Raw genomic sequence first — 130,195 nt, forward strand, 5'->3', positions numbered from 1 at the left:
ATGAGCATTTTAAAGTATAGCAGAATCTTGGGATGGGATGAGGCTATCCTCAATTGGAGGCGGCAATTAAAAAAATAATTTTATTGGTGCCTCTTACAGCTCTTATAACAATTTATACATCCAGTGTGTCAAGCACATTTAGTTGTTTGTTTGTTTTTTTGGTTTTTTAAAAAACATTTTATTAGGGACTCATACAACTCTTATCACAATCCATACATACATCAATTGTATAAAGCACATCTGTACATTCTTTGCCCTCATCATTTTCAAAGCATTTGCTCTCCACTTAAGCCCTTTGCATCAAGTCCTCTTTTTCCCCTCCCTCCCCGCTCTCCCCTCCCTCATGAGCCCTTGATAATTTATAAATTATTATTTTGTCATATCTTGCCCTGTCCGGCATCTCCCTTCACCCCCTTTCCTATTGTCCTTCCCCCAGGGAGGAGATCACATGTAGATCCTTGTAATCAGTTCCCTCTTTCCAACCCACTCACCCTCTACCCTCCCAGAATCGCCCCTCACACCCCTGGTCCTGAAGGTATCATCCACCCTGTATTCCCTGTGCCTCCAGCTCCTATCTGCACCAGCGTACATCCTCTGCGCTATCCAGACTTACAAGGTAGAATTCAGATCATGATAGTTGGCGGGGGTGGGGTGGGAGGGTAGGAAGTATTTAGGAACTGGGGGAAAGCTGTATTCTTCATCTGTGCTACATCGCACCCTGACTGCCTCATCTCCTCCCCTGGACCCCTCTGCGAGGGGATCTCCAGCAGTTGACAAATGGGCTTTGGGTCTCCACTCTGCATTTCCCCCTTCATTCACTATGGTAAGATTTTTTTTTTTCTGATGATGCCTTATACCTGATCCTTTCGACACCTCGTGATCGCACAGGCTGGTGTGCTTCTTCCATGTGGACTTTGTTGCTTCTGAGCTAGATGGCTGCTTATTTACCTTCAAGCCTTTAAGACCCCAGACACTATCTCTTTTGATATTCAGGCACCATCAGCTTTCTTCGCCACATTTGCTTATGCACCCGTTTGTCCTCGGCGATTGTATCATGGAGGTGTGTACTCAATGATACGATTTTTTGTTCTTTGATAGCTGATAACTGATCCCTTTGGAACCACATGATCACACAGGCTGGTGTGTTCTTCCATGTGGGCTTTGTTGCTTCTGAGCTAGATGGCCGCTTTTTTATCTTCAAGCCTTTAAGACCCCAGATGCTATATCTTTTGATAGCCGGCACCATCAGCTTTCTTCACCACATTTGCTTGTTCACCCGCTTTGGCTTCAGCGGTTGTGTCGGGAGGGTGAGCATCATAGAATGCAAATTTAAGAGAAGAAAGTATTCATGCATTGAGGGAGTGCTTGAGTAGAGGCCCAAGGTCCTTCCGTGGAGGCGCAAATTAATCCTCTTATAAGTACTTCCTCCTAGAAGTCCTCAGTCAGCCTTTACTTATATGTTGTCACAGAACATTACTTTTACTTCATTTTCTCCACCCAATCAGGTACTGCACAGGTGGATGCTATAGTAAAACAGTTCCTGTCTTGAGGATGTTTACATACTGGGTGATCAGGGATAGCTGTCTCTCATGTCTTTATCCCTGGCTTCCACTTCTAATGCAGGGTACTGCCTAACATGGACAAGCAACCCCGGTCCTATTTTGTTTCTTGATAGATGTGATCCAGTTTTCTTTCCATTTCTCAAGACTTTTAATCCACTGATAGCACGTTTTTATTGAATTGAATTACAATGGTTTTATATGCAGTATATCAGTTATATGTTGTTGTGTAACAAGTTACTCCATAATTAGTGGCTCAGAACAGACAATAAGCATGTGTTTAGGAGGGCAGAAGTCAGCTATCTCGGGGTCTCTCATGACACTGAAAACAAACTGCAGGCTGCAGCTGCTGATACCCAGGCTGGACTGGGGCTGAAGGATCCACAATGCTGCCCTCTTCTACTTGCAAGTTAGTGCTATTGGCTGCTGGCAGAGAGTCAGAATGAACCCATGACTACTAACTTCACTCAGAGCAAATGATTTGAGACTCAGTAAAATATCTAAGTCACAGAACCTTTTTCTTTAAGGAAACACTGTACTGGGACTAATTTTCCTTAGAACACATACTGAAAATTAAGTTGTCCACTGGTTCAGTTGGGAGCTTATCATCCAAAGCCTTCCAACTCAAAACCTAACTCACCATCTTCAAGTCGATTCCAACTCACAGCAACCCTATAGGCCAGCGTAGAAATGCTCTTGTGGGTTTCCGAGACTGTAACTGTGAATGGGAGTAGAAAGCCTCATCTTTCTCCTGTGAAGCTCCTGGTGGACTCGAAATGCTGACCTTGCAGTTAACTGCCCCATGCATAACCCGCTACACTACCAGGGCTCCTCCCAAAGACTCTAAAAATGCAAAAATTCACATCTGTTATTTAACCCCAAGAGCAAGAGAAGCCATCAGGCTGTGATGAACAATGAGGCCATAGGTCATTCAACAGTTTTAGACAAAGAGATTGATTTCTCTTGGTGTGGCCTTGGGCACATCACTTCTATCTCCAGAGCGAAGTTTCCTTATCTGCAAAATGAAGGCACAGATATCAGATTCAGTAAGGCTGAGAGGGCTGTGTGGAGGCCATATTGGACCTCTTCTGACTTCCCTATCGTCGTCATTCATGCCTTCACCCTTCATCCCTCTTTTACTCTATTCTGACACCGATTGTTCCTCCAATATCATTCTACTTCCCTGTCAGGTTCCAATTCGAATGAAAGGGCCACACAGGATTCAAAGATAATACCCATGATCAAAGGGGGTTAGTAGGCAAGGTAATAGTTAGGATCAGAAAACATGAAAGATCCCCTCCACAGCCACACCTCTCCTCGGCAGGCAGCTGTTTGTCTCTCTCTAGTCCTGAGCCTCTCACCCAGAAGGTCCCTTGATCTTTGCCCCCTGGACCTTGAAGTTCATCCAATCCTCTGTCTCACAGTCCACGCACTGCTCCGCTGTTCTGTCCCACAGTATTCTTGCCTCTGCCTCTGGGCAAGGCCTGGCTCCTTTGTTCTGCCCCCTGGTCTCTGGGAAACACAGCCTCTGGTGCCTCTGATCTCAGCCTCTTCCCCTTCAGAGACCTCAACTGTTGGCTCTTCTTCCTCGATGCTCCTGAGATTCTCTCTGTTTCTGCTTCGGAGATGGCTCATCTTTCCACCAAGGGAATAGCAACAAAAAAAAAGCCTCTATTAGGGCTCCACATGGTCTAGTTGTTAAAAAACCATTTATTTCATCACAACAGTGGCGGCCAGATCTGCATAGCACTGGAAGCTCATTGCTTTCCCTTTTGCAGAGGACGGTCTCACCTGGATGCAGCATCTGTAGGGAGTGAATAGGCCTTTAACAATGTTCTTATCCTTAATAGATAAAACTCTCCCAAGGCCCTAAGTCTGTGCACATTAGCCATTTTTATAAGGTTCCTACACTCAGCGATAACTTGACACATTTATTACACCTCTTCTGGCCCACTACACTACATCTCTACTTGTAAGTTCCCCTAATAAATCCTATGCGGTATCTGCTCTGTATCACACATACCTGTGATGCCTCTGCTTGGCTCAGAGGCTTTCAACTTTGTCTCAATATACATGTAATAAAGCATGCAAGGTGATGTGAACAGAATAACAATGACTTCACATCCCGCAGGGGCAGTGCGCTATTTAATGTGCTTCCTCTAGCCCAAGGCTCTAACTCCCCACCAACCTTTTTCTGCAGGAGCCTGGTAAGCAGGTAGGGAAGACACTGAGACTACTCCCCTGTGAGTACCTGCGAACAGGATTCCATGGAATGCCATCCTACTGTGTATAAAATGAGCTCTCTGAGAAGTAGGAAGAGGGATCTCGTTCCCAGCAAGAGCCAGGAGTGAAGTGTGTGTCCTCTGGACCTGTGTTGTGAGCCTCTGGGACCCAGAAGACAGGGCTACCTTAGAGAAGCAGCAGCAGAGCCAAGTGCCTTGCTCTGCACAGAATGGTGGATTCCCCAACCCAAGGGCACATAAAACTGTGTGCTTCTGTGCAGAAGGATGGCTTGCAGAATAGGCTGCCTGGGGGCACTTAATTGGGGAAGCTGGGCTTGCTGATCCAAGGAAATGGAGGTGAGTGCCTGAAGCTAAAATTTACTAGAGTGGGGTGCTTCTGGACATTTCATTTCAGGGAGCTGGATTTGCTGACAGGTGGAGATTGAGCTGAATGCTTCTGCTTTAGGCTTCCAGCACAGCAATATGCCATTTGGACATTTAGAGCCCACAGCGCACCTGAGAGAACTTTGAATGTCCTAATAAGCAATCACCCCCCCCCCACACACACACGCAGTATTTCTCAGTGGAATTACAACTAGTCAACTTCTTTTATAAACTCTTTAATCAAAAAAAATTAATAAACTGTTTAATCATGAATTCTGCCTGTAAGTTCTCTATGGCCATTGCAATGCATAGAACCCAGAAAAGTAAAACGAAGAACATTAATTAAGATAACATCCCTTTCCCATTATATTGGCAACGCACATAGGCAAATGTATTTGGAATGTGGGATGAATGAAGAATTATAAAGCATCATTTTTTATTTAGACTAAATCAGAGAATGAGGGAGCAACCAATCACCAAAGGGCAGCTTGAAGGAAGGCGATGGAAAGAGGATCAGCCTCATTAATTTTCCCTTCAGCCGGGTGGATTTGCCATGACTGTGCCGTGTACTTTGAATTTTCCCAGATAGTTCTGATACAAATATTTTAGTTCATTGCTCCATAAAGTACGTGCAGACCGTAGGTCTTCACTTGGGGTTTAGAGTGTGCATGTAGTAAGCACATGCACCCTTAAGGACCTGCACCTACCTGTCAGTACACGTCGCCGCCAACTTCAAGTCCATCTTTTCTAGCTAGGGGCTTCTTATTCTTCCAGCTACAGTAGTGAGGCTATGGCACAACAAAGGGTGCAGAGCTTGTGTGCCAGCCCCCTCGCAGCTGTGGTGCAGAGCCGGCTGCAGGCTAATCGGCAGCTTGGGAAATTTGAGAGTCAAATTTTATCTGAGATACAGAAACTGCTCAGAAAGGCAGGATAGCCACAGGCATAACTTATTCTTGTATTTCAGTGTTATATTTTCCCTTATCTTATCCTAAAATGAAGAAATATTAAGTCTACCTCCACACTGACATTCCACAATTCTTCAGCTTGCTGAATAATTTCAAAATACATGTTATTATTTTCAGACCCAATAGCAGTATCACACCAAATACTTTGCCTTCCATTCTAATCTTAAAATATATAAAGTGCTGGAATTTTTTTCCCTTTTGGTCATTGTATAACTTATAAAACTATTTGAGGTTTCTAAATAATGTTGCATAATATACTTTCAAAAACATATTATTGTTGTTTAGATCATGAATGAAGTTAACATTCTGAATCTGTATGACTAGAACAGATTGATTACCCACCCATCCATCTATCCCACCGTCCATCCGTCCATCCACTGTTATTGATTCTGCCATTTGCCAGACAATAAGTAGAGTGCAAGGCACTTCCGTTGGCAAATCGCTCAAAATTCCTAGAAATCCCTCCTATAAATACACTTCTTTATATCTACCCGATGTAAATTGTTTTGCTTTCATTCGTAATTCAAAGTCATACAACACATCAATAGCTATCCGTCTGCCCTGTTTTCACAAACCCATTGAGTCTGCTGTAAGCAAGAGGTTCCTATTAGTCCCCAAAACAACAGCATGAAAGTGAAATGTCTGAACTTTCAAACTGTGTAATTCGACAAGAAAATACCCCTACCAACAGAAGTAGCTGATCTCCGCGCAAGTCATCCTGTGCACTTCTGCAGTGATGAGATCATCCGCGACTTCTCCAGACGCAGTGAAAGCTCAAGGAAAGAGCTGAGAGGCCTGTGCGTTGTGCAGGGCTAGCCCTGCGTGGGTGAGCATACACGAGCACGCATGCACTTACATGAGCAAAGAAAGCATGGGTCTGAGTTTCTGCAACTCTGTTAAAAAAACAAACGAAACAACCCCAGTGGATTCTCTTGTCCTCCATGCCCCTTGTTACTTATTTTACCTCTGTAAACAAAGACTAAGTCCAGTACTTTCCTGAGGACAATTACTTCAGGGAAGTTAAGAAACAACAACAAAAACTGGCCTGGCAACATTTAAATCAAAGTGTATTTCCTCCAAATAAGCCAATAAACTGCCACAAGCTTCAGCGGCGTGTTGTCAGTTGCTGTGGAGTCCGCCTAGACCCGAGGGACTCAAGGTGGGCAGACCAAACTGCCCAAGGAGATCGCCAGGCTTACCTTGCAAGGTCCGTCAGGGTGGGCTCAAACTGACCACCTTTCTTCCAGAAGCCCCGCGCCCTTCACAACACTCCGCGAGCTCCGCAGTATAAAGGTCTGCGTTTCCGAGTCAGAGCTAAGCTGAACGGTAGTGGCGGGAAGCTGGGCAAGGGTGGGGTGGGGTGGGGTCAGGCATCTCTCCTCCACTATTAAAATGGCATAGGTAGGAGATAAAGAAAACAAAAAGGGGAAAAACCCCACCAAACTCCCTGCCATCAAGTGGATTCTAACTCACAGTGACCCTTGAGGAGAGGGCAGAACTGGCCTGTGAGTTTCTGAGCCTGGAACTCGTTCCAGGAGTAGAAACCTCCGTCTTCCTCCTGCGGGCGGACTGGTTGTTTTGAACTATAGACATGTGGTGAGCAGCCCCCAGCCAACTCCAGCACCAGAACTCAAGTAGGGGACAGGAGAGCTGTCATCGCAAGAGGCTGCGAGTGTGGCGGGTCACAGAGAGATTTTGCCAAATTCTTATAAAAGCCTCTAAGTTCTTACATGACATACAATTAAATGTGGGTTTTATAGCTAAAGCAATTGATTCATTTTGATAAGATTGATATTGAAATATGAATATTCTCATATTTAAAAACACTATGTTTGATGTAAGAATTTAATCTACTAGCCATTCTTTGATCAAAAATGCGACATTCACAGGGCAAGAGCACCACGTGCCTTCCCGCAGGAGATTTCCAGGCAGAGGGGGGCCTCCGGACAAGGCTTGTGGCACTTTACCTCCCAAGGCAGAAGCCAGGCCAAGGGCCACGAGAGGGTACCTGTCCTCAGGGCCCAAGAGAAGCCTACACAGGGCCAAAGGGAACTGAGAGAGCTGCCTGGCACTGAATGGAGACCATGCCTACATGAACCTGTCCTTGACGCCAAGTTGTAAACTGTTGTTTCCCTAATAAACCCCAGCACTTTGAGCAAGAGTTCAGTGTGAAGAAGCAACAAGCTATTAAACTCTGGAGAAGTACAGAGATACCCCCAGAGGAACGGCTGATATCCAAATCGGTAGAAAAAAAGGCTGGAGAGAGGCAGCGTATCCAGCCTCCAGCTTTGAAAATCAGCTTCCGTTGCCGCTGCTCACAGCGATTCTCTCTCTCCCCACCTTGTAAAGGCGGACAAAGCTACGGCCCATGACCACGCCTCCTTTCCACAGCAGCCGCTGGTCAACTGCTTACACCACCCAGGCGCTGCCTTATTAAAGGTTCCTAGCCGCCTTTCACCCTCTGCTATTTGTTTACAAACAAATCCATGCTCCCCGATCACATCCTCACAGGCCAAGAGGCAATAGGACAACATCACAGCCTACAGATGTGAGTGTCTGCCCGGGGGCGCAGAAGGAGCCAACCAAAAGACAGGGGCGACCCCCTCCTGTCTCAAAGTTATAGCCATCCCAAGGTCTTAACACACACACCGCCCCCCCCACACACACAAGGAGTCAGTCTGTTCTCTCTCATCCCTCTGGCACTGCTCGCTCTTACTGCTTTCTTGAGTCAGCTGTAAGAAGAGACAGCGCTCGTTCTTTCTCTCTCTCTCTCTCTCTCTCTCTCTCTCTCTCTCTCTCTCTCTCTCTCTCTCTCTCTCTCTCTCTCTCTCTCTCTCTCTCTCTCTCTCTCTCTCTCTCTCTCTCTCTCTCTCTCTCTCTCTCTCTCTCTCTCTCTCTCTCTCTCTCTCTCTCTCGCTGGATTCCTACTCCACATCTGCTAGCTTCTTTCTGCAACAAAGAAGTTTATTGCAGGTTCTCTGCAATAAAAATTGCTCTCAGCAACAAAAGGCAGGCAGTGACTGCAGGCAGGGAAGACCCATTAACTCCTATTGTAGCTTGCTAGTGAGTCTGTATTAAAACCTGTTTCTTTCTTTTTCTGTGCAAGTGAGGTTCTTGTAGCCTTATAGGCTAGGTGTCTCCTTTTCTTACACTAGACTCCAATCTCCCTCAACTATCCTGTGTTGGACAGGGTTCTCTAGAGAGACAAGACCAGATTGCTAGTAATTAGATATAAATATATTTATAAAGATAGATATATAATACAAGACATGAACCGTTAAATTATATAGAAATTAATAGTTAAATTATAAAGCAGTGAGACACTAGCAGTCCTTTAAGGCTTGAGAGCCGCCAGTTGCCAGTCCCTTTCTGTAGAGAGAGCTGGGTTATATATACCCAGGCAGCAAACAGCAAGGCCGGTCCCCAACTGTCATCAACTGTCGGTCCCCAGCTCCAGAGATGAACATTCCAATCGTGTGGGCTTAAAGGGACCTCAACTTACAGCGACACAGTCCACAGGCTAGGCATCCCACAGGTAGTGTACCCCTTTAAATTGAGGCGCAGAACAAGCAAGGTGAGGCTCACCGAGCCATTTATCCCTCTGCCCTTCAGTTAATCCTACTTGTGTTTATCGGCCAGGCTGGCACAATAAACTATCGCATATCCTAACCCCTTTTACCTCATTCTCTTTGATTTCTGTCATTCCCACTATCCCTAAATAAAATGTATGAACTAATACTTATGTTTTGCCTTTCATATCCCATCCCTTGTCTCTCAAACCATACTATTATGTGTGAGGAAAGGGAATGAAACTCAGAGAGGGTTCCTCTTCATGAAGGAAATGTGGACAAAGCAAAGCCGGGAAGTGAAACTCCAGAGGAATTAAGTCGTTTTTAAAAACTGGATTTCAAGCAGGCAAAGTATCTTAGAGCTGAGATTCCAATGGGGTAAAACATGTCATCTAAATCAAAACAGAACAGGTTGGAAATTGTTAGATTATCCAGATCTAACATCTCCAAGAGAAACAAGAAAAGGCCCAAGAAATGGGGGACTCCTTTCATGAGTGCTTGTCCTCTCCAGACTAGAGGCACTGATCATTAATAGCAATGAATTGAGGGGGGGAACCCCAAAATTTCTGTCAAGTACCAAAACATAGCCCATTGTGAGTATTCCAAATGCGACCATTCACATTCTGATGTACAAGCACTGCAGACATATAAACAGAGCTGCAACACATATGGTACGTGTAAAAACAACCCAAACCAAACCAAACTCAGTGCCATTGAGTCCAGAGTCTATTCTGGCTCAGAGAGGTCCATAGGGAGCCCTGGAGTGTAGTGGTTATTGTGGTGCTAGCTGCAAGGTTAGCTGTTCAAAGCCCTCAGCCAGCTCCATGGGGAAAAGGCTTTGTACTCGCGTAAAGAGTTACTGTCTCAGAAACTCACAGAGCCAGTTCTACCCTGTCTTATAGAGTCACCATAAAAACAAAATACATTTGAAAAGTTAACACATATGCAGATGAATCTTACTAAACAAGCAAGTGCAGCTTTCTCTCAATTAACAAACACAAACATGGAGACGGTGAAAACTGGTACCCGTATGTTCTATTTGAGAGACCATTATTTGCGCTTCTAAGGAAATTACCTGTGTCAGAATACAAGTGAATGTGAATCTATAAATTATCAATCTTCTCTTACACTGAAGTTGAACTAGAGACCTCAATGATTTAACAGAGATAGCTTCAGATAGAGTAATAGCCCTTGATTTCTATCGCCCCCGGTCTCATGCACAACTTTCTTTTCTCCTCCAGAGTTGTTTTATGACTACAGCTGCTTTCTCCTTGCTTAGCTACATGGAGTTTTCGAACCCTGAGCTCTTTCAACCCCAGTCAAGTGCTTGAGATGCTAACAAGAGGCAGCACTGACGCAGAGAAACTAAGCAAACAGAATTAGAAGTTATAAACAGGAGCTTAGGGAGCTGCACACAAAAGACATTACACTCTATGATTCCACTTCCATGAATTTCTAGAAAAGGTAACACTAATCCATAATGGTTGCTTAGGGCTGGGAAAGAATTGGTGGGGGTGGGGTAGAACTAGGACTGAGCACAAACAATGGCTTAGTTAATGGAATTATTCTCTATATTGATTGTGATTGTATCACAGTTTAAACATAGTTATAATGGGACATCTTTTACTGTATGTACATTTACCTCATTTATGTTGATTTTGAAAATGTGAGCAATACTTTGGGAAACAAACGAAATATTCTCTCTTCAGTACACTTAATAACTCAAATGACACTTCTAGCCTTGCTCTGCATTCTGTGACACAAATTCTAACCTCTACAGCTGTGGTTATGGTCACGTTTTGGAGTTATTTTTTATGTGAAGGAGGCAGGATTAAGGTGGGATATGCTTTGAGCCCTGCCTTACTCTTGGGTATAACTCAAGTCACCACCCTCTGTTTCCCTGCATGTGTGGTTTGCAGATTAGCCACCATCGTTGATGTATGTGTTAAAACAAGAATGGACAGTTTTAAGATGTTTCTGCAATACAGTGTTGCTATGAGTAGACACTGAGTTGATGAGAGTGAGTCTGGTTTGTTTTATTCAATACACAAACTGCCAGCTACCTGCTTCGTTAAGCAATGCAGGAGACTGGGTTATGAAATGGGCTGAGACTGGAGCCCTTTTAAGATATATGTAGAAGTGATCAGTGTGTTCTCTCCCTAACTTTTTGATGTCACACGACCAAAACAGAACTTCTTCCCAAACTGCACATGTAGGCAAGATGTCATCTTTGTTATCACCCCCACCTCACCCCCACCCACTTCCTAAGCATGCAGAGAAGACTAGATCAGAGTCACTGGGTGGGTGAACACCAATCAGATGCCATTACCATGCTAAGAAAACCACTAGCCCAAGACTCTAGTAGACATCTGGGCCTGTACTGACCAACTATGAAAGAACTTGCTCTTGCTCTGGATCCTGACTTGGGCTTGCCTCTACCTGACCACTACGTTTTGGAACTCGAGCCAACAGCCTCTCACTTTACCTTCTTCACCAGCTTCCTCAGCCTTGTCAGTCCCAGCCCAATATAGTTAGTGTCAATAAAGAAATTGGCATGTCTGAATTTCAAATTTGAGAATTGCTAGCCTCCACAACCATGTGAGCCATTTCTTTGACTGCTCACGACTTCTGTGTTCTTCATGACTTCAGGTCTCAGACACTGCGGAGAACTGCAGAACCCTGGGGCATGAGGTAGAAAACTAGAAGCAGAGGTTGAGATCAGAGATGATGTAGTAGTACAGCATTTTGGAAAAGCCAACTTCAACCTCTGTTAGGCTGTGTTCTCTAGAAAAACAAAGCCAGTAACACGTACATGTATATATAAAGGAAGAAATTTATATCAAGAAAATGACTTGATTTAAAAAATGGCACACGTTGTAAAAGCAGTTAAATTCAGTGAAGTTTAAGTCTACCCTGGCCTCAAGTAGTTGCCACAGCTTATGAGACAGGAAGCAGGAAGGTCAAAGGCTGGTGGAGGCAGAGGCGGCTGAGTCCACAGTCAGCAGGAAAGTTTCACAGTGGCAGAGTCTAATGAATTCATGGTCTGCAAGTACTACAGCAGACCTGATGGTTCCCAGGGTTAGTAGGCAGTGTGGTAGGTCACTGACTCAAGTCCAAAGAACTGAAGGTCAACAAGACAAATACAAGATCCAGATCAGCAACAGAAGAAAAGCCTTCCCACAACGCAAAAAAGAGGTCACACCGCCAAGGAAAACTCCTCTAAATTGTATAGAGATCATAACCGGATTAAGGGGGTAAACAATCTTCCCACAAGGGTTTGGCTGCTCACAGCCAACCCCATCGCTGTTAAATCACACGATGGATTTTTATGTCAGCTTGCACCTGTGTGAAGGTAGGGGTGGAATCCAACCGATCAATGAGGTCACAGTCTGTCTCTTTGGGGATATAGTCGTTTAATGAGATACAATGGAGAACTTCCCACTCTCTTACCTCTCTTGGCCTTCTTTTCCTGGATTCTGCCTTTAGAGTTGGCTGGCCATGAGGCCCGCTGCCCCTGGCAGCTGCAGGACCGTGGCATGTTCCTGCCCTATTTGAGTCCATGAAACTGCACCTGCCGGCCTGTGAGCACCCCGCTTTCCTCTCTGCTTCATCAGTTGGCAGCTGCCTAAGTCCAGAATGCCCACAGCGAGGATCTGACCCAGGGACTTGAGTTACACGGGGCTGGGCCATGTCCTTGACATGATTATTACTTACACATATACGAGTATCTATGGTTTTGTTTCTTTAGAAAACTCAAACAATGAGGGAGGCCTCACTGCCAAATCACTGGAGAACTGGCTGGGCCAAGTTGGCACAAAACTCAACTCTCACCACATTCACTTAAAATGTTTTGGTAGATGGGTTAGTAAGATGCTTTTATGTCAATTACACACTCCTGGCTAAGGGTGAAGCCAAACCTGACAATCAGCTCAAACGCTGATGCCATGTCCTTAGGGGTGTAGCTTTCTTATAAGCAAGGGCCCTGAGGCCCACCGTCTCTCCTCTCTAGTCCTGCCTGCTAGGTTTCTGCCATGGATCATGAGAGCTGCCAGAGCACTACCCTATTTCCACTGACTTGGGTCCACAGGACGCTGCACCCACCAGCCACCAGGGTCTTCCTGCATCACTGCATGTGGCTGCACGAGTCTGAGAAGGACTTCTGCATTAGTGTGGACTTGGGCTGGACAGGCCCAGGTAATTTTCTTGGTCTGTAATTACATGTGAATGTCACTGGATTTGTTTTTCTAGTTAACCCAGCCTAAGACAGTAGAATTACATTATACAAGTGCCTTTAAGGTATCTGTGAAAACGCTGGTAGGAAGAAATCAGAGAAGCCCTACCGCAAGAAGACGCCAGGAGTGTGAAGGTAGAATACGAATCACCAAGATGCCAGCCCCGGGACATTAGTGTTTGTGGCAGGGAATGGAGTCGAACAGCGCTGTGGATCTTAACTGAAAAAGGCCATTTTAACCAATAGACAATGCCAAGTGATGATCCATTGCCATGGAGTTGATTCCACCAGAGCAACCCTGCTAGGGTTTCTGAAGCTATGGATCTTTACAGGAACAAACAGCCTCAACTTCCACCCAAGGAATGGCGGGTGGGTTTAAAGTGACCGCGCAGCCAGCAGCCCAATGCATAACACACGGCCCCAGGGCCCGATGGGAACACGACTATCACTTTTTCAGTCCTTCAAAATAGACGTGTTTCATTTAAAATGGCCATTTAGAAATTGAGCCATAAAAGAAAAGCCAAAACTCAGTAGATGAGCACCTAGTTTAATTATGGAGATAAGATAAAAAAGAAAATCCTGGGATATTTATATTATCATCATGATTCGTGCTCCTATTTTAATTCTAAGATACAGAAATAGCTTACTTAAATATCTAATGCTTGGGTTTCCTCTGTGCAATAGGAAATGGATTATCAAAAGCATTGTGGAGATGAAGCATTAGTTCCAACATAAAGATTTCTTACCAGATTAAACACATACTTAAGAGCAAACTGCCCTTCTAAAACAGGTTGACCTGCTGTTTTACATAACAAAGTTAGGGTGGACTGTACCCCAGAACTGCGAAGTAGATACTAGATTAACTTTTTGTTAAGGTTTAAAGGCTTGATTGTGAAAGAGATATTAGATAGGAGGTAAATTCAATCTAGAAAGTTTTAAAAATCATTTTAATAGGGTCTCATACAACTCTTATCACAATCTATACATACATCAATTGTGTAAGCACATTTGTACATTCATTGCCCTCATCATTCTCAAAACATCCGCTCTCCACCCAAGCCCCTGGCATCACCTCATTTCCCCACCTCCCTCCCTGCTCCCTTCTGAACCCTTGATAATTTAATGTTATTTTCTCCTATCTTGCACTGTATCCCTTCACCTACTTTTCTGTTGTCCTTCTCCCAGGAAGAGGTTATATGTAGATCCTTGTAATTGGTTCCCCCTTTCGAATTCACACTCTCTAGAAATCATTCAACAAAAAAAAATACCTATCTTTTGTATTGCGTGAAGGTTTATAGCAAATCAATTTTCCATTCCTTTACACACATTTTGTTTCCTGCCTTTGTTCGTAATCCCAATGCACATCCCTGATTCTCAGTCCAGCTCCTCCCTGTTTCCATCCCTCTTAGGAGGTAGAACTGACTCAATGGCAGTGGGTTGCTTTCTTTGGTTTTCTTCACCTTTCCGCCTTCTGAACTTTGTCCTTGATGAAATGCTGCCCATTTGATCTCACACTATTCATCATTCTACAGAGTCTCTATCAGGTTTGCGCTTCTTGTCTCCTTATACGATTATTTGGCTGAAGAATGAAGTCACAAGGGTAAGCTCACTTCTGGGTCTGAAGGATAACTAAACGCACAGTCTTGGGGTTCCACCAGTAATTTTTAGTTTCGCATTTCTCTCACACTGTATTCACGATCTTTTAATGTAATAATCTCTTTCATTAAGGTCAATAGTGGTAGTTGGGCATCATCTAGTTCTTCTGCTCTCAAGATTGTGAAGCCTGTGGTGTATGGAATAACATAGATATCATTTAAATTAAATACATATACCATTGCAAAAAAGATATAAAGGGGGGGGTGTAGAGTACGAGGTAAAAATACTACGTGAGACCTAAAAACATTCATATGAATTTTATGAAGCCCTCTGGTATACATCTGAATATAAGGTAACGACAACCATTATGGGTTTGAGTCAATTAAGAGCACAGCAGTGTCCAAATCCGATTATGTGAAGCCTTTATTATAGCAGGGAAGCCCGAACTGCAGAGGGGCCATCAGAAGGTGTAGTCTGTCATGCTGCAGGGCCAGTGTTTCTCTGGTCGAGCCTTTTACAGCATTCAGGAAGAAAGCAGGGTAAAGAAAGCAGAAAAAGCGTGTTAAAAATGCATATAGCATTAGGTAAGCAATAGTGATAGAGCAAAAATAAAATGGATTTAAGCACAGTTCTTAGGCAGCCCGTTTTATGACTCTCCCCTGGATCTTGTCTTCAGTTAAGCCTCCCTGGGAAAGAAAAGATAAACACACCTGCTCTGGAGAGAACAACTTACTGGTCCTCTCAGGTAAGGAAAAGTGTAAACTAGTTTACCCTAAGGATGTTTACTGGTTGGGAATTCCATTCAAGTGATGATAAAGCACAGGTGGCATTAGACAGAACAAAGGCCAAGTTCAATGGTGAGGCTTGTCCAAAAAAAGGGGTGGGGTGGGGGGAGGGTTGCTTGGGAGCAGAGGAATTTTTGTGAAGGTTTTACCTTAGCCTTCAGGTCAATGAAAAAGTGGGGTGACATGAGCTGTTTCCTTCACAACCATGATCCTAAAAGTAAGGCAGCTACTTTATTCTGAACTAGGAAGTGGCACAGCAATTGCAAGTGTGCCCCATAATGAGAGGTGCTTCCCTGTCCACTCTCCATCTCAGGCATAACTTGGGGAGAAAAACCATATTTCTTTAGTTACGCCACCTAGTGAATGTTTTTATTAAGAGAGAAGAGGCATTGTTTGATATCTGGATTAAAGTCTAAGAAGACTATTCAGAGAATGCAGATACGTAGTTAAGAGCATACTGTGACTAGCTGCCCTTCTGAAAGAGAGGGTTCATTTGACATTTTGTGTACCAAATTAGGGAGACATGTACCCCAAATTGCTAAGTAGCAATTCTGGATTTTCTGGATCTAAGGATTCATTCAGGTTAAAGTTGAATGAATATACTCACACAGGGTTATAGAACCATGATTCTTGTTTTAATGAGAGAAAACAAGTGGGGTTTGACTAGATTTTCATAGTCCTGTCCATGTCAAAATCAACTGTACTAGTCATTTAAAAATATTCTTCAACATGGGTGGAGAGAGACAGATGTGTAAGATATGAAAAAGAATAATTTAATGGCTGGCCCCACTATGAGACATGGTGCCCCTCAGTGACTAAGGGCGATACAGGGGACAGCACCGGAGACACAGTGTGGGAATTGCACCTGACCTGATCCCACCCCACCGAGGCAAAGCACTGGGGGAGTGCAGCGGAACAGCAAGGTAATGGAGCGGCAAGGTCCCCATGGAATGCTGAAGGTGGACTTTGGGGCCAGGGCATGGTGCATCAACAGACTGGACTGGAAAACGCTCCTAAAGGCCACCAAACGATCCCCGAACCAAAAAAAAAAAAAAGAATAATTTATAATTTATCAGGGGCTCAGAGGGTGGGGCACGGAGGGAAAAAAGAGGAGCTGATACTCAAGCACAAAGAAAATGCTTGGAAATGATTGTAATATACGTACAATGTGTTTGATTCAATCGATGTGTGGATTGTTATAAGAGCTGTAAGAGCCCCCAATAAAATGATCAATAATAAAAAAATTGTGATCAAATAATCTTGCAAAAGAAAGATAACCTCGCCCTAAATCTAAAATAAAGGCAAAGGGAAAATCGGTGTTTTTCTGCTGGATTATCAGCGAGCACCCTTAGGCTATCTGTGCCAAGAACTTCATGTATTGTTCTCTAGCATCAAAATGGTCAGCAGGCCGGTTGTAGGCGGTCCACACTGGCTCTCCAACAAATAGCCGCATTGCTTTTACATAGTTCTGAAAGACAAACGAACAGATTGGTGTTTTATTAAAACAGAGGACCATCTACTTATCTATTAAGGCAACACTCCTTATTGTTTTTATCTCCTGTCTTCAACATTGTTCACTACATTTTATCCTCTGAACAAACGTTAGTATCAGAAGATATGGTTAATCTTAATCCTTATGCTCAGGCACACACTTACATTCCGCGTTTGATTCTATACTCTCTATACAAAACCCAAGAACCTGAGAACTGGCTCTGGAGCCTAGGGAGAGAGGAGACCCCAGCAGAGTGCCTACTGAATACGGTCCCCTCATTGGTCCCATTGACAAAGAACTAGCACTGGGACCCTCTTAAGTTGCTGGCGGGCAAGGGAAGAAAATTTGACATCATTTCTCAAAATTTAAATGCCCATACCTCTTCATCTAACTGTCAGCCCTTTAGAAATTTATCTCATAAACTTACACAAGTGCAAAGTGACAAACGTATATAGCTATTTATTACAGCACCATTTGTAGTAACAAAACATCGTGAATGATGCATGCACCCCCCATTGGGGATGATCCATTCACTGTAACAAATAATTGGCTGTGTAAATGAGGGTATCGTCACTAACGGACTACAATCCACTTGTAAATAAGCAGTGAGGCTTCTGATATACTGATCTACAGTGATTTCCAAGCTATATCAAATGCAAAGAGTGCATGTAGAACTATATGTTATGCCTGCTGATATCTATGCTTTAAACATGGAATATGAAAAAAGGAATATGAATAACTATTTTGCTTGAATATGCATAAATATCCCACTGAAAAGGTTTATTAATGTAATACCATGTACCTCCAGGGAGAGACACTGGGTGGCTAGGGAACAGGAGAAAGAGGGAAACTTCACTGTGGACCCCAAGCACATCTGTCCAGGAAGGACTTCAGGACTATTGAGTTAGAAGTCTATGCTTCCAATCCCAGTTACTGCAGGCTAGGGTGACCCTACATGTGTAAACTATTTTACAAAACTATTTAAAATACCACAGTGAGACTGACATACATCCAGTAAAGCCTGAAAAAGTCCCCTCCTCCTTCCCTCTTTAGTGAAAATACTGAAAATTATTTTAAAAAGCTACTTAAAACATTTCATTGCTACTACCTTGAAAACAAATTAAGAATCTGGTAACAAAGACTATCCTGTACTCTTAGGTTTTCTAGAAGTAATTTAAATTACTTCCAGAAAACACAAGACTTGCCTTACCTTTTGGTTTTTGTTGCTGATCTAAATGACTGCATTGCTCTACTGCTGGTGACAAAGTCAAAGTCAAAGTCAGATGCAACAGGTCAAGTGCCTCACAAATACGTACCACTAGAATTAATGACAAAATATGAGTTGGAAAATCTCCCTCAGTTACAGGAACAGATGCTGAGCGTTTCTTGGCCAGCGAGTACAGTTAAAAGTGTGGTCCTGTGCAACCAGGAATACGAGGCGGAGACAACCAACTAGCAGAGTGTTAACATAAGGTACACCGCTGCCCCAGTCAGCAGACACAGACACAGACCACACCCTCGGCCTGGATTTCTCCTTGACTCCAAATGCAAGTCAGGAGCGATGACCACATTCATGAACTCAGTCAGCTTCAAGGAGCAAAGCTGGTGGTGTAAGAGGCTGTGTCAAGATTTCTGAAACCTGTACATGTGCAAGTCAGAGAAGGGGGATTTACCTTTTCGTCGAGTGTGAAACGGTGATATATTCCCGCAGGGAGAGTTATCATGTCACCTTTCTCCATGGAAATCCGGATCCACTTGTCCTCCTTGTCTCTTACATCAAAATAACCACTCCCATCCAAGACATATCGAATCTCATCATCCAAATGTAAATGTTCCTCATAAAATATTTTAATCTGGAGTAGGGGAAAAAGTGTTTTAAGCTTACTGGAGACCAACCATGCAAATTACCAGAGTTCCACCCACTGGGCTAACCTTAAATACACCACAACTGAGGGGAATGAAAATTGTCTCCTATAAAAACGAACATTGGCAGAAGCGTCTTGGGAAATAAAACAAGCGGGAAAAGAAAAAGAAATGAACATGGTACTTGCTAGGAATTATCACTCATATAAATGTAAGAGATTTAAGCGTGAGAACATTTTATGAAATGTATCAAGATAGTAATAGGATGAATGAACACTTACATGGCACAAACCAGGTGCCAGGCAAGGCTCTAAACACTTAAAATGTTTAGGTAGGTTCATATTGAGGTCGGTCACAGTTATAACCTCAATTGTAAACATCAGGAAATGGAGGCACAAAGGCTAAGCAAGTGGCCCAAGGTCACCCCCTAATAAAGGGGCAGACCACCCACCCAGACACTGTGGCTCCAGCAGCCATGGTCACAACCCCTAGTCACTGTCACTGCATGACAAGGTCTGCAGAAGCACACATCAGAAGGTTTTTCCCTGTCCCAATAAACACTCTATTTGCTCACAGAAATGTCTGTGTCTTTCAGAGTGTCTTCCACCACCCCTTGACATTTTAAAATAAAAATATGCATATAGGTAAAAAAATAAAATAAGAAAAAAATAAGCATATAGGCAAGTAGTTAAAATAACTTTCTAGTGAATATCCATTTACTTCACCTAAATTCTACATTAACATTCTAGTATATTTGCATTGGTAATATCTAATCATCCTCCGTATTCTGAAGTAAATAAAATTTATATATTAAAAAAACACCTGGAATGTCTATAAATGTTTAGAAAATCAGTACTATTTAAAAAAATTTTAAGATCAGTACTACTAATAAAAATAAAGTACTTCTTTTTTTAACCTATCAGACTACGAAGTGGTTCCATTGTGGGCAGCTTACTCTTGCTGAAGCTATAGGACACAGACGTCTTCGGACACTGGTAGAAGTAGTGAGAACTGGTGTGTCCCGTAAGAAGAGGAATTTGGCACTCTCTACACACTACATGTGCATTTACTGGTTGAGCCGTCACCTACAAGTGTATTCCCAAGCTGTACTTCCAACCACGCAGACCGAGATGGACAAAGCTGCCATTCCTGTATGATTTGTCATTTTAAAAGGCTGCAAACAATCAAATGTCCAAAATCAAAGAATAGGTGATCATCCGTATAGCGACATAATGATGCGCTTGTCTACAGCAACGAGGAACATCTCTATGACCTGAGATGTACTGGTTTCTTGAATATGCTGGAAAAGGCGAGACAACAACAAAAGCAGAGTGCGTGCAAGAATGAAGAGAATGTGACTAAACAGACACCAAAGTCAGGGCGCTGCTAAAAATCCTAGTCCTCTGCATGAAACACAGTGTCAAAATGCGACACTCTTCTTCCTCATCACAGACTCCATTTAAGTCCACACACTTCTGAAGGTAACGTTTCCACGTAATTCCTCAAAGAATTCTGCGCTCTTCAATTTACACCCTGTCAAAGGAGCAGCTTGGCATCCTCAGAGACCTCAAATCATGTTCTCTTTCAATGTGCTTTGAGTTTGGGGGACAAAAGGAAGCAAGGCAAAGACTTCAGGGTGGGGGAAATTCTCAAGGGGCAGCCTGAGCAATAACTGTTGTGATGGGGAAAATTCTTGGCTCAACCTTCCTGGCATCACTGCTGGTTTGGAATTTTATTTTTTTTGCAGTTTGGAATTTTCTTACAGTTTCTTTAGATCAGCAGTTCTCAACCTATGTGTCACGACCCCTTCACAGGGGTCCCATGATTCATAACAGTAGCAAAATAAACAGTTGTGAAATAGCAAAAAAAATAATTTCAGGGTTAGTGTGGGGGGGGGGGTCACCACAATATGAGGAACTGTATGAAAGGGTCTCAGCATTAAGAAGGTTGACAACCACTGTTTCAGACTAACGTCCTGGGTCCTTCCATGTATCCACCAAGATTATCTGCCTTTGGCAGAAAACAATGGCTGCTAGAGAGCGTGTGGAGAGATCGGAATCCTCATACACTGCTGGTGAGATTGCAAAACTACTTGAAAAAACTGAAGAAAAATTCCATTTGCTCAACAATCCCTTACAGGGTATACGGCCTGTGAGAGGGAGGAGGAGGAGCCATAGTGCAAGAAGACACATACACAGCCATGCGCACAGCAGCACTGTTCACCAGAACAAGCACATGGAAATGTGTTCCGTGCCCATGAGTGGAAGAATGGATGCATACACCCTGGCACACACACCCAGCAGAATCCTGTGGGTTGTTGACAAACAAGGAGGAAGCCATCAAGCACTCCACAGCATGGAAGGGCCTGGAGAAAATGATTCTGAGAGAAAAGAGCCAATCACTAAAGCACAAATACTGTATGCGACCACTGTTATACAGGTGTGCTAGTCTCGGTGGACTAGAGAAACATATCCAGAGACACTTAGATATGTGTAATAAAGAGCTTTCTATCAAAGAGTAATTGTATATCAAGAAAGCATCCCAGTCCAGATTAAGCCCATATGTCTCATATTAGCCCATACATCCGGTATTAGTCCTTGAGTCTCTCTTCAGACTCACAGAGCCACATGGAATAATACACAATACAGGAAGATCACAGGCTGGTGGGTGCAAAGTTGCGTAGATCCAATGGCAGTGGCCGCAGCCCAGTGCTCTGGGATGTCTAAGCAAAGTTTGCCAGCAGGAAGGTAAAGGCAGAGCGTGCAAGAGAGGTTCCCAGGCCCTTCTCATGAGAAGGCCGTGCCTACAAGGAGGGACCACCAGGCCGTGACCTGACTGACTAGACTCCACCCTGAACTTATTTATCAAGTTGGTATGAAATTGTTTAATTACCCCAAAAAGGAAAACGGAAAACAAAGGCTCCATGCCCCAAGAACCATTGTGACTGTTCCGGGGTGAAGCAAGAGGCTGGAGGTCAGCCGGGGGCTGACTGGGGTGAGGGAGAGGACAGGCTTCTGTGAGCCGGCGAGGGAAAGCAAAGGGCAGGGATGGCTCAAGTCCGCTACTAGGGCTCTGATGTGTAGTGTAGTTGTTGAATATAAAAAGGATGATCTGCAGTATAAACCCCTACCTACTTCACAACAAAATGACCTGACACAGACTGGCCAAACTCTTGACACGATGGCCCTGAGACAATTTCGGGCCAGAAACTAGTCACCTTGCAGGCAGAACTTTCCATCACATGAGAGACACATCTAGAAGGTGAGCGAGAATCCAGGGGGCATGTACTTCGTAGAACAATCAACCACACAAAATGCAGAGGGTGGCGTTTTCCCAGGAAATAGCTCAGCCACCAGGAAGGATAGAAGAGCATGAGTGGAGATGGGAAACACAGGGAGGAGGTGGGAAGCATGTTGTGAATTACTGGGCATTGTAATCAAGGTCATCAATCAGAGTGTGTATGAATTACTGAATCGAAAACCAGTTTTCTGTATAAGCATTCACCCAAATGACAAGAAAAAGATAATTTACCTATCTGAATCCCAAAACATAATCTTTGAATTGACCTTTTCTTCTGCTTTGAATTGAACTGCCCAGACTATACGACAAACTTTAGTAGTGGGTGCATACATTTGAATAGTAGTTGTGAAATGAACTTACCGGTAAGTGTACAAATATTATTCTACCCCAGAGAACAATAGTACTTCAAGAAAGATACTGTAGTATTGAGTAAATGAGTAAGAATATTGATATGTCTATACCTAGAGTCCTCACTGTGGGAAGAAAAGATACACAAATACAGATTAAGGCAATGCAATGAAAATATCTTCCTATCAGTTTCTACTCGTCCATAAAACAACAACAAAAATGTGTATACATGTACACAGAAAAGTTTTTGACAGGAATAGAGAAACTAGGTAAAATGACACCGGAGTGGCATAGTTCAATTTCTAAATATCAGCAATATGTACCAGAAGGGATAACTGATTCCAGGGATAGCTAGGTCAGGAAAAATATGAAGATGTGCCTGGAATACTTAATGCCAAAAAATAAGTAGACACTTATACAAATGACCAGGGACACGTCAAAAGGAGGGGAGCCCACTTTCATTTGCCAAATCAGGGCCAATTTAAACATGAAAATGCATAATGGCAAGGATGGTTATGGCCCAATGACTAAAATGAGAATCTGTAAGCCCACTTCAAGGATAAATAAATAGGAATGGTGGAAAAGCTCTTCCTATAATAGACAGCTAATGTAATATATTAGATAGTTAGAAAATCACCTTCAACCATCATATCAATAACTGACATAGCAAAGAATCACCAAACCTTTCTAACAATACTGAATATATTTTTGAAAGAAAATTATGACATTTCCAGGTCTAAAAGCAACTCTACAAGTTTCTTATTGGCTCAAGAGTTAGAAAAAAAAAAGGTTTATAATTGAAAAAATTGGTAGATACCAATTTAAGCAATTAACCAAAGTTAACATCGCCAAAAGGAGATCATCTGACAACACATGTCGCCAGATGAAATGGACTGCTTGTGCAGGATCCTGCCAGATTCCATGAATCGAATGGGGAGGACAAACCCCAGTGCAGTGCAACGGCTCCTCTACATGTGGCTCTTCCAGATAGATGTAGGTTTATCATTTTGTTAAAATAAAAAAGAAAAAACATGGATTGGTCTGTCTAGGTGATGTAGTATTTGGGTTTAAATCTTAAAATGTTTACGGAAAAAAAAGGTTGAATTATCTAATATTCCAAGTAAGAATCACACAATTTGACTCCAAGAGAATCTGATAGATTATTAGGGCGCTCAGTAGGAAATGAAATAATTTTGTGTGGCATTGCAGTATTTGGCCTCTGACTAGTGAGAATAATGTGATATAGGCGGATCTAAAACAAAGTAAGGAACTAAGCCACCCAAGAGGAATTAGAGCAAACAATTTCCGTGTTCTTAGGCCACTTTTGTTTTAGCACAATATGGTGGTATTGGCTTACCTGCTTATCTTGTTTTCTTTTTAACAACTACAAAGGGGAAATTCGAGCTTCTGGATGAAGAAGGGGTGGGGTGGGGTGGAGAGCCAGAGCCCTCAAGGTGGGTTCAGTAGAAGGGACACAGAACTATGAAGACCTGGAGTCTGGCCCATGCTTATCAAATGGACCCCGTGGTGGACAATCCACTGTTCTCTCCAGATGTCTAATTAGCATGTGAACAGGCTCAAGTTATGCAACCAAAGGCAGTAGTTTAATATTTCTTAACTCAGTGAGATTTAAAACAAATGTTGGGAACCATGATGGTGGCCAAGGTTTGCTAGGGAAGAAAATATACTAAAAATAACTATCATTGTCATTATAATGTCATAAAAGAGCTGTTTTATTTCCAAGAAGGTCACAATTCAAAAATAAAGGCAGTCCTTTATATTGAAGAAATTTAGCTCTATTAAAAAATGTTCTACATTGTACATCTTTTTCTCATCTTTGTTAATGGGCCTTCAAGAATAACCATAAAATTGAAAGCTTAAAAAAAGAAATCCTGTCCTCCCACCTCTAAGCAAGAGAGACCAGAAATACCTTCCTCCCTGAAAGACCCACACAAAAGATATGAGTTAGTAGTTTGCAAGACACTGGACACCAGGAGATAAGAAAGGGTAATCCTCAGAAGACAGGAACAAATGAAGCAGGAGTACAATGGCTACACCTTAAAACCTGGAGATGATTTCCAGGTAGCAGTTCAGGGACAAGGGGCCCAGTAGACACCCTGAATAGGTAAAGTCTGAGGAGACCACGACAGCTAAAGTTTGCAAGTCAGAGTCGTTCGGAGAGAGGGGAGAGCTAGCGGCACAGACAGAAGCCTCCAGGGGCATGCAGATGACTTCAACCCAATGTTTACCGGAGAAGATTAATATGTGCATGTATCAAGGCTGGACAAAGAACCACCTCCTGAAAGGGTTAAAGGTAACACATACCTATCAGTGATGCCCCCCAAGGGCGGGGACAAGGTAAAAAAACGGGATGTAATTGTGGCCGTGGCTTCAAGGGACATTCCAGTTAAATGCCTAATAATATTTTAGTATTTCTGTTCTGTAGTGGCCAGAATCTTTAAAGCTTATAAGCCATTATCAAAGCACGAGATGTGGGTCTCTTCCTTGGAGCAACAGAAAGGAAAGTCAAATGGTGGAAGACAAGGAATGTGTGACCAATGAACTCGATGAACAAGTACCTAAGACTAGAAGATGTGGGTGGTGGTCAGCGGCATTACTGACTATACTTGATTAAGATTCTACAGCGTTGTAGGATGACATTGAGAACATCACAAATGAAGAACGCAATGTCATTAGAAAGGCAGGAAATAAAGAAAAGCATGTTCTCGGGTGACAGTAAAAGATTTCTCAAAAAATCTCTAAATAATAGGAAACCAAATAAGATACATCTTAATAAAACCCAATGAGTCATAGAACATATATTACAAAGTATTTTGAACTAAAAAAAATAAGAAGAGAAACCTCAATCAGTGACTTCAGCATCAAAATATAAGAAAATTTTAATCTATCAAGAGTTCTCAAGGGTAGGGGGGAGGAAAAAAGGAGGAGCTGATACCAAGGGCTCAAATAGAAAGAAAATGTTCTGAAAATGATGGCAGCATATGTACAAAAGTGCTTGATACAATTGATGTATAGATTGTTATAAGAGGTGTAAGAGCCCTCAAGAAAACAATTTATTTTTAAAAATCAATTAAATAGAAAATAAAATATATTGAAGAAACATCAATGAAAGCTGGATCATTAAGCACATCAATAAAATTGATAAGTGTTGAAATAGACTGAGCAGTAAAGAAAAGAGACAAATTATCAGTACCAAGAATAAGATGGGAGGACTACAAATTATAGAGAGAAAAGGGGCAATAGAGAATTGTGGGATACATGAAGATTTCTCCCAAGTTGTTTTCCCCATATAAATGCTAAGCCTAAGATACTGCTTGCTACACATGGTGAGACAGTTTATTGTGTTATTGTGCCAAGCTGCCCGATAAACACAAGTGGGATTGATTGAAGGGCGAAGAGATAAGTGGCTCAGTGAACCTCACCTTTCTTGTCTCTCGCTCTTTAATCATCGGACTAGTGTGCCGCTGCCTTGCTTGGTCTTTTCCTCAATTTAAAGGACACACTACCTGTGGGACACCTAGCCTGTGGACTGTGTCGCTGTAAGTTGAGAGTCCTTTAAGACCACATGAATGAAATTAACATCTCCGGAGCTGAGCACTGGCAGTTGGTGACCTGGCTGATAGTTGGTGACCTGCCTGGCTTTTGCTGCCTGGGCTGGAATAGCCTAGCTCTCTCTTTCTACAGAGGACTACCTAGTGGCTCTCAAGACTTGAAGGACTAAGCAAAGGAAGGAGGAAGAACGGAGCGGAGCACACCTGGGCCCACCAAGCTCAGAGGACGACAGCCCGGCTCGAAGGGCCCATTGTACAGAGAGGACCCCACTGTGAGATGCGACATCCTGCACCGACCCATGACCCTACACGGGACAGCACCTGAGACACGGTGGGGCATGTGCGACTGAGCTGACCCCACCACACTGAGGCAAGCATTGGGGGCATGCAATGGAGCAGTGGAGGAAGCAGAGCAAGGAGATCCCGAGGGATTATAAAGGATGGACTTTGGGACGAGGACGTGGCACCCCACCAGACGCATCCGGAAAACACTCCTAAAGGCAAACAAACAGACCTCGAACTACTAACAGAATTTTTTTTGCTGTCTTTTTGTTTTGTTTTTACTTTTTTTTCTCTTTTAAATTTTGTATGTCAGTGGCTTCTCTGTCAGCGTCCTCGGTGTTGCTGCTGTCGATGTCATGTTCTCATGTGCCACTTAGGTGCTGTCAAAGCCATCTGCATTTCTATGCACATATTACTATATCTGCAGGCCCACCTAGATAAGATAGGCTGGACAAACAATGTGAGAAGAAAATAATGGGACCAACGCTTCCGGAGGGACATGAGAGTGTGGGAGGCAGGGGAAGGGAGGAGGTGTTGGCCAACCCAGGGACAAGAGAACAACGAGTGGTTCAAAACCAGTGGAGGGAGGGGATGGAAGGACTGGTAGGGAGTGACCAAGGGCAAGGTAACTGAGAGGAATTACTGAAACCAGAATGAAGGCTGAACATGGTAGTGGGACAGGAGGAAAGTGTAAGGAAATAGAGGAAAGGAAGCAAAGGGCATACATAGAAGCCTAAATACAAACATGTACATATGTAAATATATTTATGATTATGGGGGAAATAGACCTATGTGCATATATTTACAGGTTCAGTAGTAGGGTAGCAGGTGGACACTGGGCCTCCTTACGCACACTCCCTCAATACAATAGGACCTTGCTCAGCTAAACAGTCATTCCATGATACCCACCTTCCCGACATGATCACTGAAGACAGACGTGTGCATAAGCAAACGTTGTGAAGAAAGCTGATGGTGCCCAGTTATCAAAAAGATATAGCATCTGGGGTCTTAAAGGCTTGAAAGCAAACAAGCGGCCATCCAGCTCGAAAGCAACAAAGCCCACAGAGAAGAAGCAAATGAGCCTAAGTGAATACAAGGTGTTGAACGGACCAGGTAGCAGACACCAAAGAACAAAAACCATCATTGATCATCTTCCTCACATAAACGCTGAAGACGAATGTTGGCATAAGTAAGCGTGGTGAAGAAGGCTGACGGTGCCTGGCTATTGAGAGATATAGTGTCTGGAGACTTAAAGGCTTGAAAGTAAACAAGCGGCCATGTAGCCCAGAAGCAACAAAGCCCACATGGAAGCAGCACACCAACCTGTGCGATCATGAAGGGTCGAGGGAACCAGGTTTCAAACAACAAAGGCGGGGGAAAAAAGATCATATCACCGTGAATGAGGGGAGTGCGTGATGGGGACCCAAGGCCCATGTGTAGACAGCTGGGCATCCCTTGCAGAGGGGAAGTGGGAAGGAGATGAGTCACTAAGGGTTCAGTGTACAACAATGAAACTCAAAACCTTCCTCTAGTTCTTGAACGCTTGTTCTTCCCCAATTATCATGATCCCAATTCTACCTTGTGGACCTGGTTAGACCACAGGATGCACAGCAGTGCAGTAGGGATCTGGAAACACAGGGACTCTAGGACAGATGAACCCCTTAGGACCAGCGGTGAGAGTGGCGACACCGGGAGGGAAGGGGGTGTAGAAAGGGAGAATTGATCCCGGGGATCTACATGTAACCTCTTCTCTGGGGGATGGGCAACAGGAAAGTAGGTGAGGAGAGACACCAGGTAGTGTAAGATAGTATAAATAATTTAAAAGTTATTAAGGGTTCATAAGGGAGGAGGGAGCGGAGAGGGAGGGGGAGGGAAAAAGGAAAATTAGCTGATACCAGGAACCCAAGTGGAAGGTGAATTTTGAAAATGATGAGGGCAACGATTGTATAAGGGTGCTTTACACAATTGATGTATGTATGGATTGTGATAAGAGTTGTATGAGCCCCAGTTAAATGATTTATTAAAAAATTAAAAAAGAAAGGGAAAAAAAAGACATGAAGGACTGCTAGTGTCTCTCAACTCCCTCATGAGAGTGAGTTGCACTCAGCCATTTGTACTGCTTTATAATTTAACTGTGCATTTCTTTTTTATATATCTCTCTGTTTATAATTTAACTGTTCATTTCCCGTATTATGTATCTATAGTTATATAATTAAACAGTTCATTTCTTGTTATATATTTAACTATCTTTAAAAATGTATATATAAAATTATCAGCAATCTGGTTTTATCTCTCTAGAGAACGTAGTCTAATACACATGGTAACTGGCTTTACACCTGGAGGGCAATGAAAACAGGTCAGAGGTTATTCTCCCTGGGGGTTATCAGCCATCTAGACTGTATAGTCTGTCTCACTCTAAGTAAGGCCCTCTCCCTTCAGATAAGGACAGTAGATTGTTTCACTGAAGGAGAGCCCAGGGAGGTGAAGCGCACTCAAGGGTGACCAAGGTTAGGCTGCCATATTGAGCCTAGGGTCCACCCATCTTGTCACATGTGTACCCCTAGTCCCTCCCTTTCCTACTGCGTGTACACCCCTAGCTCATCCCCTTCCTGTGATGCGTATGCCTAATGTACAGCCCCTTCCTGTGACGTGTGTGGTTACTTGCAATCATGTCCCCAACGATATATAAGGATTGGTTGAAATAATTCTCTCTCCTGCCCTCTCCTCCCGCATCCCCACGTGGACCACCAAGGGCTGAGGTAAGCATGCTGCCGTGAAATGTGTCTGCTTCCCTCATTTCACTCTCTCCTGTCTCCTATGAGTTTACTATGATCTTTATATATTACAGCTGTACAGTTGTGCCTAATGAACCCATGGTCGTGTTAGGCGCTGGTTTCCCCTCACCGAGAATCAGCTGAATACCTTTAAGACAATGCATTTGCAAATTTAAATGAAATGAACAAATTCTTTGAAAGACACCAATTATATCTCCCTCAAGAACTTGATGAGTCTGAAGAGGGCACTCCCCATGTATTAAAAGGAGCTGCCCTAAAGGCGCAATGTGTTAGGCCTTGGGTTGACAAACAAAGGACAGCAGTTCAGAAAAAAAACGAAAAAAGATGAGGCTGTGTGTGTGCTCACTAAAGATTCTGTCTCAGACTGTGGAAAATCAGACTCATAGTCAAAGTCCTTCCACTAGTAAAAACTCCCAGACCAAGTGGCTTCACTGATGAATCTGCAAAACATTAAAGGGAAAGTAGCAATAATTGTGTGCCCATTCTTCCACAATATTGGGGAGAAAGGACAAACTGCCATCTCCTTCTAGCAGGTCAGTAGGAGGTTGGGAGGAAATCTAGATTGAGACAGAAAGAAAGGAGAGAAAATCAGTCCCGTGTTGATTACTAATGGATCAATTGATTTTTTTCCTTCCAAATCATTTTCCCTTCCGTACCTTTTCTTCGTAGTCGGGTAGCTGCTCTCTGCACACCGTGATTATGTCCATCCAGGAGTAGTTCCTCTCTTGGCGGATCTTTTCTAATGCTGGGTCATTCTCATAATTGTCCGCATCCAACTAAGAGAGTTTACACAACAACAAAGGTCAGCTCTTTACTTCGACTCGAGCATCGTTTCCATTTGTCAACCGCAGCAGTCCTTCAAGCCCTTTCCCAATTTCCTTTCGTGGCTTTTCTATGCCTGGAAACACCCTGCCTACCTTTTCCTCAAAAGAGGGAAGATTGCTCTCTTAGGAGATGGTTTTCCATATTGCTATTCCCATCGCATTCATAAAGATCTCATTGTCTCTCTTTTAAAAATTCTATTTTTCTTTTTTTTTAAACATTTTATTAGGGGCTCATACAACTCTTATCACAATTCATACATATACATACATCATCTGTATAAAGCACATCCATACATTCTTTGCCCTAATCATTTTCAAAGCATTTGCTCTCCACTTAAGCCATTTGCAGTTTCTCCCCTCCCTCCACATTCCCCCCTCCCTCATGAGCCCTTGATAATTTATAGATTGTTATTTTGTCGTATCTTGCCCTATCCGGAGTCTCCCTTCCCCCCCTTCTCTGTGGTCCGTCTCCCAGGGAGGAAGTCACATGTAGATCCTTGTAATCAGTTCCCCCTTTCCAACACACTCACCCTCTACCCTCCCAGTATCACCCCTCACACACCTGGTCCTGAAAGTATCATCCACCCTGGATTCCCTGTGCCTCTAGCTCCCATATGCACCAGTGTATAACCTCTGCCCTATCCAGTCCTGCAAAGTAGAATTCAGATCATGGTAGTTGGGGGGAGGAAACATCCAGGATCTGGGGGAAAGCTGTGTTCTTCATCGGTACTACATCGCACCCTGACACATCCATCTCCTCTCTTAAACCTCTCTGTAAGGGGATCTCCAGTGGCCGACAAATGGGCCTTGGGTCTCCACTCTGCACTTCCCCCTTCATTCACTATGGTATATATACTCTTTTTTTTGCATGATGCCTTATACCTGGTCCCTTTGGCACCTCGTGATCGCACAGGCTGGTGTGCTTCTTCCATGTGGGCTTTATTGCTTCTGAGCTAGATGGCCGCTTGTTCACCTTCAAGCCTTTAAGACCCCAGACACTATCTCTTTCGATAGCCGGGCACCATCAGCTTTCTTCGCCACATTTGCTTATGCACCCGTTTGTCTTCGGTAATCGTATCGTGGAGGTGTGCAGTCAATGATATGATTTTTTGTTCTTTGATGCCTGATAACTGATCCCTTCGGGACCACGTGATCACACAGGCTGGTGTGTTCATAAAGTTCTCATTGAGTCAAGTTTGTCCAACAACACACTCCGGGCAGTCCCTGGAGTATAAAGAAGTGTGTTCCCAAACGGGTTCTCGGTTGACTTTGTATGTTTGTCAGAACACTGCCAGGAAGTTGGGTTCTAAGGTCAGTCTGTCAGATAAATGCTTGTCTCTAGTACGTAGTGGACATTTCTATGCATTAAAACAATTAAAGAAACACTTCTAGATACACGTACACATACTTAACATAATAGTACAATAACAGACTTTTTTCTGCAGTAAAACAGTGCCTATTGGGTATTACAGATGATTTTATGTACCTACCATTTCCAGTGCAATAGCTTACGGGGCTGACAGGGGTGTGCGTGTTGTTTCTCTACTACCAACTTCCCCCCAGCTCAAACACAACTCAGCAGCAAGTCTCAGAGTAGCTTGTCTGCCCTGCCGAACTGCCTGCTGCGCCTCAAAGCCTACAAATACACAGGAACTGAAGTCTGCTATCAGCGGGCTCCTACAATCAATCCCTGGACCGCCTCCAGGTGTCTCTCCTATACCTTCCTGTCCTTAGTCCCCTTTTTTTTAATCCATAATCTAAGCCAAATATATTTGCTATACCTCAAACATATTTAGTATTTCACATTGCCATACTCTGCAGATCCCGTTCCCCATTTTGAGCTATCATATGCCTCCATTTGAAAATCCTATTTTAATGTTACTTTCTAGCAACTCTTCAGAACTCCATCCCCAAACCAAACAAGCCCACTGATTTGAGCCCCACACTAAAGGACAGGGTTTTCAAGGCTGTAATCTTTTGTTTTTATTATTTAAAAAATAATTTGGGGGGGGCTCATACAGCTTTTATCACAGTCCATACATACATCCACTGTGTCAAACACACTTGTACACATTTTGCTATCATCATTTCCAAAACATTTGAGGCCTTGATATCAGCTCCTCACCAACACACTATTTTCTATAAAGATTATTACAAAATGTAGAATTCCTTGTCTAAAACAATCTAATGTTCTGGTAGTAGGATAGGAGGAAAGTAAAAGGAAATAGAGGAAAGGAGCAGGAGGCAAAATACATACATAGAAGCCTAAATACAGACACATACATATGTAAACATATTTATGATTATGGGGGGAATAGACCTATGTGCATATATTTATAGGTTCAGTAGTAGGGTAGCAGGTGGACTATGGGTCTCCTTGCGCATACTACCTCAATACAATAGCACCCTGCTCAGCTAAACGGTCATTTAAAGTTACCCAGCTTCCCGACATGATCACTGAAGACAGATGTGTGCATAAACAAACGTGGTGAAGAAAGCTGAGGTGCCCAGCTATCAAAAAGATATAGCGTCTGGGGTCTTGAAGGCTTGAAGACAAATAAGTGGCCATCTAGCTTGGAAGCAACAAAGCTCAGAGAAGAAGCAAATGAGCCTAAGTGAACACGAGGTCTTGAAGGGACCAGGTAAAAGACACCAAAGAACAAAAATCATCATTCTGTGATCACCTTCCCCACATAAACACTGAAGACGAATGTGTGCATAAGTAAGTGTGGTGAAGAAGGCTGATGGTGCCTGGCATTTGAGAGATATAGTGTCTGGGGACTTAACGGCTTGAAAGTAAACAAGCGGCTATCTAGCCCAGAAGCAACAAGGCTCACATGGAAGCAGCACACCAACCTGTGTGATCATGAAGGGCCAAGGGGACCAGGTTTCAAGCAACAAAGGCAGGGCAAAAATCATATCATCGTGAATGAGGGAAGTGCGTGATGGGGACTCAATGCCCATCTGTAGACAACTGGATATCCCTTGCCGAGGGGAAGTGGGGAGAAGATGAATCACTCAGGGTTCAATGTAGCAATAATAAAACTCACAACCTTCCTCTAGTTCTTAAATGCTTCCTCCCCACCAACTATGATGATCCAAATTCTACCTTGCAAGCCTGGTTAGACCAAAGGATGCACAGAGGTATGGTTGGGATCTGCAAACACAGGGAATCTATGACAGATGAACCCCTCAGGACTAATGGTGAGAGTGGCAATACTAGGAGTGAAGAGGGTACAAAGGAGGAACCGATCTTGGGGATCTGCATATGACTTCCTCTCTGGGGGATGGGTAACAGGAAAGTGGGTGAAGGGAGACTCCAGGCAGTGTAAGATAAGATAAACCAATAATTTATAAATTATTAAAGGTTAATGAGGAAGGGGGGAATGGTGAGGGAGGGGGAAGGAAAAAAGGAAAATGAGCTGATTCCAGGAATCCAAGCAGAAGGTGAATTTTGAAAACGATGAAGGCAATAAATGTATAAGGATGCTTTACGCAATTGATGTATGTATGGATTGTGGTAAGAGTTGTATGAGCCCCAATAAAATGATTTAAAAAAAACCAATCTAATGTTCAATTGTGTGAGGGATCTTTTTTCACTGTTATGTCACTAATAACAGATACTCAAAAAGCTCTCTCTGTTCCCCCTGATCCAGTAGGGTTCCCTTCATTACAACATTACCTACACTATGTATGTATGTATATGTATGTATATATACACACACAAACACACACATATATACATGTTGTCACCTGCCATTGAGTCAGTTCTGACCCATAGCGACCTGATACACAACAGAACCAAACACCGCACAGTCCCGTGTCATCCTCACAATTTTTCCCACACCCAAGCCCATTAGTACAGCCACTGTGTCAATCATCTCATTGAGGCCTTACTCTTTTTCACTGTTCCTCCACTTTACCAAGCATGCTGACCTTCTCTAGGGGCTAGCATGTCCCAAGAATATGTGCAAAGTACGTAAGACAAACTTGCCTCAAAGGAGCACCCAGGCAGTATGTCTTCCAAGACAGCTGTCTCCGTCCTTTTAGCAGTCCATGATGCTTTCAATGAAGTTTGTCTCTTAGAGCCTGTATGTGGTACATGTATCCGCATATACACACCAATGGAAGTGCCCTCCCTCAATGCAAGAACACTATGTTCTAATAACCTGACGTTCTGTGATGCTCACCTTCCCAAAATTATCACAAGAGACAAAATGGTTGTATACGAAAATGTGGTGGAGACTTCCCGGAAGATGTCGATGGAGTGACACATACCAGAGGGACTCCACAGAATTCAGCCCAGGAGAGTTGCTTAGAGGGGAATTCAGCACTGCTGGAACGCAGGAGGAGCATCATAAAGATAAGTAGGCACAGACCCACGGAGTTTTGAGGGGCTGGGGGCTTTTGGCTTACCTCACTGGAGGCCAGCTAGGGTTATGACCTTGGCCCCGCCACTGTCTCTGCAGGAGCTGGGACAATTGGATCAGGGTTCAGCTACACTGTTGCTTTTGTTTCCCTCTCCTCTCTATTACCCGCAGTCTAAGAGGTCATCATTTTTTTCATCTCTTTGTCTCTTTTAAGTCCTCTAAAACTCCACTGCTGACTTCCAGACCACTCCACTTAGGCTGGGAAAAGCCCTGATGACCTCCATCTGAGGATTCCAAGGAATTCCTGCCTGTGTACCTAGGGGCAAAGGCAGCTCAGCCAACACTCGTCAACATGCTAAGCTGCTGCAGGAACCACTGACCAATCATCACAACACCAAAGCAGGCAACCCACCAGCCTTCTGGGGCACTCCCCTGAGATGGAAGCCATAGTACAATAAAGTGATAGGTTAATTCCATAGTCAAATTAGCTGTAGGCAGTTCAAAGAAGCATTCCCACAAGTCTCCCAGATGCTCTTCGACTCCCTGGAAAAAGGCACCTGGCTCCTCTAAAACAACACAACACAAACAGCCATCAGACCCATCAATTTCAATGAAAAAAACGGAACAAACAAAAGACAGCAGCAGAAGATGTCCCAAAAATAGTGACACACATAGAAGAAGCAGACATTGAGCTGCCACAGAAAGAAAATTTCAGAATGCTACTTGGAGTCATATAGGACATAAGGGAGACAATACAGAAAAATGATGAAATGATAGAGGAGATAAAGGTGATACAACAAAGAGAAATACAGGAGCTTTGGGAGTAGATAACAAAAAACAGTAGCAGAAACATGGACCTAGAGAATCGACTGGAGAAAGCAGAGAACTGCATCAGTGACTTGGAGGACAGCCAAGCAGACTTTTAAAAACGTGAACAAAAATCTAATAAGATCATCAGAGAAGCTGAAGAACACATAAGAGCTTTGTCTGATGCTATGAAGCGGAACAGCATTAAAATTCTTGGCTTACTGGAGGAAGACACAACAAAGAAGTCATCTGCAACAATAGTGAGAGAATTCTTGGAGGAAAACTTCCCCAGCTTAATGAATGAAAACCAGGCAACCATTCAGGAGGCTGAAAGAACACCAACTAGACTCCATCCCAAGAAGTCACCAAGGCACATAATAGTTAAACTATCCAACTTTGAGGAAAAGGAGAAAATGAGAGCAGCTAGGGAAAAACAAACAATCACATACAAAAGTTCCCAAGTAAGAATATGCTCAGACCTGTCAGTAGAAACTATGAAGAAGAGGAGAAAGTGGAGTAACATATTCCAAAAACTGAAGGAAAACAATGCAAACCCAATAATACTCTACCCAGCCAAATTATCGACCAAGATAGAGAAGTAAGAGTCTTCCCAGTCAAGGAAAAACTCAAAGAATATGTTATAAGAAACCCAGCTCTACAAAAGATCCTTGCTGAACCAGTATGGCCAGAAGAGCAACACTCACCAAGTATAAATAAGAGACCGCCACACAGAACAAACTCACCCAGAGGACAACAAAGAGAAAACAGACCCCAAGATAGCATTGACTTAAGGAGGGAAAGAAGTCAAGAATGAAACACACACAAAAACATGCACAACAAACTAATGAGAAAGGAAAGTAGGAATACACCCAAAACAAAAGGTATAAGATGAAATCACAGAGTTCGCAGATGGAGGTAATAACCCTGAATATCAATGGCCTGAACTCTGGCTTTAAAAGATTGAGACTAGTAGACTGACTTAGAAAATACAACATATCAATCTGCTGCCTACAGGAGACACATCACAAGGCTGCAGACAAAAATAGTCTGAGAATCAAAGGCTGGAGAAAGGTATACTAGCAAACAACAATTCCAAAAAAAAAAAAAAAGCAGGGGTTGCAATCCTAATCTCGGATAAAATTAACCTCCAAGTGCAAACCACAAAAAGAGATAAGGAGGGACACTGTATAATGTGCAAGGGAATGGCAGACAAAGAACCACTAAGCATTGTAAAAATATATTTCCCAAATGAGAGACCAGCTGAATACATTAAGCAAGCACTCCAAAAGAGGAAAAAATAAATCATAGCCTCAACAATTATATTGGGTGACTTCAACACAACACTTTCTGAGAAAGATAAGTCACAGGAAAAGAAACTCAACAAGGGGGGTAGAGATCTAAACATTACAATTAGACAATTTGACCTGATATTTACAGAGATTTTAATCCAAATACAAATGAATTCACATTCTCCTCAAGTCCACATGGCACAGAATCGAAGACAGACCACATACTGGGGCAAAAGGCATATATTTAAGCACACTGATATCATAAAGACGTCTCTCTCTGACCACAATGCCATATGGCTGGAAATCAACAAAGCGAAGACGAAGAAAACAAGAGCCACCAATTGGATAAGTAACACCATACTGCAAAAGAAGTGTGTAATGGCACAGATCAGATGAAATTAGGAAATTTATAGAAACGGAGAATCAGCACAGGATGCGCCAAAACTTATGGGGCACAGCAAAGGCAGCTATCAGAGAAGTTTCATAGCAATACGTACACATCTGAGACAGGAGGGGAGAATCATGATTGATATGCATGCATGAAATTTACAACTAGAGCAGAGTCAGCAGGGCAATCCTACTAATAGCAAAAGAAAGTATAAAAATCAGGGCTGAGATTCAGGAGAGGGAAAATAAAACTATGGGAAAAATTAATGCAGCTAAAAGTTGGTTCTTTGAAAGGATAAACAGAATGGACAGACCACTGGCAACCTAACCAAAGATAGGAGGGAACAAATTTCAACAGTGTGAATAAGGGATGAAAGAAGGGACTTTACACAGACTCTAATGAAATCAGAAGGATAGTTATACAGTACTATGAAAGATGGTACTCCCATGAATTCAAAAATTTGGAAGACATGGACAAATTCTTGGAAAAACAATCCCTCCCTAGAAAATTCACAATGGATGACAAGACTCTTAACAGACCCACAGCAATAGAAGAAACAGAAAATGTTATCAAGGGATTACCAATAAAAAAAAATTCCCCAGGACTGGATGGCTTTACTGGAGAATTCTACCAAGCATTTAGAGAAGAACTAATACCAATCCTATACAAACTCTTTCAGAACATAGAAAAAGATGGCACACTCCCGAACTCCTTCTATGAAGCAAGTATAACTCTGATACCAAAACCGGGAAAGGATCCCACAAGAATTGAGAACTACAGACTGATATCCCTAATGAACATCGATACAAAAATCCTTAAACAAAATACTAGTCAACATAATACAAAAGTATGTAAAACAAATAATTCACCATGACCAAGTGGGATTCATACCAGGAATGCAAGGATGGTTTAAGATATGATGGACCATTCGTATTATTCATCACATTGACATGAAAAACTATAAGAACTACATAATAATATGATAATATCAATAAATGCAGAAAAAGTATTCGACAACATCCAACACCAATTCCTGTTTAAGAAACTTGAGAAGATAGGAAGGGACGGAAAGTTCTTCAAGACAATACAAGTTATATATGAAAAACCAACAGCCAAGATGGTAGTCAATGGAGAAACGGCTAACAATCCCACTGAAAAAGGGGACCAGACAAGGATGCCCCACTCTTATTTAATATGGTGCTGGAGGTTTTAGTTAACAACATAAGGCAAAGAACAGACATCAAAGGTATTCATTCATCTGTGGAAGGAAGAGGTTAAACTATCGTTATTTTCAGATGATATGATTTTATATATGGAAAATCCCAAAAGGTCCACAAAGGGAGTACTAGAAGCAATAGAGGAGTTTGGCAGACTGGCAGTGCGATAGTTTATTGTGCCAGTCTGGCCGATAAACACAAGTAGGATTAACTGAAGGGCAGAGGGATAAATGGCCCAGTGAGCCTCACCTTGCTTGTTCTGTGCCTCAATTTAAAGGAGGACACTACCTGTGGGATGCCTAGCCTGTGGACTGTGTCGTTGTAAGTGAGGCCCCTCCAATCCCACAGGATTGGAATGTTCGTCTCTGGAGCTGGGGACCGACAGTTGGTGACAGTTGGGGACCTGCCTTGCTGTTTGCTGCCTGGGTATATATAGCCCAGCTCTCTCTACAGAAAGGGACTGGCAACTGGCAGCTCTCAAGCATTGAAGGACTGCTAGTGACTCACTGCTTTATAATTTAACTGTTAATTTCTTATATCATCTATCTGTATATAATTTAACGGTTCATTTCTTGTATTATATATCTATCTTTATAAATATATTTATATATAATTACTAGCAATCTGGTTTGTCTCTCTTTAGAGAACACTGTCCAACACAGGCAGGATACAAGATCAACAAACAGAAGTCCATCGGACTGTTATACACATCAGATAAGACCACAGAAGAGGAGATCAAAAGGTGGTACCCTTCACAATAGTCAAACACAAATTGAAATATCTAGGGATATAACTGACTAAAAGAACAAAAGATCTATACAGGGAAAACTATAGAACACTATTACAAGAAACCAAAAGCGACCTCAACAAATGTAAGAATGTCCTATGCTCCTGGATTGGAAGATTCGATATAGTCAAGATGTCAGTTTTGCTAAAGGCACTATATACTTAGTAGTCAATTCTGGAACAATTACACTTTCTTCAAAGAAATAGAAAAACTGACTACCAACTTCATATGGAGAGGGAAGAAGCTCAGAATTGGCAAAGAACTCAAGAAGAAGGACACAGTGGGAGGACTTGCTTTACTTGACTTTGGCACATACTATACAGCCACAGTGGTCAAAACCGCATGGTGTTGGTACAATGACAGATACTCAGACCAATGGAAAAGAACTGAAAACCCAGAAATAAAATCATCAGCATACAGACAACTGATCTTTGATAAGGGCCCCAAAAATACAAAATGGGAAGCAGATGCCCTCTTTAACAAGTGGTGCTGGAGAAAAATGGACATCAACATGCAGAAAAATGAAGCAAGACCCTTATCTCAGTCCATGCACAAGAATAAACTCAAGGTGGATCACAGACCTTGAAGTTAACCCCCAAACTATTAGGGCCATCAGTGAGGGAATTGGAACCAACTTGAGAATTTTGGCACACGGAATACATAGACTATCAGAAATAGGGAAGGACACAAACACAGAGGAGGCACCAATTGACAAATGGGATATCATGAAGATCAAACACCTTTGTACATTGAAAGAATTCACCGAGAGAGTAATAAGAGAGTCCACAGACTGGGAAAACATCTTTAGCAATGACACATCAGACAAAGGCCTTATTACTAAAATCTACAATACTCTGATAGCTTCCAAAAAGAAAAAAACTAATTGCCCACTGAGGAGGTGGTCAAAGGACCTGAAAAGAAGTTTCACAGGGGCAAGAAATCCGAATAGCCAACAAAGATATGAGAAAATGTTTCCGATCTTTAGCCATAAGATAAATGCCAATTAAAACAACAATGGGGTACCACCTAACACCCTCAAACATAGCCCAATTCAAAAAATCAGAAAGCAACAAGTGTTAGAGGGGCTGTGGGGAGACTGGAACTCTCATACACTGCTGGTGGTTTTGTAAGTATGCACAGTCACTATGGAAATCGACCTGGCAATATCTAAAACAGAGGGAAATCGAGTTACCATACTGGGCATATACCCAGAAGAGGCAAGAAACTAACCAAGGCCAGACATCTGTGCTCCAATGTTCATTGCAGCACAGTTCACAATTGAAAGGAGTTAGAAGCAACCAAAAGTTCCTCAACTGACGATTGGATTAAAGGGCTGTGGTATATACATACAATGGAGTATTATGCATCGGTAAAAAGCAGTGGTGAACATATGAAGCACATCACTACATGGGAAGACCTGGAGGAAATCATGCTAAGAGAAGTAAGTCAAGCACAAAAGGACAAATAAAACATGAGTCTGCTGAGATAAGCTTGTAAAAACAAATGCAAAAGGGGCCCTTGAAAAAAACTATTGTATACAAACATTCCTAGGGTGAGGACCAGGTAATATGGCAGGGAAGAGACCAAATACAGGAATACACATGGTAGACAGTAAAAAAGGAAGTGGGGAAAGGAAAAATAAATAACAATAAAAAAGAAATGGGAAGCGGGGGCACAGGGCACTAAACCCACCCAAGGGGAGGGTATTGTTTATATCACCACAGGGAAAGAGGGAGCAGACTTCAAACCAGTGCTCCAAGACGTGAATGCAACATGCCGGTGTAAAGTAGGGAACCTATGGAGAGGTCTGGGGGGCCGGCCCCAATCCCAACTACTAAGTGGACACCTGCCCCTCCACCCAGAAGAATTTATTTCAAAGGATGGCATTGATTCTGCAGCTCAGGAAGAGGGACACATTTGATCAGAGCACATGGGAGCACATGAAATGGGAGGAGGAGAGTGGAGTACATCTTGGCCCACCAGGTCGTGAGGACAATGTTCCCAATTAGAGCAGCCAGCCCACAAAGAGGACCACATGGCCGGCCTCACTGTGAGACATGATGCCCCTCACTGACCCATAGCCCTACAGTGGACAACAAAGACAGTGTGGGAATTGCACCTAATCTGATCCCACCACACTGAGGTAAAACACTAAGGGTGTGTAACAGAACAGTAAGGGAATGGAGCGGTGAGGTCCCCAGAGAATGCTGAAGGTGGCCTTTGGGGCCAGGGTGTGGTGCCCGAACAGACTGGGCTGGAAAATATACCTGAAGGCCAGCAAATGATCCTTGAACTACAAGCTTTTCTTTCTTGTTGTGCTTTGTTTTTTTGTTTTTATGTTGCTGTTGTTTTGTTGTATATTGTGACTTGGTTTTGCTCTGTCTTTTTTTGCATGTTATTATATCGGCAGGTCTGTCTAAATAACATAGGCTGCATGAACAATCTGGAGGAGAAAACAACCAAACCGACAGTTCCAGAGGGACATGGGAGAAGGGGAGGTTGGGGGAAAGGAAGTGGTGTTAACAAACCCAGGGACAAGGGAACAATAAGGGATCCAAATTGGTGGTGAGGTGGGTGTGCAAAGCCTGGTAGGTCATGAGCAAGGGTAATGTAACCAAGAGGAATTGCTGAAACAATGGTGGGGACGGAGCATGATAGTGAGACATGAGGAAAGTCAAGGGAAATTGAGGAAAGAGCTAGGAGGCAAAGGGCATTTATAGAGGCCTAGATAAAGACATGTACGTATGCAAATATATTTATATATGAGGATGGGGAAATAGATCTATGTGCATATATTTATAGGTTTAGTATTATGGTAGCAGGAGGACATTAGGCATCCACTCAAGTACTCCATCAATGCAAGAATACTTTCTTCTATTAAATTGGCATTCTATTATGATCACCTTCCCGACACAACTGCTGAAGATAAAGCAGGTGCATAAGCAAATGTGGCGAAGGAAGCTGATGGTGACCGGCTATCAAAAGATATAGCTTCTGGGGTCTTAAAGGCTTGAAGGTAAACAAGTGGCCATCTAGCTCAGAAGCAACAAAGCCCACATGGAAGACACACACCAGCCTGTGCGTTCACAAGGTGTCGAAGGGATCAGGTATCAGGCATCATCAGAACAAAAAAATCTTACCACAGAGAATGAGGGTGGGGGAGTGCAGAGTGGAGACCCAAAGCCCATTTGTAGGCCACTATAGATCCCCTGGCAGAGGGGTCTGGGGGAGGAGAATCAGTCAGGGTGCGATGTAGCAACAACAAAAAAGACAGCTTTCCTCTGGTTCCGAGATGCTACACCATGCCCCCCACTATCGTGATCCCAATTCTACCTTGTAAGTCTGGCTAGACCAGAGGATGTATACTAGTACAGATAGGAACTGGAAACACAGGGAATCCATGGCAGATAATCCCTTTAGGAACAGTGGCGTGAGTGGCGATGCAGGGAGGGTGGAGGAAGGGTGCGTTGGAAAGGGGGAACTGATTACAAGGATCTACATGTGACCTCCTCCCTGGGAGATGAACAACAGAAAAGTGGGTGAAGGGAGACGTCCGACAGGTCAAGATATGACAAAATAATAATTTATAAATTATCAAAAGTTCATGAGGGGGAAGCGGGGAGGGTGGAGAAAAATGAGGACCTGATGCCAGGGGCTTAAGTGGAGAGCAAATGTTCTGAGAATGAGGGCAATGAATGTACAAAAAATGTACTTTACACAATTGTTGTATGTATGGATTATGATAAGAGTTGAATGAGCCCTAATAAAACGATAAAGAAAAGAAAAAATGATAAAGGAAATGTGGTGAAGAAAGCAGATGGTACCCAGTTATTAAAAGATATAGCATCAAGAGACTTAAAGGTTTGAATTTTAACAAGCTGGCCATCTAGCAGGGAAGCAACAAAGCCCACGTGGAAGAAGCACACCAGTCTGTGTGATTGTGAGGTGTAGAAGGGATCAGGAATCAGAAGACCCAAACCATTTACATCATAGCAATGTGATGTAAATAAGTGGGGATGGAGTGAGGTTGGAATGGAGACCCAAAATCCATCTGCAGACAATTGGACATCCCCTCACAGAAGGGTCACAAGGAACAGATGAGTCAGCCAGGGTGCAGTATATCACCGATTAAACATACAACTTTCCTGTAGTTCCTTAATGCTTCCTCCCCAGTTCTGGCATAAAAATCCGCTAGACCATAGAAAGTATACCGGTACAGCTAAGTGCTGTAGATGCACGGAAACCAAGACAGATTAACCCCTCAGAAACAATAAGGGAGTTATGAGTAGCGATACCATGAGTGTACGGGGAAGGTGGGAGGAGAAGGGGGAGAAATGGGGAAGCAATATAAACTCCCAGCCTGCTAACCCCCAGGGTATGAACAACAAAAAAATGTGGGTGAAGGGAGACAGCAGACGGTATAAGGTATGAAAATAAAAATAATTTATAGTTAATCAAGGGTTCATGAGGGTAGGTTGGGGAATGGAGAGAGAAAAGGAGCTGATACCAAAGGCTCAAGTAGAAAGAAAACATTTTGAAAATGATGATGGCAACATATGTGCAAATGTGCTTGATACAACTGATGTAGAGATTGTTATAAGAACTGGAAAAAACCCAATAAAGCGATTAAACAAACAAACAAAAAACCCTGTCGAGCAAGACTTCATCTACCGTGAGACCAACACTAAATGGTGCTAGGTTACCACCATTAACCATTCTGATCAGGACCACAATAAACAGACACTGAGCGAATGGGAGGAAAACAGAAAAGAGCTCAAATTCTTAAAATCGAGACTTACCAGACCCGTATGCGTGGAGCATTCGAGACTACTTCCCCTGAGACACTCTTTAAACCTGGAACCAAACCTAACCTGCGGCTATCTTTCAGCTAAATATAAAATTGGCTCAAAATAAAGAGCACCACCCCTGAATTCTGTACATTTAAAAATAATCATCTATGTCAAACTAAACAGTGACCTACTGCTTTAATACAAAGATGTGAAGGTAAAGAGGGAGGCAAACAGGATTACTGGAAAGGGAACAACCAGAACAGATATAATGAGCATGTTCACTCATAAAGACTGACGAAAACCACTAGACACTTTGTATAGAAACTGCTGAATAGTAACCCAAAGTGCTATAACACAATAAAATATTTCCAAAGAAAAATGCTCGGGAGCACTACTTCAGACTCACCAGGAATTCCGTATCACCGGAAACAAAATCCACTCCACAGCAAATGGATGACTGGCGAAGCCATGATACTTAACAGCCCTTGGCCAGAGACCTGGTTGGTCTGCTTCTCCACCCCTCCCATTGGCTCCACCTGTTCCCAGGCCGGTCAACACTGCGGCTCCCAAGTTTGAAGAGTGAGTCAACAATGGTAGGGATGCCAGAAAAAATACTGGATTTTGAGTTAAATTTTACCCTAATTAGGGAACCAGTGGCGAGGTCTGGGGGGCTGGCCCCAGTCCAAATACTAAGTAGACGCCTGCTCCTACCCCCAGAAGAATTTATTTCAAAGGACGGCACTGAATCTGAAGCTCCGGGAGAGGGACATATCTGCTCAGAGCACACAGGAGCAGATGAAGCGGGAGGAGAGTGGAACACATCCTGGCCCACCAGGCCGTGAGAATGATGTTCCCAATTAGAGGAGCCAGTCTACAGAGACGACCATATGGCCAGCCCCATTATAAGACATGCCGCCCCTCACATGACCCATGGCCCAGCGGGGGACAGCACCAGAGACACAGTGTGGGAATTGGGCCTGTTCTAATCCCGATCCCACCCCACAGAGGCAAAACTCTAAGGGGGTGCAGCAGAACAGCAAGGGAATGGATCGGAGAGGTTCCCAGGGAATTCTGAAGGTAGACTATGGGGTCAGGACGTGGATCCCCAAAAGACAGGACTGGAAAACACTCCTAAAGGCCAACAAACAATACTTGAACTAACTACAAGCTTTTCTTTCTTGTTGTGTTTTGTTTTGTGTCATTGGTTTGTTGTTGTTGTTTTTTTGTATTGTTGCTTAGTCTTGCTCTGTCTTAATTTTGTGCATGTTATAATCTCCACAGGTCTGTCTAAGAAAGATAGGTTGGATGAACAATATGGAGGAGAAAACAACCGAACCGACAATTCCAGGAAGACATGAGAAAGGGTGAGGTCGGGGGATAGGTGGTGGTGTAACATACCCAGGGACAAGGGAACAGGAAGAGATCCAAATTCGTGGTGAGGTGGGTTTGGGAGGCTTGGTTGGGCATGAGCAAGGATATTGTAACCAAAAGGAATTGCTGAAACCCTGCTGGGGACTGAGCATGATAGTGGGACATGAGGAAGGTCAGGGAAACAGAGGAAAGAGCTAGGAGGCAAAGGGCGTTTATAGAGGTCTAGATAAAGACGTGTATATATGCAAATATATTTATAGATGGGGATGAGGAAATAGATCTATGTGCATATATTTATAGGTTTAGTATTAAGGTAGCAGAAGGACATTGGGCCTCCACTAAAGGAATCCCTCAATGCAAGAATACATTCTATTGAATTGGCATTCTATGATGATCACCTTCCTGACACAACCACTGACGACACCGCAGGTGAATAAGCAAATATGGTGAAGGAAGTTGATGGTGCCTGGCTATAAAAAGATATACCATCTGGGGTCTTAAAGGTTTGAAGGTAAAAATGCTGCCATCTAGCTCAGAAGCAATAAAGCCCACATGGAAGAAGCACACCAGTCTTTGTGATCACGAGGTTCTGAAGGGATGGTATCAGGAATTAAAGAACAAAAAAATCATATCATTGTGTGCTCACCTCCATGATATGATCGCTGAACTCAAATGGGTGCATAAGCAAATGTGCTGAAGAAAGCTGATGGTGCCCGGCTATCAAAAGAGATAGCTTCTGGGGTTTTAAAGGCTTGAAGGTAAACAAGTGGTCATCTAGCTCAGAAGGAACAAAGCCCACATGGAAGACACACCAGACTGTGCGTTCACAAGGTGTCGAAGGGATCAGGTATCAGGCATCATCAGAACAAAAAACTTTACCAAAGTGAATGAGGGAGCAGAGTGCAGTGTGGAGACCCAAAGCCCATTTGTAGGCCACTGGAGATACCCTTACAGAAGGGTCTCGGGGAGGAGACGAGCTAGTCAGGGTGCAATGTAGCAACAACAAAAAATACAACTTTCCTCTAGTTCCCATGCCTCCTCCCCTCCCACTATCATGATCCCAATTCTACCTTGCAAGTCTGGCGAGGCCAGAGGATGTATACTAGTACAGATGGGAACTGGAAACACAGGGAATCTAGGGCAGATGATCCTTTCAGGACCAGTGGTGTGAGTGGTGACACTGGGAGCATAGAGGGAGGGTGGGTTGGAAAGGGCAAACTGATTACAAGGATCTACATGTGACCCCTCCCTGGGGGACGGACAACAGGAAAGTGGGTGAAGGAAGACATCAGACAAGGCAAGATATGACAAAATAATAATTTATAAATTATCAAGGGTTCATGAGGGAGGGGGGCGCGGGAAGGGAGGGGAAAATGAGGACCTGATGCCCTGGGTTTAAGTGGAGAGCAAATGTTTTGAGAATGATAAGGGCAATGAATGTACAAATGTGCTTTATACAATTGATGCATGTAGGACACATACCAGAGGGACTCCGCAGAATCCAGCCCAGGAGAGTTGCTTAGATGGAAATTCAACAGGAGGAGCATCATAAAGATAAGTAGGCACAGACCTAAGGGGTTTTGAGGGGCTGGGGGCTTTTGGCTTACCTCAGTGGAAGCCGGCTGAGGCTTGACCTTGGCCCAGCCACTGTATCTGCCAGGACCAGAACCATTTGGAGCCTGTAGTGGGGCTTGGTCTCACCACAGCCACAGTTTCCCTACCTCCCACCCCCCACCTGCCGCAGGGCATGGACAGGACCCTTGCAGCTTCACTGACAGGAATCCGGGTTCAGCTACATTGTTGCTTCTGTTTACATCTCTTCTCTCTGTTCCCACACAGCCTTGGAAGGCTGCGCAGGAGCTTTTTCACTGCATAGCTACAGCTTACCGCCGCCACGTCTGAGCAGGGACTAAACCCAAACCCTCTCTGCTCCACGGGAAGGGATCAGGGTTCAGGTACATTGCTGCTTCTGTTTACATCTCTGCCCTCTGTTCCCCCACTTCTTTAAGGGCTGCTCAGCGGCTTTCTCATGACTTTTCTTGTTGCTTAGCTGAGGATTGCAGCTGGGGCTTGTCATGTTGCCACCGGGCTGGAACTAAACCCTTGCAGCTCCACAAGCAGAGTGGGACTCAGCTACATAGTTGCTTTTGCTTCCCTAAATTCCTGCAGTCTAATTGGTCTTACTTTTCAATTTTTCTCCTCCTCTTTGTCTCTATCCTGTTCTCTCACACCCCACTGCTGACCTACAGAATACTGCCTTTGCCCTAGGGCATTTATGCCTGTACCACACCCAGCTACGTGAGCTCCACCCTGGGTAGCAAGCCCAAGGTTAGGGAAAGGCCCGCTTTCCCTCAGGAGGATATTCTGCCCAACTTCTCACCAGGGAATTCCTGCCTGTGTACCTGGGAGCATAAGGTAGCTCAGCCAACACTCATCAACATTCCAAGCTATTGCAGGAACCTCTGCCCAACCTCTGCAACACCAAAGCAGGCAACCTACTAACCTTCTGGGGCACCCCCCTGATAGGGAAGCCACAAGAGGATAAAGAGGTAGGTTAAACCCATAGTAAAATTAGCTGTAGGCAGTTCGAAGAAGCATTCCTATAAAAATCCCAGAGAGAGCCAGTGCTCTTAGACTCCTTGGAAAATAGCACCTGGTCCCTCTAAAACAACACAACGCAAACAACCATCAGCCCCAACGACCTCAACAACAAAACAGGAGAAACAAAAGCCAATCGCAGAAGATGACCTGAACATAACAACATTCATAAAGGAAGCAGACACTGAGCTGCCACAGAAAGGAATTCTCAGAATGCTGCTTGGAGTCATACAAGATATGAGGGAAACAATACCGAAAAAGGATGAAATGATAGAGGAGATAAAGGCAATACAACAAAGGGAAATACAGGAGCTTAGGGAGGAGATAACAAAAAACAGTAGCAGAAACATGGACCTGGAGAATTGATTGGAGGAATCAGAGAACCGCATCAGTGACTTGCAGGACAGCCAAGCAGACTTTAACAAACATGAATAAAAATCTAATAAGATCATCAGAGAAGCTGAAGAAAACCTAAGAGCTATGTCTGATGCTATGAAGCGGAACAACATTAGAATCATTGGCTTACCAGAGGAAGACACAACAAAGAAGTCATCTGCAACAACAGTGAAAGAACTCCTGGAGGAAAATTTCCCCACCCTAATGAATGAAAACCAGGCAACCATTCAGGAGGCTGAAAGAACACCAGCAAGATTGAACCCCAAGAAGAAGTAACCAAGGCACATAATAATTAAACTATCCAACTTTGAGGAAAAGGAGAAAATCATGAGAGCAGCTAGGGAAAAACAAGCAATCACATATAAAGGTAACCACATAAGAATGTGCTCAGACCGATCAGCAGAAACTATGAAGAGGAGAGATTGAAGCAACATATTCCAAAAATTTAAGGAAAACAACGCAAATCCAAGAATATTCTACCCAGCCAAATTATCGATCAAGACAGAAGGAGAAGTAAAAGTCTTCCCAGACAAGGAAAATCTCAAAGAATATGTTAAAACAAACCCAGCCTTACGAAAGATCCTTGCCGACTCAGTATGGGCAGAACAACACTCACCAAGCATAAATAAGAGACCGTCACACAGAACAACCTCACCCAGAGGGCAACAAAGAGAAAACAGATCCCAAGATAGCATTGGCTTAAGCATGGAAAGAAGTCAAGAATGATACACACACATACACACACACTCACACATTAATGAGAAAGGAAAGTAGGAAAACTCCGAACACAAAAGGTATATGACATCGCAGAGTTCGCAGATGGAGGTAATAACCCTGAATATCAATAGCCTGAACTCAGTCATTAAAAGACTGACACCAGCAGACTGGCTTAGAAAACACAACCCATCAATCTGCTGCCTACAGGAGACACATCTCAAGGGTACAGACAAAAACAGGCTGAGAATCAAAGGCTGGAGAAGGTCCTACCAAGCAAACAGCAATACAAAAAAAGCAGGGGTTGTAATCCTAATCTTGGATAAAATCGCAAACCATAAAAAGAGGTAAGAAGGGACACTATATAATGCTCAAGGGAATGGTAGTCAAAGAACCACTATGCACTGTAAACATATATTGCCCAAATGAGAGACCGGCTGAATACGTCAACCAAACACTCCAAAAGATTAAAAAAGAAATCACAGACTAGACAATTATACTGGGTGGCTTCTACACACCAGTCTCTGAGAAGGATAGATCACAGGGAAAGAAACTCAACAAGGAGACTAGAGAGCTAAACACCACAATTAGACAATTTTTCCTGAGAGATATTTACAGAGTTTTTCATCCAAATACAAAAAATGTCACATTCTTTCCCAGTCCCCATGGCACACATTCGAAGATAGACCACATGCTGGGTCATAAGGCAAATCTACATAAATTTAAGCACACTGAAATAATACAAACCTCTCTCTGACCACTGTGCCATAAGGCTGGAAATCAACAAAAGGAAGACAAAGAAAACAAGAGTGAACAATTGGAGGATAAATAACTCTAATGCAAAAGGAGTGCATACTTGCGCAGATTACAGATGGACACACACACAGAGGAGGCACAAATTGACAAATGGGATATACTGAAGATAAAACACGTGTACATCGAAAGAATTCACTAAGAGAGTAGTAAGAGAGTCCATGGACTGGGAAAATATCTTTAGCAATGACACATCAGACAAAGGCCTTATTACTAAAATCTGCAATACTCTGATAGCTTCCAAAAAGAAAAAAAACTAATTGCCCACTAGAGGTGGGCAAAGGACTTGAACAGATGTTTCACAGGGGCAGAAATCCGAATGGTCCACAAACATATGAGAAAATGTTCCCAATCTGTAGCCATAAGAGAAATGCAAATTAAAACAACGAGGTACCACCTAACACCCTCAAAGGTAGCCCAATTCAAAACATCAGAAAGCAACAAGTGTTAGAGGGGCTGTGGGGAGACAGGAACTCTCATCACTGCTGGTGGACCTGTAGGTATGTATAGCCACTATGGAAATCAATCTGGTGATATCTGAAACAGATGGAAATAGAGTTTCCATATGACCCAGCAATCCCTCTACTGGGCATATACCCAGAAGAAGCAAGAAAGAAACCAAGACCAGACATCTGTACTCCAATGTTCATTGTGGCACAGTTCACAATTGCAAGGATTTGGATACAACCCAAATTTCCATCAAGTGACGATTGGATTAAAAAACTGTGGTATATACATACAATGGAGTACTACGCATCACTAAAAAGCAGTGATGAACATAAGAAGCACATAGTGGCATGGGAAGAACTGGAGGAAATCATGCTAAGCGAAGTAAGTCGGGCACAAAAGGACAAGTAGAACATGAACCCGCTGAGGTTAAGTATTAAAAAAATACAAAAGGGGCATAGGGAAAAAGCTACTGTATACAAACATTCTTGGGGGGAGGACTGTGTAGTATGGCAGAGACCAGACCAAAACCAGGGATGCACATGGTAGACAACTGGGGAGGAGGTGGGGAAAGGAAAAAAAATGATGAATATAAGAAAAGGGGAGCGGGGGCATGGGGCACTAACCCACCCAAGGGCAGGGTATTGTTTATATCTCCACAGGGAAGGGGGAACCAGACTTCAACCCAGTGCCTTGAAGTGTGAATGCAACATTCCGGAGTGGAGTAGGGAACCAGTGGAGAGGTCTGGGAGGCTGGCTCCAGTACCAAATATTAAGCGGATGCCTGCCTCTCCCCCCAGAAGAATTTGTTCCAAAGGACATTGGATCTGCAGCTCCGGGAGAGGGACATATCTGATTGCTGCACATGGGAGCAGATGAAAGGGTGTTGGAGAGAGTGGAACACATCCTGGCCCACCGGCCCTCAGGATTATGACCCCAATTACAGCAGCCAGTCCACAGAGAGGACCCCATGGCCAAACCCACTATGAGATATGACATCCCTCACTGACCCATGGCCCTGCAGGAGACAGCACCGGAGACACAGTGTGGGAATTGCACCCCACCTGATCCCACCACACCAAGTCAAAGCACTGGGGGAGTGCAACGGAACAGCAAGGGAATGGAGCGGCAAGGTCCCCAGGGAATGCTGAAGGGGAACTTTGGGGCCAGGGCTTGGTGCACCAACAGACTGGAATGGAAAACACTCCCAAAGGCCAACAACGATACTTGAACTAACTACAAGCTTTTCTTTCTTGATGTGTTTTGTTTTGTTCTTTGTCAGTGATTTGTTGATGTTGTTTTGTTGCATACTGTTGCTTTGTTTTGCTCTGTCTAGTTTTTTTGTTTTTTTTAAACAATTAGGGGCTCATACAACTCTTATCACAGTCCATACATATACATACATCAATTGTATAAAGCACATCTGTACAGTCTTTGCCCTAATCATTTTCTTTTTTTACATTTTATTAGGGACTCATACAACTCTTATCACAATCCAAACATATACATACATCAATTTTATGAAGCACATCCATACATTCCCTGCCCCAATCATTCTCAAAGCATTTGCTCTCCACTTAAGCCCTTTGCATCAGGTCCTCTTTTTTTTTTCCCTCCCTCCCCGCTCTCCCCTCCCTCATGGGCCCTTGGTAATTTATACATCGTTATTTTGTCATATCTTGCCCTATCCGGAGTCTCCCTTCCCCCCCTTCCCCGCCGTCCCTCCCCCAGGGAGGAGGTCACATGTGGATCCTTGTAATCAGTTCCCCCTTTCCAACCCACTCACCCTCCACTCTCCCAGCATCGCCCCTCACACCCTTGGTCCTGAAGGTATCATCCACCCTGGATTCCCTGTGCCTCCAGCCCTCATTATGTACCAGCTCTGTCTTGTTTTAATGGATATTATTATATCCACAGGTCTGTCTAAATAAGATAGGCTTGATGAAGTATCTGGAGGAAAAACAATGGAACTGACAGTCCCAGGGGGGACATGGGATAAGGGGAGGTGGGGGGGGGTAAGGAAGTGGTGTTAACAAACCCAGGGACAAGGGAACAAGGGATCCAAACTGGTGGTGAGGTGGGTGTGGCAGGTCTGGTAAGGAATGATCAAGGGTAAAGTAACGAAGTGGTATAGCTGAAACCTAGGTGGGGACGGAGCATGACAGTGGGACAGGAGGAAAGTCAAGGGAAATAGAGGAAAGAGCTAGGAGGAAAAGGGCATTTATAGAGGTCTAGACAAAGACATGTGCATATGCAAATATATATGAGGAAGGGGAAATAGATCTATGAGCATATATTTATAGATTTAGTATTAAGGTAGCGGAAGAACCTTGGGCCTCTACTCAAGCACTCCCTCAATGCATGAATACTTTTTCCTATTAAATTGGCATTCTATGATGCTCACCATCCAGACACAACTGCTGAAGACAAAGCGGGCGAACAAGCAAATGTGGTGAAGAAAGCTGATGGTGCCCGGCTATCAAAATATATAGCATCTGGGGTCTTAAAGGCTTGAAGATAAACAAGCGGCCATCTAGCTCAGAAGCAACAAAGCCCACATGGAAGAAGCACACCAGCCTGTGTGATCACGTGGTTCTGAAAGGATCAGTTATTAGGCATCAAAAACAAAAAATTATATCATTGGGTGCACACCTCCATGATACGAACCCTGAGGACAAATGGGTGCATAAGCAAATGTGCCGTAGAAAGCTGATGGTGCCCGGCTATCAAAAGAGATAGTGTCTGGGATCTTAAAGGCTTGAAGGTGAACAAGGGGCCATCTAGCTCAGGAGCAACAAAGCCCACAAGGAAGAAGCACACCAGTCTGTGTGATCACGAGGTGTCGAAGGGATCAGGTATAAGACATCATCAGAAAAAATTTTTTTACCATAGTGAATTAAGGGGTAAGTACAGAATGGAGACCCAAAGCCATTTTGTCAGCCACTGGAAATCCCTCACAGAGGGGTCTAGGGGAGGAGAATACAGCTTTCCTCCAGTTCCTAAATGCTTTCTCTCCCCCAACTACCATGATCCGAATTCTACTTTGCAAGTCTGGATGGAGCAGAGGATGTACAGTGGTGCAAATAGGAGCTGGAGGCACAGGGAATCCAGGGTGGATGATACCTTCAGTACCAAGGGTGTGAGTGGCGATACTGGGAGGGTAGAGGATGAGTGGGTTGGAAAGACAGAAGCGATTACAAGGATCTACACGTGACCTCCTCCCTGGGCGACGGACAACAGAAAAGGGGGTGAAGGGAGATGCCAGGCAGGGAAAGAGATGACAAAATAATAATTTATAAATTATCAAGGGTTTATGAGGGAGGGACAAAAAAGACTTGATGCAAATGGCTTAAGTGGAGAGCAAATGCTTTGAAAGTGATGCGGGTAAAGAATGTAGATGTGTTTTATACAATTGATGCATGTATATGTATGGATTGGGATGAGTTGTATGAGCCCATAATAAAAAATTTAAAAAAGAATGTACAGAGGAGCCTTACACAATTTATGTATGGATTGTGTTAAGTTGTATGAGTCCCTAATAAAATGCTTAAAAAACAAACAATTGATAAATGTGTGGATTGTGATGAACTTATGAGCCCCTAATAATTAAACCAATTTTTTAAAAAAAGAAAACATTTTACTCTAAGACGAACACACAAGTTCCAGCAATACCTGAGACATTTCCATTCCGATCACCCAAAATGCAGATTGGCAAAAGATCCCTCCCAACGATTTAATTCAGTCACTTCTCAGTTGATCCCAGACCTTACCTGGTATCCATCAGCATGATAAATCCTTACATCAAATAACCTGTTTATAACATGCCCTTTAAAAATAAACTAGTTGCGATTATTAGGGAAAGTATTACATGAATGAAAAAGAGGATAGCATTTGACAGCAGGCAAGGATGGTGAGACTTTGTGCAGAGTACGTTGGTAATGTAGAAGGCAGCAAAAAACCCCAGAAAACCATGCACTGATAGAATAACTATAACAATGGATTCCAACATAAGAATAATTGGAGGGTGGCCAGGAATTGGTAGTGTTTTTTTTTTTCTGTTGTGCATGGTGCTTGGCACCTAACAAAAAACCAATAAAGGCTTTTTGGTTTTGAACTCCAGAACACTTGGACAGAAGTAATACTGGTCAGCACAGAGATGGACATTAAACCCAGCATGACATGTTTATAATATTGTTACTTTTAGCGAGAGGGAAAAACGCTCACATTTCTCACTTCACTGGTTCCACACTCGGTAGGAGTGTATCAGAACATCCTGTGTTTATACATTGTAAAGAATTACAGCAGAACTGCCTTCCAAAGTGTATTGATAGAAAAAGGGACCTCAACAAATTCTTTTTACCTTATTAGTAAGGATGCTTGCCTGCTCCCTTCCCACTGTCCTGTTTACTTCCCCAACTGAGACTCTTGGGACATGTTACCAGGAGAGCACAGATCCCGGAGAAGGGCATCATGCTTGGTAGAGGCTAAGGGAAAAAGAGGAACACCAGGAAGTGAATGGATGGACACTGTGACTGCAACCAGGTCAAGCCTAACAATTGTGCAGATGGCGCAGGCGCTAGCAGTGTCTCGTTCGGTTGCACAAGGTCCACTGTTCGGCACCTGACCACCTCGGCTCTCTCCAGTTTCCCAAACTCAGCCTGCGCAGGCTCAATGGTCGCCACTGTTTCTTCCCACAAAGACCCCGTGTACTTCTCCAAGTCCTTTCTACCCAGAGACTCCCAACGCGCACCAGGGAGCGGAGGGCCCCACGTTCCAGGTGCTGGCCTCTGCTGTGTCCTCAAGGTCAGAGTGGCCCTCCACTGGGAATAATCCACTCTTCCGAACACACAGGGGCCCGGGGTGTTTTAACGCGAAGCAGCCAAATGAGCAACGCACAAACCACTGTCCTTCCCCGCCAGCACCCAGAGGGCCCGGGCCCGGCCAGGCCCACCCCGCTGCAAAGTGTGCGCGGAGCGCCCAGGAGCCCAAGCCCGACCCCTGCGCCTGGGCCTGCGCCTCCGCGGCCCCTGCACCGGACGCGCGGGTCGGACGCGGGCGCGCAAGGAGCTGAGCGCCCAGGAGCCCAGGCACTGCGCCTGCGCCGGCGCCGCCCCTGCACCCGACGCGCGGGTCGGCAGAGGGCGCGCGAGGAAGCCCGTACGCTGGGGGTGGGGGCGGCCTGGGGCGAAGGATTCGGGGGGCCTGGGGGGATGGCACCTCCCGCGACGAGCGCCAGCCCCGCGCGGCGCAGAATGCGTCTCCCACGGGGAGGGCTGTCGGGTCCCGGTGGCTTCGGAAGGTGAGACCGTGGTACTCTCGCGTCTAGGCCTCTCCTTGGCGCCCAACGTACTTTCCAGTAAAACACGCCGAGCCCACGCAGTTGCTCCAGGCCGACCGGGCGGCCGGGCTCCAGCCGGTGGGGCTTCCTCGGGTCGTCCGGGGACTCGTCCATGTACCACGCTTCCACCATCTCCCCGGCAGGCTGCAGCGCAAGCCCCACAATGGACTGACCGCCCGCAGCTGCGCGAGCGCCTTGTTCTGCGCACTACGCACCCCAGCGCTGCAGCCGCGCCCACGTGCTCGGCCTGGCTCCTCCCCCGGCGCGAATGCTGCCCTCCGAGTAATTCAATAAGGTGCTGTTTGTGAGTCTGCTAGGACTGGTGGTTTCCCTGCTCAGATCAGTGGGTGCATTTGAACCCGCTCCCTTCCCACTGTGCCTCCACTCTCCCCACCGTGCCACCTCTGTGGAGGAGCACCAGGCAATCTGCACCAGGAAAAACATTTGCAGTTGTTTCTACTCCCATCAGCAGCTAGAGGCTTGGAACCACATAGGGCAGTGCTGCCCGGCCCTATAGGGTTACTATGAGCAGGTATCAACTCAGTGGCAGTGAGCAACTTTGTCTAGGGGGAATAGATCTACTCGGTGCCAATGGGCTTATCAAGGGGCCCGCGGGACAGGAGGTTAAGGACTCAACAGTTGGAACCCAACAGTCCCTCTGAGGAAGAATGATGAAATAGTGTACTATTTTTTTATTATTTTTAAATATTTTTATTTTTAAAAATATTTTAATCGTTTTATTAGGGGTTCACACAACACTTATTGCCATACATATATCAATTGTGTAAAGCACATTTGCAAATTCATGGACTTCTTTAAAGATTTACAGCCTCCAGCCCCTGTGGAGCATTTGCTCCCTAGACTCAGGATGGGTTCCAATGGACTCAGTAGAATTGGATTTAGTTTGGCTTAACAACTTTGTAAGTCCTCGAGGTGCAGAGGTTGTGTACTGTGGCTTGAATCCATAGGCCACTGGAGGAAAACAGTGTGGCAGCCTGCTTCCAAAAGAGATTTATGACTTTGGGACTTTGTCATGAGTTCTCACCACCCTCAAGTGGATACCCACTCATAGTTGACCCCACAGGACAGGGTAGAACTGCTCCTGTGAGTTTCCAAGACTCACTCTGAATGGGGGTAGAAAGCCCAGCCTTTGTCACAGAGAAGCTGCTGGTTTCCAAACTGTCCACGTTTGCCCTGCAGTCCAACTCATAACCTCTGTGCTACCAGGGCCCACCCCATTGGTGAGTCTCCTCTCTCCTCGACAGGCTCCGTTAAGACCACGAATAGCTGTGAACTGGTTGACCATCTTTAACGTCCCGGTCAGCATTGTGAGACTTTCTGCTTTACCATCCAGAAAGTGGCAATGCAAATGATATGATTTTATTAAACTCATGCAGCCACTAAGGGCCATCGCTGGAGTTCAAAACCAGTTCCTGTTACTACACAGGACTCGGCTAACCAAGTATTACTCATATATTGCCCTGTCTTTTTACTCATATATTGCCCTATCTGTTGCCCTTACCATGCTCAATCCCTTGTACTCTGGACTTTGAGTTTAAGAGTCTTCTGTAAAATGTTAAACTGGTTCTTATTTCCTTTTCTCTATCATTTTGCTTGATAGAATGTGATATTTTAGAATTTAAAAAATTTTCCCCTTTTCAATTGTGAAATTATTATTTCCTACTAATTTAGTTGATTGAGGGCAGAGGTGTGGGGGAGGGAAGGGAGAGAAACCAGCAGCTATGGCCTTAGGAGTATAGCTTTCTTATAAGCAAGGGCCCTGGGCCCCACCCCGTCTCTCCCTTCCACAGTCAGGTCTGCTAGGTTTCTGCCATGGATCATGAGAGCTGCCAGAGCACTACCCTATTTCCATTGACTTGGGCCCACAGGACGCTGCACCCACCAGCCACCAGGGTCTTCCTGTATCCTGCATCACTGCATGTGGCTGCACGAGTCTGAGAAGGACTTGTGCATTAGTGTGGATTTGGGCTGGACAGGCCCAGGACATTTTCTTGGTCTGTAATTACTTCTTGTTATAAAGTTCTTTCTTATATAAATATGAATGTCACTGGATTTGTTTTTCTAGTTAACCCAGCCTAAGACAGTAGAATTACATTATACAAGTGCCTTTAAGGTATCTGTGAAAACAACGCTGGTAGGAAGAAACCAGAGAAGCGCTACCACAAGAAGACGCCAGGAGTGTGAAGGTGGACTACGAATCACCAAGATGCCAGCCCCGGGACATTAGTGTTTGTGGCAGGGAATGGAGTCGAACAGCTCTGTGGATCTTAACTGAAAAAGGCCATTTTAACCAATAGACAATGCCAAGTGATGATGCATTGCCATGAAGTTGATTCCACCAGAGCAACCCTGCTAGGGTTTCTGAAGCTATGTGTATTGGACAGGGCCAGTCCCCTTCTGTAGAGAGAGCTGGGCTATGGATACCCAGGCAGCAAACAGCAAGGCAGGTCCCCAACTGTTATCAACTGTCAGTCCCCAGCTCCAGAGATGGACATTCCAATCGTGTGGGCTTAAAGGGACCTCATCATACAGCGACACAGTCCACAGGCTAGGCATCCCACAGGTAGTGTACCCCTTTAAACTGAGGCACAGAACAACCAAGGTGAGGCTCACCGAGCCATTTATCCCTCTACCCTTCAGTTAATCCTACTTGTATTTATCGGCCAGGCTGGCACAATGAACTACAGCACTATGGATCTTTACAGGAACAAACAGCCTCAACTTCCTCCCAAGGAATGCCGCGTGGGTTTAAAGTGACCATGCAGCCAGCAGCCCAGTGCATAACACACGGCACCAGGGCCCGGTGGGAACATGACTATCACTTTTTCATTCCTTCAAAACAGACGTGTTTCATTTAAAATGGCCATTTAGAAATTGAGCCATAAAAGAAAAACCAAAAATCAGTAGATGAGCACCTAGTTTAATTATGGAGATAAGATAAAAAAGAAAATCCTGGGATATTTATATTATCATCATGATTCTTGCTCCTATTTTGATTCTAAGATACAGAAATAGCTTACTTAAATGTCTAATGCTTGAGTTTCCTCTGTGCAATAGGAAACTGATTCCCAAAAGTACTATGGAGATGATGAAGCATTCGTTTTAACATGAAGATTTTTTACCAGATTAAACACATACTTAAAAGCAAACTGCCCTTCTAAAACAGGTTGATCCGAGTTTTATATAACAAAATTAGGATGAATTGTACCCCAGAACTGCGAAGTAGAAAGATATTATATTAACTTTTTGTTAAAGTTTAAAGGCTTGATTGTGAAAGAGATATTCGATAGGAGGTAAATTCAATCGAGAAAACTTTTTAAAAAATCATTTCACTGGGGAGGGGGGAAAAATCATTTTACTAAGAGCTCATAAAACTCATCACAATCTGTACATACATCAATTGTGTAAGCACATTGGTACATTCATTGCCCTCATCATTCTCAAAACGTCTGCTCTCCACCCAAGCCCCTGGCATCACCTCTTCATTTCCCCCTCTCCCTCAATGCTCCCTCCTCCCTCATGAACCCTTGATTATTTTGTCATATCTTGCACTGTCCGACGTCTCCATTCACCCACTTTTCTGTTGTCCTTCCCCCACGGAGGAGATTATAAGTAGATCCTTGTAATTGGTTCCCCCTTTCCAATCCACCCTCTCTAGAAATCTCTTGACAAAAAAATACTTACATATCTTTTGTATTGCGTGAAGGTTTATAGCAAATCAATTTTCCATTCCTTTACACACATTTTGTTTCCTGCCTTTGTTCATAATCCCAATACACATCCCTGATTCTCAGTCCAGCTCCTCCCTGTTTCCATCCCTCTTAGGAGGCAGAACTGCCTCAATGGCAGTGGGTTGGTTTCTTTGGTTTTCTTCACCTTTCCGCCTTCTGAACTTTGTCCTTGATGAAATGCTGCCCATTTGATCTCACACTGTTCATCATTCTACAGAGTCTCTATCAGGTTTGCGCTTCCTGTCTCCTTATACAACGATTATTTGGCTGAAGAATGAAGTCACAAGGGTAAGCTCACTTCTGGGTCTGAAGGATAACTAAGAGCACAGTCTTGGGGTTCCACCAGTAATTTTTAGTTTCGCATTTTTCTCACACTGTATTCATAATCTTTTAATGTAATAATCTCTTCATTAAGATCAATAGTGGTAGTTGGGTACCATCTAGTTCTTCTGCTCTCAAGATTGTGAAGCCTGTGGTGTATGGAATAACATAGATGTCATTTAAATTATATACATATACCATTGAAAGAAAGATATAAAGGGGGTGTAGGGTACGGGTAAAATACGTGAAACTTCAAAATATTCATATAAGTATGGAATTAAAATAAATTTTTCCATGAATTTTTTGAAGCCCTCTGGTATACATCTGAATATAAGGTGATGACAACCATTATGGGTTTGAGTCAATTAAGAGCACAGCAATGTCCAAATCTGATTATGTGAAGCCATTATTATAGCAGGGAAGCCCGGACTGCAGAGGGGCCATCAAAAGGTGTAGTCTGTCATGCTGCAGGGCCAGTGTTTCTCTGGTCGAGCCTTTTACAGCATTCAGGAAGCAAGCAGGGTACAGAAAGCAGAAAAAGCATGTTAAAAATGCACATATCATTAAGTAAGCAATAGTGACAGAGCAAAAATAAAATGGATTTAAGCACAGTTCTTAGGCAGCCCGTTTTATGACTCTCCCCTGGATCTTGTCTTTAGTTAAGCCTCCCTGGGAAAGAAAAGATAAACACACCTGCTCTGGAGAGAACAACTTACTGGTCCTCTCAGGTAAGGAAAAGTGTAAACTAGTTTACCCTAAGGACCTTTACTGATTGGGAATTCCATTCAAGTGATGATAAAGCACAGGTGGCATTAGACAGAACAAAGGCCAAGTTCAATGGTAAGGCTTGTCTAAAAGATGGAGTATGGGTGGGGGGAGGGTTGCTTGGGAGCAGAGGAATTATTGTGGTGGTTTTACCTTAACCTTTACGTCAATGAAAAAGTGGGGTGACATGAGCTGTCTCCTTCACAACCATGATCCTAAAAGTAAGACAGCTACTTTATTCTGAACTAGGAAGTGGCACAGCAATTGCAAGTGTGCCCCATAATGAGAGGTGCTTCCCTGTCCACTCTCCATCTCAGGCATAACTTGGGGAGAAAAAGCATATTTCTTTAGTTACGCCACCTAGTGAATGTTTTTATTAAGAGAGAAGAGGCATTGTTTGATATCTGGATTAAAGTCTAAGAAGACTATTCAGAGAATGCAGATACGTAGTTAAGAGCATACTGTGACTAGCTGCCCTTCTGAAAGAGTGGGTTCATTTGACATTTTGTGTACCAAATTAGGGAGACGTGTACCCCAAATTGCTAAGTAGCAATTCTGAATTTTCTGGATCTAAGGATTCATTCAGGTTAAAGTTGAATGAATGTACTCACACAGGGCTACAGAACCATGATTCCTGTTTTAATGAGAGAAAACGAGTGGGGTTTGACTAGATTTTCATAGTCCTGTCCATGTCAAAATCAGCTTACTAGTCATTTAAAAATATTCTTCAACATGGGTGGAGAGACACAGGAGATATGTGTAAGATATGAAAAAGAATAATTTAATGGCTGGCCCCACTATGAGACATGGTGCCCCTCAGTGGCTAAGGGCGCTACAGGGGACAACACCAGAGACACAGTGTGGGAATTGCGCTCGACCTGATCCCACCACACCGAGGCAAAGCACTGGGGGAGTGCAGCTGAACTGCAAGGTAATGGAGCGGCAAGGTCCCCAGGGAATGCTGAAAGTGGACTTTGGGGCCAGGGCGTGGTGCCCCAACAAACTGGACTGGAAAACACTCCTAAGGACCAGCAAAAGATCCTTGAACTAAAAAAAAAAAAAAGAATAATTTATCAGGGGCTCAGAGGGTGGGGCACGGAGGGAAAAAAGAGGAGCTGATACTCAAGCACAAAGAAAATGCTTGGAAAAGATTGTAATATATGTATAATGTGTTTGATTCAATCGATGTGTGGATTGTTATAAGAGCTGTAAGAGCCCCCAATAAAATGATCAATAATAAAAAAATTGTGATCAAATAATCTTGCAAAAGAAAGATAACCTCGCCCTAAATCTAAAATAAAAGCAAAGGGAAAATCGGTGTTTTTCTGCTGGATTATCAGCGAGAACCCTTAGGCTATCTGTGCCAAGAACTTCATGTATTGTTCTCTAGCATCAAAATGGTCAGCAGGCCGGTTGTAGGCGGTCCACACTGGCTCTCCAACAAATAGCCGCATTGCTTTTACATAGTTCTGAAAGACAAACGAACAGATTGGTGTTTTATTAAAACAGAGGACCATCTACTTATCTATTAAGGCAACGCTCCTTATTGTTTTTATCTCCTGTCTTCAACATTGTTCACTACATTTTATCCTCTGAACAAATGTTAGTATCAGAAAATATGGCTAATCTTAATCCTTATGCTCAGGCACGCAAGTTCCGCGTTTGATTCTATACTCTCTATACAAAACCCAAGAACCTGAGAACTGGCTCAGGAGCCTAGGGAGAGAGGAGACCCCAGCAGAGTGCCTACTGAATACGGTCCCCTCCTTGGTCCAGTTGACAAAGAACTAGCACTGGGACCCTCTTAAGTTGCTGGCGGGCAAGGGAAGAAAATTTGACATCATTTCTCAAAATTTAAATGCCCATACCTCTTCATCTAACTGTCAGCCCTTTAGAAATTTATCTCATAAACTTACACAAGTGCAAAGTGACAAATGTATATAGCTATTTATTACAGCACCATTTGTAGTAACAAAACATCGTGAATGATGCACGCACCCCCCATTGGGGATGATCCATTCACTGTAACAAATAATTGGCTGTGTAAATGAGGGTATCGTCACTAACGGACTACTATCCACTTGTAAATAAGCAGTGAGGCTTCTTATATACTGATCTACAGTGATTTCCAAGCTATATCAAATGCAAAGAGTGCATGCAGAACTATATGTAATGCCTGCTGATATCTATGCTTTAAACATGGAATATGAAAGAAGGAATATGAATAACTATTTTGCTTGAATATGCATAAATATACCACTGAAAAGGTTTATTAATGTAATACCATGTACCTCCAGGGAGAGACACTGGGTGGCTAGGGAACAGGAGAAAGAGGGAAACTTCACTGTGGACCCAAGCACATCTGTCCAGGAAGGACTTCAGGACTATTGAGTTAGAAGTCCATGCTCGCAATCCCAGTTACTGCAGGCTAGGGTGACCCTACGTGTGTAAACTATTTTACAAAACTATTTAAAATACCACAGTGAGACTGACATACATCCAGTAAAGCCTGAAAAAGTCCCCTCCTCCTTCCCTCTTTAGTGAAAATATTGAAAATTATTTAAAATAGCTACTTAAAACATTTCATTGCTACTACCTTGAAAACAAATTAAGAATCTGGTAACAAAGACTATCCTGTACTCTTAGGTTTTCTAGAAGTAATTTAAATTACTTCCAGAAAACACAAGACTTGCCTTACCTTTTGGTTTTTGTTGCTGATCTAAATGACTGCATTGCTCTACTGCTGGTGACAAAGTCAAAGTCAAAGTCAGATGCAACAGGTCAAGTGCCTCACAAATACATACCACTAGAATTAATGACAAAATATAAGTTGGAAAATCTCCCTCAGTTACAGGAACAGGGCCATTATCTGGATAAGATGCTGAGCGTTTCTTGGCCAGCGAGTACAGTTAAAAGCGTGGTCCTGTGCAACCAGGAACACGAGGCAGAGACAACCAACTAGCAGAGTGTTAACATAAGGTACACCGCTGCCCCAGTCAGCAGACACAGACACAGACCACACCCTCGGCCTGGATTTCTCCTTGACTCCAAACGCGAGTCAGGAGCGATGACCACATTCATGAACTCAGTCAGCTTCAAGGAGCAAAGCTGGTGGTGTAAGAGGCTGTGTCAAGATTTCTGAAACCTGTACATGTGCAAGTCAGAGAAGGGGGATTTACCTTTTCGTCGAGTGTGAAACGGTGATATATTCCCGCAGGGAGAGTTATCATGTCACCTTTCTCCATGGAAATCCGGATCCACTTGTCCTCCTTGTCTCTTACATCAAAATAACCACTCCCATCCAAGACATATCGAATCTCATCATCCAAATGTAAATGTTCCTCATAAAATATTTTAATCTGGAGTAGGGGAAAAAGTGTTTTAAGCTTACTGGAGACCAACCATGCAAATTACCAGAGTTCCACCCACTGGGCTAAACTTAAATACACCACAACTGAGGGGAATGAAAATTGTCTCCTATGGAAATTAATATGATACTTTCTAAGAATTATCACCCATATAAATGTAAGAGAGCTAAGCGTGAGAACATTTTATGAAATGTATCAAGATAGTAATAGGATGAATTAACAATTATGTGGCACATACCAGGTGCCAGGCAAGGCTCTAAACACTTTAAATGTTTAGGTAGGTTCATATTGAGGTCGGTCACAGTTATAACCTCAATTGTAAACATCAGGAAATGGAGGCACAAAGGCTAAGCAAGTGGCCCAAGGTCACCCCCTAATAAAGGGGCAGACCACCCACCCAGACACTGTGGCTCCAGCAGCCATGGTCACAACCCCTAGTCACTGTCACTGCATGACAAGGTCTGCAGAAGCACACATCAGAAGGTTTTTCCCTGTCCCAATAAACACTCTATTTGCTCACAGAAATGTCTGTGTCTTTCAGAGTGTCTTCCACCACCCCTTGACATTTTAAAATTAAAATATGCATATAGGTAAAAAAATAAAATAAGAAAAAAATATGCATATAGGTAAGTAGTTAAAATAACTTTCTAGTGAATATCCATTTACACTTCACCTAAATTCTACATTAATATTCTAGTATATTTGCATTGGTAATATCTAATCATCCCCTGTATTCTGAAGTACATAAAATTTATTTATTAAAAAAACACCTGGAATGTCTATAAATGTTTAGAAAATCAGTACTATTAAAAGAAAATTTTTAAGATCAGTCATACTAATAAAAATACAGCACTTTTGTTTTCAACCTAACAGACTACGAAGTGGTTCCATTGTGGGCAGCTTACTCTTGCTGAAGCTATAGGACACAGACGTCTTCGGACACTGGTAGAAGTAGTGAGAACTGGTGTGTCCCGTAAGAAGAGGAATTTGGCACTCTCTGCAGACTACATGTGCATTTACTGGTTGAGCCGTCACCTACAAGTGTATTCCCAAGCTGTACTTCCAACCACGCAGAGAGAGATGGACAAAGCTGCCATTCCTGTATGATTTGTCATTTTAAAAGGCTGCAAACAATCAAATGTCCAAAATCAAAGAATAGGTGATCATCCGTATAGCGACATAATGATGCGCTTGTCTACAGCAACGAGGAACATCTCTATGACCTGAGATGTACTGGTTTCTTGAATATGCTGGAAAAGGCGAGACAACAACAAAAGCAGAGTGCGTGCAAGAATGAAGAGAATGTGACTACACAGACACCAAAGTCAGGGCGCTGCTAAAAATCCTAGTCCTCTGCATGAAACACAGTGTCAAAATGCGACACTCTTCTTCCTCATCACAGACTCCATTTAAGTCCACACACTTCTGAAGGTAACGTTTCCACGTAATTCCTCAAAGAATTCTGCGCTCTTCAATTTACACCCTGTCAAAGGAGCAGCTTGGCATCCTCAGAGACCTCAAATCATGTTCTCTTTCAATGTGCTTTGAGTTTGGGGGACAAAAGGAAGCAAGGCAAAGACTTCAGGGTGGGGGAAATTCTCAAGGGGCAGCCTGAGCAATAACTGTTGTGATGGGGAAAATTCTTGGCTCAACCTTCCTGGCATCACTGCTGTTTGGAATTTTCTTTCTTTCTTTTCTTTTTTTTGCAGTTTGGAATTTTCTTACAGTTCCTTTAGACCAGCAGTCCTTAACCTGTGAGTCATGACACCTTTGCGGGTCAAATGAACCTTTCACAGGGGTCCCATGATTCATAACTATAGAAAAAGTAACAGTTGTGAAATAGCAAAAAAATAATAATTTTAGGGTTAGTGGGAGGGGGGTCACCACAATATGAGGAACTGTATGAAAGGGTCTCGGCGTTAAGAAGGTTGAGAACGACTGTTTCAGACTAACGTCCTGGGTCCTTCCATGTATCCACCAAGATTATCTGCCTTTGGCAGAAAACAATGGCTGCTAGAGAGCGTGTGGAGAGATCGGAATCCTCATACACTGCTGGTGAGATTGCAAAACTACTTCAGAAAACTGAAGAAAAATTCCATTTGCTCAACAATCGCTTTACAGGGTATACAGCCTGTGAGAGGGAGGAGGAGGAGCCATAGTGCAAGAAGACACATACACAGCCATGGGCACAGCAGCACTGTTCACCAGAGCAAGCACATGGAAATGTGTTCCGTGCCCATGAGTGGAAGAATGGATGCATACACCCTGGCACACACACCCAGCAGAATCCTGTGGGTTGTTGAAAAACAAGGAGGAAGCCATCAAGCACTTCACAGCATGGAAGGGCCTGGAGAAAATGATTCTGAGAGAAAAGAGCCAATCACTAAAGCACAAATACTGTATGAGACCACTGTTCTACAGGTGTGCTAGTCTCGGTGGACTAGAGAAACATATCCAGAGACACTTAGATATGTGTAATAAAGAGCTTTCTATCAAAGAGTAATTGTATATTAAGAAAGCATCCCAGTCCAGATCAAGTCCATATGTCTCATATTAGCCCATACGTCCGGTATTAGTCCTTGAGTCTCTCTCAGACTCACAGAGCCACATGGAATAATACACAATACAGGAAGATCACAGGCTGGTGAGTGCAAAGTTGCGTGGATCCAATGGCAGTGGCCGCAGCCCAATGCTCTGGGATGCCTAAGCAAAGTTTGCCAGCAGGAAGGTAAAGGCAGAGAGTGCGAGAGAGGTTCCCAGGCCCTTCTCATGAGAAGGCCGTGCCTACCAGGAGGGACCACCAGGCTGTGACCTGACTGACTAGACTCCACCCTGCATTTATTTATCAAGTTGGTATGAAATTGTTTAACTACCCCAAAAGGGAAAACTGAAAACAAAGGCTCCATGCCCCAAGAACCATGTGACTGTTCTGGGGTGAAGCAAGAGGCTGGACCTTTCCCTCTGCATTTTATTGAACTGCCCAGACTATACGACAAACTTTAGTAGAGGGTGCATAAATTTGAATAGTAGTTATGAAATGAACTTACCGGTAAGTGTACAAATATTAGTCTACCCCAGAGAACAACAGTACTTCAAGAAAGATACTGTAGTATTGAGTAAATGAGTAAGAATGTTGATATGGCTACACCTAGAGTTCTCACTGTGGAAAACAAAAAATGTGTATCTTGGGGCAGGGAATGTGCGGATGTGCTTTATACAATTGATGTATGTATATGTATGGATTGTGATAAGAGTTGTATGAGTCCCTAATAAAATGTTAAAAAAAATAAATGATAAACAGATCAAATGAAAAAAAAATGTGTATCTACGATCGCCGAAGACAAACGGGTGCATAAACAGATGTGGCAAAGAAAGCTGATGGTGCCCAGCTTAAAGGCTTGAAGATGAACAAGCGGCCATCTAGCTCAGAAGCAATAAAGCCCACATGGAAGAACACACCAGCCTGTGCCATCACGAGGTGCCAAAGGGACCAGGTATAAGGCATCATGCAAATTATATATATACCACAGTGAATGAAGGGGGAAGTGCAGAGTGGAGACCCAAGGCCCATTTGTCGGCCACTGGAGATACCCTCATAGAGGGGTTTAGGAGAGGAGATGGGTCAGTCAAAGTTAGATATAGTACTGATGAAGAACACAGCTTTCCCCCAGATCCTGGATGCTTCCTCCCGTCAACTACCATGATCCGAATTCTACCTTGTAGGACTGGATAGGGCAGAGGTTGTACACTGGTGCATATGGGAGCTGGAGGCACAGGGAATCCAGGGTGGACGATACCTTCAGGACCAAGGGTATGAGGGGTGATGTTAGGAGAGTGGAGTGTGAGTGGGTTGGAAAGGGGGAACTGATTACAAGGATCCACATGTGACCTCCTTCCTGGGAGATGGACGGCAAAGAAGTGGGGGAAGGGAGACTCCGGATAGGGCAAGATGTGACAAAATAACAATCTATAAATTATGAAGGGCTCATGAGGGAGTGGGGAGCGGGGAGGGAGGGGGAAAAAAAGAGGACCTCATGCAAAGGGCTTAAGTGGAGAGCAAATGCTTTGAAAATGATTAGGGCTAAGAATGTATGGATGTGCTTTATACAATTGATGTATGTATATGTATGGATTGTGATTTAAGAGTTGTATGAGCCCCTAATAAAAGAAGATTTACACCATCAGAAACCCTAAAAAAAATGCGTATGTGCACAGAAAAGTTTTTGGCGGGAATAGAGAAACTAGGTAAAATGACACTGGAGTGGCATAGATCGATTTCTAAAAATCAGCAATATGTACCAGAAGGGATAACTGATTCCAGGGCTAGCTAGGTCAGGAAAAATATGAAGGTGTGCCTGGAAAACTTAATGCCAAAAAATAAGTAGACACTTAAACAAATGACCAGGGACACGTCAAAAGGAGGGGAGCCCGCTTTCACTTGCCAAATCTGGGGCAATTTGAACATGAAAATGCATAATGGCAAGGATCGTTATAGCTCAATGATTAAAATAAGAGTCTGTAAGCCCACTTCAATGATAAATAAATAGGAAAGGTGGAAAAGCTCCTCCTATAATAGACAGCTAATGTAATATATTAGAAAATCACCTTCAACCATCATATCAATAACTGACATAGCAAAGAATCATCAAACCTTTCTAACAATACTGAATATATGTCTGAAAGGAAATATGACATTTGCAGGTCTAAAAGCAACTCTACAAGTTTCTTATTGGCTCAAGAGTTTGAAAAAAAAAGGTTTATAATTGAAAAAATTGGTAGATACCAATTTAAGCAATTAACCAAAGTTAACATCGCCAAAAGGAGATCATCTGACAACACATGTCGCCAGATGAAATGGACTGCTTGTGCAGGATCCTGCCAGATTCCGTGAATCGAATGGGGAGGACAAACCCCAGTGCACTGCAAGGGCTCCCCTACATGTGGCTCTTCCGGATGTAGGTTTATCATTTTGTCCAAAAAAAGAAAAAGAAAAAGCATGGATTGGTCTGTCTAGGTGATGTTATACTTAGGCTTAAATCTTAAAATGTTTACAGAAAAATAAAGGTTGAATTATCTAATATTCCAAGTAAGAATCACATAATTTGACTCCAAGAGAATCTGATGAATTATTAGGGCACTTAGTTAGGAAATGAAGTAATTTTGTATGGTATTGCAGTATTTGGCCTCTGACTAGTGAGAATAATGTGATATAGGCGGATCTAAAACAAAGTAAGGAACTAAGCCACCCAAGAGGAATTAGAGCAAACAATTTCCGTGTTCTTAGGCCACTTTTGTTTTAGCACAATATGGTGGTATTGGCTTACCTGCTTATCTTGTTTTCTTTTTAAGAAATACGAAAGGGAAATTCGAGCTTCTGGATGAAGAGGGGGTGGGGTGCGGTGGAGAGCCAGAGCCCTCAAGGTGGGTTCAGTAGAAGGGACACAGGACTATGAAGACCTGGAGTCTGGCCCATGCTTATCAAAGGGACCCTGTGGACAATCCACTGTTCTCTCTAGATGTCTAATTAGCATACGAACAGGCTCAAGTTATGCAACCAAAGGCAGTAGTTTAATATTTCTTAACTCAGTGAGATTTAAAACAAATGTTGGGAACCATGATGGTGGCCAAGGTTTGCTAGGGAAGAAAATATACTAAATATAACTATCATTGTCATTATAATGTCATAAAAGAGCTGTTTTATTTCCAGGAAGGTGACAATTCAAAAATAAAGGCAGTCCTTTATATTGAAGAAATTTAGCTCTATCAAAAAATGTTCTACATTGTACATCTTTTTCTCATCTTTGTTAATGGGCCTTCAAGAATAACCATAAAATTGAAAGCTTAAAAAAAGAAATCCTGTCCTCCCACCTCTAGGCAAGAGAGACCAGAAATACCTTCCTCCCTGAAAGACCCAAACAAAAGACATGAGTTAGTAGTTTGCAAGACACTGGACACCAGGAGATAAGAAAGGGTAATCCTCAGAAGACAGGAACAAATGAAGCAGGAGTACAATGGCTACACCTTAAAACCTGGAGATGATTTCCAGGTAGCAGTTCAGGGACAAGGGGCCCAGTAGACACCCTGAATAGGTAAAGTCTGAGGAGACCACGACAGCTAAAGTTTGCAAGTCAGAGTCGTTCGGAGAGAGGGGAGAGCTAGCGGCACAGACAGAAGTCTCCAGGGGCATGCAGATGACTTCAACGCAATATTTACCCGAGAAGATTAATATGTGCATGTACCAAGGCTGGACAAAGAACCACCTCCTGAAAGGGTTAAAGGTAACATACACTTATCAGTGATGCCCCCCCCCCCAAGGAGGGAGGGGACAAGGTAAAAAATGGGATGAATGGCCCTGGCTTCAAGTTAAATGCCTAATAATATTTTAGTATTTCTGTTCTGTAGTGGCCAGAATCTTTAAAGCTTATAAGCCATTATCAAAGCACGAGATGTGGGTCTCTATTCCTTGGAGCAACAGAAAGGAAAGTCAAATGGTGGAAGACAAGGAATGTGTGACCAATGAACTCGATGAACAAGTACCTAAGACTAGAAGATGTGGGTGGTGGTCAGCGGCATTACTGACTATATTTGATGAACATTCTACAGCGTTGTAGAACGACATTGAGAACATCACAAATGAAGAACGCAATGTCATTAGAACGCCGGGAAATAAAGAAAAGATCAAAATGGATGGTCTTAAACAAAGGTAGCTAAAACAAATGTAAGCAATGATGAGGGGAAAGAGATAAAGAAAAAGTTTTAAAGGGAAACTCAAGAAGATAAAGTAAATCGTTATTTTTTTAATGGAATTAGGAAACCAAGATGGAAGAACATGGTCAGCCTTTCTCTAAAATAATCTGAAGAAACATTCACACCTCAAAGAGTTGTAGTATTCAAAGATTCCATGGTCAAAATAATGAACTATGCAGGAAACATCAAAAGAAGATGGAAAGAATACACAGAATTACTGTATCAAAAAGAACTAGTTGACATTCAGTCATTTCAAGAGGTAGCATGTGACCAAGAATTGATGGTACTGAAGGATGTCCAAGCTGCAATGAAAACATTAGCCAAAAACAAAGCTGCAGGGATGATGGAATACCAATAGAAATATTTCAACAAACTGATGCAGTACTGTAAGTACTAACTAGTCTAAGCCAAGAAATTTGGAAGACAACTACTCGACCAACTAAATGAAAGACATCCAGAGTTATACTTGTATCCGATGATAGGTGACCAACGGATGCAGGAATTGCCAACAATATCCAGAACAACACAAGCAAGGGAAGCTGTGTTCATGATCATTCAAAGCAGGTGCAGTACTACACTGAGAGGAAGCTGCCAGAAAGACAAGCTAGATTCAGAAGAGGACATGGCACAAGTGATGTCCATGACAGCATCCAACGGATCTCAGCGGAAAGCCGAAAGAGGCAGACTTGTGTTTCCTTGACCATGCAAAGGCTTTTGACCGTGCGGATGATCACAAACTATGCATCAAACCCTGGGAAGAATAGGAATTTTACAACACGTCATTGTGCTCATGGAGAACCTGTGCTCACATCAAGAGGCAGTGGTTCACACAGAACGAGGGGATAATGTATGGTTTGAAATCAAGAAAGGTGTGCATTGGGGTCGGATCCTACAACCACACTTATTCGCTTTGTGTGGTGAGCAAACACCCTGAAATGATAAAATGGATGCTGAAGAAGCATGTGGCATCAGAATGAGAGGAAGAGTCATTTACAGACTGCGAAAGGCAGGCAACAACACGACTTTGCTTGTTGAAACAGAAAAGGAATTGTGCAATTGGTGATGAAGATCAAAGACTGAAGCCTTCAGTGTGGATTATAACTGAAGGTTACGAAGATGAAAATCCTCACCACTGGACTCATGGACAACATCATCATCATAGGAGAAGAGACTCGCCTTGTCAAAGATTCCATTTTACTTGGATTCGCGAAGCTCGCGGAAGCAGGAGTCATGGAATTAAATGAGTAATGACATTGGGCAAACGGGAAGCGCAGACCTCTTTAAAGTGTTAAGAGCAAAGATGCTGCTCTTAGAACTCGGGTGCACCTTACCCAAGCACACGGATTTTCAGTTGCTTCACACGCATGTGAAAATCGGGCAATGAGTAAAGAAAACTGCAGAAGGATCGATGCATTTGAATTATGGTTTTGGTGAGAAATCTTCAAAATACTGTGGACTGCCAGAAAAGAAAACTTGTCTTTCTTGGAAGAAGTCAGCCAGAATGCTTTTTAGAAGCAAGGATGGCAAACCTTCTCATACACTTTGAACGAGCGATAAGGAAAGATCAGTCCTTGGATAGGGCATCATTCTTGGTGAAGAAGAGTCAGGGAAAAGAGGAAGACTCTCAAAGACATAGCTGCAACAATGTGCTCAGACTAAGGCAGTGTTTCCTTATGCTGTCCACAGCTGTGAACCCGAACCAAGCACCGAACAACCTGCACTGGTTAACAAAAATACACGTTAAACAAAGGCAGAAATACTAATACATTCAGAGGAAAGGGATGGAAAAAGACACACCAGGCTAATATTAGTGAAAAGAAAGCTGGAATGCATACATTGATATGAGATACATTGAAATTGGGATCAAAGAATACTATCAGGGATAAAGAAGTTATTAATTTCCTAATGATAAAGGGCAGAATTGAAAACATAAAAACTGTAAATGGTTACCTAATAGCAGAATTTCAAAATACATGAAGGAAAAATGATATTAATAGAGAAATCTCCCATTATAGTCAGAGATTCAATAGCCTTGTCTCTGTGACTGCTAGAACAAGGAGACAGAAGTAAGACGATAGTAGGTTGAAACAGCACTATGAGTCACCTTGACCTAATTGACATTCACACCTAACTGTAGAAGAATTTACTGTGTGGTTTAATTGATATTTACACCATGCCCAGGGAACATTTACCAAAATAGAGCATTCTGGGGTAGAAAGCAGGTCTCAACAAGTATGGTGGTGGGGGTGGGGGTTAGGTGCCCTCGAATCAGTTCTGACCCAAAGTGACCCTGTGCCCAGTCCTGCACGATCCTCACAATTGTTCCCATGCCTGAGCCCACTTGGCAGCCACGATGGGAATCCATTTCACCAAGGGCTTTCCTCTTTTTCGCTGCCTTTGACTTTAGCAAGCATGCTGTATTATTCTCCAGGGACCGGTCTCTCCTGACAGTATGCTCGAAGTATGTCAAACAAAGCCTTGACATCCTTGCCTATAAAGAGCACTCTATCTGTACTTCCCCCCGAACAGATCCGTTTGTCCTTTCAATAGTCACTGGTATTTTCAATATTCTTCACCAGCATCACAACGGAAATGCATCAACTCTTCTGTGGTCTTCCTTATTCAATGTCCAACTTTCACAGGCATATGAGGCAACTAAAAATACCACGGCTTGGGTCAGGTGCACCTTAGTCCTCAAAGTAGCATCTTTGCTTTTCAATACTCTAAAGAGGTTTCATGTAGCAAGTTTACATAATGCAACACAGATTTTGATCTTTTGATTGCTGCTTCCACGACAAAGCAAAATCCTTGACAACTTCAGTCTTTTCTCCATTTGTGATGATGTTAACTATTGGTCTAGCTGTAAGGGTTTAATCTATACCGGAGGCTCCACTCCTGATCTTTATCAGCAAGTGCTTCAAGTCCTCCTCACGCTTAACAAATAAGGTTGTGTCATCTGCATATTGCAGGTTGTTAAAAAGTCTCCCTCAAATCCTTATGCCACATTCTTCTTCATATATTCCAGTTTCTGTGATGGTTTGCTCAGCATACGGAATGAATAAGTAAGGTGAGAAAATACAACCTTGACGCACACATTTTCAGTATTTCCATGATCTGTTTGCCAACTGCCTCTTGAACCATGTAGAAGTTCCTCAACAAATTTACAAGGATTCAAGTTTTTAAAAAAGCATGTTCTCAGATGACAGTAAAAGATTTCTTTAAAAAAATCTCTAAGTAATAGAAAACTAAATAAGATACATCTTAATAAAGCCCATAAGTCAAAGACTATATAATATTACAAAGTATTTTCACCTTAAAAAGAAATAAGAAAAGCCTCAATCAGTGAATTCAGCATCAAAATATAAGAATTTACAATTTATCAAGAGTTCACAAGGGTGATGGTGGGACAGGGGGGAAGAAGAGCTGATACCAAGGGCTCAAATAGAAAGAAAATGTTTTGAAAATGATGATGGCAGCATATGTACAAAAGTGCTTGATATAATTGATGTATAGATTGTTATAAGAGTCCTCAATAAAATGATTTTTTTAAATCAATGAAATAGAAAATAAAAAACAATGAAGAAACATCAATGAAATGAAAAACTGGATCTTTAAGTACATCAATAAAATTGATAAGCCTCTAAGTAGACAGAGCAGGAAAGAAAAGAGACAAATTATCAGTACCAAGAATAAGATGAGAGCATTAAAAATTATAGAGAGTAAAAGGACAGTAGAGAATTGTGGGATACATAAAGATTTCTCCCAAGTTGTCTTCCCCAAATATATGCCAAACTAAGATACTGCTTGCTACACATGGTAAATGGCTGTATACTTGGAGGGCAATGAAAGCAGGTCAGAGGTTATTCTCCCTGGTGGTTATCAACCATCTAGAGCGATCAGACTGTATAGTCTGTCTCACTCTAAGTAAGGCCCACTCCCTTCTGATAAGGATAGTAGATTGTTTCCCTGAAGGAGAGCAGGGAGGTGAAGCCCACTCAAGGGAGACCAAGGTTAGGCTGCCATATTGAGTCTAGGGTCCACCCATCTTGTCACATGTATATCCCCAATACCTCCCTTTTCTACTGCATGTACACCCCTAGTTCATCCCTTCCTGTGATGTGTATGCCTATTGTACAGCCCCTTCCTGTGACGTGTGTGGTTACCTGTAATCATGCCCCCAAAGATATATAAGGCTTGGTTAGAAATAAATCCTCTCCTGCCCTCTCCTCCTCCCGCATCCCCACATGGACCACCAAGAAGGGCTGAGGTGAGCATGCTGCCACGAAACGTGTCTGCTTCCCTCATTTCACTCTCTCCTGTCTCCTATGAGTTTACTATGATCTTTATATATTACAGCTGTACAGTTGTGCCTAATGAACCCATGGTCGTGTTAGGCGCTGGTTTTCATGCACCGAGAATCAGCTGAATACCTTTAGCATAATGCATTTGAAAATTTAAATGAAATGAACAAATTCTTTGAAAGACACAAATTACCAAATCTCCCTCAAGAACTTGAGGAGTCTGAAGAGGACACCCCCCATGTATTAAAAGGAGCTGCCCTACTGGCGTTGTGTGTTAGGCCTTGGGCTGTCAAACAAAGGACAAGCAGTTCAAAAAAGAACTGAAAAAAGATGAGGCTGTGTGTGTGCTCCCTAAAGATTCTGTCTCAGACTGTGGGAAATCACTCATAGTCAAAGTCCTTCCACTAGTAAAAACTCCCAGACCAAGTGGCTTCACTGATGAATCTGCAAAACATTAAAGGGAAAGTAACAATAATTGTGTGCCCATTCTTCCACAATATTGGGGAGAAAGGACAAACTGCCATCTCCTTCTAGCAGGTCAGTAGGAGGTTGGGAGGAAATCTAGATTAAGATAGAAAGAAAGGAAAGAAGAGAAAAAAAACAGTCCAGTGTTGATTACTAATGGATCAATTGAATTTTTCCTTCCAAATCATTTTCCCTTCCGTACCTTTTCTTCGTAGTCGGGTAGCTGCTCTCTGCACACCGTGATTATGTCCATCCAGGAGTAGTTCCTCTCTTGGCGGATCTTTTCTAATGCTGGGTCATTCTCATAATTGTCCGCATCCAACTAAGAGAGTTTACACAACAACAGAGGTCAGCTCTTTACTTAGACTCGAGCATCGTTTCCATTTGTCAACCGCAGCAGTCCTTCAAGCCCTTTCCCAATTTCCTTTCGTGGCTTTTCTATGCCTGGAAACACCCTGCCTACCTTTCTCAAAAGAGGGAAGATTGCTCTCTTAGGAGATGGTTTTCCATATTGCTATTCCCATCGCATTCATAAAGATCTCATTGTGTCAAGTTTGTCCGACAACACACTCCAGGCAGTCCCTGGACTATAAAGAAGTGTGTTCCCAAACGGGCTCTCGGTCGACTTTGTATGTTTGTCAGAACACTGCCAGGAAGTTGGGTTCTCAGGTCAGTCTGTCAGATAAATGTTGGTCTCTAGTACGTAGTGGACATTTCTATGCATTAAAACAATTAAAGAAACACTTCTAGATACACCTACACATACTTAACATAATAGTACAATAACAGACTTTTTCTGCAGTAAAACAGTGCCTATTGGGTATTACAGATGATTTTATGTACCTACCATTTCCAGTGCAATAGCTTATGGGGCTGACAGGGGTGTGCATGTTGTTTCTCTACTACCAACTTCCCCCCAGCTCAAACACAACTCAGCAGCAAGTCTCAGAGTAGCTTGTCTGCCCTGCCGAACTGCCTGCTGCGCCTCAAAGCCTACAAATACACAGGAACTGAAGTCTGCTATCAGCGGGCTCCTACAATCAATCCCTGGACCGCCTCCAGGTGTCTCTCCTATACCTTCCTGTCCTTAGTCCCATTTTTTTAATCCATAATCTAAGCCAAATATATTTGCTAGACCTCAAGCATATTTAGTATTTCACATTGCCATACTCTGCAGATCCCATTCCCCATTTTGAGCTATCATAAGCCTCCATTTGAAAATGCTATTTTAATGTTACTTTTTTGTGAAGCAACTCTTCAGAATTCCCCCACCCCCGAACCAAACAAGTCCACTGATTTTAGCCCCACACTAAAGGACAGGGTTTTCAAGGCTGTAATCTTTTGTTTTTATTCTTTTAAAAAGGTCATTGTTTTAGGGCTCCCACAGCTCTTTTCACAGTCCACATACACATCCATTGTGTCAAACACACTTGCACATATGCTGCCATCATCATTTCCAAAACAGTTGAGGCTTTGATATCAGCTCCTCATTTTCCCCATCCCCCCACCCTAATGAACCCTTGACAATTTTTATCAAGGGTTATTTTATATATATTCAAGGGTTATATATATATTTATATATATTCCATGTCTTACACTGGACACTGTCTGCCTGAACCCACTGTTCTGGTGTCCACCCCCCTTGGAAGAGGTTATAGGTAGATCATTGTGATCGGTTCTCCCTTGTTCCCCACACCTTCCCCTCCCCCTCCTGGTAACACTACTCTCATTGGTCCTGAGGGGTTTATCTATCCTGGGTTCCCTGGGTTGCGAGCTCTTTTCTGTACCAGTGTACATGCTCTGGTCTAGCCGGATTTGTAAGGTAGAATTGCGATAATGATCATGGGGGTTGGGGATGGGGAAGCATTGGAGAACTAGAGGAAAGTTGAAGGTTGTAATCTTTATGGCAGCTGATTGCCACATCCTTCTCCTGGAGTGCCAGGATTGCTCTGAATTCACAATAAAACTAAGGTTAATACTACACTCAACACAAAGTCTGCCTTTTGTTGCAGTAAAATATCCATTTACAACCTCACTACCCTGGGTGGCACATGCAATTAAGGGCTTGGCTGCTATCCAAAACACTGGTGGCTGCAGTCTATTCAGGGTCTCTTTAGAAGAAGACAGCCGTGGTCATCTACTCGTTCTCAGAAGTCAGCCTTCTACTCAGAGGGTGGCTCACTGCAGCATTGGGGTTTCACCACACACAAACTCCAGAATGCTCGTCAGCCACCAAACCACCGCAGAAAGGTCTGTTCCAGCTCACAGGGACCCTGTAAGGCGGGGAACAACTGCCCCTGTGGTTTCCAAAGGCCCGGAATCTTCCCTGGAGGAGAAAACATCTTTCTGCTTCAGAACTGCTGGTGGATTCACACTGCTTTCCCTTCAGTTATCAGACCAATGCATCACCCCTTATCCCATCACACTATTTTCTACAAAGATTATTACAAATGTAGAATTCCTCGTCTAAAACAATCTAATGTTCAATTGTGTGAGGGATCTTTTTTCACCGTTATGTCACTAATAACAGATACTCAAAAAGCTCTCTCTGTTCCCCCTGATCCAGTAGGGTTCCCTTCATTACAACATTACCTACACTATGTATGTATGTATATGTATGTATATATACACACACACACATACGTACATACATTTTGTCACCTGCCATTGAGTCAGTTCTGACCCGTAGTGACCTGATACACAACAGAACCAAACACCGCACAGTCCCGTGTCATCCTCACAATTTTTCCCACACCCAAGCCCATTAGTACAGCCACTGTGTCAATCATCTCATTGAGGCCTTACTCTTTTTCACTGTTCCTCCACTTTACCAAGCATGCTGACCTTCTCTAGGGGCTAGCATGTCCCAAGAATATGTGCAAAGTACGTAAGACAAACTTGCCTCAAAGGAGCACCCAGGCAGTATGTCTTCCAAGACAGCTGTCTCCGTCCTTTTAGCAGTCCATGATGCTTTCAATGAAGTTTGTCTCTTAGAGCCTGTATGTGGTACATGCATCCGCATATGCACACAAATGGAAGTGCCCTCCCTCCATGCAAGAACACTTTGTTCTAATAACCTGACTTTCTGTGATGCTCACCTTCCCAACATGATCGCAGAAGACAAAATGGGTACAAGAACAACTGTGGTGAAGAAAGCAGATGGTTTCCAGTTATTTAAAGACATAGCATCTAGAATCTTAAAGGTTTGAAGTTAAACAAGCAGGCCATCTAGCAAGGAAGCAACAAAGCCACATGGAAGAAGCACACCAGTCTGTGTGATCACAAGGTGTAGACAGGTTCAGGTATCAGGCATCAGAAGACCCAAAGCAATCATACCAGTGCAATGGAAATGAGTGGGGTTGGAGTGGAAACCCAAAGTCCATCTGCAGACAACTGGACATCCTCTTACAGAAGAATCACTAGGAAGGGATGAGCCAACCAGGGTGCAGTATAGCACCGATTAAACATACAACTTTCCTCTAGTTCCTTAATGCTTCCTCCCCAGTTCTAGCTTACAAATCCGCTAGACCAGAGCAAGTACACCGGTACAGACTAGAGCTGTAGAGGCACGGAAACCAAGACAGAAACAATCTTGAGAGCAGCAAGTAGCGATACCATGAGTGTATTGGGAAGATGGGAGGAGAAGGGGGAGAAATGGGGAACCGATATAAACTACCAGCCCCTCAACCCCCTGGGTATGGGTGAAGAGAAACAGCAAACGGTATATATATAAAAATAATTTATAATTGATCAAGTGTTCATAAGCGTGGGGGGGAGGGGAATGGAGGGGGAAAAGTAGCTAATACCAAGGGCTCAAGTAGAAAGAAAACATTTTGAAAATGATGATGACAACATATGTGCAAGTGTGCTTGATACAACTGATGTAGAGATTGTTGGAAGAACCCCCAATAAAAGAATTTTTTAAAAAACCCTGTCGAGCAAGACTTCATCTACCGTGAGACCAACACGAAATGGTGCTAGGTTACCACCATTAACCATTCTGATCAGGACCACAATAAATGGATACTGAGAGAATGGGAGGAAAATAGTAAAGAGCTCAAATTCTTAAAGAAAATCGAGACTTACCAGACCCGTATGCGTATGCGTGGCGCATTCAAGCCTACTTCCCCTGAGACACTCCTTAAACCTGGAACCAAACCTAACCTGCGGCTATCTTTCAGCTAAATATAAAATTGGCTCACAAAATAAAGAGCACCACCCCTGAATTCTGTACATTTAAAAATAATCATCTATATCAAACTAAACAGTGACCTATTGCTTTAATACAAAGATGTGAAGGTAAAGAGGGAGGCAAACAGGATTACTGGAAAGGGTTCAACCAGAACAGATATAATGAGCATGTTCACTCATAAAGACTGACGAAAACCACTAGACACTTTGTATAGAAACTGCTGAATAGTAACCCAAACTGCTATAACACAATAAAATATTTCCAAAGAAAAATGCTCGGGAGCACTACTTCAGACTCACCAGGAATTCCGTATCACCGGAAACAAAATCCACTCCACAGCAAATGGATGACTGGCAAAGCCATGATACTTAACAGCCCTTGGCCAGAGACCTGGTTGGTCTGCTTCTCCACCCCTCCCATTGGCTCCACCTGTTCCCAGGCCGGTCAACACTGCGGCTCCCAAGTTTGAAGAGTGAGTCAACAATGGTAGGGATGCCAGAAAAAATACTGGACGTTGAGTTAAATTTTACCCTCAGACGAACACACAAGTTCCAGCAATACCTGAGACATTTCCATTCCGATCACCCAAAATGCAGATTGGCAAAAGATCCCTCCCAACGATTTAATTCAGTTACTTCTCAGTTGATCCCAGCCCTACCTGGTCCTCATCACCATGATAAATCCTTACATCTCATAACCTGTGTATCACATGCCCTTCAAAAATAAACTAGTTGAAATTATTAGGGAAAGTATTACATGAATGATAAAGAGGATAGCATCTGACAGCAGGCAAGGATGGTGAGACTTTGCGTGGAGTACGTTGGACATGTCAGGAGATGCCAGGCCCTGGAAAAGGGCATCATTCTTGGTATTGGTAATGTAGAAGGGCAGCAAAAAAAAAAAAACAACAACCCAAAAACCATGCACTGATAGAATAACTATAACAATGGATTCAAACATAAGAATAATTGGAGGGTGGCCAGGAACTGGTAGTGGTTTTTTTTTTTTTTCTGTTGTGCATGGTGCTTGGCGCCTAATAAAAAAACAAGAAAGGCTTTTTGGTTTTGAACTCCAGAACACTTGGACAGAAGTAATACTGGTCAGCACAGAGATGGACATTAAACCCAACATCTGCATGACATGTTTATAATACCGTTACTTTTAGCGAGAGGTAGAAACGCTCACATTTTCCCCTTCACTGGTTCCACATTCGGTAGGAGTGTATCAGAACATCCTGTTTTTACAATTGTAAAGAATTACGGCAGAACTGCCTTCCAACGTGTATTGATAGAAAAGGGACCTCAACAAATTCTTTTTACCTTCTTATTACTAAGGATGCTTGCCTGCTCCCTTCCCACTGTCCTGTTTACTTCCCCAACTGAGACTCTTGGGACATGTTACCAGGAGAGCACAGATCCCGGAGAAGGGCATCATGCTTGGTAGACGCTAAGGGAAAAAGAGGAACACCAGGAAGTGAATGGATGGACACTGTGACTGCAACCAGGTCAAGCCTAACAATTGTGCAGATGGCGCAGGCGCTAGCAGTGTCTCGTTCGGTTGCACAAGGTCCACTGTTCGGCACCTGACCACCTCGGCTCTCTCCAGTTTCCCAAACTCAGCCTGCGCAGGCTCAATGGTCGCCACTGTTTCTTCCCACAAAGACCCCGTGTACTTCTCCAAGTCCTTTCTACCCAGAGACTCCCAACGCGCACCAGGGAGCGGAGGGCCCCGCGTTCCAGGTGCTGGCCTCTGCTGTGTCCTCAAGGTCAGAATGGCCCTCCACTGGGAATAATCCACTCTTCCGAACACACAGGGGCCCGGGGTGTTTTAACGCGAAGCAGCCAAATGAGCAACGCACAAACCACTGTCCTTCCCCGCCAGCACCCAGAGGGCCCGGGCCCGGCCAGGCCCACCCCGCTGCAAAGTGTGCGCGGAGCGCCCAGGAGCCCAAGCCCGACCCCTGCGCCTGGGCCTGCGCCTCCGCGGCCCCTGCACCCGACGCGCGGGTCGGGCGCGGGCGCGCAAGGAGCTGAGCGCCCAGGAGCCCAGGCACTGCGCCTGCGCCGGCGCCGCCCCTGCACCCGACGCGCGGGTCGGCAGAGGGCGCGCGAGGAAGCCCGTACGCTGGGGGCGGCCTGGGGCGAAGGATTCGGGGGGGCTGGGGGGATGGCACCTCCCGCGACGAGCGCCAGCCCCGCGCGGCGCAGAATGCGTCTCCCACGGGGAGGGCTGTCGGGTCCCGGTGGCTTCGGAAGGTGAGACCGTGGTACTCTCGCGTCTAGGCCTCTCCTTGGCGCCCAACGTACTTTCCAGTAAAACACGCCGAGCCCACGCAGTTGCTCCAGGCCGACCGGGCGGCCGGGCTCCAGCCGGTGGGGCTTCCTCGGGTCGTCCGGGGACTCGTCCATGTACCACGCTTCCACCATCTCCCCGGCAGGCTGCAGCGCAAGCCCCACAATGGACTGACCGCCCGCAGCTGCGCGAGCGCCTTGTTCTGCGCATTTATATCCACCCTGCGCGGAGCAGCCCGCCCACGTGCTCGGCCTGGCTCTTACCCCTGGCGAGAACGCTGCCCTCCGGGTAATTCAATAAGGTGCTGTTTGTGAAGGTGCTAGGACTGGTGGTTTCCCTGCTCAGATCAGTGGGTGCATTTGAACCCGCTCCCTTCCCACTGTGCCTCCACTCTCCCCACCGTGCCACCTCAGTGGAGGAGCAAGCAAATGCTTTTGCTGTTTGGCACTGTTCTTCCTGGAGACCTTTACAGTCTCTTTTCTACTCCCATCAGCAGTTAGAGGCTTGGAACCCCACAGGGGCAGTGCCGCCCTGCCCTATAGGGTTACTATGAACAGACATCAACTCAGTGGCAGTGCGCAACTTTGTCTAGGGGGATATGATATCCACTTGGTGGCAATGGGCTTATCAAGGGGCCCACAGCGCAGTGGGTTAAGCGTTCAACACTTGGAACCCAACAGCCCCTCTGAGGAAAAATGACTTCTTTAAAGATTTACAGCCTCCAGCCCCTGTGGAGCATTTGCTCCCTAGACTCAGGATGGGTTCCAATGGACTCAGTAGAATTGGATTTAGTTTGGCTTACCAACTTTGTAAGTCCTCGAGGTGCAGAGGTTGTGTACTGTGGCTTGAATCCATAGGCCACTGGAGGAAAACAATGGCAGCCTGCTTCCAAAAGAGATCTATGACTTTGGGACTTTGTCATGAGTTCTCACCACCCTCAAGTGGATACCCACTCATAGTTGACCCCAAAGGACAGGGTAGAACTGCTCCTGTGAGTTTCCAAGACTCACTCTGAATGGGGGTAGAAAGCCCAGTGTTTGTCGCAGAGAAGCTGCTGGTTTCCAAACTGCCCACATTTGCCCTGCAGTCCAACTCATAACCTCTGTGCTACCAGGGCCCACCCCATTGGTGAGTCTCCTCTCTCCTCGACAGGCTCCATTAGGACCACGAATAGCTGTGAACTGGTTGACCATCTTTAACGCCCCGATCAGCATTGTGAGACTTTCTGCTTTACCATCCAGAAAGTGGCAATGCAAATGATATGATTTTATTAAACTCATGCAGCCAATAAGGGCCATCGCTGGAGTTCAAAGCCAGTTCCTGTTACCACGTGGGACTTTGCTAACCAAGTATTACTCAGGGTAAGTATATTGCCTTGTCAGGTGCCCTCCCCATGCCCAGTCCCTTTTACTCTGGATTTTGGGTTTTAAAAGTCTTTAAAATGTTAAACTGCTTCCTATTTCCTCTTTCTTCTCCATCATTTTCCCTGATAGGATGCTATATTTTATAATTCAAATGTTTTTCCTTTTTCAATTGTTAATTTCTTACTAATTTAGTTGATTGAGGGCAGAGGTGTGGGGGAGGGAAGGGAGAGAAACCAGCTGCTCCATCATCTAGATTTATTTTTCTAAAGCAATACACCCAAGTAAACAGATAATCTCAGGCAGAGTCATAAACAAGTAGTCAAGTTAACTGGAAAGTCTAGAATTTTAAACTAGGCTGCCTAAGGAAGGTGGAACATCCCCAATGCAAAAAATAGACCCTAATACTTCCAAACATACTGCACAGAAAACACAATTCGTATTTCTGTTGTCTTGCAGTAGTGGCTTAATGATTTCTGTATTCCGAACCTTTTCCAGCTGTCCATAGCAAAGGTCCAAGAAAGAATTGTCTCTGCTGGCTCAATTGGCACCTCCCATCACATGCTCTGCTTGACATATTTTTAGCCTTCCCCCTATTAGAAAGCCACAGTGCCAGCCACCAAATCTTACGGGCATTTGTTTCTTCTCTTTCTGCTTCCCAATCCAATCTCTCATCCATCCAGTGCAATCTTCTTAAAATCCTATCTCCACCGCCATCCGCAAGCACTCTTCTCTCCATCCCAGCTCCTTCCACCTTTAGACTCAGCCACTGTCTTTTCTTGCCTGGTGAAATTGATGACTGAAATTGTACCCCTGCTTCCACTTTTGCCTCTGCAATTCATTCAGTGGTCAGACTGCCTTTTTAAACATGCAAGTCAAATCATGTATGTTCTCTGCTTTAACCTTGTACTGCCTTTCCCTTGAACTCAAAAGACCAAATTTCCAAATGTCCCCCATAACTTCCTCTCCCAACCAAACTCACTGCTGAGTGGATTCCAACTCAAATGATTTCCTAGGCCATATGTAACCCTAACCTCCACCCACATTACCCTCCCATCTTATTCTCTGATCTCCAGATCTTCTGGTCCTCCCCTGATCCTCCTCCTCTCAGTTTGGCCATGCCCCTGCCCCCCCAACCCCCCCCACACACACACCAGAAATCACTTTTCTGCTATAAAAACTTACTATTTCAACTTAAACCTCTCTTCTTTAGGGAAGCTTGCTCTGACTACTCTCTACACAATTTGGTTGGCAGACCTAAGGGTCACTGACACCCTTTCATGGTGCTTGTTATAGTTTAGAATCATTTATTTTAATCTCAAATGAGTAAGACTGTAAACTCCATGTTATGGCACTTGCTGGATGAATGCATTTGTTTGTACTGCATTACTACCCATACTTGAGATCAGAGGACATGTCGTTTTACTCTTTCAATACCCAATGTATTTTACATAATGACCACTTTAAAAAACCAGTTTGTTTAATGAAAGTTGAAGATCTGGGATAAGATACATTCCAGAGAATCTTCATCTAATGTTTCTTTTATCTTTCTCTAAAAGAAAAATCATAATAAAAGCAATAATTAAACTTTCCTTACAAATACAATGAAAGTGTGTGTGTGTTGTATCTGTGTTTGTATGGATGAAGATAGTACAAGCAGTAATGATAGTGTAGCTATGATTTTATATATATATATATGAGGATAGCTTTATACAGCAAGAAGGAATATAACAGCTAATTAGCCCACACAACAGTACAGATTTCAGTTCAACTCACTTCCTTGGAAGAGTTAATAAACTGGAAGTCCTTCAACTAACAGGAGTTGCCGGGTCCAATGTCAAGGAAGCAGACAGCAGAGTCCTCCTTAGGGCAAGGCAAGCAGAATCTGCCATCAGGCAGCAATCAGCAGGGTGGGTCACCAAGAATCAGTAGCTTGGGAGCTTAGCAAAGCTGGCCTGGGTGTGATATCGAATGCAAGCAATGAAAGGTGAAGGGATCTAACAGCCTCAAGCTCAGGTGAAGTTTGCACCAACAGCATGGTGAAGCAGGTCTCGAGGGAGCTGCAAGCTCTAGTAACAGGATCCATAGGTTGGCCTGTCCCGCAGGTAATGTAGCTCACAGATTGAGGCAGAGAACTAGCTAATGCAGCAGCACACTCACTCCGATCACCAGAGAGCAAGAAGAGGTGGGAGGAGGTGCTGGCGAGCCATTTATCTCTTCATCCTCTAATCAAACTGATTCATTCCACATATTCCTATTGTAAAGGTTGGTCCAATAAACCTATCACACTCACCCAATCATTTGGTAGGTCTTGCAGAGATGTGGGTAGAAGAGTCATATTAAGAAATTTCACTCTATAATATCACTCAGAGAGAAACTTTCATGAGAATATTTCCAGTTTCCCACACAGGCTGTATTGGTACAAAAGAAGTACACATCTACCGTAAGCAGATGTCTTCCGTCCCCTCTCCCTCCCCTATTGGAGAATGAGGGGAGCTATTTTATGCCATTAAAAACATATCTTGGAAAGGCAAGATAACCAGGCTGCCCTGAAGAATTATCAAAGAAACCCAGCATTCCCTGCAAGAACTGGTTCACTTAGGCAAAATAAAAAACAGCACTCATTTTCATATGGACATTGCAGCCCACAGGAATCCCCCTTTGGAGTGGGATTATTTGAACTTGAACTATTTCTTCTAGAATACCCAGAGGCAGTCCAAAAATACATGACGGGAATTGTCACTCGTGTATATAACAACTTGGGAAGAGTCTGTTTAGATATTGTGAGAGGCAGAAGACCTCCTCACTGCAAATCTAGACAGCACTGTTATAATCCAGGATTTATGAAGTTCTTCCGATCCAGAGGATCCATTAGCAAAACATAGGGGTATATCAAAGAAGTGGAAGACCAAGGAAACCTAAGCTATTAAAACTTGTAGAACATGAACATGGCTCTATGCCAAGAGTTGTTGCAGAAATTGTATAAGGTCCATGTCACATCACCGGTGGCGGCAAAGGGGGAAATGAGAGTCCATTTCTAGTCTTCCCAAGGATGACTCTGAAGCAGAGATCAGACATTATTATCTCTCCTCCAACCTTTATGCTACTCTGACACCAACTGTCCATCCGATAGCCCTCTCCCGCTCTGCAATGGCCTCTGAGAACTCACAGACAATACTCAAAGTTAGGGAGTTTATTAGGAAAGTTACAAGGTTTTAAGTCAAGATCAGAAACAATAAGGATGCAAAGGGCTTAAGTGGAGAGCAAATGCTTTGAAAATGATTAGGGCAAAGAATGTACAGATGTGCTTTATACAATTGATGTATGTATATGTATGGATTGTGATAAGAGTTGTGTGAGTCCCTAATGTTTAAAAAAGAAAAAATATACTAATGTAAAATGTTAATAACATGGGGATATTGTTGTTTGGAACATAAGAAATCAGCATTATCTTAACAACTTTTCTGTAAACCTCAAAGTATTCTAAAATAAAACTATGATGTCCTCTGTCTGGTAATAAAGCTAACAACATCTCTGAACTGTGGTAAAAAGGGATTCACCAAAATATTAATCCATGAGAGGACACTCCAAATGGGAAAAAAATGGAAAAAATGATACATTTTTTTAAAACATTTTATTAGGGGCTCATACAACTCTTATCACAATCCATACATATACATACATCAATTGTATAAAGCACATCCATACATTCTTTGCCCTAATCATTTTCAAAGCATTTGCTCTCCACTTAAGCCCTTTGCATCAGGTCCTCTTTTTTTTTCCCCGCCCTCCCCGCTCCCCACTCCCTCATGAGCTAAGGATACATTTTTAACAAATATTAAGGGTGCCTTATGAAAATATATATTATCATATGTATGTACATATGATACCATAGCATTTCTTCTCCGTCTAGTATCCTGAATATCACAGGAAAGGATCTTGGTCACTGTCATCGAAGAGTTACAGCACTGTCCTTGTGCGTGTCCAAGACTATAACTTTGTGGGAGTAGAAAGACCCGTTTTTCTCCCTTGGAGCACCCATGGTTTTAAACTGCTGGCCTGTGGCTAGCAGCCCAACTCTCAAACACGATGTCGCTAGGGCCCCTCTAGGAAAGGAGAGAGAAGAAGCTGAACAAAAGTAACAAGAGGAGACAAGCAATTGTTGGCTAGCCTTTTGCCTCTTGACCATCTTGAACTTTTGCAAGTAACATTTCATCTAAGTAGCTGCCTGGCACACAGATCATTGATGCTGAGAAAGGTGGCTTCCTCCCTAGCTTGCTAGCATCTACCCTCAGCCAACCAATGGTTGGTGACCACCACCTCACATCCCCATTCAACCCCGAACAGAGGTCCAAGCCACACCATCATGGGTCAGGCTATGCGTGTACCACATCAGTCTGTGGTGAGTACAAAGAAGGGAATGTTCTAAATCCGACTGTGGTGATGATGATACAGATCATCTTGATATGACTGAACTGTTGTTCTGTATAATATGAGAGTTACATGCTCATTAAACTTTGGTGGGGGTTACTGAGGGTGTGAAGAAGAAAATATTTAAAGAAGCTGATGAAGCACTAGAACCACTCATTTATGTCAAAAAATTTAGAAGAGAGCTGCCTGGTTGAGATCCATATTTACCCATTTCAAAGAAAGGTGACTCAAGAAAATATGCAAATTATAGAGCAATACCATTAATAACACGGGCCAGTAAAATGTTGCTGAAGATCATTCAAACATGGCAGCAGTCCATCAACCGGAAGCTGCCAGAAATCCAGGCAGGATTCAGAGGAGGATTTGGAATAAGAAATATCATTACTGACTTTAGGTTGATATGGCTGAAAGCAGAGAATACTAGAAAAAGGTTTACTTTTGTTTTATTTACTACACAAATGATATTGGCTATGTAGCTCTTAATAAACTATGGGTAGCCTTGAGAAGATTGAAATTCCAGAACTCTTTATTGTGCTCATGCAGAGCCTGTCCATGTATCAAGAGGCAGTCATTTAAACAGAAAAAGAGAATACTGGGTGGCTTAAGATCAGGACACGTGTGTGTCAGGGTTGTATTCTTTCATCATACTTATTCAGTCTGTATGCTGAGGAAGTAATCAGAGAAGCTGGAGTATAAAAAGAAGACGATGATGCAAGGATGGGAAGAAGGCTTACTAACAACTTGTGATATGCTGATGACACAATCTTGCTTGCTAAAAGTGAGAAGGCCTTAAAGCACTGGCTGATGATCAAGAATTGCAACCTTCAACAATGAAACAAACAACTTTCCTCTAGTTTCTAAAGACTTCTCCCCCCACCAACACCACCATCATGATCCCAATTCTACAAATCTGGCTAGACCAGAGGATGTACACTGGTACAGATAGGAACTGGAAACACAGGGAATCCAGGGCAGATGATCCCTTCAGGACCAGAGGTGAGAGTGGTGCTACCAGGAGGGTGGAGCGAAGGGGTAGAAAGGGGGAACCGATTACAAAGTTCTACATATAATCTCCTCTCTGAGGGATGGGCAGTGGAAGGGTGGGTGAAGGGAGACATTGGACAGTGTAAGACATGACAAAATAATTTCTGAATTATCAAGGGTTCATGTGGGAGGGGGAAACAGGAAGCGGGGGAGAAATGAGCTGCTACCAAGGACTTAAATAGAAAGCAAATGTTTTAAGTATGATGATGGCAACAAATGTATAAATGTGCTTGACACAATGGATGTATGGATGGATTGTGATGAGCATTGTATGAGCCCCCAATAAAATGATTTAAAAAGCTCAATGTAAAGAAAATAGAAATTCTCTACCTGCACCATGCACCTTGAAGGCCATTTTGGCAGAGGGGTCCCTATGTCAGCTGTGATCAGATTTTAGATAGAGGGGGAGGGAAGATTGACAGTTTAGTTGCTGCCATGAAAAGGGTATGATGTGGTCACCCTGGACTAGCAGACATTCCTATGAGAGGGATGAGAGATACTGATGGGAAAGTCAAGTCTGGAGAGGGGAAAGAGAGCATACATGTCAGAGAGAAGACAAGTGCATGTATGTTGGTAGAAAAGGAGAGAGGATCAACTTCCTAGTGGGGTGGGGGAGTAGATGACTAACCATACTTTTAAAGATTCTAAAGTTATATGCACCTAATAAGCCATATGATCTGAGCATCTATACACCCCCTGGGGACCAGGTCATAGAACACACGAACATTAAACCCTGGATTTTCAAGGTGAGAAATACGCTCCAAATGTCATACTAGAGAGTTGGGATGTGGTAATCCTACTAGATGAACCAGACTCTACCTAAAACATACCTGTAACCTGAGGACTTAAAGACTGACGCTTCCTGGTGTGTGAAGAAGCAGAAGACAGATAAACCGAGAATATAGAATTGTCAGTAGGCAGACAATCATTTATTTACTACTTCAGTGCCCTACTTGCTGTAATGAGATATGTATTATTCTGGCAGACCTGTGTCTGGCATTGTCAGTGAATAGTATTGTACGTTTTGCCTGAACACCAACTCCCATTGTTAGTGCAAACAGGATCCAGTCACATAAGCATTTATTTTATATAAGTGACTAATCCAGGTATTGAGATGTGTAGTCAGTCTGCACTTGTTCAATCTCCCTCTCTCCATAGTGTTTTAAACTGAGTATTATGTCTAATCAATAACACTATAAACAAGGGCTTTATGCTCCAGGGAGATGTTAAGTAAGATACTCTGCTATAAATTAATAAAGGTGTCACCAAGGTGAACCTTTGAGGCAAATAAAACACAGAGTCAGGAATGGATTTGGGACTCCCATTGTAGTTCCAGCCTAAGAACAATTAGTTCTTATGAGATGACCTGATTTGATACTCGCCCTAATGAAGGAAAAACAGAAGATATGGGTGCGATAGCAAAGTGTGGTGAAGAAATTAGATGGTGCCCAGATGTCAGATAGAATAGAAAACGGAGTCTTAAAGACTCATTTCCAAACTAGCAGCCATATAAGTGAGACATCAACTAAGTCCACGTGGAAGAAGAACACCAACATCTGTGATCCAAGGATTGGAAATTTATAACATAAATCCTGAGGAAAGAATAATATCAGAGCTTAAATTGTGAGATTCTGGTGTGCAGAAGGCTATGGATGACAGTGGAAGGCCAAAATACATTTGCAGAATCTACTCAAGGCATCAGGGTGATTTACCTCTAACCATACTGCAAGGATGGGAGTAGCCTGGTTATCAAATAGAGAGTATTCAAGAGATGAATATAGTAGATTAAAATGATAAACCTGAATGTCTAAAACCTTGTCACTTGATCTCCCTTCTGATGCACTTTGGGATGGATCTGCTGATTTTTAATATTATGTGTGGTTTTGTTTGTTTTTTCATATTGGGGGTTATCTCTGTTGTATTTTGTCATCTTTGGTATACTCTTTGACTTTCTGTTATGTGCTATTCTGTATTTTAGTATATGAAGCCCAGGATGGGTAAATCTATATAGACATCAACTAGAATAAGTGTTCCTGTTGGGTATGGTGGTAGAGGGTAAAAGAGGGGTGAAATCAAGGAGTTCAAGAAGGAAGAAAATGTTTTGAAACTGATTTTTAGTAGCCATTGTACAACACTGACTGATATGATTGAACTGTGGAATGGTATGATGTCTGATTTAGCATCTAATAAAATGTTTATTTGGGAAAAAAAATTAAAGTCAATACAGTGGTTATCAATATCAATGATAGATTAAAAAACATCTATTTGATTTCATCAACAAATTTATTCTCTTTGTTTTATTATAAAACTATATTGTCAGGGGAAGCCAGCCCCTAACACATCATTACGGGTCCGGTAGGCACAATTGTACAGCGATAATAAGTAAAGATCATAGTAAGGTTATAGAGAGCATGAGAAATAGAAGAGAAGTATTTAAATAAATGGAGTCAGACACGATTCATGGTAGCATGCTCACCTCAGCCCTGCTTGATGGTCCATGTGGAGGGAGAGAGAGGGAGTCTTTAATGCTAGCCCAGGCTTTATATATTCTCTGGGAACATGCAAGCCCCCAAATTACAGGTGAGGACATACGTCACAGGAAGGGGTTGTGCTATAGGTAATACAGTAATGAGAGGGGGTGGTCTAGGGAAATACACACAATAGGAAGAGGAGGGATTGGGGTATACATGTGACAAGATGGGTGGATCCTAGGTTTAGGATGGCAGTTTAACCTTGACCTGTTCTCTGGATCTCCATAGGAACCATTATCAGTAGGGTGTAAACCCCACCTACAGGAACCAAATAGATGATTGCAGGCATCTGTTGTTTTTAACAGCAGGGAGTGGGGCCTACTGCAGTCTGGCAACTGATCACCCTTAGGGAGAATGCCTGTGAGCATCTGACCTCCCCCCACACGATATTAAATTTATTTTTAACGCTGAGTATATAAAAGCATTAATTGAATCTTTAAAAAAAGAAAAAAAACTCTCACAACTGGATCAATAGGTAAACATTATGATAAATGGAGAAAAGATTGAAGTTGTCAATATTTCATCTTGCTTGCATCTATAATGAAAGCTTATGGAAGCAGCAGTCAAGAGATCAAGTGAGGTATTAAATTGAGCAAATGTGTCCCACAAGACCTCTTGAATGTATTGAAGAGCAAGGATGTCACTTTGAGGACTAAGGTGCCCCTGCTCCAAGCCATAGAGTTTTCAATTGCCTCCTATGCATATGAAAGTTAGACATTGAATAAGAAAGTCTTAAAGGAATAGATGCCTTTAAATTACGGTGCTGTTGAAAAATAATGAAAATACCATGGACTACCAAAAGAATCAACAAGTGTGTCTTGGAAGAAGTACATCCATAATGATTTAAGTGAGGACCGTGAGACTGCATCTCATGTACTTTGGATATGTCTATAGAAAAGGAAGCCCATTGGCTTTTTGTTTCAGTAGTTGTTTTGTTTTCTTTTGTGGCTTGGTTTTGCTCTGTGCTATTTTTGTGCATGTTATTATCTCCACAGGTCTGTCTAAATAAAATAGGCTGGATGAACAATCTGGAGGAGAAAACAACAGGACCAATGGTTCCGGGGGGGTACATGGGAGAAGGGGAGATGGGGGAAAGGTAGTGGTGTTAACAAACCCAGGGACAAGGGAATGAGTGATCCAAATTGGTGGTGAGGAGGGTGGAGGAGGCCTAGTAGGGCATGATCAAGGATAATGTAACCAAGTGGAATTACTGAAACCCAAATGAAGGCTGGGCATGATAGTGGGATAAGAGGAATGTCAAAGGAAATAGAGGAAAGAGCTAGGAGGCAAAGGGCATTTATAGAGGTCTAAATAAAGGCATGTACATATATAAATGTATTTATATATGAGGATGGGGAAATAGATCTATGAGCATATATTTATAGGTTTAGTATTAAGGTAGCAGAAGGAAATTGGGCCTCCACTCAAGGACTCCCTCATTGCAAGAATACTTTGTTCTATTAAATTAGCATTCCATGATTCTCACCATCCCGAAACAACCGCTGAAGACAAAGCGGGTAAATAAGCAAATGTGGTGAAGAAAGCTGATGGTGCCCGGCTATCAAAAGATATAGCGTCTAGGGTCTTAAAAACTTGAAGCTAAACAAGTGGCCATCTAGCTCAGAAGCAACAAAGCCCACATGGAAGAAGCACACCAGCCTGTGTGATCGTGAGGGACCATCTAGTTTTTTCACCACACTTTGCCATATAGCACCCTATCTTCTGTATTCCCTTTCTGAGGGCAAGTATCAAGCAGTGCCATGATGTGAAAACTACTTGTTTTTAAATTGTAGCTAGGATTTATTGTGAGCCCATTCCTAATCTATGTTTTCCTTTTTAATAGTTTTATTAGCACTTTATCCATATGTCATACAATTCAGCAATTCAATCATATCAATAAGAGTTGTACAGTTGTTATCATATTCAATTGTAGAACATTTTCTTCCTCCTTATACTCATTGCTATTCTTTTTATTTTTTTTTATTTTAACAATTTATTGGGGCTGATACAATTCTTTTCACAGTTCATACATATACATACATCAATTGTATAAAGCACATCTGTACAGTCTTTGCCCTAATCATTTTTTTCTCTTTTCTTCTTTTACATTTTATTAGGGACTCATACAACTCTTACCACAATCCATACATATACATACATCAATTGTATAAAGCACATCCATACATTCCCTGCCCCAATCATTCTCAAGGCATTTGCTCTCCACTTAAGCCCCTTGCATCAGGTATACTCATTGCTATTCATGTAATTTTTTTCTAATTGTGACATAAATACACACAACAGAACATTCTCCATTTCCACAGCTTCTGCTTGTATAATTCAGTGTCGATTATATCCTTTGTGCTTACAGCCACCATTGAGAAACTTGTCAAAATTATTCTGCCACCATTGACTTAAAGGCAATGCCCCCTGCACAACTCTTTGCCCTTCACCTATGGTAACCATTGGCAAAGTTTGGTTTCTTTCTTCTTTATTTTTCCCCGTGGTTTTCTTGATACAGTACTCACATATCTTCTACTTCTATGACTAAATTGCTTTTTTAAATGAGTTGCATAATCACAATCCGTTCTAGTTTTCTTCCCAAATCCCCTCATCCTCCGTATCTCCCACTCCCCACCCCGACATCCCTTATAAACCTTGCTTCAGTTATTATATCTATGCATGTACTCCTTCTGTGCTTCACAAGCTGGGAGGCCAAACAGAAACAATAGAAACAAAAACAAAATAATGTGATAAGGATAAAATAATATCAAGGAAAAAATATAAATAGCGACTAAGAAAGAAAAGACTGCCATCAATACTTAAAAAGCAGGAAAGACATTTTTGTCATAGAACATGCAAGAAATACTTGAGCCTAGAACAAATTCAGGTCGGGTCAAGAGTGAGGTCCACTGACCAAGTATCAAGTTCAATCCAGCATAATCAAGTTTTCCATGATCTCCCTCTGATAGTGAAGGCGAGTCCTTCACCTTTGTCTCGAGGGGAGCTGCCATAGGCTTAATCTGACTAGATACTTTGCAGCTGAGTTTTGGGGTCCCACTGCCCTCCATAACCTTCTACCAATTGGGTGGTCACAATTTAAGCGCTGATACTTTTCCCTTTGTCATATTTGTATTTTGTCATTGTCGTCTTTGGGTCACACAGGCTGGGGTGTTTCTTCTCTGTGGACTTAGTTGATTCCTCACTTAGATGGCTGTTTGACTACAAGCCTTAAAGACACCAGACACTATCCAAATTGATAGCTGAGCACCACCCCCTTCCTTTACCACACTTTGCTATAGTACCCTTATCGTCATGATGATTTCATGAAGGTGAATATTGAGCAGGGCCATGTTATCAGAACTAACTGTTCTTGGATTGGGGTTAGAGTTAATGGGAAGCCCAGAATCCATCTGCTTGTCCACAGGATATGCACGGCTCGTATTATGACAAAATCAAAACCACCTAAGAACAACTACACCAACAACAGCAACAAACTGACCAGCAAAGAAACAAACAAAAGGCAAGAAAACAAAAACCTCTAGAAATAGAAAAGTAAATCATTATCAATCTTCCTTCTGGAGGTAAGGTGATTGCACCAATACCATCAACAAGTTTTCTAATGACGCTGTCAGGATAAGGAGTCTCTGGGGGTACAGTTCCACTTTGAGCTGAAACCCATGAGCTGTTACCCTACCCAGAGCGAACACCAATTCAACTGAGCTCTGCTTACCCTAAGACTGGGGATTGGTGCCAGGGAAAACTTCTCTGCCTTAGGCTCCCTTTCAAACCCTCCTTGTTAATTGATGGTAGAGTCTTATTGATCATCTACCTCCCTGGGCATAAAGATCTTCCACTAATATTGTCTTTGATTAGCTCCTGGTACTAAATTTTTAAAGCACTGTTGAGAAAGAGATATTGGGCCAAGGTAGGCTACCTGTCCAGGGGGTGGGGGAGTGGTGGTGGTCTCATCATAGCTTTTGCATGGCAGCCACTCAGTAGACAACATCTCCTTCCCTTCCCTTCCCTTCCTATCCCTTCCCTTCCCTTCATAATTTGATCCCAGCTAATGTGAGGTGCCTTCTGTCAAAGATATACACTTCTCTAAGATATACACTTAGGATGGTGTATGGTCCATTGGCACCAGTCAGGTTCTCTACCAGCCATTTGGGCCACCCTGACCAGCAGACTGGATGCCCAGCAAGCCTGAGCTTGTGAGCACCAGTTTGGGTGACCCTGAGAAAAGAAACAGTAGATGATGCCCAGTTATCACTACCAACTTCTCTGAAAGGGATAACAGTAGAAAGTCCTGCATCGAGGTTCTGGTTGGGTCGGGAACTGAACTCTCGCTGTGGCTCAGTTTTTAGCTCAACAGGGTCTACACGGGAAATAATACACTATTGATGTATGTATACCTTGGAATAATTGACCAGTTGGAACCAAGGGGGCACTATTTACCCACAAAGTTCAGAGGGCTAAGAAAGGAGTAAGAAAGGAGATTGAAAATGCGGATGGATAATGTTATATTGTGGGAATTACGATGAATGAAATTGTTGAAGGTTAAAAGGAAAAAGAAAGAAGAACTCTGTTGGCACTAACAAATGCCCAAAGGCGACCCCATTCTGCTTGCAGCCTCTTTCCCAAGACACTCAGCCTTTACTCTTTCCTTGGGCCAGAAAGTCCATTGCTCTGTCTCATTGGGTCAATGAGACATGGTCATGGTTTGGGTGCTGGGGCCTCAGGTGCCTCTGCTTCCTCTGTCACTTTTCCATGCGGGGTTCTCATACACACTCATCGCTCATGGCTCTTCTTCTTGGTGGTCATGAGATTCTCTGTTTCTGCTTCTGAGATGGATAACTTAGTACCCAGCAGAATGGCAAAACTAACCAATTCCCATCTTAGAGTCCCATACACCTTACTTACATGCTCCTACCTAGCCATTTGGTGGGAGTTACCATTATGGACAAAAGAACCAATCCAAGTCATTGAACTGTGTCACACTTTGCAGACTTTTCCCTTTAACAGGCCAGAAAGTAAAAGATTTGGGCTTATAGGTCAAAAGGCTAAACTGAGGATAATTTATAAGTATTTATACAACAATCACGTTAGTATATAAAAAATTCATTTTTTAGCTTGTGGGCCATACAAAAACAGGCAGTGAGCTGAATTTGGTTCGTGGTAGGGATATGGTGACACTGCCCTATACTGTTCTCAATATTTAAATTTTATATGATCATCGCGTGTACTTCTAATCCGTGAATACAGCTGTGAAGGGTTTGAGACTTTATCCTATTAGCAAGTCATAAAGTTCACTTGCCACAGATTCATGGATGCTGGCAGCAGACTCCGGGGTCAGAGACAAAGGATCATTTATTATTTGCACAAGAGTAGGAACCAGAATATTAGAATGTATATGCCACCTCCACTAATTCCCACCAGAAACATAGAGTGCCAAATGACACTGCCATACTCAGTGTGCTCATACTAGGCTGTAAGAATAGTTGCCCTTTGCCCCAGATGTAAGCTAGACACATCTCCCAAGGCTGTTAGACACACAACCCGGAAAGACTGCCTGAAACAAACGACAGTTGGCACCCAGCCAAACAATGTGCAGAGATGGAAAGGCCCATGGAGAATTTTCTCCTAACATTCTACCATGACTCCCCTTCCCTTTTATTTGCTCTTAATGAATACAGACTTGGAAAAGTTACAGAGTAAAAAGGAAGATATCTTCAGTCTTTGGTTGATTAAATGCACGTTAATTATATTCATTATTTTATTGATGAATAACAAATTACCACAAACTTAGAGACTTAAAACACTATCCACTTATTTGCTCTAAGTTCTCTAGATCAAAAGACTGGGCATGACATGGCTGGCTTCTTGGCCTAGGATCTCAGAAGGCCAAATCAAGGTATTGATCAGGCTGCATTATGTTCTGGGGCTCAAGGTCTTCTTCCAAGTTCACATGATTATTGGCAGAATTCAGACTCTTGCAGTATAAGTTTAGTTTATTGACTGTTGGTGCTGAGCTGCTCTCAGCATCTATCTTCCGTTTCTTGCTGTGTGGGTCACAACTTGACAGCGTACTTCTTCAAAGCCAGCAAGAGAATCTCTCACACCTGGAATATCTTCTTTCCGAAAGGCTAGTCCCCTGCAAGCAGTGTTTGCCCGCTTAGATAAGACTCAACACGGGTATTTTACCTTATGATTAACTCAAAGTCAATGTATTTGGAACCTTAGCTACATCTGCAAGTCCTTTCATGCATGTCATGTAATTTAACCATCATATTCACAAGTCTGCAAACCACCAAGGGATTTATACAGGGCTCATATGTAAGAGGGTGAAGGTCTTGGGAATTATCTTAGAATTCTGCTTATGACATTAAGAAATCCATGTCTTGTCCTTATTCACTATTGAAATTCCTGGCCAGGTACTTTTTTAAAACAATGCGATGTCTCTACTTTTATTTGTTTACTCCCCCACCCACTAGCATTGATACTTTTTCTGGCAATGTTCTGCTTCTATTCATTAGGTTTTCAGTGACTGAAAATGTGTTCATGGTATCCATATGTGTTCATGGTATCCATATGTGTTCATGGTATCCATATGTGTTCATGGTATCCATAAGTGGCTAATTTCTCTGAAGTGGGTGGTCAATTCCTCCTTAGTTGTCTGTTCTTAGTGTAGAAGCTCTGCTGAAACCGGTTCCCTTTGGGTGACCCTGCTGACATTTGAAATACCAGTGACATAGCTTCCAGCATCACAGCAACACACAAGCCACCACAGTGTGACACACTGTCAGATGAATGTTATCAGGATTGGAGGATGGTTTAGTAACAACCTGCAATATGCAGATGACACAACCTTGCTAGCTGAAAGTGAGGAGGACTGGAAGCCCTTGCTAATTAATGAAGATTGATGATTGCAGCCTTCAGGAGATTAAAACTCAATGTAAAGAAAGCCCAAACCCTCACAACTGGATCAATAGGTAGCATCATAATAAAGAGAAAAAAGAGTGCAGTTGTTAAAGATGTCACCTTGCTTGGATTCACACCCACTGCTCATGGAGGCAGCAGTCAGAGGTTACATGGCCCATTGCACTGGGTAGACCTGCTGCACAAGCCCTCTTTAGAGTGTTGACAAGCAAAGACGTTACTGTGAGGACTAAGGTTCACCTGACACGTGCCATAATATTTTCAGTCGCCCCACATGCATGGGCAAGTTGGGCATTGAAAAGGAAAGTGAAAGAAAAGTTGATGCATTTGGACTATGGTGCTGGTGACGAATATTAGAAGTACTATCGGCTGTCAAAGAACAAATAGATCTGTCTTGGAAGAAGTACAGTCAGAATATTCTTAAAAGCAAGGATGGTGAGACTTTATCTCACACACTTTGGACAGGGATGGAGAGACCAGGGCCCAGAGAAGGACATCATGCTTGTAACGTAGAAGGGCAGTGAACAAGAGGAAGCCCTTGACGAGATGGATGGACACGGTGATTGCAACAATGGGCTCAACATGAGAGCACTTGTGAGAATGGTGAAGGAATATGTGGTGTTTTGTTCTATTGTACATTGATTGGGTCACTAGGAGTCAGAGCCAACGGAATGGCTCTTAACAACCAGCCTTGTTGGGTAAAGGTCGAACTGCTAACTACAAGGTTGGTGGTTCAAACCCACCAACCACCTGAGGGAGAAAAATTAGGTTGTCTGCTCCCATGAAGATTTACAGCCTTGAAAATCCTATCTAGGATCATTATCAGTCAAAATCAATTTGGTGGCCATGGGATGTGTACAAATGTTCCATTGGAAGCTGAAATGGTTAAATATGATGGTTAATAAAGAAAAAAACTTTACAGAATAAAATGCTACAAAGGATAGAAAAATTACCAAAAATTTTATTAAAACAGAATATTTATAGAAATTTCTAGGCAAGCTATGTAAAATAACGTTTTCCCCCCTTGAAGGGAGGATTCTATACTTGATGGCAACAGTAATGATGTCATTAATAAGGCCATTTGCTTAATGCTCCCTGTCCCCAAAATATTGAATTTATGTTCCAACAACCCTCCCTACTCAGTTACTACTAGAGCAGTTAAATAAAATTAGATTTTGCTTGAAGGAAAACTTACCTAGCAGCTGGTCACACTGCCTGGCACAACTGGATGAAGTCCCCTTGATGAAATTCCTGCTCTCTCCCCCTAGGTCCTAGTCAAAAAGTGAGGTAAAGTGCCTTTATAATATGACAGAAAGTTAAACAAAAGAGAGTTAAAACTTAGCTGGGAAAAAGATACATAACTGAAGTCAAAATACAACTTTTTCCAGGAGGAAATCACTCAAGTTGCAAGAGGATCAACATCTGGAGTTAAAAGTTGGTACCTTACACACAGATTGAATGTGTTAGTCTGGGTAGACTAGAGAAACAAATCCATAGAAACACATAGGTGTATAAGAGAGCGTTTTACATAAAGGCAATTTTACATTAAGAAATCATCCCAACCCCGTCCAGTCCATATTAGCCTATATGTCTGATACCAATCTATAAAGTCCTCTTCAGATTCACGAAACACATGCAATGATGCCAAATGCAGGGTGATCACAGGCCAGTGGGTAGAAAGTCTTTGGATCCTGTGGTGTTGTAAGCATGTCAGCGCTGGCAGGAATTTCCATGTGGCTCCTCCAGCTTCCAGAGCTGCATCACTGTAGGTCCATGTGGCTTCTCCTCAGGGATGTCTCAAAAAGAGTCTGAAGAGAGAGACAGGGTCTCCCACCTCTAAGAAGGAAAACCAGATTTCCCAGGATTCTCAGGAGAAGGCCATGCCTACACAGAGACCTCATTGGCTATGATTTGATTGACAGGCTAGACTCCACCCCTACACTCTTAATCCTCAAATTGACAAATGATTATATAACTACTATGTTAAAGAACTGTGACTTTCAGGGTTGGCAAGAAAAATATTTGTAGTCCCAGGGATAGAAAAAAGTATAGATATATTTATGAGATATATAATAATATATAAATATAAGTATATTATATATATGAAATATTCTCTTTTCTGGTCCTTTCTGGAATTCATAAACATGTTTCAAAACTGTCTGAGGTGATTGGGTGATGCAACCTAAGAGCAATCCCACAAGTTTATCAGAAACCACACCGAGCCAGTCCTGCTCCTTCCAGAAAACAAATGAAATACAGCTCCATCAAGGGGAATCCAACTCCCAGTGACCCTGTAGGGCGGAAGAGAAAGAAGTGTGTTGAGTGTGGGAGTCTTTGTGGATGCAGACAGCCTCTTCTTGGACCCAGGTGGTGGTGGGAGGGTTGAAACGGCTCCTCTTGAGGTTAGCATTCGAATGCTTTACTCCCCATGCTATCAGGGTTCCTGTCATATGGTCACAGAGGTGGCAACTCAATATTTGTGAAATATAGGCACCTTATATAAAATTTTAAAATAGTACAATGATAAAAAAACTCACTATCATAGAGTCAATGTCAACTCATAGTGAGGATAGGGTAGACCTATGGATTCCCAAGACTGTAACTCTTTACGGGAGTAGAAAGCGCTCCTTTCTTCCTGGGAACAGCTGGTGGTTTCGGATTGGTGATCTTATAATTAGCAGGGCTGAGATATAGTCGATTAATATGGTCCTTCTGGCCATAACTCCTTATGTGGTTATTATAATTCTGGACCATGTAGCTATGATACGATTTTAAAGGGAGTTTCTGTTACAGGATTAGGCAAGCCTAAATCCTGGTGTTAGTAGAAGGGATGAAATTAGCCACATGCTTTAGGCATCTTTCCATTCTACTAGAAGGAGTGACTGAAAGCACTATCCCCCTCTCCCTTTGGGGTATGCGCTGCTAAAGGGCAACCACACTTCCATCAAAGCCACGCCTTGGCATGTCAGAGTCATCTGGGACACAGAGAGAAATTGCAGGTGGCGCATGTCCAAGATCTTTCTAAAGTGGTGGAGGCTGCCCTCACTACTGTGGCACTGGGGCTTGGACTCTCAGGCCCGAACTCTGGGGTGGGTACCTTCTCCCCATCTGGTCCTGAGACTGTGGAACTTGGAGACAAAGCAATGGGCAGCTGGTTCATAGGCACATAGAGGCAAAGGCTAAGGACCACATGGCTGAGAGACGGAGGTCTGGATTGGTGTGCTCTGGACTAATGACTGTATCTCTACTGTTCACTGACTCTTAAAGTAGGTAACCTATTAAGTTCCCTGATAAACTCCAAACTCACTGCCACCGAGTCAAATCTGACTCACAGTGACCCTGTTGGACAGGATAGAACTGCCTCTGCGTGTTTCTGAGACTGGAGCGCTTTATGGGAGTAGAAAGCTTTATCTTTCTCCCTCTGAGTGGCTGGCGGTTTTGAACTGCTGACCTTATGATTAGCAGTCCAATGCCACCAGGGCTCCTAACTTCCCTAATAAACCCCCTGAATTGTGAGTGTTGTCTGTGTGGCCATTGCAATGAATTATCAAACACAGCCAGACGTTTTGTTCTGTGGGAGGGAGCGTTGGTGTCAGAACAGGTAAAGAAGAATGGACCATAGATGCTTGTCTGATCCCTACCTCATGTCAATAAGGAAGCCAGAGAAGGTCACATATGTACACCAGGATTACCGTTCACTGCAATGGCAATAAGAAAGCCAGTTTCCCCCCCTGCAGTATGAGTCTTTAAAACTATACCTAATAAACCTCAACTAAATTATAATAACAAAATCATGTGTGTTGGCGGGGGAGCAGCAACAAAATAATAAACTTAACAAAAGGATTAAGGAAACATGAGAGAGTATATAACTCTAAGGATAACCATATAATAATAATTATTATTGGGGAAAAGCATGGGAGCCCCATCTGACCTCCTCTGGCTTCAAAAGGGAGGAGAATCCCTCTCCACACCACTCCAAGACCAACTGCCACAAGGCGCGGTCAGACATGCTCTCCTTCTCCATCTTTCCTTCACCCTGGGCTCACACTGATTCTTCCTCTCACAGCACTCATTTTTCTGGCATCTTCAATGATCTGTTCCAATGACCATGCAGAACTCACAGCCAGTGGTCAGGATCATGGGGGTGGGGCGGGGGAGGGTTTAGGGTAGTTAACATAAAACACTAAAGATACAACCTTGGGCCCTCAGCAGTTCCTCTCCAGGATAAGTTGTGCTACCTTATAAAAAGATTGGAATATTTTTAATTTTAATAAAGGAGCTTGAACTCTGACAGACCCATTTTAGATTTCAGAACATCAAAATCTCACTTTATTGTAACAAATTCACTACCAGTCAGAGCAGATGGGACAGAGTGGAATTTCTCCTGTGGTTTCTGAGGCTATCCATCTTTATGGGGCAGCAAATCTCATTTTCCTTTTTCAGAGAAGTGGTGGGCTGGGTCGCTAACCTGTGGCTAGCAGCCAAACACACATCCACTAAACCACCTTATTTTTACTTTGTGCTCTTATTTCTGGCCCCTTTTAGTTTTTTTTAACTTGAAATTTTATTTTTGTAGACTTTTAAAAATATTTTATTAGGGGCTCATACAACTCTTATCACAATCCATGCATATACATACATGAATTGTATAAAGCACATCTGTACATTCTTTGCCCTAATCTGGCCCCTTTTAAAGACCAAGTTGGATCTGTCTACTCTTCCTACTAAAGTGAAAATTGGGAAAATTTCTAATTTCTTGTAATTTGAATTGTTCAAATATATCTTGGGGCCAAAGGACACTATGTGAAGTATATATAACTTGACCTAAATATTTAGCACAATTTATACTATTTAAAATGAAGCCAGTATGTACTTCCTCTTCTTCAGGCTAGTTAACATTACTTCAAAATATCCTGATTTTTAAGGGTGAGCTGAATGAAGGGTGGGATATGGCATATGTTCTATATCTCAAAAACTAGAGCTCATAGGAGAAAACAGGTGCTATTTTTGGAATCAGCAGGTGAGATAGGCCCAGAAACAAGTTCAACATTGTAGGCACTCAATGTGTGTTGGCTAATGCCATTGCTCCAAAGGCATTTTAAAAGAAAGAGTTAAACACAAAAATTGCTATCAAAAAAGGGTCCATCTATAAATAACTTTAAGGCTAACAATAAAACTTATATAATGGAAATAAATGCTATTGCTTAATATCCAGAAATCAAGGAACCCAGGCAAGTTTACTGACAGAATACATAAAATGAAAGGAGACATAAATATAATCCTGCATCAGAGACATGCCTAATAATTAAAAAATAAACAAAAATTAAAAAACCTGCCAAGGTGGTCAAATTATATTATATAATGTTTATAATTAATCTAGGTTATAAATATATGTGGAATTTCATTAGACAACTCCATTTTATGTAAGTTTGAGCATTCATAATAAAAAGGTTTTACATTTTTTCTTTTGTGAAATGAATTTGGATACTACAAAAGAATCCATTTACCATGTATACTCGTGTGTAAGCTGAGTTTTGGAGCACATTTCTAATGCAGTTTTTGTGGTAAAATTAGGTGCCTCAGCTGATATTCAGGTCAGCTTATACTTGAGTATGTATGGTACTTTTCCTCTTCTTATAGCCACTAAGATAAATGTTTAGGTCTGATTGGTAAGCAATCTCTCTTTTTCTTTTAACTTTATTTACTTATTTATGTATTTTTTGTTTGGAATACAAAAATACATATTCTATCTAGTTGCACAGAATCTAATCAAATTAGTAGCAGTATCCATTAACTTTAGATTGATATTGGGCCTATGTTGATTCTTTGTCCAAAGACATTCCTTGAGCATTTTCTTTGAGGTTGGTCTTCTTTGTGAAAATTTCTTTAGTTTTACCGTTTCTGAAAATGTCATTTATTTCTTCCTCATGTTTGGAGGATATTTTTGCTGGACATAAAATTTTCCATTGGAAATATTTTCTTTTTTTTTTCACAAAAGAAAAGCTTGTAGTTAGTTCAGGGATCTTTGCTGGCCCTTAGGAGCGTTTTCCAGTCCAGTCTGTTGGGGCACCACGCCCTGGCCCCAAAGTCCACTTTCAGCATTTCCTGGGGACCTTGCCACTCCATTCCCTTGCTGTTCCGCTGCACTCCCCCAGTGCATTGCCTCGGTGTGGTGGGATCAGGTCAGGTGCAATTCCCACACTGTGTCTCCGGTGCTGTCCCCTGTATCGCCCTTAGTCACTGAGGGGCATCATGTCTCATAGTAGGGCCAGCCATGTTGTTCTCTCTGTGGACTGGCTGCTCTACTCAGGAACATCATCATCACGGCCTCGTGGGCCAGGCTGTGCTCCATTCTCTCCTCCTGCCCCTTCATCTGCTCCCGTGTGCTCTGATCAGATATGTCCATCTCCCGGAGCTGCAGAATCAATGTCATCCTTTGAAACAAATTCTTTTGGGGGGAGGGGCAGGAATCCACTTAATTTTTGGTGCTGGGGCCAGCCTCCCAGAGGAAATATTTTCTTTCAAGATTTTGTATATATCATTTCTTTACTTTCTTGCCTGTATCATTTCTATTGTAAAATCTGAGGTTTTTATCCATTAGTTCACCTATATAGGTGATTTTTCTTTTTCCCAGAATGTCTCCAGGTTTCTTTGATGTTAGAAAGTCTGGCTTTTATATGACATGGTTTGAGAATGATCAGTACAGTATGGCCTCATTTTAATTATACTCTAGAAAGAATATAGATTCAATCGAGACTCTTGCTACATAGACAAGACAAAACAAAGCAAAACACCTCTAAAAACAAAGAAATTAGAAAAACATGATGTGCATTGCTATCTGATCTTCTCCAGCTATGCATAAGGGAAAGACACTCCACATCAGTATTGCACTAGGTAGCTTCTCGGAGGCTGAGGTGAGACATGCCTCAGCCTACTAATTCTCATACGAACTGCTCCTCCCACAGTACTCTACTTTTCAGCTGGGTTCAATAATTCATTGCAATGGTCACAAAGAACTCACGGATAATATTCACAATTATAGGTTTACTGCATAATTAACACCTGAGGATGATATGCCTGCTCAGAGCAGCCAATGCACAGAGAGGAACATAGGGCCAGCCCCACCATGAGACACAACTCCCCTCACTGACCCTTAGTGCTATGGGGGACAAGACTGGAGACACAGTACAGGAATTGTGCCCGATCTGACCTCACCACACCGTGGCAAAATACTAAGGGTGTGCAACAGAGCAGCAAGGGTAACAAAGCAATTACGTCCCCAGGGAATATAAAAAATAGACTTTCAGGCGAGGGCATGGCACCCCATTAGACTCAGCCAGAAAACACTCCCAAGGGTCAATAAACAGACCTGGAACTATTTATAGGATTTTCTTTTTGGGGGTCATTGGTTTTTTTGTTTTTGTCTTATTTTATTTTGCTTTGTCTTGTTTTTGTGTTTATTATTGTTTCTACATGTTTATCTAGATAAGAGAGGTGGGATAGACAATCCAGAGGAGAAAACAACAGGACTAATGGTTCCAGGGGTACACAGGAGAGGAAGAGGCAGGGGACAGGAAAGGGGGTGTCAACAAACCCAGTGACAAAAGAACAACTAATCTAAAATTGATGGCAAGGAGGACATAAGATGCCTGGTGGGGCTTGATGAAGGGCAAAGGAGCTGAGAGGAATTACTGAAACCCAAATGAAGGCCAAACATGATAGTGGGACAAGAGGAAAGTGAAAGGAAATAGAGGAAAGAACTAGGAGTCAGAGGACATTTATAGAGGTCTAAATACAGGGCTCAAGTAGAAAGAAAATGTTTTGAAAATGACGATGGCAGCATATGTATAAGCACATATGTATAAATGTGCTTGACACATGGATGTGTGTATGGATTATAAGAGCTGTAATAGTCCCCAGTAAAATGATTTTTTTAAATAAAGGAGTGCACAGGTTATAAATGCCCCAGACAGTCTTTTCTCAGCCACGCCAGGAGGCAGACCTCTCTCTCCTCTGAGCCACATGGCCCAGGGGCCTCTGCCCTGCTCATGCAGTGTTCCAAAGCCAAGCTCACGACCATTGAGTCCATTCTGACTCATAGCAACTCAATAGGACGGGTTAAAGCTACCCTTGTGGGTTTCTGAGATTGAGACTCCATGGGAGTAGACAGCTGCTTTTCCCTCGGAACAGCTGGTCGTTTCTGAGTGCTCCCCTTGCCGTTAGCAGCCCAACACATAACCACAACACTGGGCCCCATAAGTAGCTAAAAATCATGCCACTCTGCCATAAGCTTCAGCTTGAAGGCACTTGGCACAGCTCTGAGGGTCAGCAAACCCAGCTGCCCCAATTAAGTACCTGGAGGTACACTACTCCAGGAGCCAGCTTCGTGCTGGAAGCCCTCCGCTTTGATTACTCCATGGGCCAGGAGTATTTTCAGTATTGCCACATCTCCTGGATCAAGGAGATTTCCTGTGTGGGGACTTTAGGATCCAAAGGACATTCTCCACTCCTGTCTCTTCTCCCTTGCTGGTAGTGAAATCCCACGGTCCCCTGGCCCCCTCCCCACTTATTTATTTGCTTCTCAGATGGCTCATTGTATATACAAAAAGGTGGCAACCACAGTGAACAATCCCTCACAGCTGAGTTATATGATCCTATCTACAGCTTCCCCAGCGTTCTCACCCTGACCCATCAGGGAAACTTCACTTGGTGGGAGCAACAAGGACTGTGACTAGGAGAGCCATGTTAAGAAAACTCCTACGAGCCCAGAAGTCCCAAATTCTCTGAAGTCACTGTATATTTTGTGACATATCCTAGATAAAAATAAATATCAGTTCATTTATAAATGGAGAGCCTAATTCCACCACGTCACTTCTGACTCCCGAGGATCCTATCGAGGTAGTGTTCCTGAGGCTATAAATCTCTAGAGATAGACAGCCTTGGCGGTATGCTGCAGAGTGACCTGTGTAGTTAGGACAAAACAATTGAATAGCTGTACATGCCGTCTTGTTGCCTCGTGCTGATGTAACAGAAATGCCGCAACAGGTGGCTTTGAAGAACAGGGATTTATATTCACACAGTTCAGAGATTAGAAGATACAACTCAGAGAAAAATTAGGAGTGGGAGTAGGGACATATTGTTTAATTCCAGCTTCTACTGGCAATCCTGAGGAGTTCTAGTGGTGTATTGGGTATCCATTGGTTGCTATCTCAAGATCTGAGCTTCAAATTCCCAGTTGCTCCACAGGAGAAAGACAGGGCTCTTTCTATTCTGTGTAAAGAATTGCATTCGCACAGTGGGAGCTCGAGACCCATCTACAAAGTATCTAGTCAGACTGAGTCACTGGCAGATCCCCTCTAGCCACAGGCAAGTCTAGCAGCCTTACTATCAGGCAGAGACCATTGTAATCTTGGTTGTCTGTGGTTTTGTCTTTATATTATTATTTTAACTTTACCATCAATTTTGATTTTGCTTTTTCTTGTTTCTGTTGGGTTTCCCAGTTTGTGAAGCACAGGCGAGTGAATGTGAAAGGTAGCTAGATTAGGGGTGAAGGGGGATTATGTCCCCTGAATGCCTACCCTAAATGAAATGAGCTCACCATGCCCCTATAAAGGGATTTCAGGGAAATGAGGCAGCTCTCATGCACCTGTGGGAAAATACCTAGGCACCAGCTACATGACATCACATAGGTGTGCCTCAACTCAGTCAATAAGGTTGGCCAATACCCTCAGCCATGTCTCCCATGGACCCTGGCACCAGCACCCCCCACCCCCCACCTCTCAGGCTTGACTTCTCTTTCAGGCGACGCCCTCTCCCCCTTGGCTCGGCACTCTAAGTTCTCATTCCTGTTCTGGCGCCCCGTCTTTCCCACAGCCCCGTCCTGTGACCTTGCACGCTTTCCAGAGATAGGGGGTACTTTTTGAGACTGTCATACCTGAAACTTCCCTTTCCCTCAAAAAAGTTACTTGATTGCAAAAGTGCTTCTGCCACATGAATTCTTTCAGCGCTGAGAAGTAAGAACTGAGGTAAACCACACCAGAAACCTAACAGATGCATGCAAGGGGAGGGGTGGGGGGAGGGCAAAGGTATTTCAGGAGTAAACAGTGAAGGTGGGAGAGGGGAGGGAGCACTAGAAGTGATTGTGGTTGCTCACTCATTGAATAGGTGGTTTACCAATGGTGGGGGGGGAGGGTTCTAAATTGATGTGATAGCAGGTCTGGATGAAGGTATCATGGCACCTGGCCGATTCAAGCAACTCATTCCCATGCTTCCTGCTCACCCCCTCCACCTCCACACCCTCCCGCACACGCCAAAAACCGGGTCACCTCTGCCTCATGCAGACTTGCCAATCAGAAAGCTCTCCCATCCCTCGACACCAGTCACCACCCTGAGAGCGTCCACGCCTCCTCTGTGGCAGCACTGCCTGCCTTTGGGGAGTAGCCAGGACACCTCACTTCCCACTAAACCTGTCGATTGATACCCGTCTTTGGGCCCGTTTTTCTATCAATAATGATTGTGCGATTCTTCTTTATATGATTAAAGGATCTCCTCTTGACCTTTTGGCTAAGATCAAGTGTAGATATGATTGAATTGTATGATTTGTAAAGTATTTGCCAATAAAACTATTGGGGGGAAAAAGAATTGCAGCCTTAGAAACTCACAGGTGCAGTTCTACCCTGTGTGACAGAGTCCCTGCGTCAGCACCATGTCCCTGGCTGTGAGTGGACTGGCTAGCCTTGTCTGGGAGTTTTTGATTAATCTGCCTTTATATATTGTCATCCTGTGTGTACTTCGGTGTCTACTTTGCTCGTATTATAACACAGAGTGATTAGGCTTAGGACCCCAGAATAACCGTATACTGGAATAAACATACACTGGAATAACCTGATAGCACAATAAAATAGTATCAAGAAAGAGGGTTATGTTTCCCAAGTGGAAAATACCTCGGTTCTTGGTTTTACACAAGAAAGAATTCATGCCAAAGCCTGGTTTGTGGCCCAAGTGGGTCTTTATGAAGGACAAAGAAGCTTCAGGTTTTACATTCACTGAACACTGGCAACCTCATGAGACTGCACACCCACCCGTGGTAGCCTGGGGCCAGAGTGAGAGACCCTGGCTTGGCCGAGCAGAAGCAGAGAAGCAGCCAAAGGGAAAGAGCGTAGTCCCCCGGTTTGAGACTTTAGGGCCTTTGACAGGACTGGTTGACCCCACTGGCTGAATTAAGCCCACCTGGCCTACTTTGGGCCCACCCAACTGTACCACCCTCTGGCTCAATAGCCTGAACTTGGAGCATGCCCAATAGACACCCCTGGTCCCTGCTCTAGCTACTTGACAAGAACACTAGGTCCTTTTTGAGATATATGCTTACTCAAGGATTGGATGACCATGCAATCATCTCTATTTCATCCAAATGCACTATGAAATTGGAGTTGTGTGCTCTAGTCTCTGATGCACACTGGGTGCCACAACCCATCAAAGAAGTGATTTATACAATTGACCCCTCAGCCAGCCAGGGAACAGGGTGGCCTGACTCCTAGGAGGATCATCCAAGTGAAGCAAGATCAAAATGCCACCGAAGATCAGCAGAGTGGGCACCATCAGCAAAGAGTGTTCTGGTGCAATGTGTTGAACGTTGCCCAGGCGTGTTAATTAACATCTAGTTCAACTGTGACAGAACTCTTGGTTCCGTCAAGGCCACTGCCCTGGCAACTCTTGGAGGAGCTTGGATTACAGGTGCCAAGCAGCAAGGAATGTGACGCAAAGTGGGATGGTTTACAAGTGAAGGTGGGGCGGGAAGGTCTGGTGCATTTTCTGGGAATCCTGACTCCATGTGTTAGGTAGACAGACAGGGACAGGGGGTTGACTCCCTGCCATGCCTGCTCAGGCACCCATAAAGGAGGTTGGGAAAGAATCAGGCAAGGATTAGCCACCCATGAAGACTTCAACTGGGCATGCTGCAAGTCAGTCTCCCCTCCCCCATACACACACACCAATGAGGTGAGCATTACCATCAAACGTGGGTGGCTGCAGATAGTCCCAGGTGGGCTTGATTCATTCAATGGGGTCAACCAATACCTTTGACCAAGAATCTCCAGGTTTGTAAGACCCTGGCAGCAGAAGGTCAGTCTCTTTTTACTCTGCTCCTGGTCAGAGGCAGGTGGAGGTGAACACTGGGCGCCTGGGCTGGCCCCTGCTGCGCCCACTCTGGACCCGTTTTGGGCCCACAGCCTCTCTTCTCACTCACTGCTGGCCAGTGGCAGGGCAGAAAGGATTTGCTCCTCTCTTTCACACTGCGCCTGTGCCCCATTGGCTTGTAGCGGTCTGTCTGGCCTCAGGTCACCACGGGTGGGGTGCAGAACCATGAGGTGGCCCATATTCAGTGGTGGGCCCCAGCGTGGCTTGCAGGCCATTTGGCCCGCTTCCCTGAAATAGTGGGTACTCTTTTGAGACTATAAAACCTGACACGTCTCCCCTCCTTTATAAAAACCCACTTAGGTTGCAAACCAGGCTTCAGCATGAATTCTTTCTTTCTTTTCTCTTTTTTAAATCATTTTATTGGGGCTTCATATAGCTCTTATCACAATCCATACGTACATACATGTGTCAAGCACATTTATACATACAGGTATGTTGCCATCATCATTTTCACAACGTTTTCTTTCTACTTGTGCCCTTGGTATCAGCTCCTCACTTTCTTTTCCTTGCGCCCCTATCCTCCCTCCCTCATGAACCCTTGATAATTTATAAATTATTCTTTTTTCATGTCTTGCACTGACCTACGTCTCCCACTTTTCTGTTGTCTGTATCCCGGCGAAAGGGGTATATGAAAATCATTGTGATCAGCCCCCCTCCCCCTGCCCACCACCACCTTCCCTTTACCCTCCTGGTATCGCTACTCTAATTTCTAGTCCTGAGGGGTTTGTATGTCATTTGTATGTTGCAAGCTCTTATCTGTACCCCTGTACATTCTCTGGTCTAGGTGGATTTGTAGTGGTGGGGGTGGGGGTGGGGTTGGAGAAAGCATTGAAAAACTAGAGGAAAACTTTGTTTCATAGGTGCTATACGGAACCCTAACTGGCTTGTTTCTTCCTTGTGACCCTTCTGTAAGGGGGTGTCCAATTGTCTACAGATGGGCTTTGGGTTTCCACTCTGCCTTTCCCCTCATTCACATTGATAGGATTTTTTGTTCTGGGTCTTTAATGCCGGATACCTGATCCCTTCTACACCTCATGATCACACAGGCTGGTGTGCTTTTCCCATGTGGACTTTGTTGCTTTTCAGTTAGATAGCCACTTGTTTATCTTCAAGCCTTTAAGACCCCAGATGCTATATCTTTTAATAAGCCAGCCACCATCAGCTTTATTTACCACATTTGCAATGCACCCATTTTGTCTTCAGTGATAGGGTCAGGGAAGGTGAGCATCACGGACTACCAGGTTATTAGAACAAAGTGTTTGTGCGTAGAGGGAATACTTGAGTGGAGGCCCAATGTCTGTCTGCTACTTTAATACTTAACATATAAATATATGTACATAGATCTATTTTCCTATTGTTATATATAAATATAATTACATATGTGCATGCCTGTATTTAGACCTCTATAAATGCCCTTTGCTGCCTAGTTCTTTTCTCTATTTCCTTTCACTTTCCTCTTGTCCCACTGTCATATTCGGCCTTCATTTGGGTTTGACTGATTCATCTCGGTTACATTGCCCTTGATCAAGCCCTACCAAGTATCCAATGCCCTCTTTATATTGATTTTAGATCACTTGTTGTTCCCTTGTCCCTGGGTTTGTTAACACCCACTTCCTTTCCCCTCTCCCCCTCTCCCTTGTCCTGCTCCCCACCCCTCAACTGTCAGTCCTGTTGTTTTCTCTTCTTGGTTTTTTTATCCCGCCTATCTTATCTAGATAGGCACGCAGAGACAATAATAAGCACAAAAACAAGGAAAACGGAAACAAAACTGTGGGATACTAGCACTGAGGGAAATAAAGCTGGAACTCATTCTCTGACTGCTACAGAGATTGTAAATGGTTGTCAAGGTAGCTCCCTGAAGGCACTCAGTTCCCAGACTACTGTCTGGTCCCACCACAAGTAGGGCCCACTCCCTGCTGTTATGGACAATAGGCTAATTCTCTCTAAAGGCTTGGTCAATGGTTTGGTCCCTGTAGGTGTGGTTTACACCCTACTGATAATGGGTTCTATAGTGAGCCAGAGAACAGGTCAAACCGTCTCAGTGATATCCAAAATTAAGCTGCCTCCCTGAATCTAGCATCCGCCCATCTTGTCATATGTGTACCCCCAATACCTCCCCTTCCTATTACGTGGATACCCCTACCTCACCCCCTCCCATTACTGTATTACCTGTAGCAGAACCCTTTCCTGTGATGTATGTCCTCACCTGTAATTAGGGGGCTTGCACGTCCCCAGAGAACATAAAAGTCTTGGTTAGCAATAAATCTCTCCACGTGGACCACTAAGTGAGGCTGAGGTGAGCATGCTACCATGACATGTGTCTGACTCCATTATTTCAATCTCTCTTCTACCTCTCATGCTCTCTATGATTTTACTATAATCTTTACTTATTATCACTGTACAATTGCACCTACCAGACCCATGATGATGTGTTAGGGGCTGGTTTCCCTCACACAAAACAACAAAGGAAACAACAACAAAAACCAATGACAAAAAAAGATAAAAGCTTATAAATAATTCCAGATCTGTTTGTTGACCTTTAGGACTGTTTTTCAGTCAAGTCTGATGGGGTCTCATGCCTTGCCCCCGAAAATCCATTTTTGGAATTTCCTGGGGACTTCATTGCTTTGCTCCCCTTGCTGCTCTGTTGAACACCCTTAGCGTTTTGCCCTAGGGTTGTGGTGGGGTCAGATCAGGCACAATTTCTGCACTGTGTTTCAGTGTTGTCCTTTGTAGCAATAGGTGTCAGTGGGTGACGTCTTGTCTCGTGGTCTCTGTGCATTAGCTTGCTCTGAGCAGGAATATCGTCTAGCTATAGCTTCAGTGTTGTTCCCTGTAGTGTATTCTTCTGGGAAGTGTGTGTCCAAGTAGTTGGGTTTGGGGCTGGCCCCACAGACCTCTCCATTGGTTCCCTGCTTCATGCTCCTATGTTGCATTCACGTCTTGGCACATCTGGTTGAAGTCTGGTCCATCCCCAGGGGAGGTCCTGTGGAGATATAAACAATACCCTCCCCTTGGGTAGGTTAGTGCCCTCTTCCCCCGCTACCTATGTCTTTTTTCTTCTCTTCTTTCTTTTCCCCTCCTATTTAGTTGGCTGCCACATGTATCCCTGGATTGGGTCTGGCCCCTGCCATAGTACCTGGACCTAACCCCAGGAATGCACGTATATAGTAGCTTTTTCTTATGCCCTATTTGCATTTTTAAATTTACCTCATCAGACTCATGTTGTACTTGTCCTTTTGTGCTTGGCTTACATCACTTAGCATAATTTCCTCCAGTTCTTCCCAGGCGGCAATGTGCTTCAGTATGAATTCTTTCATCATGTAAAGCCAAAAACCAAGGGATTGCCCACTGCAGAATTCTAACACAAGCAAAAGTCCTTAAATTCAAAATTTTTGAAACTTACTTTTGTGACTAATTTTCCCTTTTGGTGATATGTAAATCACTATGGGCACACTAATAATGCGTATGCTTTGTAGCTGAGAGCTTTCCCATTATTTAAAAATTCTTGATATAAAACAGGAGGCATGGTGCAATGGTTAAGTGCTTAACTATTAAGGAAAGGTTGTGAAAGTGTGTGTCAGTAAAGATTCACAGCTTTGGAACCCTCTAGAGCAGTGGTTCTTAACCTTCCTCAGGCCGCGGCCCTTTCACACAGCTCCTCGTGTGCTGACCCCCAACCATAACATTATTTTTGTTGCTACTTCATCACTGTAATATTGCTACTGTTATGAATGGTAATATAAAGATCTGATATGCAGAATGTTTTCATTGTTAAAAATTGAACATAATTAAAGCATAGTGATCAATCAAAATATGTAATTATATATTGTGAAATATTTCTTTCTAATTAAAAATAAATGAAATTTTGTTTTTGAAACATGGTGTAGCATGGGTAACATTCTTCACGCTGGGTACTGAAAGGTAGGTGTATCTGAATGTGGGTGGACTTGCCTAGAGATGGATGGAGGAGCAGTGTCTTGGTTTCTAAGACCATCAGAAATATGTGTTTCCCGATGGTCCCCTGTGAAAGGGTCGGTTGACCCCCAAAGGGGTCGCGACCCACAGGTTGAGAACCACTGCTATAGAGTAATTTCTCTGAGTCAAAATTGACTTGACAACAAGGAGTTTGACTTTTCTTTTGGGGGGGGGTTGACGTGAATATATATATATATATATATATATATATATATATATATATATATATATATATATATATATATATATATATATATATATATAATCATTTTACGGGAACTCTTACAGCTCTTATAACAATCCATACATCAATTGTATCAAGCATATTTGTACATATATTGCCATCATCATTTTTTAAACTTTTATCTTCTATTTGAGCCCTTGGGATCAGCTTCTCTTTGTCCCCTTCCTTTCCCCCACCTCACCTGACCCCATGACCCAGTAAGGTTTCTCGAGTGGGTAACAGCTCAGTTCTTGGTTTGCGCAATGAAAGAATTCATGCTGCAGCCCCTTTGCCATCCATTAGGGTTTATGAAGTACAGGACAAGTTTCAGGGTTCACAGTCTCAAAAGGACACACGCTAGTTCAGAGACGCATCCCCAACAGCGGCATGGAGGCCACACTGGGGTCCACAACTGGGCCCAAGCCACCAACGGAAAAAAGCAACCATGAGGGCAGAACTGGAGGGGAGTCTTGGGAGACCAGCAGTCCAAGAACATGAGAGACTAAGAGCACATGGGCCCAGCGGCCATGGGCCCTGAGTAGGCCTGGAATGGGCACCCACACGGGGAGGGAGATCGTCACCCTCTGACTTGCCACTGAGCAGGAGCAGGGTAAAAGAGCAAGTGACTTTCGCCTAACCAGACTGTTTCAACCTCTGGCTGGGGAGGCCTGGTTGATAGTATGGTCTGACCCCATTGGCTGGGTGATGTCATGAGCCTGGGCCTACTTTGCCTGCCCAGGTGTACATCCCACCTCACTCTGGAGCTTGAATAGGAGCATGCTCACTTTGGGAAGTCTTGATAGGTGGCTAGTTGTTACCTAATTTCTTTCTAACCTCTTTTATGGGGGCCTTTGCAGTTATGGGAAGGACAATCCCCTATCCATAAATCTAGCTCCCTAAAACCTCCTTGAGAAATTATAAATTATTCTTATTTTCTTATCTTACACTGACTGCTGTTTATCTTCCCCCATGGTTTCTGTTGTTCCTACCCCAGCCTGTGGTGGGGTGTGTGTGTGTGTTATGTGTCAATCATTAAAATCAGTTCCCCCTTCATCCTCTCCTCTCCACACATTCCCACAACCCTCCTAGTATTGCTACTCCCATTTCTGTTCCAGGGGGTTTATCTGACTTGGATTCTGTGTGTCCTGATCTCTTCTCTGTACCTGTGTACATGCTCTGCCCTAGCCCGCAGTGAAATGCAGGACTCGGGTCATGATAGTAGGGGTGACAAAGCCTCAAGGAACCAGAGGAATATTGTGTGTTTCACTGATGGTATCCTGGATCCTGGTTGACTCATCCCTTCCTTGTGACCTTTTTGTGAGGGGATGTCCCATTATCTACAGATGGGTTTTGGGTCTCTGCTCTGACCTGCCTTGTTCTCAACAATATGTTTTTTGTTTGCTTGTTTGTCTGTGTCTTCGCATGCCTGTTATATGATAACATTGACACCTCATGATTGCACAGACCGGTGTGCTTCCTCCATGTGGGCTTGTTGCTTCTCTGCTAGATGACCATTTGTTTAACTTCAAGCTTTTAAGACCCTGGATGCTATATCTTTTGATAGCCTGGCACCATCATCTTTCTTCACCACATTTACTTGTGCACACATTTTGTCTTCAGTGATTGTGCCAGAGGGTAAGTGTCACAGAATGCCAGGTTGTTAGAACAAAGTGTTCTTGCATTAAGGGAGGGCTTGAGCAGAGGCCCAAAGTTCTCCTACTTCCTCCATGTATTGCCATATAAATATATGATATGAAAATATTTTAATGGCTAGGAAATCTAATTTCAAGTTTCCATTAATCAATAAGAAGATAGAAAAAGTTGTTGCAAAATATTACCAATGTTTGTGTAAAATTTCTTGTTATTGGTGCTTATCAAGAATTTGATGGGAAAAAAAGAATTTGAAGAGATCATCATTAAAATGTTTGCCAAAAGGATGAATACAAGGAAGAAAAGGGTAGTGGGGTCATAGGGCATTAATCCACCCAAGAGGAGGGTATTGTTTATATCTCCACAGGGAAAGTGGGACCAGACTTCAACCCAGTGTCGCAAGGTGTGAACGCAATATCCCGGTGTGGAGGAGGGAACCGGTGGAGAGGTCTGGGAGGCTGGCCCCAGCACCATAAATTAAGTGGATTCCTGCCCCTCCCCCGAAAAGATTTTTTTCCAAAGGACGACATTGACTCTGCAGCTCTGGGAGATGGACATATTTGATCAGAGCTCACGGGAGCAGATGAAGGGGCAGGAGGAGAGAGTGGAGCACAGCCTGGCCCACCAGGCCGTGATGATGATGTTCCTGAGTAGAGCAGCCAGTCCACAGAGAGAACAACATGGCTGGCCCCACTATGAGACATGATGCCCCTCAGTGACTAAGGGCGATACAGGGGACAGCACCGGAGACACAGTGTGGGAATTGCACCTGACCTGATCCCACCACACCGAGGCAAATCACTGGGGGAGTGCAGCGGAACAGCAAGGGAATGGAGGGGCAAGGTCCCCAGGGAATGCTGAAAGTGGACTTCGGGGCCAGGGCGTGGTGCCCCAACAGACTGGACTGGAAAACGCTCCTAAGGGCCAGCAAACGATCCTTGAACTAACTACAAGCTTTTCTCTTGTGAACTGTTTTATTCTGTTCTTTGTCAGTGGTTTGTTTTTGTTGTTTTGTTGTCTGGTTGTATACTGTTGCTTTGTTTTCCTCTGTCTAGTTTTCGTGCATGTTAGTGACTCCACAGGTCTGTCTGAATAGGACAGGCTGGATGAACTATCTGGAGGAAAAACAACGGGACCGACAGTTTTGGGGGGACTTGGGGTGGGGGTAGGGGGGGTAAGGAAGTGGTGTTAACAAACCCAGGGACAAGGGAAAAACATGGGACCCCAAATGGTAGAGAAGTGGGAGTGGCAGGCCTGGTGGGAAATGATCAAGGGTAAGGTTGCTTAGAGAAGAGGTATACTCTAGCCCAGGTGGCGATGAAGCATGGTAGTAGGGCAGGAGGAAAGTCAAGGGAGATGGAGGAAAGAGCTAGGAGTCAAAGGGCATTCATGGAGGTCTAGACAAAGACATGTACATGCAAATATATATAGGAGGATGGGGAAATAGATCTATGTGTCTATATTTATAGGTCAAGTATTAAGGTGGCGGAAGGACCTTGGGCCTCTACTCAAACACTCCCTCAATGCATGAATACCTTCTTTTATTAAATTGGAACTCTATGATGCTCACTCTCCCGACACAACGGCTGGAGCCAAAGTGGGTGAACAAGTAAATGTGGTGAAGAAAGCTGATGGTGCCCGGCTATCAAAAGAGATAGTGACTGGGGTCTTAAAGGCTTGAAGATAAACAAGCGGCCATCTAGCTCAGAAGCAACAAAGTCCACATGGAAGAACACACCAGCCTGAGTGAGCGAGTGGTCCCAAAGGGATCAGTTACCAGGCATCAAAGAACAAAAAATCATATCATTGACTGCACACCTCCATGATAGGATCGCTGAAGACAAATGGGTGCATAAGCAAAGGTGGTGAAGAAAGCTGATGGTGCCCGGCTATCAAAAGAGATAGTGTCTGGGGTCTTAAAGGCTTGAAGGTGAACAAGCGGCCATCTAGCTCAGAAGCAAATAAGCCCACATGGAAGAAGCACACCGGCCAGTGCGATCACGAGGTGCCCAAGGGACCAGGTATAAGGCATCATGCAAAAAAAAAAAAAAAAGATATAAGTGTGTGTATGTATGTGTATATATGTGTATATGTATATATGTATGTATATATATGTATATATATATCATATTAAATGAAGGGGGAAGTGCAGAGTGGAGACCCAAGGCCCAAGTGTCGACCAATGGAGATCCCCTCATAGAGGGGTTTAGGAGAGGAGATGGGTTAATTAGGGTGTGAGGTAGTATCGATGAAGAACACAGCTTTCCCCCGGATCCTGGATGCTTCCTCCCCCCAACTACCATGATCTGAATTCTACCTTGCAGGGCTGGATAGGACAGAGGCTGTACACTGGTGCATATGAGGGTTGGAGGTACAGGGAATCCAGGGTGGATGATACCTTCAGGACCAAGGGTGTGAGGGACGATGCTGGGAGAGTGGAGGGTGAGTGGGTTGGAAAGGGGGAACTGATTACAAGGATCCACATGTGACCTCTTCCCTGGGAGAGGGACAGCAGAGAAGGGGGGAAGGGAGACTCCGGATAGGGCAAGATATGACAAAACAACGATGTATAAATTACCAAGGGCATATGAGGGAGGGGGGAATGGGGAGGGAGGAGGGGAAAAAAAGAGGACCTGATGCAAGGGGCTTAAGTGGAGAGCAAATGCCTTGAGAATGATTGGGGCAGGGAATGTATGGATGTGCTTTATACAATTGATGTATGTATATGTATGGATTGTGGTGAGAGTTGTATGAGTTCCTAATAAAATGTAAAAGAAGAAAAGAGAAAAAAAATGTTTGCAATTGGGAAATAGTCACCATAGTCATGTTAATCATAATCATGGTATGAAAAAGATATTTTCTCGGGAGTTGCTCATTCAACGTCTTAAAGAGCATTTATTTGCAAGCTCTCTACAAAATAATTTAATCATATTTCCTAATACTCTATTTAGGGTATCTTATAAATAAAATGAAATAAATTTTTTTTCAACAAACCCAACAGAAATACTCCTCAGCTTCCTCCACTTTACTCCACTGCATTGTAGGAATATTACTATTTCCTCCAGGTGCTCTGAAATTATGAGGGTTAAGAACCATTAAATGAAAAGATATGGAGTCAGATAAACTCCTCAGGACCAACAATGAGAGTGGCGATACCAGGAGGGGAAGGGGAAGGTGGAGGGAGAAAGAGTGAACCAATCACAATGATCTACATATAACCCCCTTCCCGGGGAGACGGACAACAGAAAAGTAGGTGAAAAGAGACATTGGTCAGTGCAAGACATGAAAAAATAATAATTTATAAATTATCAAGGGAGAGGGAGGGAAAAATGAGTAGCTGATACCAAGGGCTCAAGTAGAAAGAAAATGTTTTGACAATGATGATGGTAACATATGTAAAAATGTGCTTGACACAATGTATGCATATATGGATTGTGATAAGAGTTGTATGAGCCCCCAATAAAATGATTAAAAATAAAACAAACTGAAAAAAGGTGTGGAGTCATCCTTTACCTGCAGCTGGGCTGGTGACCGTCATTTGTTTGCAGGGCAGAGCCCTGCTAGCACATCGTAAGACATGACTTATTCATGCTTCCCCAAGGGAAGAAGGCTGCACAACATTGTGCGTAATATTTTTCTTCTGATCTAAAGGAAGTATGCATGCTTGTTCTCCCATAAATCTGATTAGAGACTCAGCAGACACCCCCTCTAGATGGTGTCATCTCAAGTGCCTTCTTTACTTCTGGCACTGGAGATATAGACGTGAATGAGCTAAAATTGCTGCCCACATGGGGTTTCTAATGGAAATAGGGCCAATAGAATGTGAATTTAAAACATCGACTATGTGCCCTGGTCTCCTGGAAAGTGCTTTACAGAAGCTCTGACAGGAGGATGCTGGTTTGTAGCATTTGCTCATTGCTATGGATTAAACACTTCCATCACATCCAATTTCAAGCTATCAATGTGAAGTCAGTGAATTCGGGCTTGGACACGGGCACATTTGGCTCTGTGGGTCAATATGAACACTGTGACATGTCCCATGCTGCTACACATCATGTAGAAAAATACAGACAGCAAGCAGTAAGCAGACGAGGAGTTGGAGTATTAAGTATGAGAGTCAAGGGAATTCCCATTTTGGTACAGCTTCATTTGATGCATGTTCATAATTGCATGTAATCCACACAAAATTAGAATCTTGGCTAAATTTCAATAAATTTTACAGGTATTATGCAACAACAAAAAAAGAAGAAACATTTTGGGTGGAGACCAGGGGTTCTAGGCAATGGGCACAGCTTTGAAAAGGAACATTTCCAGAGTACCTGGAGTGTGATAACAAAACCCTTATCACTTGAATGGAATAAGCAAGGGAGAGACGGCTGCGGGGTGGTAATTTTGTGTTTGATCATGAAGACTCAGACACGGTGGATAAGAGTTTTGTTGCCTTTCTGAAACTAGGAAACCACTGAAAGACCTTGAGTAGAAGAGTAACATGACCAGACACATTGTGAAAAATATTTGGTGGTAGAGTGGTTATGTGTTGGGCTATGAACTCCAAAGTCAGAAGTTTGAAGCCAGCAGCCACTATGGGAAAAGAAAGACATGGCTTTCTACTCCCATGAATAGTCATGGTCTTGGAAATGCACAGGGGCAGTTTTCCCTGTCCGACAAGTTCAGTATGAGTTGAAATCAACTGAGTGGCAGTGAGTTTGGTTGTACATTCGTTTCCCTCATCTTTGTCAAACCATTTGCTTTCTGCTTGGGCTCTTGCAATCAGCTCATTTTTATTTTTTCCCCCTCCCCACACCCTCATGAACCCTTGATAATGTATAAATTAATATTTTATCATATCTTACACTGCCTGATGTCTCCCTTCACCTACTTTTCTGTTGTCCATCTCCCAGGGAGGAGGTTATATGTAGACCCCTGTAATTGGTTCCCCCTTTCTAACCTCCTTCCCTTCACGCTCCCAGTATTGCCACTCTCACCACTGGTCCTGAAGGGATCATCTGTACTGGGTTCCCTGTGTTTCCAGTTCCTATCTGCACCACTGTACATCCTCTGGTATAACCAGGTTTGTAAGGTAGAATAGGGATCATGATAGTGGGAGATGGGGGTGGGGAGGAAGCATTTCAGAACTAGAGGAAAGTTGTTTCATCAGTGCTACACTGCACCCTGAGTGACTCATCTCCTCCCCACTATCCCTCTGTAAGGGATGTCCAGTTGTCTACAGATGGGCATTGGGTCCCCATATTACATTCCCCCTCATTCACGATATGATTTTTTTCTTTTGTACTTGATACCTGGTCCCTTCGACCCCTCGTGATCATGTAGTCTGGTGTACTTCCTCCATGTGGGCTTTGTTGCTTCTGGGCTAGCTGGTCGCTGGTTTACCTTTAAGTCTTTAAGACACTAGATGCTATATCTCTCGATAGCTGGGCATCATCAGCCTTCTTCACCACACTTACTTATGCACACATTTGTCTTCAGCATTTATATGGGGAAGGTGAGCACACAATGATGTTTTTTGTTCTTTGGTGCCTGCTACCTGATTCCTTCAACACCTCGTGATCACACAGGCTGGTGTGCTTCTTCCATGTGGGCTTTGTTGCTTCTCAGCTAGATGGCTGCTTGTTCACTTACCTTCAAGCCTTTAAGACCCCAGGAGCTATATCTTTTGGTAGCCGGGCACCATCAGCTTTCTTCATCACATTTGCTTATGCACACATTTGTCTTCAGCGGTTGTATTAGGAAGGTGGGTATCATGGAATGTCTGTTTAGATGAGCAAAGTGTTCTTGTATTGAGGGAGTATGTGAGTGGAGGCCCAATGTTCATCTGCTAACCTACTACTAAACCTAAAAATAAATGCACATTGATCTATTTCCCCCATAATCATATATAAATATACTGACATATGTACATGCCTGAATTTAGGCCTCTATGCATGGCCTTTGCCTCCTACTTCTTTCCTCTATTTCCTTTTGCTTTCCTCTTGTTCCACTATCATGCTTAGCCTTCATTTGTTTCAGTAATTCCTCTCCATTACCTTGCCCTTGATCACTCCCTACAAGTCCTCCCACACCCTCCCTGCCACTTGTTTTGAATCATTTGTAGTTCCTTTGTCCCTGGGTTGGTTAACACCTCTTCCCTTCCCCCACCTCCCTCTTTCCCATGTCTCTTTCAACCATGGGTCCCAATGTTTTCTTCTCCACATTGTTTATGCAGCCGATCTTATCTAGTAGATAGACCTGCAGAGATAATAACATGCATATAAAATTGTGGATGGCCTCCACAGCACCAAAGTGACATGTAAAAACAAGGCGACAAGGGCAGCAACAACAAACTAACAACAGCAACAAAAAAAAAACCCACTGACTTACAAAATCTAAAAGAGAAAAGAACAAAAAGCCTGTTGCTCGCTCAAGGTCTGTTTTTTGACCTTTAGGAGTGTTCTCCAGTTGAGTCTGATGGGGTGCTATGGTCATGGCCCCAAAGTCTCTTTTTGATACTCCCTTGGGACTTCCCTGCTCTGCGCCCACGTCGTTCTATTGCACGCCTTTAGTGTTTTGCCTCAGTGTGGTGGGATCAACTCGGTCACACATCACACACTGTGTCTCCAGTGCTGTCCCGTGTGCGTGGTAACTCTGTTCACCCTCCAGTATTGGCAAATACCACGAGAAAGGTATCTACATAAAGTAAAGTATCTTTTACATAGATATTATATAAAATATATTTGTTCAATCGTTTCTATTTGCATAGCATTATCATCATAGTTCAAAAGTAGTAACAGTTGAAGAGATTATCATTCCAAAATATATAGCAAATTGTATATATGTAATAGGTATACAAGTATTTTCTGAATTTGAGGGGGTAAAGTATAATTTCAAATTTCAATAGGTACAAAAATACTTTATATTACCAATATGTTTTGAGGTTTTTTTTAAAAGAAGTTTCCCCCTATAAATCTAGTACTCTTCTTTTAATTAAAAGTGGCTGAATCTCATTCAATAAGGTTAACTTCTTTAAGTAAAACCCAAATCCCCAAGACATTTATAACAAAACTAGGTGACAATTGTTGACAAAATGCCAAGCACACTAGAACGGTCACGTCTTGCAAGGGAACTGTATACTGTACAATTACTTTTTAAAGAAGCTTGTCGGTTTCTTAAAAAGTTAACTACCAGTACATACTGTTAGGCAGCTTAGCCTAGGGAATTGGGAAGTCCTTTTACGCATGCCCAGGTGAGCCAGCAAAGGACAAAGCTGGATTTTCCCGCCGGTGGGCCCAGATGGGCGTTACACCTGGAGCAGCCCACCTGGGCCAGGTGATTGCAATTCAGCCAATGGGATCGACCTGGGGTCATTCACCACGCCTCCCCCAGGAACCCTTGAAAAGGCAGGGACTGGAAGGGAGAGGGGCTTTTTGTCTGGTCGTCTTCGTGGGAGGAGAGAGATCCTTGCGTGTCCCGGGGCAGTCTCTGCCAGGCCGCAAGGTCAGAGGAATCCTATGGGTGCTGCATAAAATCTGAAGCTTCTTTTAACTCTCATTAAATTCACTTGGATCACGAGCCCGGCTTTGGCGGGAAATATTTCTCGCGCGGAGTCAAGGACTGAGGTTGGAATCTAGCCTGGGGAGAGAGGCCTAACAATACCTGCCACATTACCCAGCCATTCCACTCCTAGGTCTTTACCCAAGGAAAAAGGATAGATCCATACAACGAAAGCAGCTCCTGGTTGGCACACAGTTAAAATCTCAATTCCTAGCGAAAAGGTTGGTGCTGTGAACACTCTCACAGGCAAGTGAGATGACAGGCCAGTTGGAGGTAATCTGCTTCCTATATGCATTGTCTCAAAAATCCTATAACAGTTCTGTGCTTAGGGAATTGCCCTGAGGCAGGGCTGAGTGCATGGCAACCAGCACAACACTGCAAAGAGGACACCTAAACGGCTCTGACAGCTCTTTGTGGGGTCAGAGACGGGAAATAACTCCTTGTCAACAAGTGAGTGAGCGAGCTAAATATCCAATGGAACGCCACTCCGCCAGAAAAATGAACCATGAATGCACATACTATGGATTTCATTGCTATCAGATTCTAGAAAATAAAAATTAGCCTATAGAGACGGAGAGTGATTGGCGGTACTCTGGGGAAAGAAGAATGAAGATCAGAGGGTTACAAAGAAGCGTAAATGAACAGTTGGTGTGATGTGCGCTATCGTGATTATAGGAGAGGAATACATATACCAAACTCGATCGACGGTACCCTTTCAACATGTCCAACTTATTGCATGCGAATAATAATTCAATGAAAAGCTGTTTTTTATAAAAGCTCTAGGTGACGTAGTGGTGACCTCATAAACCCCAGTATAGAAGCAGTAAGAGACAAAGCACTATCAATGACAAGCTCTCTCTATGGTATCTGTGTGAAAGCCCGAGGGAGCCTATAAGTGTCTGTTGGGCATGAGAAAGCAAAGCAACAGCAGGTTTTCGCTGCCAAGTAGCCCTCAGCTGACACAAAGCAGTTAAGCCCTTGGCTACTTAGTCAAAAGTATGACCATTTAAATCCTCCTTGCAAGATACGCCTGGAGATTTGCTTCTGAGCACACTTTGTTCCACTCTGAGTACATGGGGCTAAGTAGTCCAAATCTACAGTAACGAACAACAACACTTCCTGCAGAGTTATGGTGGGCCACTTTGAGAATAGCAGTTGAAATTAGGAAGTGTTTTACTCCATTAATGAATGAGCGCATGAACTACTGTAAGACCTGAGGGGCTAAAGCCGTCTAGTTCTGTGAACTCTTCACACCAGGGACTCGCATGCAATCAACAGCCACCGCGGGCCACGAGGCGGGGGTCAGCCAAGTCCCCCTGGTCCTCCATGCTTCTTTACCTACCCAACACCAGCCATCCCTCCCACGCTGCTATACACCTATGCTGGACTCAGTAATGTCTTGCGATGGCCACACAGAACTCACAGACAATGCTCACAATTAAGGAGGCTTATTAGGGAAGTTAATGATGCCCTAGTCACTGATCTCCTTACCCAGCAGCCAGTTCACTCTCCTGGTCTTAGGCTCTAAGCCACATGCTCTCTTGGCCTATGCCTCCACCACCCGGGAAGTCAGCCTGCCTGTCACCCTGTCCAAACTGCAGGGAAGCAATATTGAGAAAGACAAGTGTGCTTACATAATTTCATGTCAATTTGATAAGCAGGCATCCTCAAACTATGGCCGTGGGTCACATGCGGTCCACCAAGGACATTTATCCGGCCCGCCAGGATAAATAAGATATGTGCAGTGTGCATAGGAATTTGTTCATTGTTTTTTTTTTTAAACTATAGTCCGGCCCTCCAACGGGTCGGAGGGACAGTGAACTGGCCCCGTTTAAAAAGTTTGAGGAGCCCTGTTGATAAGTATACAGGTACAGCCTAGGCTGTCAATCGGGTCACAACCTGATAAGGGCTGATAAGGGCTCCTTGTGGGTGTGGCCTTCTCACAAGGATTCTGGGAAGTTCCTCTCTCTCTGCCTTTGTCTTCCTATGGACAAGCCATGTGGAGCTATGCTGAGACCTGATTGAGCCACGCAGCAGAGACCTGGGGAGACAGCCCTGCGATGCTTCCACTGCCATTTGGATCCAGAAGACTTTTCAGCCACCTGCATTTGGCATCACTTTGAGTGGCAAAGTGAGTCTGAAGAGGAATGTATGGCCCAGTAGCAGACATATGGGCTAATAGCAGACTTATGGACTTGATCTAGTCTGGACTGGAATGTTTTCTCAATATACAATTGCTCTTTGATATAAAGCTCTCTCACACATATATGAATGTTTCTGGATTTGTTTTGCTCGTCAACCCGCCTAACACAAGGGTAATAGTTCTGTCATCTTGGCTGTGCCTAGACTTTTGGAGTTTGGCAACAGAAGCCTCTTCATACCTCATGATGTCACATAACACAAGATCATCAATGAACTCTGTCATGGGATCTGCTGTGAGCAGTCAAGCAGGTATCAAATCAGGATACAGGGCAACCCCTTAGTCAGTCACAGATCTGATGCAATTGGAAGTTTCCTTGGGGAAGTGGCCTACTTCCTAAGTGGCCAGTTTTGGTTTTTTGCTGAGTCTGGATTGTATCTAGCTCGTTGACCTATGGTTCTTTGAATTTACATCTGTCATACTATCTGTGAAGTGTCAGTTGTGTACTGGCCTTGCACTTATCTGCCTCATCAGATACACGCCTGACCTGCTGGCCTCGGGTTAAACCGTGTGTGCAGTCACCTCTGGGGTCTTTCTCCCATTCTTAGGTCCATCAGGCCCCACAGCTGTGTGAGTCAGGAGTAAGGTGATCAGATGTCCCGCTTTTGGTGGGACAGTCCCAATTTTAAACAATTTGTCCCACGTGCTGCAGCGTTTTAAAAAAAAAAGCATGACAAGCTAGCGATCAGCGGGAGAACGGGAAGGGAATATGCTGTTTTGGGCTGCCACGTGGCTATTTCTCCAGGATATGAATTTTATATTATTTTTGTTAATTTTATGTTAAAATTTAATAACAAATAATTGTTGAGAACTGATTATCGACAACTGTTTATCAATATTCACATTGTTTATCAGTGGTTAGAATTCAAGTACCATTGTTTGGACTTAATGAAGGATAGTATTTTTTGACATTGGCAACGCTGAAAACATTTTATTACTTTATTAGGGGCTCATACAACTCTTATCACAATCCATACATACATCAATTGCGTAAAGCACATTTGTACATTCATTGCCCTCATCATTCTCAAAACATTTGCTCTCCACCCAAGCCCCTGGCATCAAGTTCTCAGTTTTTTCCCTCCCTCCCCATTCCCCACTCCCTCATGAACCCTTGATAATTTATAAATTATTATGTTGTCATATTGTGCTCTGTCCCACGTCTCTCTTCACCCACTTTTCTGTTGTATGCCCCCAGGGAGGAGGTCACATGTAGATCTTTAAAATTGGTTCCTCCCCCTTTCCAACCCACCTTCCCTATACCCTCCCAGTATCGCCACTCACACCACTTGTCCTGAGGGGATTATCTGCCCTGGATTCCCTGTGTTTCCAGTTCCCATCTGTACCAGTGTACATCCTCTGCTCTAGTCAGACTTGCAAGGTAGGATTCAGATCATTACAGTGTGGGGGAGAAGGGAGAAAGCATTTAGGAACCAGAGGAAAGTTGTATTATTCATCGTTGCTACATCACACCCTGTCTCATCTCCTCTCCAAGACCCTTCTCTAAGGGGATGTCCAGTGGCATACAAATGGGCTTTGGGTCTCTACTCTGCACTCCCCTGCTCATTCACTGTGGTAAGATTTTTTGTTCTGATGATGCCTGATACCTGATCTCTTGACACCTTGTGACCGCACAGCTGGTGTGCTGTCTCCGTGTGGGCTTTGTTGCTTCTGAGCTAGATGACCGCTTGTTTACCTTCAAGCCTTTAAGACCCCAGACGCTATATCTTTTGATAGCCAGGCACGATCAGCTTTCTTCACCACATTTTGGTTGTTCACCCTTTGTCTTCAACGGTTGTGCCGGGAAGGTGAGCACCATAAATGCCAATTTAATATAACAAAGTATTCTTGCAAATGAGGGAATCCTTGAGTGGAGGTCCTATGTCCCTCTGCTACCTTAATACTAATCCTATAAACATAGGCACATAGATCTATTTCCCCATCCTCATGTATAAATATGTTTGCATATGTGTATGTCTTTATCTAGACCTCTGTAAATGCCCTTTCCCTCCCCCAGCTCTTTTCACTATTTCCTTTGACTTCCCTCCTGTCCCACTATCATGCTCAGTCCCCACCAGGGTTAAGCAATTCCTCTTAGTTTCATTACCCTTGATCTTGCCCAGCCAGGCCTCCCACACCCTCCTCACCACCGAATTGGATCGCTTGTTGTTCCCTTGTCCCTGGGTTTATTAACATCACTACGTTTCTCCCCACCTCTCCCTCTCCCATGTCCCTAGGGAACTTTCGGTCCCATTGTTTTCTCCTCCAATTGTTCATCCAGCCTATCTTATTTAGACAGACCTGCGGAGATGATAACATGCACAAAAACAAGGCAGAGCAAAACCAAGCAACAATATACAACACAACAACAAAGCAATGACAAAAACAAAACAAGAAAGAAAAGCTTGTAGTTAGTTCAAGGATTGTTGGCCGTTAGGCGTGTTTTCCAGTCCAGTCTGTTGGGCACCACGCCCAGGCCCCAAAGTCCACCTTCAGCATTCCCTCGGGACCTTGCCAATCCATTCCCTTGCTGTTCTGTTGCACCTCCTTAATGTTTTGTCTCGGTATGGTGGGATCCGATCAGGTGCAATTCCCACACTGTGTCTCCAGTGTTGTCCCCTGTAGGGCTATGGGTCAGTGAGAGACGTCATGTCTCATAGTGGGGCGGGCCATGTAGTCCTCTCTATGACAAAAACGTTTTGTAACTGTCTCTCAGATGATACACATTGTACTGCGTGCTAGTGCTAGTTAAACAAGTGATGCCAACAAATCAGCTATTCAGATAATTTAGGTAAGTAATTTATTTCATAAATACATAAATTTTCTTGAATTTAGCAGACAGTATTCGTATTATTTATATTTTATTGTGGCGGCAAAATGTTTAGCGCTGGCCTTCAAAGTGACACTTATAACTTACGTTATGGCAAATTCAAAGAAAAAATAATACGTTAGTATTGTTATTAATTAGAAAGAAATATAGTAATATAATTTAACATTGTTTTTTAGATTTTTAACATAATGAGTAAGAAAAGAGCATGTAAATTCAACAGTGATCTAAGAAGTGAATTTCCTCTTATTAAAAAAACCAAAAGTCATTACATGGTAAAATGTGAGAAATGTAATGGTGAATTTTCTATTTCACACAGCGGGAAGAATGATATTTCAAAGCACTTGGAGACACAGAAACATAAAAGATATTTAAATACTGCTGCATGTTCCTCCAAAATACAGGAATTTTTTTGGAAAACAACTAATGGAGATGAAAAAAGAAATTAGCATTAGCAGAAAGACTTAGGTCTTTTCATGCTATTAATCACAATCATTCTTTCAGATCTATGGACTGTACATCACAAGTTGTCAAAAAGTTATTCAACAAAAAATTTGCCTGTGCTAGAACAAAATCCGAGGCAATTGTGTGCAATGTGCTTTCTGCATATGCATTTTCAGAATTAAATAAAAATCTAGAAAATATTAATTTTATATCCATATTAAAAATTTTTATATCCATATATTCTGATGCATCTAATCATAATGATATAAAGTTATTTCCAACCACTATTAGATTTTTTGATTTGGAAACTGGAATAAAAATTAGAATTTTAGTATTTGTTACTGTGTCCAGTGAAACTTTTGAAATAATTTTCAGGTCCATTATTAATACTTTGGAAAAAACAATTTAAAACATAAAACCCTTAATCAAAACATTGGTTTTGGTTGTGCAGTGCACATAATACATAATGCCAAACAGCTGCTGATTTGTTGCCCATAGAAGTGGAAAATATTGTTAATAAAATATATTCTTATTTCTATATATACATTATGCTCATTGAAATGTTTAAAGAATTTTATGAAAACTGGGAAGTCGAATATCAGAAAATAATTGGATACAGTTAAACGTGCTGGTTAGCTCTTTTGCCAGCAGTTGAAAGAATTCTGAAAATATACGATCCTTTGAAATCCTACTTTCAATCACAGGATAAATGTCCTAGAATTCTAGATTTTTAAAAAGAACCTTCAAAAATTTGGCTAGAGTTTGTACACAATCAAGCAGCTCTTTTTCAAAGTGCTATAAAACTTATTGAAGGTGACAAAATGTCAGTAACCGAAGTAGCAAATGATGGAAGCACCTACCACCAAGTCGTGTCAAAGGCATGGAATGAGTGTAAGGAAGCTTCTGAATCCAGCTGCCAACAGGAAACAGAGAAAACAAAGGGAACGCTTAACTGAACCATGTGAAGGACTAAAGAGCAAACTGGATGAAGGGGCAAGCTCTTGAATAAAAAAGATTGAAGCATATCAAGTTTTAAAAAAACAGGGGATAAGCCTTAAACCATTTCTATAGAATTCAGAATAATGGTTATTTTTGGTGGGGCCAGGATGAGATGTGGCAGTTAGAAGCATGGTGATAGACATTAACGTGCTCAGTGGCTAACCAAAAGTTGACCGTCCGAACCTGCCAACCTACAGCAGCTCTACAGTAGTAGTAGCTGTCAACTACCTAAATACTCAGAGCCCTGGGTACCCCCTGAGGAAGTTATACTCTACAGGACCACAATGCATCAGTACCGTCTACACAGCGGTGGGTTTGGTTTCGGATTGAGCAAGATGAGGAGGGTAGGAGTTTCAAGGGTTTTCACTTCACAACAACCTATACCTTAGTTTGGGGTAGCTTTTGTATGCTCTTATTTTCCAACGTTTTAAAGTAAATGATCATGTCAAATATTTTTTAACTAGAAGTGTACTTTTAACAAACACACCCAAAGCCATTTAAAAAATATTTATT

The 130,195-nt window shown here is 43.3% G+C and overlaps 2 protein-coding genes across 2 annotated transcripts; both read right to left on the reverse strand.

Annotated features, from left to right (window-relative positions):
* Positions 1–13,457: 13,457 nt before the first annotated feature.
* LOC142454943 (acireductone dioxygenase) lies at positions 13,458–55,328 on the reverse strand. The gene is made up of 4 exons (XM_075556380.1): positions 55,125–55,328; positions 29,620–29,739; positions 18,477–18,656; positions 13,458–16,779 (listed from the first exon to the last, which is right to left on the reverse strand). The coding sequence occupies exons 1-4, from the start codon at positions 55,242–55,244 to the stop codon at positions 16,660–16,662; spliced, it is 540 nt and encodes a 179-aa protein (XP_075412495.1). The 5' UTR covers positions 55,245–55,328; the 3' UTR covers positions 13,458–16,659.
* Positions 55,329–58,446: 3,118 nt separating this feature from the next.
* LOC142454944 (acireductone dioxygenase) lies at positions 58,447–81,530 on the reverse strand. Its single transcript, XM_075556381.1, has 4 exons — positions 81,330–81,530; positions 75,034–75,153; positions 63,130–63,309; positions 58,447–61,419 (listed from the first exon to the last, which is right to left on the reverse strand). Exons 1-4 carry the CDS (start codon positions 81,447–81,449, stop codon positions 61,300–61,302), a joined length of 540 nt encoding a protein of 179 aa, XP_075412496.1. The 5' UTR covers positions 81,450–81,530; the 3' UTR covers positions 58,447–61,299.
* Positions 81,531–130,195: the final 48,665 nt, after the last annotated feature.

Source organism: Tenrec ecaudatus, chromosome 8 (genome assembly GCF_050624435.1).
Source record: "Tenrec ecaudatus isolate mTenEca1 chromosome 8, mTenEca1.hap1, whole genome shotgun sequence".
NCBI classification, from domain to species: Eukaryota; Metazoa; Chordata; class Mammalia; order Afrosoricida; family Tenrecidae; genus Tenrec; species Tenrec ecaudatus.

Bases quoted from the DNA above. Each gene is read 5' to 3' on its own strand.
- LOC142454943 (XM_075556380.1), bottom strand. From the start codon at position 55,244: ATGGTGGAAGCGTGGTACATGGACGAGTCCCCGGACGACCCGAGGAAG. The intron at 29,740-55,124 runs GTACGTTGGGCG...AAACTCTCTTAG, and splicing joins TCGGCGTGTTTTACTGGAAA to TTGGATGCGGACAATTATGA. The intron at 18,657-29,619 runs GTACGGAAGGGA...CCCCTACTCCAG, and splicing joins TACCCGACTACGAAGAAAAG to ATTAAAATATTTTATGAGGA.
- LOC142454944 (XM_075556381.1), bottom strand. From the start codon at position 81,449: ATGGTGGAAGCGTGGTACATGGACGAGTCCCCGGACGACCCGAGGAAG. The intron at 75,154-81,329 runs GTACGTTGGGCG...AAACTCTCTTAG, and splicing joins TCGGCGTGTTTTACTGGAAA to TTGGATGCGGACAATTATGA. The intron at 61,420-63,129 runs GTAAATCCCCCT...TTTGTCTTTCAG, and splicing joins GTTTCACACTCGACGAAAAG to AACTATGTAAAAGCAATGCG.